Here is a 144,179-nt window from a genome sequence, read left to right on the forward strand (position 1 = left end):
CTCCCCCACCAAAATTTTTAATAAGAACACTAAAAAATAAAAACTCCCACTAATACAACACTTCCTCTATGAAGCCTACACACCCCTCAAACCACCACCCAACCACAAGAACAAGGAGAACCAAACCTTCAGAAAAGAACACTACAACACCCAAAAGATGAGGCACACACACAAAACACAAGATAATAGAATGTGAGCTAGGACATGAAGGCCCTAGTATGTGCAAGGAAACCCATCATCACTTCTTGTCATTTTCATTTCTTTGTAAAAAGTGCTTAATTTCATTCTTTTCTAAACATTATTTAATTTGTATATAAATTGAATATTTATTGTAATTAATAAAAACAATTATGAAAACAATATAAAGTATTTTCCTTCACTTATTTGTTTTTGTAATGTTATGTAAGTCATCTCTTTTTAATGATAATTAGTACTATAAGTACTTATACTTTTAAAAAAATTACAAATAATTCAAATAAAAAACATACATTATATGGAATAAAATCACACCATAGCATCTAATTTTTAAAAAATAAAGTAATAAGGATCAAACCTCCTTATGAAACATTTTAGAACAATTTAAAATAAAATAAAATTTTAAAAAGTTAGATAATAAAAGGATTAGTTATCCCTCAAACTAATATAGCTTACTTAAAATAGGTTATTACTTTTGTATGGTCTTGAAGTGGAAAGACCACAACTTTCCGTTTTTTAAGTTAAAAAAATATTTTTATTATTTTATACCTTTTGACTAATAAAACTATCAATTATACCTTGGTCAAGGAGACAAGAGCAATATCTTTGAATTTTATTCTTAAAAGTGCGAAAGGAAGAAGATAAGATATATTCCAATCTTATATCTTACTCACTAATTTACAACATGAAATGCAGCACTTTTAACGCATTGAATCTTACAAAGAAGAATGGCGGTGGAAAAATAGATTGACTTAAGAAGGTAAAGAAATATTCTTGTGCTGTAATAATAATTACAGTAGGGCAATATTCTATTGATATTGTTGAAAGTGATTGAAACTTTACACTGTTTGATCATTTCGTTCGGTGTATGTTTGGATTTGATTATATCAGCTTTCACTTATATTTCAGATTGCATTCTATGTATTTATTATTTGAATAGGATAGTAGGACACTGGAAAATAATTTTCAAACAATCTCTATTTACTGTGATTGCAATTTATGATTGTTTTTCTGTATTGTACTGTTAGTAGCACACTTTTGTTTTTTTTTTAATTCCGAAGATATTAAAATTTTATCAAACAAACTTTTTATTAAGTAGATTCACAAATTGGGCTTGGTAAGAAAAATATAGATTATAAATTATATATTTTCAAATAAAATATATTACAATGAATACATTTAAATTGTGCATATGGAATAAATTATTTATAAAGACGATATGAAGTAGTATTGTTAAAATAATAATGTATTTAAAATATGGATTTAAAAATAATTTGTTTCAAAGATGTGCAAAATTAAGTACAAATAAAATAATATTACAAGTAAATATTATAAGAAAGAAAACTATCAAAATAACTTTATCCCAAATAAAAGAAGTAACAAAAATATTGAAATAGTCATATATCAGAAGTAATTGTAAAAGGTTTATTTATTAATAATATTTGTATAACAATTTAAAAGTATTCTTGAAATAAAAGTCAAGTGATCTATTCCTAGAAACTTGTGCTTGATTTTGATTACTTAATATATTACTATTTAATGTATGTGTGTACATGTTCATATGTTTATGTAGTGCACACACACACAAAGATGTCTCCTCCTCTCTCTCCACAGACACATGTATATATGTAGCACACACATAATATATATGCGCGCGCGCGCGCGCGCACACACACACACACATCTATGTATATATGTATATATATATATATATACATGTATGCATATATGTATATATATACATACATGTATGTATACATGTATATATATATATATATGTATGTATACATGTATATATATATATATATATGTATGTATACATGTATGTATATATATATACATGTATGTATATATGTATATATATATATAAATACATGTATATATGTATATATTTATACATATATATACATGTATGTATATATATATATACATGTATATATGTATATATATATATATAAATACATCTATATATGTATATATATATATATACATATATATACATATATATATACATACATGTATATATACATGTATACATACATGTATACACACACACACACATATATGTATGTATATTGTAAGGAAACTTGGCAACAAAGAATATAACCGTTTCCACATAACCCATAATAGATCTGAAAATAAACACGGAATTAAAATCCACATGCAAGAGAATAGAAAACATACCCACAAAATTGTGACACAAGATATACCCTGGGAAACCCTCATTGAGGGAAAAAACTCAGCCTCCAAAAGCATCCATCATCATGTATTATTCAGCAAAAAATACCATTGCCATACAACCATGGAAGCCTTCATGGCCATAGCCACAACCGAGCAAACTATGTGAACAAGCATGAATCCACACATCCCATGCCATGCTTTCAACCTTCACAAATGCTCCCTTGGCTAACCTGTCAAGCCTTGTCCCGCTCGACTCTTGCCTTTTGTCTTCTCCTTGTCACTCTCACTCTCTTTCTCTACAACAACTACCCTTGTGGCTGCTTATATAGTAGCAAGTCCCACAAAACCACTAAGTGGTATTACATAAACCATGTGCTAAAACCATGTGCTACCTAACCCACTGACCCCACATTTAATATTGGGCATTTAATTCTTTTCCCCAATATTAAATAATTACATGAAATATTTTCACAATGTTACAATACAACTCATCAAGAATATTCCATGGGAATCTTTACATGTTGCACGTCCATCGAGGTACAACATTACATAATAAAATAATAATATTATGCAATGTGTGCAACACCCATTATCTCAACAATCTCCCACTTGTTGTATACATTGCATAGGGTCAATCTGTAGCCACATAAATGAACAAGGGAACAATCCCTCCAAGCACATCATGGATCCAAATAAACCAAGTGCTCCATCCTGGTACCCGCAACAAAATCAAAGTATCCAGCATCTCAAACATGAATGATCTCACCTCCTATTATGCCACTACCACTGGACATACATAGAAGCCATCCAAAGAGAAAACCACCCAACCTATCGCATTAGAAGATCATAAAATCCTGTACCAACTGAAATTCCAAGCACAAAAAACTTGATCCAAAGGTAATCACATGTATCCGTAGTTGTCAAAATATCCATAGCTGAAATAGCACCCACAGCAAGTGCCAAACCCATCCAACTATCCATACCTCAAAGGTATAACAAGTGAATCTTATATCACCGACATATCCAATCTGGAACCTGCAACCACAAGCCTCAAGAGCAATACCTGCCACATATATACCAAGAAGCTCCCACTGCAAAGGATAATGTCAAATCTATAACCAATCCACTCAACACATCTCAAAGAAGTGAATCCATGTAGTATCAAGGACATCCACAATACATAAACTGATATCCTGCAAGAACAACTCTCATAACAAGTCTCCAATGCTCTGCCAAGTTCACCACAACCAACAAAGGAAAGAGAAAGAAATAACCATGTCATCTCTCACATGACATACATGAGCACAAACCAGTGATCACAATCTCTAACCAATCTCAAATCCAATGTAGGAAAAACTGAACATCTAGGAAGATAACCAAGACCAGAGAAACCATGTAAATCATAACCTGTATCATGTCCTTCTACACACACCTCTAGATGTAAACTGTGCAAGTATGATCTCCTCCATAAAACCCCAACAAGAAGCCTCAACAACACCCAAACCATACCATATAACTAATCATGGATGTAAGCCTCTCACAAGAAGATCAAACTCATAAAACCATTCCTAAACTAAGGAATAACCATTCCTAATCCAAGGAAAAATGCCCAATATAAAACCATCTCCCAAACTCAACCAGCATAACAACATATGCACATGGAGATAACCAATGCTAAACCATCTCTCAAATGAACCCTCCAGAACTAACTCATGTACCATAGCTCAAGATTCATATCCATGAAAGACAAGCATAAATATAATGCAACTGAGAGAAACAATGGGCTATACCTCTCAAGAAGCAAACTGCCGAGTAGACCAAGAGTGGGGAATGAGAATGCTCATCAAGATACCCAAGTCTCGAACCAACACTCAGCTAAGAACAATCTCCTCTCAAGTCCATATCAGGTGACTGCCCCTCGGACTTCCTGCTGAAACCATCAACCATCTCAACAAATACTTCTCTAATCCAAGAGAAAATCAGCGTCACCACCGTCTCTAAGTATCCATGAGCACCTGTAACCAATCAATCCATGCCAACTCCAAATGCAACATAGCAATATCATGAAGTATCCAGCTTATGATCAGTGTACTCAATACCAATAAACTAAACCAAGATCAATGTCAAAGTTCCAACCATGGCCTCAGGAACGTAAACATGACAACATGATCTTACAATCTCAACCAAAGAGATAACATGCTCCATATGAACATACTATAACATGTCACAACTCTAAACGCGTATCAAGAGTATACCATGACATAATAATGAAACCATCCTCATACCAAGGATAACACGCCAAATAAAAACATAAACCACACCTTTGCCAAGAACCCTGTGAGTCCTCAAGATGCAACCATCTCCACACACCATGAAGAAAAACATCTCCACATACCAGGAAGAACCATCTCCATACACCATGAAGATAACCAAGAACTCCATGAGTCCTCAAGATCCAACCATCTTCACACACCATGAAGATAACAAGTGCACCATGCAAATGTCAAAGATGCTTCTGCAGCAACAGGATCTAAGACAAACCTCCAACATCTGCAAACACTCAATAAATATATCAATGCCAACAACTCCCACTCAACTGTGGTACCAAGTCACCTATGGCATCATAAAATCCATCCTCTCCAAACCAAGAAGATATAAACCAAACCAGGAACTAATCTTGCACTGTCACCTCATCACTGTCACAAGCTCCCACTAAACCATGTATCCAAGCTATCCATGACATTATGATGAAAACCCATCCTCTAACCATGAGAATCAACCAAGGCATCAAACCATCAAAGAACTCAAAGTGCACATCATGAGCTCCTCAAAAGAAATTAAATAACCATGATCCTCAACCAAGAAGATATACCTCCATAACCAAATCAGAAATCCAAGCTAAAGAACATCAAGGATGTACCTGTATAACCAATCATGTCGTGCCAAAATCCATGACACCATGATCACATCCATGAACTGAGCATCTGGCTCTCAAAGTGTCCAACCTGTCAGCATAGTCAACCACAATCCTCCACCATGACTGTACCTGGTAACAACATCTCATCCCTTCAACATGAAGATAAAATCATGTGACTTAGGGCATAGACAACCCAAATCCAAGCCACCAATCTGAATATGCATCAATAATGAAAGATCAATGGGCAAAGACAACCCACAACCAAGCCATAAATGCAACCTGTAAGTATAGACCGCTTACAACACTGCACAACTTGTAGATCCAACAAGTCATCATGCATATTCAAACCAAAAACACTGATAACCATATCATCATGAGACCAATCTAAAATATGAATTGAGTATACAATGACATCAAATCTTAAATCTCCAATGCCATAAACTCACAATGTTACCATAGTCAAAATATACCTATAAACTGTTCAGATCAATATATCAACAAGTAAATCATGCCAAACCTGCACCAAATCTGAACCAATGTGTAGAGCTCTCCAAGAGCTTTCCGTTGACTACTCAAAGTCCAAAATCCGACTCCGTATGCCCAAGTTATGCCCTAATCCGTGCTCAAAATAAACAACATCTGACTTTAGGGCTCTTAAAACCTGACAAAATTTTAAAATCATAGAACCAAACCTACACCATCTTGTAGTGCTCTGAATTAGCTTTCCAACGCCTATAAGAACTCTAAAATTCGATATTCTGAGAGAAAGTTATGGCCATTTTACTAAGACAATCTTTTTACCATTTTCAGTACGATTTTTCATTTTTTATTTTTTCAGTGACGAAAATTCTGACGGGATTAAATTTGACGGCCATCATGGGCTGAAACCAAAAAACTCTTCTATTTCCTCTGAACATGACCAAACTAGAGCATATTATATATCAAAATTTATGAAAATGTCGACCCGGATCCAATGGTGAGGTCTATTTTTACCCAGGAGGTCATTTCTGCAAGCTACCCCCTAAAACCCTCATTTTAAATAAAACATCCAAAAAACTCTTTTGTCCAACAATTTCCCATGCCCAAATCTTTTAACATCCCATCATAATAGCAAATCCAAAAGCTTCAGATCTGCAATAATTATTCATATATCTTGCCCTTTTCTTTTATCCTCTCATGCATTCCCATGGATTCAATCTAGGGTTACAATAATAAAACCATAGCTCTGATACCACTTGTAAGGAAATTTGGCAACAAAGAATATAACCGTTTCCACATAACCCATAATAGATCTGAAAATAAACACGGAATTAAAATCCACATGCAAGAGAATAGAAAACATACACACAAAATTGTGACACAAGATATACCCTGGGAAACCCTCATTGAGGGAAAAAACCCAGCCTCCAAAAGCATCCATCATCATGTATTATTCAGCAAAAAATACCATTGCCATACAACCATGGAAGCCTTCATGGCCATAGCCACAACCGAGCAAACTATGTGAACAAGCATGAATCCACACATCCCATGCCATGCTTTCAACCTTCACAAATGCTCCCTTGGCTAACCTGTCAAGCCTTGTCCCGCTCAACTCTTGCCTTTTGTCTTCTCCTTGTCACTCTCACTCTCTTTCTCTACAACAACTACCCTTGTGGCTGCTTATATAGTAGCAAGTCCCACAAAACCACTAAGTGGTATTACATAAACCATGTGCTAAAACCATGTGCTACCTAATCCACTGACCCCACATTTAATATTGGGCATTTAATTCTTTTCCCCAATATTAAATAATTACATGAAATATTTTCACAATGTTACAATACAACTCATCAAGAATATTCCATGGGAATCTTTACATGTTGCACGTCCATCAAGGTACAACATTACATAATAAAATAATAATATTATGCAATGTGTGCAACACCCATTATCTCAACATATATATGTATATATATAAATATATACACATATATACATACATATATACATATATACATACATATATACATGTACATACATATACATATATATACATATACATACATATATATATGTATGTATATATGTATGTATATGTATATATGTATATATATATATATAGAGAGAGAGAGCTATATAATAAAAATATTGGTTTAGTTCATCACCTAGGTCTTATTGGCATATATTATCCTATTATTTAAGTTTACTTTGGGTATTCATGGGATAGTTATCACATAATATCTTAACTTATAAAATTTTAAAAAATGTCTTAAATTGGTTTTCAAACAAATTTATAAACTTTGGAGAAATACAATCATTAGTCAAATATTGAGTGTTATTGACCATTGTTGGAGCAAGGACACCTAGGTAAGGCTAATAGAAGACCTAGGATTCTTGAGTTGTTTTGGCTTGTAGGAGTACTAGCCACAGCACTAGAGCAATAAAAGGGACTAGCTGGGTCCTAAGTTGAGGAGTGTTAGGTATAGGAAGACATATTAGGCCTTAGTTGCTCTTAGTTACAAGAATTATCCATTTTAGGTCAAATAGGGTAATTGTGTGATTTTGAGGGTAGAATGGCCAAATAAGAGATTTAAGGTCCTTTTTCAATGTTTTAAGTCCTTTGTAGGATTTTCGTGAAGTTTGGTAGCCTTTTGGACAAGTTTGAGTGCAACATTCAAAAAGATGTAAAAGTTGCTCAAAAGTTGTCAATGTTGTCATTTGTATAACATTGACAACTTTTTATTGCATGAGAGCGACTTCATAGATGGGGCTTGATAACTATCTAAAATAGTTAGTGTTGGCCTTTGGATAGGTATTTAAGGTCATACTCAACCTAATCAAAGGATTAGAAGAAGTTTTGGTTTTGTGTGTATGGGTTGTACAACATCAATAAGTTATAGTTCTTGCTTTTATGAGTTTTGAATGTCTTAATGGATTAAATGAAGTGTAGTACCCAATAGAAGTGTTAGTTTAATTCCTTTCAAGATTTTGTATAGATTTAGATTGCAATTTACTGGATTTCTAGTTAGTTTCTTAAATTATTTTATTTCTTACCAATCTGTTGTCCTTAATCGAGGAGTTGGCCAAGATGGGGTCATAGAGCCTCTTCCCATAGTAGGATTTGTATGGGCTTTTGGGATTAGAACAATGACTTTGTGTACATATTTTATAGCGAAGGAGGGGCCTTGGAAAGAAAGGATGGTATTTTTAATTGTAATACCTTAGGCGAGCCAGAGTTGCCTGGCAAGGATCACAATATGTTGTAGAGGTATTATGAGGGATTGAAAGAATTGATAGCTTCAATCAAAGCTTGGAGTGGGATAAAAGAATGAGTGGTGAATTCCCAACTATAATGGGAGGTAGTGTTAAAGGTTCATTAGTGGGGAAAACTTACTTCTTGTCAAATAGGCATTAATTCCTTGTAAGCCTTGATTTTAAGGCATAATTGTAGGGCATATTGTACATATTATTTGGGAGTCTAAGACCTCTAAAATATTTTAGTTCTCTAAAAAGGGTATCTGGCTCAAGGGTTAGTTTACCCCCTTGTTAAGAATTTTTGAAATTTATTCAATATTTTCATCAAATATAGGGCTAATTTCTTGTAGCCCTATTTGCAAGTATTTTTTTGTGGTTCTTGGAACTCGATTAGGGTTTCAATGCCAATTGTGGTTGTAAGTCTTGGAGAGGATCCTAATGCCTTCCTATATGGTCATATCTCCATTTGGAGTTATAGTTAAGATGTTGGGGAAGATTGTGGAGTTGGTGAAGAGGAAGAAAGAAGGGCTAATATAAGCTTGGGAAGTGGTGAAGGAGTTGTTGTTCTACCTAATTGGTGTTCACTAGTTGAATGGAGTAGGACCTCATAGATAGGATCTCATTGAGAGCAGGGGTAATAAGAAACCCTATTAGTTCAAGAGAAAGACCTAAGGAGACCCTAGAAGAAGTTGGGGTAGGATCAAGACTATTGTTACATCAAAGTGGTATTGGAGGGAGTTAAGGATTTGAGAGTCAAGTATATCCCTATAGCTATTGGGGAATTAGTAGGTACATCAAGCATAGTGACAAATGTAGAGCTACATAGAGAAGTTGATGAGAAAGAGGATAAAAATAGACTCCTTGAAATGGCCTTAGAAGAAGTGAAGATAAAGTTAGATTATATTTTTGACACGACCAAGAAAAAAGGAAGAAGAAAAAATGACAAGGGTAAGGATATAGCAAAGGAAGATGTTGTCTTTCCTTGAAATAGCCTTAGAAGAAGTGAAGATAAAGTTATATGCAGTTGTTGAAATGGCCAAGAAAAAGGAAGAAGAAATAATGGCAAGGGTAAGGAGATAGCAAAGGAAGACGTTTCCCTAGCCTAGACCTTTTCTTGAACAAAGAACCTTTCTTGAAAGCCATAAAAGCTTTCTTGAAATCCATAAAAGCTTTAGGAGGGAAGACCTTGGAAGGTTTACCATTGTTTAGTGGGAAGATGGACATTGACATAGTGATGGATTGGATAGATGGAATGGAGAACCGCTTTGAATGTGAAGGAGTGATAGAGGCACAAAAGGTCAAAGTATCCAAGTCTAGACTCACAAGGTTAGCAACAACATGATGGAAACATATCCAAGATGAGAGGATTAGGATGGGTAAGAACCCCATAGCAAAATGGAATGCAATGGTAACCAAACTGAAGGAGAATTTCTTACTAGAGGATTATGAAATTCAACTTCACAAGAGGAGATAAGGACTGACGTAGAAAGACATTGATGTGTCCTCTTATACAAAGGAATTTTAGAGGTTATGTCTTGGGTCTAAGAAGAAAGAAGAAGAGCCAATCAAAGTAGCTTGATACTTGAGTAGTCTGAAATAGAACATTCAAGAAGAGCTAATTTTGTGGGCACCTACTACTTTTTAGAGATTCAATCAACTAGCCCTAAAGGTGGAAGAAAATAATAGAAGGAAAGGAGACTATAAATTTAGAGACAGAGGCAAGGGAAGAAATCAAAGGGGTCAAAGAGGTGGATATCAAGGCAGAGGTAGTGAGCAAAGGAACCAGGGTGAAATTGAACTCATTGAGAAAAATACTAAAAGCACTCCAAGAGGAGCTTATAGTAGAGGAATGAGTAACCAAGGAGGCTTTCATAGGGGTAGAGGATCACGAAGAAGTAGCTCCTATTTTTCTAGCATGAAGCTCTATAATTTTGGTCAATTAGGCCATCCAACATATAGGTACCCTAATAAACCTTCTTCTTAAAACCATGACAAGAGAGTGGCATATGCTCAAGAGGAGAACACTAGTGGAAAGGAACCTGAAGTGGATCACATAGAATTAGAAAAAGGTCAAATCTCATGTTTAGAATGGTATTGATCAAGCAACCAACTCAAGGTGAACCTAAGCATAGGAGAGATTTGTTTAGGATCACATGCAAGATTCTTTGGAGGTTTGCAAGGTAGTGATGGACTCTCAGTCTACTAACAACATAATATCAAAGGAGCCAATCAACAAGCTCAAACTAACCAAAATACCCCATCTGAATCCATATAAGATAACTTGGCTCAACAAGGGTCAAAGTAGACTACTAAATGAATAGGCTAGGGTGGAGTTCTCCATAGCACAGTTTAAGGACATATTGTTATGTGACATTTTACCCATGGATGCTTACCATCTATTGTTGGGTAGACCCTGACAGTTTGACAGAGAGGCAGTGTATGATGGAAAAGAAAATTCCATATCATTTAAGAATAGAGGAAAACCTTTTAAAATCCAATCTCTATTGGAAGGAGATGAACCATAGTCCAAAACTCCTACTGTGTTGTTATGCAATGAAATGAAGTTCGTTAGTGTTCTTAAGGATGATGAGAGCCAAGGCTATGCAATTGTATTGAAGTTTGAAGGAGAGGTAAAGATAGTCAAGGAGTCACTACCAATAGAGATACAATCATTACTTGAGAAATAAAAAGAGATTGCGAGTGATGGAACCCATACCAGCTTACCTCGTAGAAGGGTGATAAGCCATCAAATTAATTTTGTCCCTAGTGCATCTTTACAAAATGAGGAAACATATAAGCATAGCCCTGATTAGAACTTGGAAGTAGCAAGGCAGGTGAAAGAACTCATGGATCAAGGCCTAATTAGAAAGATTATAAGTCCATGTGTAGTCCATGTTGTACTAGCATCCAAGAAGGGAAAAAAGTGGAGACTATGCATCGATTCAAGAGCTATAAATATGATCACAAACAAATATAGGTTTCCCATACCTAGGATTGAGGATCTCATGGATGGTCTTGGATGGACAATGTAGTTCACAGAGTTGGATTTGAAAAGTGGATATCATCAAACTAGGATGAAGGAGGGAGATGAGTGGAAGACATCATTTAAGACAACATATGGGTATATGAGTGGCTTGTGATGCCATTTGGCCTCTCAAGTTCTCCTAGTATATTCATGAGGCTTACGAATGAAGTGCTCAAGGATTTCACTAGAAGGTTTATGGTTGTATATCTAGATGATATACTAAAATTCAGCAAAATGAAGGAGGAGCACATTAAACATGTTGAAGTTGTACTGTAGAGATTACATGAGAAGAAGCTTGCTATTAGACTTTTTCAAACAATAATCTATTTATTTGGGCTTTGTAGTGTAAAAGGGGTCCTTGAAGATGGATCAAGAGAAGGTTGTAGCTATTCTCAATTGACCACAACCTACCACATCTACTAAAGTAAGAATTTTTCATGGTTTACCACAATTCTATAGAAAGTTCATTAGGAATTTTTGTGGCATATAAGCACCTTTGTAAGATACCATCAAGGGTGGGGTAAAGACTAAGGGCAGTGGGATGAGTGTTGAGTCAAGAAGGTAGGCTAGTAGGCTTCTTTAGTGAAAAAATAAATGAAGCCAAGAATAAGTATTCTTCTTATGACCTAGAGCTATATGCCCTAGTTCAATCTTGTAGGAAATAGAGACATTATTTATTGCCCAAGGAATTTATTGTATTCATTGATAACCAAGCCCTAAGTTATATTAACACTCAAGAGAAGTTGAGTAATAGGTACTTGAAGTGGATGGAGTACTTACAAGAATTCACTTTCATAATAAAGCATAAGAAAGGGAAACTAAATAAGGTAGCAAATGCATTAAGTAGGAGATTTCTAATTGTTCAAGAGATTCATCTTCAAAGCATTGGGATAGAGAGTTTTAAGAATCTTTAAGAGGATAAAAACTTTGTAGAAGTGTACAAGGTATGTTCTAAATTTGAGAATCATTTCCATGGAAAAATCTCTGAATTTACCCTGTAGAATAGGTTACTATTTAAGGGCAACCAGTTATGTCTTCCAAGAAGATCAATAAGGGAGAACCTCATAAAATAAAAGCACAATGGGAGTCTAAGTGGTCACTTTTTTGTGAATAAGACTAGAGTTATTCCAAAGATTCTACTATTGGCCAAAACTAGTGAAGGATGTGACTAGGTATGTGAACACTGCTTGGTGTGTGTGAGAGCCAAGGGTGGAATGAGAAATGTAGGTTTATATCAATTCTTACCAATCCCAAAAAGGCCATGGTTGTATGTAAGAATGGACCTCATAGTAGGTCTTCACAAGAAAAAATAGGGATATAAAAATATCTAAGTAGTGGTTGACAGATTTAGCAAGATGGGATATTTCATACCTTGTAAGACTACCAATGATGCTAGCCACATTGCATACTTTCTCTTTAAGGAAGTTGTGAGGATTCATGGATTCCCTATCAGTATTGTATTAGATAGAAATATGAAATTCATGAGCCATTTTTGAAAGACCTTGTGGAGAAGACTTGGTATAAATCTCTCATATGGTTCGTCCTACAATCCTCAAATAGATAGTCAGACTGAGGTAGTTAACAGGGTCTTAGGTAATTTCTTGAGGTACCTAAATAAATAATATGGTCAAACATGGGATGTTAACATTCCTCAAGCATAATATACTTACAATTACATCAAGTATAGAAGCACGGGGGATGCATCCAAGGTGTATATGTGAGTTAAAAGGTCTTGGAGGTACGAAATATAGGAGTGATCATGCTGAAGATTTCACCCAAACTATGAGAGAAATCCAAGAGCAAGTGAAGAAGAATATCCAAGATAGTGCAAAAAAGTTGAAAGTTAAGGTGAACAAGAAGAGAAAAGACATTTAGTTTTATATACGAGACTATGTCATGGTGCATTTGAAAAAATCTAGGTCACAGAAGGGTGTGCCAACTAAGCTACAAATGAAGAGAGTGGGACCCTATAAAATCATAGCAAAATATGGAGCCAATACATATAAAGTTGATTTTTCATCAAATTTGAGCATTTATCCTATTTTCAATGTGCAAGACTTAGTTCACTTCAAAGGTCCAATCCTTGAGATTGCTAAAAATAGTTAGGGATTTAGTGTTGATCTAGAACCTACACTAGTTCCTTCATCAATCAAGTTGGAAGATGAACAAATGTTGGACTCAAGAGTCAAGAAGGCCACTAGGCATAAGGTGTACATGGAACACCTCATCAAGCAAAGACATGTGCCAAATTCAAAGCCAACTTGGATTATTGAGATAGAATTCAACAAAGTGGGCATCCCCAAAGATCTATTGTCCATAGGAGTGACATAGTTTTTTCTTTGTGGGGGAGTATGGTGGAGAGGCACCTAGGTAAGGTCAATAAAAGAACTAGGGTTCCTAAGTTGTTTTTTCTTGTATTGGTACTATGCACACCACTAGATTAATAAAAGCACTAGCTTGGCCCTAATTTGAGGAGTGTTAGGTATAGCAAGACATATTAGGACTTAGTTGCTCTTAGTTGCAAGAATTATCCATTTTAGGTTAAATAGGGTAATTGTGTGATTTTGAGGGTAGAATGGAAAAATAAGAGATTTAAGGTCACTTTTAAATATTTTAAGTCCTTTCTATGCTTCTTGTGAACTTTAGTAGCCTTTGGGAAAAGCTTGAGTGCAACATTCAAAAAGATGTAAAAGTTGGTCAAAAGTTTTCAATGTTGTCATTAATAGCATTGACACTTTTTTTTCGCATCAGAGCAACTTAATGGATGGGGTTTGATAACTAACTAAAATATTTATTTTTGGCCTTTGGACAAGTATTTAAGGCCATACTTGACCTGATCAAGGGGTTAGAAGAATTTTTGGTTTTGTGTGTACACACTTTACAACAACAATAATAATTGCAGTTCTTGCTTTTCTAAGTTTTGACTAATTTAATGGATTAAATGAAGTGTGGTACCTAGTAGAAGTGTTAGTGTAATTCATGTCTAGATTTTTTATAATGTTAGATTACAATTTTATTGATTTCTATTTGGTTAAGTTATTTTGTTTCTTTCCAGTGTAGTTGGCCAAGATGGGGTCGTAGAGCCTCTTCCCACCATAGGATCTATATAGGATTTGAGGATTATGATAGTGACTCCATGTAATATTTTACAGTGAAGAGGGGCCTTAGAAATCAAGGATGGTATTTTTATGGTGATTCCCTAGGCAAGCTAGAGTTGCATGGGTGGGATCAAAGTATGTTGCATAAGTGTTAGGAAGGATTGAAAGCATTGATAGCTTTGATCAAATCTTGGAGTGGGATAGAAGCATGAGTGATGAAGTCCCAAGTATAATGGGAGGAAGTGTTGAAGGTACATTAATGGGGAAAGCTTACTTCTTGTCACATAGGCTTTAATACTTTGTAAGTCTATATTTTTAGGCATAATTGTAAGTCATACTGTATGGACTATTTGGGAGCTTAAGACCTTTAAAATATTTTAGTTTTCTAAAAATGGTATCTGGGTCAAGGGTTAGTTTACCCCCTTGTTAAGGAATTTTTCAATTTATTCAAGATTTTCATCAAATGTAGGGCTAATTTCTTGTAGTCCTACTTGCAAGCATTTTTTCCTGGTTCCTTGAACTCAATTAGGGTTTCAATTCCAATTGTGGTTGTAAGTATTGGATAGGGTCCTAATTCCTTCCTAGGTGGTTATATCTCCATTTGGAGTAACAATTGAGATGTTGGGGCAGATTGTAGAGTTGGTGAACAGGAAGCAATAAGGGCTTATACAAGCCAAGGAAGTGGTGAAGGAGTTGTTGTTCTACCTAATTGGTGTTCACTAGTTGAATGGATTAGGACTTCATATATGGGATCCAAGGGAGAGTAGGGGTGGTAAGAAACCCTATTAGGTCAAAAGAAAGACCTAAGGAGACCCTAGAAGAAGTTGTGGTAGGAGCAATATTAGTGTTACATCAATTGCTTACTACATAAAAACTTACAAGATTTCTTCTTGTTATTCTTAATTTAAAGATATACATTACAAATCTTGGTAGATCTTCAAAAGATGAGTATCCTCTTCTCTTGCATTAGATGATCATCTAGAGAACTAGAAAAGATTGATAGAAATATTAGATCTAAAAATTTGAGCTCATAATTGATTTCAAAGGGTTTGATAAAAATTAAATTTTCTTTTTGTTTCATCTATATTAGACATTTGTGACTAGACCTTCGAGGAATCAAAGCTAAGATCTATAGGATTATTTTGACATAAAAAAATTATGTATGAAAATGTAACCAATAAACTTCAAAAGAATAAAGAACACATAAATGAAATAGGAGACACAAATATTTAACATGGTTCACCCAATCTTGGGTTGCACCCACCAAATAGGGAGTCCAATATTGTTATCTAGTAACTTTTACCTACATTACAATATTTAATCTCCCTTAACAACATAATATCATTGCAAGAAGCTATATATTCTCTTGAGAAAACACTAATTAATCTTGAGCCAATATTATATGACTTATGGGAAATGGTTAATGAGTCAACTAAAAAAATGCTTGACAAATTAACTAATTTTATTTTGGGACTATGACCCTAATTCCATGCCTTACGAAAAGTGTACAATACTTTCTTGATTAGTCACCAAAGACTAATAATCTCCCTCTTGGAGACTAATCTTGTTAGCCACAACACTACACTTGAAGCTCCCACTAGATTGATACTCCTTGGACTTCGTTGTTTATTTATTATTTTTAGTCTAGAAAACCAAGAAAAGCTAAAGAGAGGTTTAGCTTCTCCCTTGGAACTATCTTTGTAAACATATCTACTAGATTATCATTTGTATGGATATTTTCTAGCTTTAGTTATCCATCATTAAAATAACTGACCTATCATTTGATGTATTTTTTCTAGCTTTAATTGTCTATCATAAAAAACTAAACAAATGAAATGGTATCCTAAATGTATATATTTGTATTTTATTATAAAGCAGAATTATTGGCAAGATGAATGACACTCTGGCTATCAATATACAAATAATTCTTAGATTTTTCTATAAGTAAAACAAATCTATATGTTACATTTTTTTTACACATGATAATATAAACACTGCACAATCATAGTACAATAGTTATCATAATGGTACCAAAACCAACTACCTTTTTCTCATGTCAACATTAGATCTCAACTTGCCCATGCTCATAGAATAGAGAAGATTAAGAAATATATGTTGATGCCCAATGAGGGAAAAGAACATGGTGAGCATAGCTCAAAATATATGAAATGTATTACAATGATGCTCATTTCCAGAACTGCATACAATAGTTACTATCTTAAGACAATGTAGAAATTGTACATGTTGCATACATTCATTATAACCAAGCAATATGAAAATAAGGACATACTAAAAAGACTCACTATCTCATCATAGAATATAGGAATTTTAATTACAACAAATTAACCTTTATTATAATACTTCCAATATATCTTTAGAATGTAACTTATTTTAACAAGAACTCTGAAGAAACTAATGAAATGAATTGAATTCCATAACTTCTACCACACAAATATCCCTCCTCAATCTCTCATTCTCCACAATCTATACGTAACTCATACACTTTTTAGTTGATTTGATCTTTTTCTATATGTATCCCATCAAGAAAAAAACACTAATAATGTTGGTATGATGAATTAACCCAAAAAATTAACCCTTGACAATTTAATGCAGCTAAAGTGTTCGAACCTAATGAAGAGAGGACATAAGAATATCTTATTACATCTTCTAATGTATCCCCATGTCAAGTGTCCCCATGTCAATACAAAAGATGCCTCCTCGAAATCATGTGTACTATGCCATTGTGCTAAAAAAGACAAATCAAAATCAACTGACAATGAATGTAGAATATGTATTAAAGACTCAAATATCTCCTTTGAAAATAAAGTGACCTCCTCCAACTGTTGTATCAAAGGATCTACCATTATGCCAACCTCGAAAGGCTAATGAATTGGAGAATGAAGATGAGGGTCAGTATGCTCCCTAGCAATAACTAGAGAATGATCATCTTCATTGGGAAGAAGATGAATGCCATCAATAGTTTCTCCCAAATCTGCAATGTAGGACTCCAAAAACATACTGTAAATTTTTATCAAGTAGTCATCCCATGGAATTGTTTTTGAAAGAAAATAAATATCCTACTACACTAAATCACTTGAATCCATATCTATGTGAATATAACTATCATTAGGAGCAACAGTAGATGGAATAATAGTAGGAGGAGAAGCAATGCATGGCTCAAGAACTTGATCACATTTGAGAACTCCTAAGTTCAAATAGCCAAATTTCTCCTCAAAATTTGAATCAACAATAGAATTGTGATCAAACTCTATTGAAAAATTACTATCATCACCATGACCAAAGTCTGAAAAGTGGTATAGCTGAGATGCATGATCAATCACCCAGATAGAAATGATCTATCTAGTCTCCAAGTCTTTGATAAAAACTAAATCGGGTGTAAATTCCATAGCCCTTCCTCTATCTTCATGACTGAGCTGATAGATGTAAAGAAGATTATGACTTAGGTGAGGTACAAACAACACATCTTTGAAGTATCCCTCCTCCTTATCAATAGTTCATTTGCTAATTACATTCATGTAAGTTTGATTGCCCATCAAAATAGGTGGAGTATGACAAGGATCAAGTGATGAAATTATAGGCTATGAAGATGTCATATGATGAGAAGCCCCTAAATCTAGAAGCCATCTCCTTAAATCTTGACTTGAAGTATCTACTAAGGCTTGACCTTTACCCATATGATCCTTTCCTTTATCAAAATGTTAATGTGAAGAAGAGGGAAAAGTAGTCATTCTTGAAGGTAGACTAATTTGATTCTTCATTAGAAGATTCTTGAGTTAATCAATTTCCTTCTTGTAACAATGATGTTCTTCATATCCATTCTTCTTGTAATATGCACAAGCAAGCAACTCCTTCTCAAGGATGATTTTCCCATATTGTTGGAGTTGTCTTATGGTGAGAAAGATTGTTGTGTGGAGATAGATTGATGTGTAGAGGAAGATTGTTGTGTGCAATCTTGTGGCTTAGCTTTCCATTGCTTTTGCTTCTTGTTGAAACTTTTACCACCTTGATTTCCTTGATTCCCCTTATTAGCTACCAAGGCTTTGGACTTATAAGACTAGATAATTCTCATACCCACTAACTTTTTATGTTCTAAGACCAACATTCCTAAAAATGACTTGAATGAAGGCTTAGTGAAGGCACTTCCCATTGTTAATTTGTGAGTATTATAACTTGAAAAAAAAGTTGCATATTTAGGAGGAAGATGAGTCATCACATGTTTGATCAACTTTCCATTCTTGACTGGTTCACCATAATCCGTAAGTGGTGCCCTCTACATGTCTACTTGGGTAAGATAATCTTTTATTGTGTCAAAATTCCTACAATCCAATTTGAGAAGATTTTCATCAATGGTGTAAGCCATATCTTCATCTACTATCCCATACAATGCTTCAATTTTATCCCAAGCTTCTATTGGATTGGTACTATTTCTAATGTGATATTTGACAGGATTTGATATATTCTTTAGCAAGGTTCCTAAGGTCGTCTGCTGTTTCGATTCCCAATCTTCTTTACGAGACTCATCAGCATCATCATTAGGTTTATTTGTAGCACTACTTACATAATGTAGTAGATCTTTTTCAACTAATGGTTCCATTATCTTTTCTTTCCAAGTAGCATAATTATGTAGTGTTAGTTTAGAAAAAAGAACCCACAATGCAAAAGAAAGAGCACAATATCAGAGAGATTGAAGAACATAAGACACACCCCCTTTCACTCAATCAAAGAATCCCCACCCCAAAAAAAGATGATTTGGCACTTTATATTTAGTGCGTGTGCAATTGACCACTTGTCAAAATAGACCACCAAAGTGGACTTTTATTTTTGATGGTTACAACAACAAATATGAAGCTATATACGACTCAACAAGATAAGACACAAGGCCTCTCAAGGATCTAATTAATTACAAGTGCCAAAATAGGACAAAAATGACCAAATGCTAAAAGTACTATGTCCACTAAAAATTACTTCAAAGTGATACCAGATTTTTAAAGTAGACAAAAATTGCATACTTTTAAAAAAAAATAGCACCTAGATAAGTGTCCATATGAGCTTGAATCAAGCCTCTAAAGTTGTAAAAGTAGGATTTTCTATTTGAAAAAATAATCAAGAATAGAGAGCACAAACAACCTGCACCATTGTGTAGATCACAAAATTTTACCCCATAACAAAAAAATTGCTTGGAAAAGGAGTTTGTATGAGGGAGATATCGTTGTTTGAAAATTACCTCTATAACTATTTTTCTTGAATCTCCATCATCGCACCTCCAAAAACCAAATGACTCTAGATTTCACCTCTAATGTTCCATACTTGTATTGTAGTTTATAACATTAAATATAAAATGAGTCATTGCACAATCATTATATGCATTCCCATTAAAATGCAACACTTCATAGATAAATGTGAGGGAACGTGGAGCAAGTTTTCAAACTAGTAAGTGAAAAAAAATCCAAGCTTTTAATAAACTCAATACATCAAATTAATCTACAAAAACACCATGGAATCTATTAGAACATCCACATCACAAATAATATATGTTCCCAGTTGCAGATCATAGCTTTTGAATTTCCTTAAAATATCCTTGTGCAATTTCACACTTCAATATCATGCAATGACCTAAATAACTTTGTGGTAACATATTCTTATATAATATCAATAAAAGAGATAGTACAACTTCATGTTAAATCAGACTAGCATCAACATTATTTCCACACTTCTAATTTCCATCTGAATATTTATAATCATTATCTCAATACGTCATATTCTCATATTAATGTTTCTAATTGTAATTTATTAGTTCCTGTCTTTGGCAAGAAACTAATGGAATCATGAGATTCCATATTAGTTACATAAATCTAAAAATTTGAAGATATACTAATGTTTGCAAAAGCTATATTAATTTGCATTTTTTTTTAAATTAAAAAATACAACTTTTTGGAAATTATATTGGCCCATGATAAAAGAGGCAATAAAAAATTCAATTCTCTCCAACAAAAATATAAATATTTTCTAAGAACTCTATTAATGAATGCATTAATGACAACTTTATATTTTCCACATTTGTGACAAATGGATTAACTTTTTTTTTTAAATCATTTTTATCTTCCACCTCACAAATGAATGCATAATCAATATTAATTATCCCTATCTATTTTTCTTACCAAATTCAAATATAGAGTTAAATGTTTTATATTTCTTATTTGAAATATATTTATTATTAGTTTTACATTGATGTTTATTTTTATAATTTGTAAAATGTTATTCAAATATAGATATTTTAATCAAATATTGAGTTAAATGTTTTATATTTCTTATTTTAAATATATTTACTATTTAAGATAGTTTATGAAGAAGAAGTAATATGAATTTATAGAGTTTAAGAAAAATTTAATTTGTATAATTTAGAAATTTTAATCAAATATAGAGTTAAATACTTTATATTTCTTATTTTAAATATATTTATTATTAGTTTTACATTGATGCTTATTTTTGTAATCTGTAAAATATTATTTCTTTAAGTTTAAACTATATTTTACTAGTTATTTTACCAAGATCAAATATAGATTTTAAATGTTTTTTTATTTCTTATTTTATATATATTTCTTATTAGTTTTACATTGATGTTTATTTTTGGCACTATGTTTTACTAGCTACTCTTTTGCAATTTTGCTCAATTTTATTTTATACCATTAATACTACCCCTCAAACTTACTACATATTTTAGTACTTTGATTTAAGTAATAAAAAAAAAAAAAAAATTTATTTAAGTAGCTGAAAAAGTTTATGCTCAACAAGTTTTTGCTAAAAATTGTAACTAATTTAATTTCCCTTTCATGCAATACTACTTCAGTCAACCATAAAAACATGAAGGCAAGAACTTTGGCGCATGCGCCCCTTGTTAATATATGGAATTGAAGCTCTATTGGAAATCAATTAAGTTAAGCCATTAAACATGATTATTCTCACTATCTCTTATCTCTATCTCTAATATAATTCAACAAATTATTATAAACACTAGTAAGGGTTGATATCCATCTTTACAAGTACATCAACATGAAAATAATTTTGATCACTAATTTGAAAATATATCATAGTAATGACAACATAAAAAATTCATAGAATAGTGTTAAGAGGGGGACATTACAATGAAATATTATTATTAGAATACAACATGAAAGCCACATCTCCATTGCAACATATTGTGCACTATGACAGGTCAAGTAGGTGGACATTCTAGCTTTTACATTCTATGGAAAATTCAATAAAACATAACCACATGTAGATTTTAACAATTTCCCCACTTGATATGACAACCATATTGAATCAATGCAACCAACTATAGGGTCGACATTACATTTATAGTCTTTACAACAAATATAATATTGAGGATTGAAATTTTATATAAACACTACAATACATATTGCTAAAAATATTATAATTTCTAACAATTAGAAGGTTGACATCAATGTCGATCACCAATTAACAATATATAATATATTTTGTGAATGATCCTATCCTACCAAATATTTGAGTATATTAAATATTTCGGTGGATAATTATTACTTATTTAATGATATACTATCCCTTTGAGTGTATGGTTATTGTTGTATATGAGCAATGTTAGTATGCTAATAGAAGCTAAATTTAAATAAAGCTTCTACAAACTAAACAAAATTCATAAACTTCAAGATAGACTAAGATGAGCTCTCAATTGAGAATATGAGTCATTAATGGGCTCTCTCAATGAGAAGCTCTCTTGTTGAGTAGCTTTGTCTAAATAGATAGGATGTATGCTCAAGCTTTATGCTTCAAAAAGGGCTTCAATGGATGATTGTGGATTTTTGGTGTGGATAGATGGCTTTAGTATGGATTTGGCTCTCAAAATAGCATTATAACTTTACTTCATGGATTGTGTTATTTTGCAAAGGGGAAGGATCCAATTTATAGGCAAGAGGCTTGAGGGTTTGAGGGCTAAGATGAAAAGATGGGAAAAAGCTTATGGAGGGCTCAGATTGCATGAGAGGAGAGCACATGGATTGTGCTTCCTTATAGCCAATCAAGGAGTGACACATGTCACATGGTGAGAGGATGGAGGAAAGGGGAAGGATGAGTCAAAAAAGGAGGTTCAAGGGATAAAATCTTCATAAAGACCCTCATAATGACTTGTAAGAGCAATAAAAGGGCTTGTAAGAGTCATTTATGACCTAGTGGACTTCATAAAGTTTTATGGTTGAGATATTTTGAGGGTGATGAGAGCAATTTTGACTTGGACTTGATTAGGAGGGTTTTAAGCTTGTTTAGGCTTGTGCAAATGATTAGAGGATGGATTAGGATGGTTTAGGATTAGCTTAGGGATAGGCAAGTGGATGGAAATTAATGAGGGTGGGTGAAGGAGGAGATATTTGTTAACTTTGGCTTGGGTTAGTAAGTCTTAACCCATGTTTAGGGAATGTGACAAGGTTAGGAGGGGATTAGGATTAGGTTTAAAGACATCTTCTAGAAGAGTCTAGACTTTGGATGAGGATAAAGACTTTCTAGAAGAGTCTAGAATTTCCTAAGATGAGGATGAAGACTTTCTAGAAGAGTCTAGAACTTCTTAGGATGAGGATAAATTAGATTTTTAGGAAATAAATAAAGTTTTATTTATTTCAAGGGTTTGGGTTGAGGAGATATTTATTAAAACTTTTTTAATAAACATGGGGATTAATATTTAATTTTAATTAAATATTTTGAGTTGGGGTTAGGGGTAGGAAATGATGGGATTAGCCTTTAATTGAAATTAAAGAAGGATTAGAAGATTTTGGAAGAGGTTATTGGTCATAAGGAAATTGGCCAAGTTTTGGGCAAAAAATAATTTTTTAATTTATTTTAGGATTTTTGGTCAATTTATTAATTAAATAATTAATAAATAAGGAAATAATGTTTAAATAAGATTTAAATATTTTTGGGAGGGATTCCTTAATTAAATATTTTTAATTAAGATAAAGGGATTTAATGGCATAAAAATTAATTAATTAATTAATTAATTAATTAATGATGATGTCATCAGGAATTTTTTAGAAAATAAAAATATTTTATTTTCTAAAGGTTTTTTAGGTGTCTACAATTGTTAGCTAATTTTTCCCTCCTAACAAACAAAATATTTGAATTTAAACTCAGTAACGTTCTTATATTTGAAATATCCAAATATTAGGGTAGGATAAAATAAATCTTTAAAACCTTGGGTTATATCATTCCTAAGTGATTTTCACATTTTAATATTTCTGTGGGCCCATATCATATCCACCATCAGATGCAAAAGGATTGAGGGTTGTCACTTTTTCACTGTTAGAATTTGTAGAACTTTTTGTCATAGTGACAATTTGTACAACTTTTTGTCATGGTGACAAAGTAATGAATTGCCACATATTTACATGGGCCCCTTTCCTTGGTCAATGTAGTCATTATTTGGTTTGGTATCTCCATCATTTGATCTTCCATGATCGAAAACCCTCACTTTGTCACTTTCCAAAAGTGTGTAGATAATATTCTATGCAACCAAGTGATAAGAGGACTTGGGCCTTATTTCTCTATGGCTAGTGATTTTTCTCATAGGAGTCCAGTTGATAGGATTTCATTCACTTTTTCTTCATGGTCCAGTACTTCTTTAGTGTTTCTCATTCCCTGTCAGATCTTGTAAGATCAAGGGTTGTCACTTTGTCACTTTGTCGAAGTGCTCAATCTTTACTTCATGTGAGATAGTGAGTGATCCACATATACTTCATGTGAGATAGTGAGTGATCCACATATGGTATGTGGGTTGTGTTCCTTTTTTGTGTTGTGGGTGAAGTGGACAAGTTGTTAGATGAGTTGGTGTGGGGCCATGTGTTCTATTGGTTGATGTGTTGACAAGATTAATTATGAACTTTTAGAACTATTAGATGGGATAGGATCCATAGTTGTTTCTTTATCACTTTATGAAGATGCAAGGTAGTTATTTCAATTGACAAAATGAGATGTTGAGATGTATACATGGTGAACCCAGTTAAGATAGTAACAATGCTAGTTAAAGTTACGGTTAAGTCTATGGTTTTATAAATATCATGGTTAAGTTGAAAAGGTGGCCTAGTTAACTAATAAAGTGGTCAAACACATAAGGACTTTGCAAGTTGGTAAAATGAAATAATATTACTGGTCCACATGGTGATTTTGGTTGCAAGACCCAATCTGACTGTTGATTTTGTTTATTTGTTGAGCCAAGGAGAAGAAAGATAGGGTTTTTTTGCATGATATGATCTTTCTAGTCATTCCCAACCACCCTAGAGTTATTGTTGTGCTAGAAATGATACAAAGGCATTCCTTCCACCTCTTGATTATCCATTTTGAGGAACTCTAGCATTCAATGGCATCATTTCTATCACCTCATGGTTTCTTCCATGTCAAGGTTTCATCATTCTCATTATACTGATTGAAATCTATTCTTTGGATTTTCTTGATTCTTCTCTAAGGACTTAATGATAGTGGTTGTGGATTGGATTTCAATCAGATCAATCCTAGTTATGCTTGCACTATAATGGCAAAGTTTTAATTCTTTGTTAGGGTCGACTCTTCTCTATTTTCTCTAATATTACTCTGCAAGTTCATTGTAAATTTCCTTTTCCTTTGAACCTAATGACATTCTACCTTATCTTCTTTAGCCATTGATGACTATACAAGATCTATTTGCCTCTCTTCAATGTTTTATGTCTATCTGCAATTCACATGACTGTATTTCTTTGACCTGTGAATGATATATAAGTGAAATCTCTTCTTCCTTGTGTTGTTCATTTTTATTGTGTGATATGCATTTGTTTGTTGAATTTATATAAGTCAGAATTTGTAATCTTTGATGTCATAACAGTTCAAGAATGCATGTATAGTTAGAGATTGGTTTGAACACTCTATTTTGGTGCATCACATCCTTAGGATAGATTAGGATAATGATTCTATGAATGCATTATCCCCTTTTCCCCTCCAAGAGTAGTTAGGTGCATCCTGATAGTAAACAAAGTCAGCCTTCTCTAGAGACCCAACCTGGTGGTTCAAGTCCCATAGCTTGGAGGTTGTTTCCATGTTTCACAAGGTTGTCCTTAAGTAGAAACTTTTGACAAGGGTGCAAGATTTTGTGACAATAGTTTTTGCAATGCCCTATGGGACCATTAATAAAAGATTCAAATTCTACTGGTGTTAAAAGAGAAGAATTTCAAGTTGATGCTGAGAAGATAGTGCCACTCTCAATATTCCAATCATTCAAGAAGCTCATTTCTACAAAACTCTTGGTGACTCTACGTCATTCACATCTGGTTTTAGACCATAGTTGTTGTGATTCATGCCCAAAGTTGAAACAAGGGCATCTTCTAGAGTTAAGTTTCAATACCAAGAGCTTTCATTTTCCAATCCTTGAAGAAGGAAGACTGGAGTATCTTTACCACTAGTTAGGAGTGTAGTAGTAACACATACCCCTACAAGACCCATCTCTACCCCTCATGTTGATAGATCTCAGCCCTCAACCTAGAATACCATCTACTCGTATTAATAGACCACTTGCATATATGGCTAGAGCTCATGCTTTTTCCACCTTTAATGGTGGAAGTCCTCTAATATTAGCTAAAACACATTATAGTCTAGTATCAGCTCTTAAAAGTATGCCTAAGTTTATTGATGAAACTTCCCTTTCCTTCTTTAGAACATATTCAAGAGTTTGTAAATGTGTATAATAAACATGGAATATCTAAAGATGATGTTGTAGTCAGGCTTCTATCCTCATCCTTGAAAGGAAAAGAATTAAAATGGTATAGAGGGTTTCCTTACAACTCTATAATAGGTTGAGGTGGGTTAGGAGCAGCCCTATGCAAACATTTTGAGGATAAAAATGACTACCTTTCACTTTTAGAATAGCTAACTACTATAAAAAGAGCACCCCATGAATACATGATTGACTTTAATTATAGATTCAAAAAAACATGGGATATAATACCTACTACACTAAAGCCTACCCTTAATAATTCTTTCATGCATTATCTAGGAGCCCTAAATAGTGATATTTCCACTACAATCCAAACTATGGGAGGAGATGCATTACCTATTGCTTATGAGATAGCAATAAGGGCATAAAACATATTGATACAAGGAGTAAAGTCAGCCCCAAGGCCTCCTATGCCCTTCTTTTCTAATATCTCAAATCACCAACCAACAATAGCCCCTATTCCCACACCTTCCACATCAAAACCTCTTGCTCTACCTCCTCAAGCTTCCACATCTTCAAATGGAACGGATGAAATTAGGGAGATGATGCAATCTATGATGTTGAACATAGATTAGAGATTTCAAGGTCAAGAGAACAAGTTGGAAGATATCTTCTCTATGATGCATGTTGGTGAATAGATTATCTTTTCTTATTACACAATAATTTCTTCTATGCCCAAGATTTGAAAAACACAATAATGTTCACAACAGTTGAGAAAAATTCATATTATTTTTTTTCTCTTTGCATTTACAGGTATAGCTCTCCTTTGTAAAATCTATCAATGGATTCAAGGAAAGTAACTAAGATTAATTACACACTTTTACCAAAAAGTGTGTAAGGTACTCTCATGTACTCTTAGGCAATGAGGTGATAGTCCATTTATTTGTTCACAAGAATGAATGAAAATCACATAGTCTTTTCACCAAAGACAATCTAACTGAAAGAAACTAAATCCTACAGGAACTTCAAAGTAATCATTCAAGAAAATTGATTAACATAAATTGTAGAAAAATAGCAATAGATATCCCATACAATAGATCATGTGTTCACAAAGTAACAATGACTAAATCACTTCAAACACCAACTTTTAAAGCATGATCAAAGATTTTATATATATATTCAAAAAATTCCTTCACCACACAATCATCCAAAAGAGTGTATATAAATACTATCTGTGTATTTCCATTTAATTTCTATCAAAGAACCTACTTTATCAGAGTCTATTTTTTTAGCCTTCTAAATTCTAACCCTTAACCAATTTAATGCCCCAAAATTTATAGTTTTTCACATATCCGAAAAGGCCTCCATTAAATCCTAGCCTTTCAGTTAAAATAGTTACACTAAATAAAAATAGTCTTGAAACAGTTTCAAAAAGAAACAATAGAAAGTAACTATCTGGATCAGACTTCATTGCCAGTCTTCTCCTCTTCGCCCATGGTTTGCCTCACTAGCTTCTAGCTCCTAAAGGTGTTCATGAACCCTTGCATCGCATGGGAGTGTGGGTTCTTCAAAATTAGCATCTTGGATTTTCATGCATCTTTTTGCCATTTGAACTCTTTGATCTTTAGACTTTACTATGGCTTGAGGTTCCTATTCAAATACAACATGGATTCAATGTTTTCTAGCATGGTGAAATCACTAACAATGGGTGTCTCGGTGTCTTTAATCTTCATAATTGCATCATTGAATCTTTTTGTTAGTTTTTCAAAGTCCATATTGTCATCATTAAACTATGGAATTCCTATAGGATTTACCACATTCATATCTTTTAAAAGCTCTTCATGCATCCCAACAATCTTATTTTCAATGGATTGAATTTATTTAATAGCCTCCCTATAGATTGATTCTTTATAAGCCACATTATTCTTCAAGATAAATAACATATAGGAACCTATGATTTTTATAGGATTCTTGCCCAAAAATTTGAGTACCCCATATTTCTCAACTTTGATAGTTTGGAACACAATAGCCTAACATCGACTTCGGGTGGCCTCCCATCCTGGTGTAAGAGTTTGTATTTCACCCAAGAGTGTTTCCCCTTTAGCATATGTAGTAGTGAAATATAGAATAAATTTGTTTCCATCTTTAATGATGGAAGTTATCTAGTCTTGCATTGCATTTGAAAGCAATTTTCCTTTCTACATTTGTTTAACCAATTGTTGGTTGTTTATGGAATTATAGTCAAACAACTATGGGGTCTGAACCACTGCAAGGGCCCTGAGATTCATTAACAAATCTATGTAGGTGGCCATGGTCATTACTAAGGCTTTTAGTTCTTTCTTATCTTTAATATCATTTTCTGATTGGGTTAACATGTGATCAGCAGAAAACTTGAAAAAGTGATTACCTGTATTCCTCTTGATTCCTACTTCAACTGAAGTAACCTTGAAACCTTCAGTGTTTATCTCCCCAGATTTACTTTTTTTCTTATATGTGGCTACTTCTTTTGCTATTTTTCTATTCAGCATTAGTTTTTTAGCTTCTTAGCTTTGGAGCCATAAGCTACATATTTGGTTACAATGTCCTTCATTGGTGTAGACACCAGCTTTAGGTTTCTTTTCTTGCTAACCAAGTTGGATAGCCAAGAGGGAATAATAGAAATATTAGAGATTCATTGATTCTCTCTAGTAGGAGTCATGAACCTAGATTTATCTATCTTGGGGGCTTCAATCACCTACACATCACCATTACGATTATCTAAGAAACTGAGGCCATCTCCTAGATCTTTTCCTTGAGCCATCATCTTCTCCTTCTGAACTTCTTTTTGCATAAGATTCTTAGGCTTGGTTTTAGATCTAGTTTGAGGAGCCTTATTCTATGTAGGGGATGGTGTTCTCCTCTACCTACTGGAATTTGATACACTACCTGCAATAGGATATGAAACCTGAATGTCAGAAGTTAGTGGTTCAGAAAAAGAAACTATTTTTGGGGACTTTCTAGATTTAAGTTTATTGACTATCTTCATGATTTTCCTCCTTAACCATTTATTCGTGTGAGTAAGGATGGATCTAGTTCTCAGATTTATGTCATCCTCCTCCTCTTGATTCCAATTAACTTCTAGCTATTTCGACTCACGAGCTTCTTTCCATCTTTGTTCAACAATGTCTAAACCATCCTTAATCACTCCTTCTAATTGAAATTTTATCTTAAGGGAACTGATTTGCCAAAGTGTTAACCTTAAATGGTCTCTATTCTACACCTCTTCTTCATCCTTGCAATCCTACCACAAGTCTTCCAAATGGGGAACTGTAGATGACTGATCTTTTAATCTAAGAACTTGAGCCACAAATATCTTACTATCAAAATCTCATCTTCCTTGATAAGACCCAAAACCAAAACCAAGAAAATTACTCCCTATGATAGAGGTGTTAATCATGCAGCTACACGTTAAAGAACCAAGTTTGATAGGAAACACTGACTCCCAATTCTCTTGAGGTAGATTATCTTTAATTAAAGAAAAAAATTATCTGCAAACTTCAGCCAAAACAAAACAATCAAGTGCATAACATGACAACTTCATTGGTTCATCCTCGAACCCACCTACTCTAAAATAAGTGAACTTAGGGAACTAGTTGAAATAGCTTTCATATTTCTAAATCAATTTTTGGGCTTTCGAGGAAAATCTGGGCATGGGTGCCTTTTTCAGAGCTAATTGCATGCTTTCTATCAACACATCATGCGCTTTTCTAAAATTTTCTAACACCCTATGTTTTTAGACTAGAGGGCAGTATTAATAGACTATTATTTCTTCACTCCAAATTTCATGTGGGAGGAAAGTGATGTTACTGAGACAAGCAATGCAATATGTGAGGTAAGAGGCCATGTAGAAATTTTCTTTGGATTCCTTAATGTGTTTGATCTAGCTTTTTAATGAAATATCAATTACTTTACCCCAATCCATCCACTGTTGTCCCTTTAAAATAATCTTTGCATAATGAAACATTCATTCTTCAAAAGGAAAAACATTAGTTGAACCCTTAACTCGATGTAAAAACACTATAAGATCATGAGTATGGGTTTCATATGATCCTTAGTGACTATCTTGGGTAGCCTTGAACCTCCACCATAATTGGTCTCTGTCCACTTCCTAGCTAGGATGTTATGATATTTATTTGGGCTTTCCTAATACTCAGCTAGGGACTGGATAGGAGAAAATGCAACAAATGTGCATTCTAGTAGGTGTAAAATTGATGCAATGGTTTCCTTGGAGATAGACAACACAGACTCTCCATCCTTGTTTAAGATACTTTTACTTCTCACATCATAATGATCAATACAAAATTGACGAAATTCAAGGCTTAACAAGGTAGGAGGAAAGGTTGTGGCTAAAATCAAACTGCTAGTCCAGATTTCCATACAACCATTCATTTCATTGGCCTACTCAAGGAAATTAGATTGCAATTTCTCTACTTTAACACCCTCTAGATTAGTATCACTAATGATGGGTCTCTTACATTCAAGACTTGATACATTCCTGAAGAAATGTAGTACATAATTCATCTCAAAAAAAGAAAGTAAAACCAAAAACTAATTTTATCTTTGAAATGAACATAGATGGTAGAAAAAAGAGAAGGTTTTTCTATATTCTCAACTATAACTTGCTGAAAAAAGGACCTCTTTTCCTTGCTTCTTAGTTGCTCCTCCTTCAAATCTTTCTTTTACATAATAAACAAAAGAGGAAACTTATGTTCTTTTTAAAGGGAAAAGAGAACATATAGTTCAAAGTATGACCTCATCATGAGGCATTCATGAAAAATTAGTTTGGATGGGTTCATATGTTTAAAATCCTTTGACAAGCCCCTTTATTAAATAACTTCCCTTTGCAGCTATTCTAACAATGATTACTTTCATCTGACACCCAATCTTCTTCTCTGGATAAAGATTTCCCACTTTAAGTCATGATGACGATATTCTCATGCTTAGAATTAAGGTGAAAATTTTAATTATTACTTCCTAACATATCAATTAATGCCTCAAAAATTGAGAGTCTTTAGCAAATCATCATCACTTTCCACTGAAAAGCCTTAGTTATATAAGCACTTCGAATTGCTCTGAACTAAGATTCAAAGGGATTCAAAGTAGTTCAAAGGAACACTTTGTAATTACTTGTAGGAAAATGGTTAGTATAAATCCCTTTAGTTGAACTCCTTTGAACTACTTTGAACTAAGGTTCAAAGACATTCAAAGATGTTCAAAACATAACAAATGTGACAGATAGGACGAGTGACCTTTTACAATGTCTTTTTGATGACTGGAGAAACATGAAATAAAGGTAGGAAACCTCAATAAATAAATTGAGCATGTCTAGGGAAACCTTAGAAAAATCAAGAATAATGGAAACTCAAAATAGGGCTAACAATCTAGAAGGTGAGCAACAAAGTGGTGCCTTTGGAGAGACTACAAGCTCAGGGTAAAAAGGCTCCTCAACTACAATATCAAACTCCAAGCAATAGTAGACCTACAAGTCAAAATAGGCAGATTAGTAATGCCTATACTTCAAATGAAAATTAGAGTAGGGCCCTGATCTCTCAAAATAATATAGCCCAAGATCAAGATTATTGTCCCTCCTGTAATTACTCCTATGCATATTGTATGTGTCAAAAGGATGAAACTTATTTAGCTTTGACCACTCAAGAGCCTATAGTAGGGAAATCGTAAAAGGAGGGATAATCTAAAGATGCCTCACATTTACAACAACAAGGTAATTACTCTTTCATGAATCACCAAGTGGAGAAACATTGTAATGTAAACCAAGATTCCATTGCTCCCAATAGTAGGAGAAAGAAAATATATATTGAAGATGTTACCCTTTCTCCTCCTAATTAGGCCTCAACATCAAATGCAATACCTCATGTACAAGTAGTAAATGATCAATCCAATTCTCCCCTACAAAAAAAGAAAAATAATAATAGAAGAGATGTGACTGACCCTCAAGTTGTTCCATCTCAACTTCCTAAACATGTAACCCCAAGGTTTCTACCAAAACACCTAATGCATCATTCAGTGTGATAGAATAGATGAAGAAAAAATTTGAACATCTCCATGTGGGATGTTTTTGCTACTATACCTATGCAAAAAAAGTTGTTGTAGTGAGTATTGGAGAGCATTGAACCAAAGGATCTACCACCAAGCATGGAGAGTGCTAGAAGTCTTGTACAACCATCAAGGGAGGAAGAAATAATAAAAATGGTTAGTGTTTGCATTAAGTTATATTTGTCATTAGTGAAAACACTTATTCATAATTTTAAATGGCTACAGAGTTCATCATTCAGTTCTATAGTTCATACCAATCAATCCAATGATAACCAAGTTTCATAGTTCATAATAAGCATTCCAATACCTACCAAGTGAAAGCAGACAGTGTGTAGTCTAGTAGTTATCACTGAGTAAATAGTGGTCACCAAGCTTCACAATATTTACCAAGTCATTAGTTGCTATGATGTGAAGCTAGTATCTACCAAGTGATGGGATGAGCAATGTTTACCCAGTGAAAGCAAGGTAAACAAAGTATTCAGCATCTAACGAGTGGCACTATATCTACCAAGTCTCCAATGGTCACTGAGTTCAAAGCTACATTGTGTGATTAGTATGGACTAAGCCTCTACTCATACTGAGTGCATGATGATGTTGAATAATGCAATAGATGCCAAGTATCAGAAGTTCACCAAATCAGCTTGCAAAACCTGAGTTTCTACTAATTGGTTGACTTAGTAATATTTTGTTTACTTATGCTTTAGCTGGCCTTGTAATTGTAAATATTGGAATGGTATTGTAGCAAATAGAAAATGTAATGCATAACATACTATGAGAAAATCACAAAACTCAATCAACATACATTAGCACCAACTAGTCTACCATGAAAGCCAAACTAATCAAAAGAAGAAAACACAAGATTAGAAACCTCCTCTTTCATTTGTAGCTCCCATGTCCTTCTTTCTTCTCCAAATGATGTAGCTCCAACTTGCCTATAGTGCACATAAAATTAAAGAAAAGTCTATGATAGGGATAATGCCATGAGAATACTAGAAGTGTGATTTGAATGTGAGAGATGGAGTGAAAAATCTAAAAGAAATTAGGACCTAAGGATGTAAGGACTGGAAATGAGAGGAAGAATGCTCATTTTATAATTGGCATGGAGGATGAGAGCATTGGATTTTTCACCCATAGATATGCGATGTGGCAAGAGATTCCTTTGAGAATCCATGACGCATATGAAAAAATATGCCAGTTGTAAGATTCTATGACACATGAAAGCCAAACTAGGCTAAATGTGGAAGAGAATCTATGACACGTCATAAGACACCTCAACCCATTTAAACCCAAGAATCTATGACAAATAAGTCAAATATGGATGTGCATAAGAGAATAAGAATATTTGACTATGAAATATCTTATCCAAGTGTCAAAGGAGAATCCATGAGGTGTCATATCCAAGTGTCATGATGATGCAATATTTGAATTAAAAATCCTTTTATTCCACAAAATAAGAATTAGTAGAAAATGGAATTAATGGATTAAAATGTGACTTAGGAAATTAAGAATTTCCATGGTTTGTGGATAATGAATAAATTAATTAATAAAATTAATTAATTGAGGACAATAATTACGAAGAATAATTAGTAAGAATAATAGGATTAAATTATGGGTTATTTAATCCTATAGGGAAAATTAGTAAATGATTGGCCAAATTGATTAAATAAATGTGACCATATCCTTTGATGAAAATGTGATGATAATAGATTGAATATGATGATGACAAGTAGACCAAAGCCATGGTCAGATTGATTGATTGAAGTTGATAACATGCCAAGGACACATGACATGAATTGATTGATATGTAACATTTAACTGACATTGCAAATACTACATGATCGATGTTGATTGATAACGTTTGATCATAATAACATCGATAGACACTATCAATATTATTAAAATGGTTGATAATTCCATGATCTAACATTGAAATCCTCAACAATGTCAAATATTGGATGACATGAATGATAGTTGGACCTAGCACTGAGAGTCATGACAATACTAAGGTCAGATTGATAAGATTGATAGGTTGATAGGTGTCCAAGGCACTGAAAGCAACAAAAATACCTAGGAATGGATAAATGATGATTGATTTGGGATGTTTGATATGTTTTGGGTTGATTAGGACTGATTATGAGTTGATTTGGGGTGATTTTGAATTGATATGAAATGGTTTCAGGTTGATTTGATATGGTTTTGAAATGACATGAAATTGATGTGAAAGAGGATACAAATGATAAAGTATGATCAATTTGGCCAAAATTTCAAAGTTAGTAGAATGATAAAATGTGACAAATGAGTATGAAGAATTGATGAAACCATAGATGCAAACCATTTTTGAGTGTCTGCATTTTTCCCCTCTTTGATACAATGTTATTTAGAGCATTGTGTCAAAGAATGTTGATGATAAAGCTGCAACATGCCCTAGTAGGGATGATATATATGGGTTCCCCCTCAAGAAATTGACTAAGATAAGCATATGATAAGTCAATTTTTTGAAAACAAGAATATGAAACCATAGCAACTGACAGAATGAAAATTGGAGCTAAAACATGAAAGTTATGAGGCCCAGAGTGCAAAATAGGATCAACTAGGAGCCCAAGAGTGATTGCATGGAATAACACTCAAGAATGATGAAAAATGATGAAAATTATAGCTCATTTTTTCCACAAAAAAGACATAAATCCAATGCAACTAATAGATTGCAAATCTGAGTTAAAACACAAAAGCTATGGGCTTCGGAGTGCAACATAGGGACTCTGAGAGCAGTTCTAGGTACTCTAGGTTCCCAACTGCACCCAAAACTCAACCAAGTGAATCATGACAGTACTAATTGCGTCCATGAAACACTTGGGAAGCCCAAGTGGATTCAAAAAGTGCAAAATGTGCCCAAGAAGGCTTTGGGAGCCAAAATCAACCTAACGGGGGTCAATCAGAAGCCCAAGAGTAATGTCTTGGATTATAACTCAAGATAGTGACAATATAATGAAAATAATAGCTAATTTTTTTCTCAAAAAAGATGTGAGTCCAACACAACTGATGGTTCAAAAATTAGAGCTAAACTACAAAAGTTATGACCTCCGTAGTGCAACATAGGGGCTCTAGGAGCAGTTTTGGGTACCCTAGGTCCTCAATTGCACCAAAAACTCAACCAAGTGTGTCAATGAAACAATTGAAATTCCCAAGTGTGTCAATGATGTATTTGGTATGACCAAGTGTGTCAATGATGTAGTTGGGAACCCCAACTATGCCCTAGGATGCGTTGAAGCTCCAATCGAGGTTCGAATGGTCTCGAATCAAGCTGAAACTTGGCAAAGGCTAGCATAATCCTAGGAAGATGTTAGAAACATGATAAGTGTTAGATTAGGTGAAAAAATAATCTCCCAAGAACACTTGCATGCATAACCCTATCACATGGAAAAAGAAAAGAACAGAAGCAAGAAAAAATCATGGAGGCCAAAAGGCTAGAGACATCTTATGAACATGCAAAGAGAAATCTCTATTATGATCCAATAAGTGAATGAAACAAAACAAAGAGGTGAATCCTTATAAAAGGAATCACAAAACCCTAACTAGGTTTGCGCATTATAATTAATATAAAATATTAATTATATGCACCTAAAAGAAAGCTTAAGAACTAGAGTAATAAACCACTTAACTAACTAAATCAAGATGATCTAATTAATAAGTGAAACAAAGTAATAACTCTAACACCCCCGCCTTAAGTGAAGCTTAGGAGGAAGCTAACCTAGAAAATCTATGAAAGAAGGAAAATGTGTCCCGAAAACAAGGCCTGATCAGGTACCCAATACAAAGAAATGAACTAGATGAAGGAAACAAAGCCTCCAATCTAGAAAATGTCCCAAAGAAAGGAACAAGAAAGAGCATGAAGCATCTCTGAAGCATGAAGCTACAAACACTGTCAGAAGAAACTATTGGAACCCCCACTAAAATAGTGCATGACCAGGTAGAGAAGACAAAGTTTGAAGAGCTAATCAATCGAAGAGGTGACCTCCAAAAGTAGGAATGAATGAGTGTCTATATAGTAGATGAACCATCTCACTGAAATGCATAGGTGCCTAGCCACTGCATCCATCTAGTACATAGGAACAAAAACTGAATACGTAGATCACTCAACCAAACCAAGGAAGAAATAGAGCCAACAGGTGAACCCCCCCCCCCCGCCCCCATAATGCTAAATAGGGAGAGGGGTGATAGGAACACTGAAATGCAATGCCTGAAACATTTGCAAGAAGAAGAATCAGGAACACCAACAGTGCAAAAGAAGTACAAGCACAAGATAAAGGGTGGTGTCATTGACACATAACATGGGCTGATGTCATGGAAGAAACATTCACTTGAAAAAGGCGGATGAGCACAAAATGGAAAAACATCATGACCTCCCATGGCACTTTATAACTGAGTGTGAGTACAAACAAACACAAAGTGTACAAGATCCTAGATATGCAAAAGTAGGCACTTTATCTTAGTGTGTTTATAGAAAAAAGAATGCAATAGAAGAGAAGCATACAATGCTCAGAAGTAAGAAAGAAGAGTGAGCCAAAAGAACAAAAGAAGAGATCCCAAGACCTGTAGAATCCAAGTAATCCGCAAGAGTGTGAAAATGAAAAACTCAAAGGAGAATGAACCTGGAGAAAAATCTGAATAAAATACCTCTACAACTAAATGACTCACAAAACCAGCTTTCCAAAAATATCTGGCAAGCCCAAAAAGGAGTTTGAATGAGCGAGAAATGGCTCCCAAAAGGCAAAATTTTTTTTTGGCTTTGACTGCCAAAATAGGTAACCAAACTACATCAAAACCAAAAAACACCTATACCATCATCTTTGTCTCAAAACCAGCTTTCCAACACATTTTTTGGATCAAAAAAATACATCTGTATGCTCAAGTTATGGTAGAAAAACCAACAGGGCCTCTGAAAATGCATGAAATTTTTTTTTTTTTAATAAAAAAATAATTTAAAAAACAAAAAATGTTTAAAAAATTGTGCCACCCAAGGAGTGAAAGCAGAGCAGAGGAGGGTAGCTGAGTCGCTAGTGGTAGAGGAGGGTAGTAGGGGCCGCTGCAGCAGAGCCGCTGCAGAGCTACTAGTAGACCGTTGAGCAGTCACTACCAGCAGTAATTGCAGCGGTGACCCCAGCAGTAACCATAGCAGTTCTGTTGTGGTTAACTAACCGCCGGTGGATTAAAAGGCCAAAAAAAAAATTTTATTGCAATTTTTAATAATTTTTGCCTCATACTATGTGCAGAGGCTGTACGACCTTGTACGACAAATTATTTTTGCCTCTTGGACCAACGTTGTTCAAAATGGACAAGTGTTATATGGATTTTGGGGTTTTTGGGTGCTCTAAATGCAATAGTGATGTCTATTTGAGCCCAAAGTGACCAGAAACAAAGGTCCCCCCTAAATCAACATACAAAGCTTCTAAAACCCTTCAAAAACTCCTACTTCTAAAACACTTCAACAAAACATGAATAGCGAGCAGAATGATGGCTTTGATACCATGTTAGATTAGGTCAAAAACTAATCTCCCAAGAACACTTGCATGCATAACCCTATCACATGGAAAAAGAAAAGAATAGAAGCAAGAAAAAATCATGGAGGCCAAAAGGCCAGAGACATCTTATGAACATGCAAAGAGAAATCTCTATTATGATCCAATAAGTGAATGAAAAAAAACAAAGAGGTGAATCCTTATAAAAGGAATCACGAAACCCTAACTAGGCTTGTGCATTATAATAAATATAAAATATTAATTATATGCACCTAAAAGCAAGCTTAATAATTAGAGTAATAAACCTCTTAATTAACTAAATCAAGATGATCTAATTGATAAGTGAAACAAAATAATTACTCTAACAATAAGATGTAGTCAAAGGTGGTCAAAATTCTTATAATTTGGTCAAGCATAGGGCAAATGTAGGTCAAATATGGGTAAATGCTAACAAAGGGTCATACAAAGGCCCTAAAAGGGTGCAAACAGACTCAGAATGACTCAAAATTTTGCATGCATGCCCAAAATGATGGAAAGATGTCATAACATGAGTGAAATTATAAAAAATGGTCATACTTGGTCCAAGGTGGTGAGACAAATGTCAAACTAAGGTTGAACCAGATGGAAAGCCATAGAAAGTTGATTGATAGTGCAGGATGATGCAGGAATGCATGAATGCAAGATGAAGATGATGTGGTGAATCACAAGACACGATCATGGTGGTGGATCAAAAGATAAATGATAGAAGATTTAGGAGATGAGATAAGATGAAGACTTTTGCTTTCATAAAGTGTAGTATATGTCAAATGGAGCTTTATTTTGATATGGCAAATGGAATGCAATGCATCATGGTATAAAGGGCCAGAGCGCAAATGCAAGCCTTTTGCGTAAACAAGCACGATGTAGACAGAGAATGACCTTTTCCTTCCTAAGGCATATGTACAAACCCTAGACTCTCAAAGGTACATTGTAATAGATAGAAATAGAAAAAGATGACCATGAACCATCTCGGCCACTCTCATAAATCAATTGATGTCATCGAGTAGCATAGGAACATGAAACAAAGAAAAAATAAATCACTCACTAATCAGTGTGAGCCAATAGCTATTCTTGTCCATTATTAATATTATTTTTAGTTTTTGAGGTGTTTAGATAGTGTTTGACATGTTGATGGTTTGATAGTTTTGGTTTTGGATTCAATTGATGAGTTCATAGTGATATGTTGGAGTGATTGTTGGTTCACATTGCTCAGATAGTGTAATTGTCTTGAAAGTGTAGTGCTTTGACTTTTAGTTAGCAAAGTGCAAGTGTGTATGCAAAAGGGGTGGTTATGTATAGTGAATATTGACAAGGTTTATTGCATATTTTTGATGGGTTTTGTGATTTTAAGGGGTTTTTGAGGATATTTGATTTTTTTGTGTGACTAATTTTTTTAGGACATTTTACAAATTTTAAGGTTTATTTAGGACATTTTATGATTTTTAGTGATTTTTTAAGGTCATTTTATGATTTTTAGTGCTCTTGTTAGGACATTGTATGAGTTTTAGTGATTTTTTTATGACATTATGTGATTTTTAGTGATTTTTTCAAGATCTTATGTGATTTTTAGTGATTTTTTCAGGATCGTAAAAGCATATGCAAGTGTTAGCTCCAATATATTATGTGATAGGTCCAATGGATAAAAGCTCTTAGGGATATGCCCCCCAATTATAGTTCAAACTCATGCACCATGTAGGTAATATTCCATCAAACAAGATGGAAACAATGCACAAAGACCGATGACAGAGTGTGTGCAGATTGGTGATGCTTAGGCAAGGTAACAAAGGACATTAACCAGTTCATGAGCCATGGTCAAGGAGCCAAGGATGTCTTGTAGGATGATGGATATGATCAAGGAATGACAAAAGGGGAACAAACTAGATGAAATCTCGATAGATGAAGGAGAAACAACTGATTACACATGGCGCCTGTTTGCCAGGTTTTCACCATGGTACTTGCCTAAAGCGCGTATTTGCCAAGTTTTCACTTGTGGACGTAATTTTTCTCTTGACTCAAATTTTTGTGCCAAGATGCCTATTTTCCAATTTTTTGGCAAGGCATCCATTTTTTCATGACTTTTTTCACTTTTTTCTTTTCTTTTTAATATTTTTTCAGGACTTTTAGATGGAATCAAGAATGTCACTGACAAATGCTGAGAAGATATCTATTTTTGGTGCTACTAGCTAATGAGCTCTGGATCCATGATTGACCATAACTATGTAGGATTTGTTCCAAATTTGTAGCTAAAATCAAACCACCAAAAAGGCCTCAAAATATACCATCATGTACCATATGTAAGACAGTGTCTACCTCTTGCAAATCAAAGCATCTAAGGATAATTGAGTCAATAGATATGTCATGTGTGGTGTCACTGATGATGACATATGTAAAGGCTTGTTGGATAAATATTTGATCTTGGGTGTTGGGAAAATTAGGTAGTTAGATTTAGGGATAAACAACTGGATATAAGGGAGGGTTGGGAGGGTTGAGACCAATGACTTTCCACATGAATGCTGATTGAGAGAGCTCCAAAAGACTTTGTGGCATGTTGAACACTAGAACATTGATATTCATGGTATCATATTTCTCATTTTGTATCCTTGGGAGTTGCTTAGCTTTTTATTTTTCGTAGTCTAATGGTGCCTTTTGGTTTTCACCCAGAGACCTATGCTTGTTATCTTTTTCTCTTTTTGCTTTGTAACTAGAAGTTGGAGTTGGCTCCCCAAAGTATGCCAATGTGTTCTCTTTAGAATAAATTACTTCTTTATGATTTTCAATCATAATACCTTCATATATTTTAAAGTTTGTTATGAGAGCATCATCATTGTCGAATTGATCAAAAATTTGTAGTCCACATTGATCCCAATCCAATAGTTTAGGATAATTTGAGGGGATGTCATCATCGATGCTGAATGGGCTTTGGTGAAAGGTATGGAGATGGACATTATATTCAATTTTATCATTGGGATTATGCTCAGGAGTGAGAGGATTATTTGTTTCAAGTAGGATATCCTCAGATGCCTTTTCATCATTCAAAACATCCATAGTCTTACACATAGGTATCATGGTACTAGGAGGACCTATTCGTAATGGTTTAAATCCAAGCCCCAAACTAAGAGGTCATCCTTTTGTAGTGATAGGTTCAATGATTCCTTGTTTCTAAGATCCAAGACTACTATAGCCATCATAGCCTTGTTTCTACATGATAGTAAACCCAAGTCCATACTTGCTAGGAGATATCAAAGTGGGTTCTCATTCTACTGTTTCTTTCTCAATATTGGCAGAAGTGGCATTTTGTGTACCGATCTCAAAGTATTGGTCTTGCAATAGCTATGATTTACCATAAGATAGGGGAGAAAGTGGTGACTCCCTAATGTGAGAGACTTGAGACATAAAGTACTCTCCACACCCATTGTCTTCAATCTTCATCTTTTCCTTTGCCTTATTGAGGAGTATATCAGTAGCCACATACTTAGAGGAATTTGTGGGTTGTGCTTCATTATTTGCTAGGACATGGTATGTAGTAGCATCTCTTAGATTAGCACAAAATTGGAAAGGATCTGGATCACTAGGGATGGTAACCTCCACATTATCATAGGAAAACTTCAAACATTGATGATATGTAGAAGGGACTGCTTTCATAGCATGAAACCAAGGGCATCCTAGTATCATGTTGCAGTTCATTTCCATATCTAGGACATGGAACAATGTGCCTTTAGTAGCTGGGCCAACTCTAACAAGTAATGTGATGATGCCCTTGGAGAAGCATTCACCATCATCATAAGCTTTTATTGTGATTCTTTGAGAGGGGTCCACATCATCCTTAGAATAACCCAAACTGTTGACAACCTTAAGAGTACAAATGTTCAATCCTGCTCCTCCATCTATTAAGACACGTCTGACTTTGGCATTATGGATGAAGACTTCAAGATGAAGGGGATCATTATGATTAGGTTTTTCCTTAGGAATATCCTGAGTGAAAAAGGTGATATGTTGTGAGGTAGATAAGTTCCCAACCATGGCTTGGAACTAGGCAACATCCATGTTATCTGGGACTATTGACTCTTTAAGGGCTTGTTCCAAGATCTTTTGGTGTTGGGGAGATGCATGCAGTAGGTCCAAGATGGATATTTGTGTAGGGGTCTTACCAAGCTATTCAACAAGGCTATAATTAGATGAAGTAGGAGTAGCAGGTCTACTAGGGGGTACAAATCTAGTAGAAGAAGTAGGTCTAGATGGAGCCCCAAGTAGGGTGATCTTGCTATGGTATGTAGTGACAATGTAATGAGGGTCCTCAACCTTCAATGTGAATGTGGATATGCAAGAATTAGACTCATTAAAGAAATTGATGGTGTAGTCATATCCAGTGCGTGTGTAATTCACATTACTTTGTGAGTTTGAGTTTGAACTGGAGGGTTTCTCTTTGTCATGATTACCCAAAGGATCTTTGAAAAATAGTGTGATCAAAGTTGGATGCTAATAGTGATGGATCAATCATGATTACACCATCATCAATAAGGTCTTTTATTGCATGTCTCAATTGGAAGCATGATGTAGTCTTATGTCCTTTGGTGCAATGGTAATTAGAATAATTTTTGTCATCCCACCAATCAGCTTTAGTCAACGGCTCATCTTTGATTAGGGGTAACTACAGGAACTTATTAGTCAGTAATTGTTGTAATGTCATCTCAAGAGGTATCCCCAATGGTGTGAATTTTTTGTCCTTGGTTCTAGGATGTCTTCGAGGTTTGTCTTGTGTGGAAGTCTCAGTTTCTTGTTGTTGAGATGTTGTTTGATTAGGATTTTGCAAATTTGTGGGTTTTGGGCCTTTCAAAGTCAATTGAGGTTGTGTTTTGCTAACCATGTGGGCATCCACAATGCCATCATTAGTCACATTCTTATTTTTGGAGAAAAAATTTGGCTTGTCATTAGACGAGTTGGTGCTTGTGTTTTCTTTATTTATCTTGCGGATTCCCTTATGAATAAGAGCATCTTCAATACCAACCTCTTTTTTCATTAGTTTAGGCATGGTGCTTGGACTCTTGATTTTGAGTTCATACATTAAGTATGGGACTAAGTTTTCAATGCACAAGTTAACTTGTTGTTCTTCGAGAATGTCTAGTGAGCATTGACTAACTAAGCTTCTCCAACAAAGTAAGAATGTGATGAATGGATCTCTACCTTTTGTTTAGTTGAGCAAAAATCAAAAAGTGTCACCTCATTTGTAATGTTAAAGGAAAAGTGGGAGATGAAATTGTCTGCCATTTTTGACCAAGATATGATATTACCAAGAAGTTTGGAGTACCATTCAAGTGTGGGCCCACCTAGAGAACAAGGGAACAATATCATAAGGTAAGTGGGCTCATCACTAAGTTTGGTACATGAAGCACAAAATTCTTTGATATGATCAACAGGGTTGCCTTTTCCTCGATATTTTTCAAACCTTGGAGCCTCAAAATGTTTTGGGAATGGAGGCATATATAGACTTTTATCAAATGGATTAGGACATAGGTCCCTTTCTATATATAGATCTTTTTTCTTTTGGACTCCCAATGTCGTGACTTGTTTGGAAAGTTGTTTGAATTGTTGTAATAGTTCTTCATTGGGGTTCTGCATGATAGTCTTTCCTTCAAGTCTCTTGTGTCTATTAGTATATCATTTGCTATGGTGAGAGCTATGTCTACTCAGTTCTAACATTTTTGTGTCTGATGAGTCTAGTGATGTGTCACTAGGTGGAGAAGGTATGTTGATACCTTGAAGACAGAAGGGTCCTTGTTGTTGGGGTACTTGTTGTGGTATTCGATGTGGCACTTGTTGTAGGATTGACTCCGATTGTTATACCATGTGTTGTTGTTGTTCCATGTATGGTAGTTGTTGTTGTGATACCTCTATTGGTTATATGTGAGACCATGTATGTGAGTGTTGTTGTAGAACTTTATGTGGAGGTTGCACATGTTGTTGTTGTAATAAATGTTTTTGGTATGCAATTTTTTTCTCAAGGAATCTTTGATATTCCATTTGTTATTTGAGTCGTTCTTGTTTTTTAGCAAACATGGTTTGTTGTTGTTGGAATTGTTGCTGAAATTGTTGTTGATAAATTGTGTGTAAGTCAAGTGGGTTCACATGGGACTGCATATTAGGAATTTTGGATGTTTACCCCACTTGAGGTTGTTGTCATTGTGGTTGATGTTGTTGTTGATATGTGGGATGTGAATTAAGTGGATGTAAACTTGGTTGAGGGTTGGAAGTGTTAAGTACTTGTACCACCATAGGTTGATGTTGTTGGGGTAGTTGGTTATATCCTTGAGAAGTGATTGTCATGTTGGTATTGTTGTTTTGGCTCCTTTGTGTTTTGGAGGGTTCTCCGTGGGACATCATATTGACTTGACAATGAGGTGCATTCCTTTTGGGAATAGGTGTAATGTCAATGAGGCTTTTCCTTTGTGCATCAATAGGGATTGTTGTGTTTGATGTTTCACATAGTGTACTTGTGGGAGGATCCATAACATTTGATGTCATAACACTTGGTAGAGTTAGGAGAAATGGTACATTTTGTTGATTTGTCTCTAGAGAAGGCATTTCTTGCATCCCTAGAGCACAAGTCCCTTTAGGTGCATCTTGTTGTTGCATCATGTGACTAAAATCAAGTCTCAGTGTCCTTTTGGGGTGTGTAGGAATTGGTGGTATTTCATTGAACAAGGGATTAACATTGATATGTTCAAATGTACTTTGGAGGATTTCAATTGTTGGTTCTTGATGGGACCTTATAGGTGCCATTATCATGTTTGAAAAATCCAAAGATTTTTTTCCCTTATCTAAGTCCAAATTGATCATGGGTTGTATCTTTTCAATGGTTGTGTTGGTTTGATGTTTGGACTTAGGCCCTTCCACATTTGGGTTGAATTTGACAATTTCTTGGGCTACCAAAATTTTGAAGTTTTTACGGAGGATTTTGTCTTGACATGCCCTAGCCATTTCTTCATCAGTGATGCCATAATAAATGTCAAAGTCATCACTTAGGTGTATAGTACTTTGTTTTATGTTTGATGTGTTAGGGTGGAAGGTATTTGTGTTAGGTTTCCTGAATTTGAAGGAATGTGATTGTTCATCTTCGGGTGTGGTTGGTACACTTCCACCTGCAGGTGGTATCGGCATGAATATAGGTTCAAAGTCAGGAATCCACTAAGCCATCCCATGTGTGGTGGAAGTTTTTGGAGGAAATATCATGGTAGGTGCATTTTTTAAGGTTTGTTTCATCATAGCTTGATTATGGTGCTCTTGTGGATACATGTTTAAGGGTCTGCAAGTAAAGGTTGTGATGCCTCAATTTGTTCTTCGTCAATAGTTTGTTGGGTTCTCTTGCTCTTCTTGTATCTTGCACAAGGTTTTGGTTGTGTTTGTGACTCAAAAAAAAAGGTTGATAAAGTTCCTTGGGTCTCTGGGCTGATTGTGTCCTATTAAGTGCTGGCATGATACCTAAGAATGCAGATGCAATGGAAATTTTGAGTGTTTTGAGTGGTTTAGAGTGTTTCCTAAGGTCTTTGGATGCAATGCAAGGTGTGGAAGTGCAGATTAGTGTTCTAGAACCTAGAAAGAAACACCTAATTACCAAGTGCACCATGAAACTACTAAGTATGTCCTAAAAATACCAACTGTGCACTCAAAGTGTGCAGTAGGTAAAATAGGGTTGCGATTGGTAAAATAAGGTTGCAGTTGGTAAAAGAGGTCAAAACTTGATAATTAAGATGTGGGTATGCAAGATATGAGTGTTTTTGGGATTTTTAAGTGATTAGGGATATTATGAAATATGAGGAAATGATAAATGACCTAGGGTTTTGACATGCAAAGTGCAAATGTGCTAGGGATATTATGCAAATGTGAATGCAAGGTCTCATTTTGAAGGTATGCAAGATGAAGATTATGGTATGCAAAATGAAGGTTAGGGTTATGTTTTGGACTTGGTAATGAAACTAAAGGTAGGTTTATGCAAGTTATATTATGCAAATAATGGTGTTCCAGGGTTTGTAATGATGTTTGGGATATGCAAAATGAGGGTAAATGCTCAAGAAGGCAACTTGGTTGATGGACAATTTGATAGGGTTCAATAATGAAAATGATGCTAAGGTTTGAACCATGAAAGATGAAGGGGATATAACACTATGGCAAAACAAAATGAGATTTAGAAATATTATTATGTTGATGATAGAGGTATATGCAAGGCTTTGAACTTGGGTGAAATATTTACAAGGTATTAACCTAAGAGTTTAACATTATGACAATAGACTTTAGATCTTGAGCAAAAAAGGACAAAAAAAATGATAAGATCAAAATGACAAAGCTAAATATAACTTGAAATAGGTAGTATTTGACCAAAGAAAATGATAAAATAAAGTGATAAAATTACCATGGTCAAGATCCATCATCCATCGACACAATGTAATACTCTAGAGTTCATACTTTTGTTTAAATTTTTGACTAAGTCCAAAGGTTTTTGGGTTCAAAATGATCTTTTAGGAACTCAAAATGGTGTAAATGCTGAGAAAATATGCAATATGGACAATGCCTATGATGAAAAATGGGATTTTGGGTGCAAGATGCACTTTTGGGTCAAGTGTAGAATGGGGAGGTACAAAGGCTCCTAGATGCAGTTTTGGGGTTCTGAAGTGCAATTTGGGGGCCCAAAATGGTCATGAAGGTTCCCAAGTGCACCTTAATAGTTCCAAGTGAACTCAAATAGTACCAAATATGTCAATTATGTAGTTGTGGCCAATTTGGGCATAGTTGGTAGTTTTTGGGCACAGTTGATAAGCTAGGAAGAATGTTTGTTGATTCTAAAAGGTATAGTTGCCAAACTAATATGCCAAGAAGCTAAGATATTGTGGTTTCTATTATTATGGGTTGGGAGATGCAGAATAGAGGTTATGACCTATATAATTATGTCTTAAGTGAAGGAAATGAAGAGTAGGTGATGTAGGATGCAGATCTGGGCAACCTAATGCAAGGGGAGCTAACCAAGTACTTAAAGACATAGTTCAAACCCCAAAATGTTATCTGGAATCCAAAATTAGGTATGAGGAATACCAAGTGCACCTAGATAGTACCAAATATTTCAATGATTTATTTGGTAGTTTTTTGATGCAGTTGATAGTTTCTGGATGCAGTTGGTAAACTGGGCTGAAACTAAGGCAATTTTGGGGGCTATGTTTTCTAGATTGATGGTATAGAGAGGTAAACAGTAGGGGACAGTGTTAATACCATTATGAATGCTCAAAATTATGTTTAGGATACTTATAATGAGGGTTAAAGTGTGCAAGATTATGGTTAGGTATGCAAAGATGCAAGGTGGTGGATACAAAGTGCAAATTTTGAGATGGGAATGCAAAAGACTAAGGGATATAAACTAAATCTAAATGGATGCAATATGAAAGGTAATAGATACTAAATGAGACTAAAAGTTGCAATATGAAGTCTATATGATGCAAGAATGAAGCCTAGACTAGGGTGAATGCAAGTGAAGTCTATGCAAGAATGAAATCTACATTTTGCCAAGCACATTTAGGAGCACAAGTTACCATGTTTTCCAAGGCTTGACTGTGTTGAACCAAAGTTTGCAAAGTTTGATAAAGGTTGTAAAGTTTTAACAATGTGTAATGTTTGGAGAAGGCTCAAGGTGTAAATTTTAATGTTGGCTATAATCTTTATTATATTTTACACACACACAAGACACATTAAGACAAGAATAGCTATTGTAAACAGTGAACAAACACTCCACAACCTAGGTTTTTAGGACTGTATCCACTAAATTCCTACTTGAACCAAAGTTTAGCCACACTTATCTAGAGTGGAAAACCTAGGATCTTAGCACCACAGGCTCCCCCTTATAGTGCACTCACTTCTCGGGGCTGCCAAGATTCGCTTCCCAAGGGGCATGACTTCCCAAGGGACTGTTCCCTCTACTAAGGACTGTGAGAATGTAGGATGTCTTCACAGGCATGGGTGACCCCTTGAGCCAGTAGATAGAAAGGATTTTGGCCACTAAAACATGGTTTTTAGTAAGGGCATTTCATTCAGCAAGTGAATGATAAACTTTTGTAGAAGGTATCCCAGCCCCAAGAACCGAGGTTTGATGCACCATAAGGGTATTGGAGGAGAGCTATCACGTAGCAATGCTATCGACACAACTTTCATTGTAATCAAATTTTATATAGCAGCTAGAATACTGACCTAGATTTGGCCCATTACCACTCTGAGGTCATCCCCTGGCATACCCAATATCGAGTATCTTGGTCCAAGGCAGGCCTCCTATAGAAGTTACATGGATTTTTCTTACACCCAAGATCCACAAATGGTGAGGGGAGAGGATATGTCCAATGTAACCCCTAGGGATTTAAAAACTATAGACATGCTAGGTAGAAAAGAAAAAGTTTATTTTAAGCACCAAATGAAGTGTTATCTAATCTAGGAAATCCACACACATGGTTTTGACAAACACACAATGGTCTTCGACAATGTCCTACAAAGCACGCATTAGTAGTTTCTTATGATCATATCTTCATCCCATGATTGCCACATGCTGAAAGTAGACCATTAGTAACACAAAATCATCTAATCTATGTTCTAGAAGGAAATGGAAACCTTATATGTAGATTCTAATTGATGCATATGTCTACTGTGAACTAGGTGTGCTCTGATAGAGTAAGTGGCACCCCAGAATGCCAAAATGGCTCAAAACAGCCCCAAGTGTGGCTAGATAGTGCAAACTGCATCAATGATTTAGTTGGGGATGAGTTGGGAGTAGTTGGTAGTTTCTAGGCACAGTTGGGAGCCTAGGTGAAAACTATAGGGAAATGGTGCCTAGATAAGACCCAGAAACTGAAATTTTTGACACTTATATTACCAAGTGCACCCAAACTATGTAGACTATGTCAATTACATAGTCGGTAAGTTTGTGACATAGTTGAGAAGTCAAAATAATAGAAAGAGGTTTTGATGGCTTTTGGACTCCTAAAACTACTCCTAGGAGTCCCAAGTGCACCCTGATAGAGCAGAGTGCACCCTAAGACAACAAGCTGACAAAATGCATAGAATGAAAGGATTCAACCATATTACTAGACCCCCTAATTAATCTAGGTGTGAAAAGGAAGAGTAGGTAGTCATTATACCCTTCCAAGTGAGCTTCTTCCTTGCACCTACAAGCAAAAAACAAGAAAACCCAAGTTACATATGCATGTTCACGTTGGGTTCACCAAATGTAGCAACTAGAAAATGGGCTAAATGTATAACATACTATGAGAAAATCACAAAACTCAATCAACACACATTAGCACCCACTAGTCTACCAGGAAAGCCAAACTAATCAAAAGAAACACACACAAGGTTAAAAACCCCCTCTTTCATTTGTAGCTCCCATGTCCTTCTTTCTTCTCTAAATGATGTAGCTCCAACTTGCCTATAGTGCACACAAAATTGAAGCAAAGTCTATGATAGGGATAATGCCATGAGAATACTAGAAGTGTTATTTGAATGTGAGAGATGGAGTGAAAATTCTAAAAGAAATTAGGACCTAAGGATCTAAGGATCTAAGGATTGGAAATGAGAGGAAGGATGTTCATTTTATAGTTGGCATGGGGGATGAGAGCATTGGATTTGTCACCCATAGATATGCGATGTGGCAAGATATTCCTTTGAGAATCCATGATGCATATGAAAAAATATGCCAATTGTAATATTCTATGATGCATGAAAGTCAAACTTGGCTAAATGTGGAAGAGAATCTATGATGTGTCATAGGACACCTCAACCCACTTAAAGCCAAGACTCTATGACAAATAAGCCAAATATGAAAATGTGTAAGAGAATAAGAATATTTGACTATGACATATCTTATTCAAGTGTCAAAGGAGAATCCATGAGGTGTCATATCCAAGTGTCATGATGATGCAATATTTTATGGAATATTTGAATTAAAAATCCTTTTATTCCACAAAATAAGAATTAGTAGAAAATGGAATTAATGGATGAAAATGTGACTTAGGAAATTAAGAATTTCCATGGTTTGTAGGTAATGAATCAATTAATTAATTAAATTAATTAATTGAGGATGATAATTAGGAAGAATAATTAGTAAGAATAATAGGATTAAATTATGGGTTATTTAATCCTATAGGAAAAATTAGTAAATGATTGGCCAAATTGATTAAATAAATGTGACCATATCCTTTGATGAAAATGTGATGATAATAAATCGAACGAGATGATGAAAAGTAGACCAAAGCCATGGTTAGATTGATTGATTAAAGTTGATAACATGCCAAGGACACATGACATGAATTGATTGGTATGTAATATTTAACTGACATTGCAAATGCTACATGATCAAGGTTGATTGATAAGGTTTGATCATAATAACATTGACAGACACTGTCAATATTATTAAAATGTTTGATAATGCCATGATTCGACATTGAAAGCCTCAACAATGTCAAATATTGGATGACATGAATGTTAGTTGGACCTAGCACTGAGAGCCATGATAGTACTAAGGTTAGATTGATAAGATCGATAGGTTGATAGGTTTCCAAGGCACTGAAAGCTACAATAATACCTAGGAATAGATAAATGATGATTGATTTGGGATGTTTGATATGTTTCGGGTTGATTAGGACTGATTCTAAGTGATTTTGAGTTAATTTGGGGTGATTCTAAGTTGATGTGAAATGGTTTTGGGTTGATTTGATATGGTTTTGAAATGACATGAAATTTATGTGAAAGAGGATACAAATGATAAAGTATGATCAATTTGGCCAAAAGTTCGAAGTTAGTAGAATGAGAAAATGGGACAAATTAGTATGAAGAAGTGATGAAACTATAGATGTGAACCATTTTTTAGTCTCTATAGGTATATATCTAATGTATCGTACCATTGCCAAGTATGGAGAAGTAAATTTTTTTTAGAAGACTAAATGTGAATCAGTAGTAGAGCAGAGTATTCAACAAGGTCTCTAAGGAGTAGTAAAGTTATATCTATCACAAGAGGAGATCGGTACTTCAAGGATCTAATCAAAAATCAAGTTTTAAGTTAGATCTACTATTTCATCCTAATAGGTGAATCAGTTTCTAAATCCTTTAATAGGGTAGACTTAATAGTCTTTCTTTAAATCTCTTAACAGAGTGCATACTTCATTCTATGTTTGTTAAACCTCCAACAAGGTGGATCTAGTAATCCAAATTGCTCTTAACAGGGCAGATCATTAGAAGTGGTCAATGTAAACCTTAACAAGCCAACTTTATACTATAGTATTGAAGTTTTGTGGGTATCACCGCCACCCCAATTTTACTTTCTATTTGAAAGGTTTTTGGGTCACCAAATTCTATGTTCATGTGTCATGAATTTTTATATTTTAGTTTCTCATGCATGCAGTAAAGTAGATCAATTAATGGTGAAAAAGTTATATTGTTAAGTGTTGAATTTAGTTTAAAGTTTTGAGGTTACTAATTCACCTCTCCCCTTTTAGTAATTAAGCTAGTCTTGATTATTTTCAACAATTGGTATCGGAGCTTTGTGGTTCTCAGGATAAAGTTTGATAGCTTGAGCAAAGATCAAGGACAATGTAGATATTTAGACTTGACAAAGCTATTGACAATAAGAAGCTAGATCTAGAGATGGCCATAGCTCAACTCAAGGAAGCAAAAGAGCATCTTTCCCAACCCCTAAAAAGAAGGAAGGAACTTTTAAAACAAATGAATGACCACTGATATGTTGAAGAAAATATTCAAGACTTTTTCCCCTCAAGCAATTTAGATGAAGCAAATGAGGCAATCAAAGAACTCCTAGAAAAGAATGGCTCCCTACAAGAAGAGGTAAGAAAATTGAAAAGAGAACAAGAAATTTAGTCAATAAGAATGTGTGAAATCTTAGAAAAAGGAATAAGGCAAGTGAAGACTTGGAGGCAAGGAGTAATGCAAATCACAATCAATCCTTTCAGCAAGAAAGTCTTATCAATCAACTCTCCAATGCAAATGAGGAAATCATAAATCTAAGATCTAAAAATGAAAGGTTAAGAAATGGTTTAAGCACTGAAAGAAAAATCAATGAAAGATTGAAAGTTGATCTAAATTTTGAGAAGCAAATCAATGAAAGGATAATAAAATCCCAAGAAGACATGGATCAATTAAATTAGTAAAGTGAGTAGAATCTTTATAAGAAAAAGGGTAAAGTAGGACTTGGATACAAAGAAGAAGGTGAATCTTCCAAACAAGGTGCTCAAAGGAATTAGAAGCCTACTTGAAATCACTATGGGAAGATAGTTCATACATCAAACAAATGTTGGAGCAATGGAAAGGCAAAATTCAATGGAAAATGCTACAATTGCAGTCAGCATGGTCATAAAGCTAATGAATGCAAGGAGAAACCAAAATTTGAAGGTGGATTTTACAAATGCAAGAAACAAGGACACAAGGCATCTAAATGCAAATCTAAACCATTCAATCTAACTGAACGATTTGTAAAAGCAATATTTGGCTGGGACTATAATAACTAGTGTAGATGTCATTATTGTGGAGAATACAAACAAATTTGCATAAACTATGCAAGGCATCACTTCAGAAAGAAGAATACAACAATAAGATGTTATACATCCACTGAACTTGGCCATATAGCTAAGAATTGCATGAATATAGGAAAGACTGAAGATTAAAAGAAAGCTAAACTGATAACATTAGGAAGTAGATGAGGTAGCAGTGGATTCCCAAATCTACTGAGCAAGCCAATTCAAATGATGGCCATGTCACTCAAGAAGTGGGTGACTCCACCATTTCCAGTTAGATTCTTAAAGGAAGAACTTGAACTATATCTTCAAGTCATGTCTCAATTAGTTCCAATGAAAGGAAATAGAAGATCCAAATTAGTATTTTAGATATAGAGGGATCACAAGAAATCAGGTCATAGCAAGCAAGGTTGGTTATAGACTCTACTGAGCTAGGTCGGGAGTAATAAAATTGTTTTTCAATCACTAACACATAAACTTCTACCAAGTATAGTCAGTGGATGACAGTCTGTCATGCACTATGTCATTATGGCTCCAAGAATTAATGGAAAATTTTCATCAAAAAGGGTAGAATTTAACTTAAATTTTCACCATGACTTCAATATACCCAAAGCAGAGCAATTTACAGTGCATCCAAGAAATCTCGAGCAAATTTGCAGCAAAGAATTTTCAAAGAATTTTCTCATTTACCAAGCAACCATGGCATCTAGAAGTAGCAATAGTAGCAAGAAAAAAAGAGGTTCTGAGATGTTGGTGAAAGGCATGGAATGGAAAGCAGCAAATATTAAGTTGGTACCATAAGTTGTTGAGTCCCTTGACCTGAATGGAGCTCAATCATGAATTCCTCCAAAGGTACTCCTTATTAACAATATTTGCACTCATTTTAAGTTTACTGTACAAGAAATTAGAACCCTAGAAATGGACAGTGGCCTAGGAGAAATGTGTGTTGATGGATCTTTGAAACCCAAGCATAAGCATCTATAGGTCAAAGGATTAACCCATATCCTGCATCTACTAAGGAACTTCCAAATTAAGTGGATTAGGTATATTCTAAGCCATGTGCACGATGGTTAGTTATGGTTAGAATAGCTTGTATTGATCATGAAGAAAATGATTCATAAGATCATGGGTCTCCCTATGCTCAACAAGGCTAAAACAATCAAAACCCTAAGTTGGGAAGAACTTCAAAAGAAAACCCTAGCCAAATGGGATGGCAGAGGTCTGAAGATCAGTAATGTATCTAACATGGAACTTAGGTTTGAAATTTACATCATTGCACATAAGATATATAGCTCAAGTTGATTGAATAGTGTGCCATGTGAGGCCATAGATCTAGCATACAAGGTTGTGAAGAAGAATCTAGAATTTTATCTATCAGATTTATTTTTGAAATAGTTAAACAAGAACATGGACAGCATCAAGACATCAAATAACAACCCCTATAAATTTGGTTCTTTGTTAACTTGTCTTTTTCTTTTATGTTCAAAAGTTTTCCCCATCCAAAGGTTTAGTTGTATGGAGGAAAGATACTCCTATTTTGTATCAAATTAATGAATTCATTGTAGAAATGGGTGAAAACTTTGAAAGTATCATGGGTAATTATTTTGAAGTGTTCAAGGAGAAGATGAAAAATAGGTTCTAGATTCCTCCTAAACTAGTTGAAGATTATAAAGATGATGTATGCTTCATGGTTCATTGTGATAAAGTTTATATATAGGCAGTCAGGCCTAGAGTTGCATGGGTAAAACCTCTTCCATACGAGGTTAACATTGATGAGACAAAAGACATTATTGAAGCCCTAGTCAATGAGCTAGTAGATCCAAGGCTACCTATCTTTGGAACCTATGAAGAAGCAAAAACTAGAATAGAGCTTGAGATCAAGCTACCTCAGGCTGTAAAAAAAGGTAAGATGAAGGTAGCAAAGCTAAAAACTGCAAGTGCCCCTCTCATGCTTACCGAGGGCAAAGGAGAAAACATTGATGAATCTAAAGAAGAAGAGAAGGAATCTAAAAAGGAGGAAGAGCCTATAAAAAAGAAGGGCAAGATAATTATTACCAAGCCACCCAAGGCCTCCACAGTTGTATTTACAAGAAGATCCAAGAAGAAAGGTGTTAGTGAGGTTGTGTTTAGTAAGTCCCCTTTCACCATCCAAGAAATGTTGAAGCAAATGGAAGAAGGTGCAAGCATCACAAACTTCAAAGATTTAAAGTTTGAAACTAGGATAGATGTAGAGAAAATGAAGATTGAGGAGCTAGTGCTAAATAAGATGGTTAAATGGAAATATTCCCCTAATCAAATTGCCCCTCAAATTTCTAATGAATTAGGAAAGGTTGAAACCAAGATGGAAATCAATTGTACAAATAGAAAAATATATATATGAGCAATCATTGAGACAATTGCTACCAAGTCTTACAAATGTAGAGGTTAAGGCAGTAATGAAAGAAAATGAAGGTAAAATGATGATTAGATTCCAAACCTATTTGATTTTGAGCAAAGACATTGAGCATGTAGTTAGAGATGCTAAAAATATGTGGAAAAATATTTATCATCTACATAAACCAAGTGAAGATTCAGTGGAGATCAAAGATGATGATGATGACAGTGACAATGATAAAGAAGACAACACACCATGTGTCACTTTTGATGTTGAGGATTATTAGGCATTGAAGGATGATGAAGAAGAGAAAGAGGAAGAAGTTTTTGAGGAAGATAAGGAAGGAGATGAAGAAAATGATCTAGTGAGAATAGCTACACAAGTTATAGCCTCCCTTCCTCATTCTTTGCCAAAGACTACTACATCATTTGGCATGGAGATAGCTTCAACAAATGTGATTGCAACTACAATAGATACATCATCTACCCAATCACTATTTTCTCCCTCTCAGCTCCAAGTATCAATAATGGAAGTGTCTACCACTTCATCTACTGAGCTGCAGCCATCTGCTTCAACTATCGAGTTAGGAACTTCATTAGCAACATGTGCAGTAAGTTCAACATCCTATTCTATAGTTTTGACTACTACAGCTTTACTTGCACCAATTTTTGTTCTAGCAAGTTCTTCTGTTGCAAGTACTTCAATTAGCACTCCACCTATTATTACTTCAATTTTGGATAGCAGAATAGTTTTGGATTCTTTTGGCACCCCTACAAGTATTTCTTTTGTTGGTGTTGGCATTAATTTATTATTTCCATTAGTGACAACACTTATCTATATCAGTACAGCTACTGAGCTCAGCACTCAGTTTCCTACACTCACTGAGCTTCAGAGTTTACACTAAGCATGCATAGTGTATACTGAGCATTCAATGGTTACCTTATAGGTTCATCACTTAAGTAATTCATACTAAAGTTCATAGTTCAGACCAAGCATTCCAGTATTCACCAAGCTTCACAATATTTATAGAGTGATGGAAGTGTAGTGTTTACTAAGTAATGAAAGTGTAGTGTTTACCAAGTGAAAGCAAGGTAAACAAAGGATTCATTTTTTACCAAGTGACACTACATCTACTGAGTCACCTATAGTTACCAAGTTTAGAACTATGTTGAGTGATTAGTATGGACTGAGCCTTTACTTCTACCGAGTGCATGAAAATGCCAAGTAATGTAGTGGATGTCGAGTATCAGAAGGTCACCGAGTTAGTTTAGTAAACTTGAGTTATTTACTATTGGGCTAACTCAATAATGTTTTGTTCACTTGTGTTATGGTCGACCTTGCAATTGTAATTATTGGAATGGTATATATGTAATGTATTATATCATTACCAAGATGTATGCATATGGATGAGAGTATCAAGAGAGACATGTAATGTTTTAAGAAGTACAAATGCAAATCAGTAGAAGAGTAGAATATTCAGCAAGGTCTACAAGGACCAGTAAAGTTTCATCAGTCACAAGAGGTGATCTATACTTTAAGGATCTAATCATCAAATCAAGTTTGTAAGTAGATCCACTGTTTCATCCGAATAGGTGAATCAGTTTTGTAAATCCTTTAACAAGGTAGACTTAATAGTCTTTGTATAAATCTCCTAATAGAGTTCATATTTTAGTGTATGTTTGTAAATCCTCTAACAAGGTGGACCTAGCAGTCCTTTGTGCTCCTAATAGGGTAGATCACCAGAAGTGGTCAATGTAAGCCTTAAAAGGCCAACTTCATACTGCAGTAATGAAGTTTTGTGGATATCATCCCCACCCCAGTTTTACTTTCTATTTAAAAGGTTTATGTGTCACCAAATCACTATGTACATGTGTCATAAATATTTGTTCTCTCATATATGCAATAGATTAAATGAATGAATTGAGAATAGTATATATAGTTAAAGTGTTGAATTATTTTAAAAGTTTTGATGTTACTGATTCACCCCTCCCCTCTTAGTAACATATCATATCTTGAATATTTCCAACAATTGGTATCAGATAATTTTGGTTCTCAGGACAAAGCTTGATAGCTTGAGAAAAGATCAAGGACATTGGAGATATTTAGACTTGACAAAGCTATTGAAAATGAAAAGCTAGATCTGGAAATTGCCATGGCTCAACTCAAAGAAGCAAAGGAGCATCTTTCTCAATCCCTGAAGAGAAGGAAAGAACTTGCAAGACAAATGAATGACCATCAGTATGTTGAAGAAAAGATAGAAGACCTTTTACCATCAAGCAGTTTAGATGAAACTAATGAGGCTATCAAGGAACTCCTAGCAAAGAATGGTTCTCTGCAGGAAGAAGTAAGAAAGGTTGAAAGAGAACAAGAAATCCAATCATTCAGGCTATGTGAAGTTTTGGAACAAAGAGACAAGGAAAATGAAGACTTAAAGGCAAGAAATAATCAATTACTTCAGCATGAAGATCTTGTAGATCAACTATCTAATGCAAATGAAGAAATTATGAATCTGAGATCTAAGACTGAAAGCCTACGGAATAATTTAATCACTGAAAGACAAATCAATGAAAGCTTAAAAAGTGACTTGAGATCTAAAAGACAAATCAATGAAAGTTTGGAAAATGACTTGATCACTAAAAAGAAAATCAATGAGAGAATGATGAAATCTCAAAGAGATGTGACTCAATTAAATCAACAAAGTGAGCAGAATCTTCATAGACAAAAATGTAAAACTAGACTTGGTTACAAGGAAGAAGGTAAAACCTCCAAACAAGGTGCCCAAAGGAATCAAAGACCTACTTGTAATCACTGTGGTAAGCTAGGTCACACATCAAACAAGTGTTGGAGCAATGGAAAAGGTAAATTCAATGGTAAATGTTACAATTGCAGTCAGCATGGTCATAAAGCTAATGAATGCAAGGAGAAACCAAAATTTGAAGGCAATTGTCACAAATGCAAGAAGCATGGTCACAAGGCATTCCAATGTAGATCCAAATCATTCAATCCAGCTGAACAACTTGTGAAGGCAATCTTTGGATGGGACTACAATACCTGGTCTAAATGTCATTACTGTGGAGAATATGGACACATTGGCAAAGACTGCTCAAGGCATCACTTGAGAAAAAGAGATACAACAGTAAGATGTTATACATGTACAAAACTCGGTCATATAGCTAAAAACTACATGAATATAGGAAGAGTTGAAGATGAAAATAAAGCTAAAGCTAAAAACATTTGGAAGCAAATGAGGCAACAATGGATTCCAAAATCTACCGAGCAAGATAGTTCAAATGATGACAATGTCACTCAAGAAGTGGGTGACTCCACCATTTCAAATTAGATCCATAAATAAGGATATGGAACTACATCTTCGAGTAATATCTCAAGTAGTTCCAAAATAAAAGAAAGCAAAATGATCAAATTAGTATTCTAGATACACAAAGATCAAAGAAAGCATATCTTTTTCTGAGTTGCATCTACCAAGGAAAGTTGGTTGAAGACCTTACTGAGCTAGGTCAAGAGTAACAAAAGTCTGTCCAATCACTAAGTTGCAAACTTCTAGCAAGAAAGTCAATGACAACCTATCAAGCACTATGTCATCTCAGCTACCTTCGTACCAAGCATTAATGACAAAATTTTCATCAAAAGAGTAGAATTTGATTTCATTCTTCATCGTGATTTCAGAGCTAAGAAATTTTTAGGTGAAATTCAAGCAATTTCGAGTGATTCCAAGTGATTTTCTAGTGACAAATTTGTTTGAAAAATTTCTATCTTTTGCCGAGCATCAATGGCATCTGGGAGTAGCAGCAGCACTAAGGAAAAACAAGGTTCAGAGATGCTGGTAAAAGGTACAGAATGGAAAGTGCCCAACTTCAAAATTGTTCCAGCCATTGCAGAATCACTTGGCCCTAATGGTGCTCAATCTCACATTCCACCAAAGGTAGGTACTCCTTATAAATGATATTCATACACATTTTAAATGTTCTATTCAAGAGATTGGAAACCTAGAGATGGATAATTCCCTAGGAGAAATGAGTGTTGATGGCTCTTTGAAACTTGAGCATAAGCATCTTGAAACCAAAGGTTTGACTCATATCTCGCATATGCCAAGAAGCTTCCAAACCAAATAGATTAGGTATATTCTAAGTTGGATGCACAATGGGAAACTATGGTTAGAATAGCCAGTGTTAATCACAAAGAAGATGATTGACAAAATCACAGGTCTCCCTATGCTCAACAAAGTGAAGGTTACCAAAACCCTAGGATAGGATGAGTTGCAAAAGATAACCCTAGCTGAGTGGGATGGTAGAAGTTTAAAGGTTAGCACTGTATCTGATGTTGAACTAAGATTTGGCACTCATGTCATTGCCCACAAAATTTATAGCTCTAGTTGACTGAACAGTGTACCCTATGAGGCTGTGGATTTGGCTTTCAAAATTGTAAAGAAGAACCTTGAATTTGACCTATCTGAATTACTATTTAAACAATTAAACAAGAATATGGATAGTATAAGGACTTCAAAGAATAATCCCTGTAAATTTGGTTCTTTGTTGACTTTTGTATTCTTCTATATTCAAAATTTCTTTCCATCTAAAGGAATTGTAGTGTGGAGAAAAGATATTCCATTCTTTATCAGATTAATGAGTTTGTAGCAAAAATGGGTGAAAATTTTCATAGCATCATTTATAATTATTATGAAGATTTCAAGGAAAGGATGAAAAATAGGTTTCAAATTCCACTGAAATTGGTTGAAGACTACAAAGATGATGTATGTTCTATGGTTGATTGTGATAAGGTATATATTCAGGCAGTCAGACCTTGAGTTGCATGGGTGAAACCTTTTCCTTATGAGGTTAATATTGATGAGGCCAAGGACATTATTGAAGCGCTAGTGAATGAGCCAGTAGACCCAAAGCAACCAATATTTGAAACATATGATGAGGCAAAGGCCAGAATTGAGCTTGAAATCAAGCTACACCAGGCCATAAGCAAAGGTAAGAGGAAGATAGCTAAGTTGAAAACTACTACCGGCCCTCTTATGCTTACAAAAGGAAAAGGTGAGGATGAAGAAGCTAATGAAGAAGAAGGAGGAGGCGAAGAAAAAGAAGAACATGAATCTGAAGAGGAATCGCCAAAGAAGAAAGGTAAGGCATTTATTACCAAACCTAAGAAGAAGCCTACTGCAGTATTCTCTAGAAGAACCAAACAAGGCAAGTAGGAACCTATAATGGTCAGGCCTCCACTCACATTCAAGGAAAGGCTTAAACAATTGGAAGAGGGAGCTAGCATCAAAAATTTCAAGGCATTGAAATTTTAAACAAGAACTGATGCTAAGAAAATGTAGATTGAGGAACTAGTACTCAATAAGATGGGTAAATGGAAATACTCCTCAAACTAGCTCACCTCTCAAATCTCCAAAGAACTATTAGAGAGATTGCAACCGAGATGGGAGTCAACCACCCAAATGGCTAAAGACATATATGAGCAATCCCTGAGGAATCTTCTATTGAGTCTCACTGGACCAGACATTAAGGCAGCTATGAAGAAACATGAAGGTAAAATGATGATTAGATTTCACACATGTTTGATTTTAATTAAGGACATTGAGCAAGTTGTAAATGATGCAACAAACATGTGGAAGAACATCTATCATCTACAAAAACCTAGTGAAGATCCAGTTGAAATCAAGGATGATGACAACAGTGATAGTGATGATTTTGATATCACTCCACCCATTACAATTACTCTAGGAGAGTTGCATGCATTAATGGAAGAAAAAGAGGAAGAAGACAAGGAGTAAGAAGAACATGAGGAAGGAAAAGATGAAGAGGATCCAGTTAAAATTGTAGCAGAAGTGATTGCATCCCTTCCTCACTCTCCACCAAAGACTATTACATCCACTATGAAGAAAGCTTCTGCAAGTTAAATTGTGAGCACAACAGTTACATCAATTGCTCAATCTTCACCAACCTCCTCCCAGCTCTAGGTATCTGAAACAGAGGTGCCAAGCAGTTCATCTACTAAGTTGTCTATCACTTCTTCAGTGACCGAGTCAACTTCCTCAGCTTCTTCATCATCAGTGAGTGTAACAGTAAGTTCCATAATTTTGTCTTCATCAATTGCAATAAGTTCTATAGTTTTGTTTCCATTAGCATCATCTGTATCCACTTCCACTCTGATTAGTTCAAATGCTACTATGGGTAGTCTATCGAGTATGATACCATTTTCGGGAAGTGTTTTTGATCTGGTTAATACTTCTATTGGCATTCAGTCCTCAAGTCCTATCCTAGTTTTCACTACTAGCCCTTCTATCTCCACTATTGTGTTTGTTCCTAAGGTCAAACCAGTCATCACAAAAGTCAAAAAAAAGCATCCATTAAAAATTCTGATCACTGGAAAGGAAATTACAGAAGATATTGACTTAGACACAGAGATAGTGATTCCAAAGATTGATTATGACAATGCTACCATTGAAGAGATGAGGCTAGCCAGTCAACTAATAGAGATAAAAGCTACGCAAAAATAGTTAAGATCAGAAAGGGATAAGGAATATAGAATAATTGAAAATGCCAAGAATATAATTATAGATGCCATAGGTGTTGAAGTAGATTCTACTCAACACATTTTGATTCAGTTAGAAGAGGTTGTCTAGAAATTTAATGAGGATTCTTCTGGACAAGAGAAACTTATTGAGAAAGTTGAAAAAAAATTTGATAATAAGGTGCTAGAGCATATTGCTCAAAAGATAGCAATAAAGCAAGTTGAATTGTCAACATTTTTGAGAAATTTTGAAAATTCTTTTAATAATGTAGCATCACTTTTTGCCAAACTTTGTGATGTTTCTAGTTTTACCAAAAAAATAAAGGATATGTTAAATAAGATTGACATTGATATGCAATCAAGCACATCCAAGCTAAAGATGGACTTCTCCTCCACAACATCGCATCACACCAAGATCATATATTTGGTAGATGTATAGGCAAAACTATTGAGAGGGGAAGCTAGGATCCAGTCTACACTCATAGACATCCAGAACATGATCCTTCCTATCATGGACACAATGCAAAAACATCTTGTTCATTGTAAAACATTGGTCCAAGATCAAAACTTCTTAGTGGCTGATCACTTTATCCAATTATCAGAAAAAGTTCAAATTGCTCTCTCCACTTGTCAAATTTTGTAGTAGACTTGGGATGGTACTTTTGAAACTATCCTTAAGGTGCATCAAGAATTTCTATCTCACTTTGGTGTAGCCATATAAATTGTATATATGAAATCCTTTGGCATTATTGTCAAAAAGGGGGGGAGATTTAGAGATTCAGAGATTCAGCATAATAAATGAGGAGAGTTATCATTGTACACTCAAAAGTGTCCCACTCTAAGCCCTTCTATCCAAATGATTCCATGAGTTTGGAATGCTTGGATGCCAGCTTAGAGCTCCCTATCCACGAAGTGCAAGAGAGTGTATTTCATGTTCAAGGGCTCTCAGTTGAGCCTTAGGAATACTCTTCTTTCTAGTTAACCATGCAATGGGAGGTTCCAAAGACAAGATGCAAGAATGCAAATGTCTCAAGGAGTTCCTCGAGAATGCAATGCAAGTATGGAAACTAAGCTAAGATGAGAATGCAAAATGAAGCTATGCTAAAACATGTATGAGAGTGTTACAATCCCAATATTAGACTATATGATTTAAGCTAAATGTAAAAATGAAAGCTAAGCTAAGCTAGAATGCCATGGATGAGAAAATGTAGACAAGAAAGAAAAGTTCTCCACAAAGCTCCAAAGAAACCTGTTAGAAAACCTACAGCATAACAATATTCGAATGAGGGTGGATGCTTTGAGGGGGAAAGCTCTCTCCCTTTTAAAGTTGTATGGATGGTAGAGATCAAGATGAAGATGGTGGATGATCAATGGTGGAATTTGAAAAGAGGAGTGATCAATGTGCACACACAAGTCAACCAATAGAATATAAGTTGACTTGTCATATAAGACAAAAGTCACAAAGCCTTTTCTTTTAATTCCAAAATAGAAAAATGACTTTATGTGTGCACTTTAAGTGGGTTAGAAGAATGGGGTCTTTTATTTAAATAAAACGGGACATGTTCTTTTAATCAAATAATGAACTTAGGATAGCATAGTCAAACTATAGGTTATAATCAAATAAATTGATTATTAGCAATTTGGTCTAGGTAAATGATTAAATTAATTTAGCCAAAATGTTGAAAAGGGGGCTAATAGTCTAGATGACCATTTTTATATGATTACATTTGCCCCTCTTTGACTAATGCATGATCGATCTAGGAACACATTATGTCAAAGAAAATAGAAAGCCAAGTAGGCGGTGATAGATATAGATATCCGATTTCAAAAAATGAAATGTAGAAAGAGATAGAAAATCCTAAATGTATAGTCTGATAGCAGTAATACTAAACACTAGGATAGAGATGATGTTAGAATTCAATAATAATACTAACACCTAGCAAAGTAGATAGATCAAGAGCAAGTGAAAAGATCAAACAAGTGCTCCAAAGAAGTAGATAGTTGTAGCAAGTATTGATAAACTATTTTTGCCCCCTCGAGACCAAAATTTAAATGAGGTAAGGGGATGCAAAAACTAGCTAGATATGAGAAAATTAGAATATATCAATGTCCAAGATGACAGATAGATGATTAGAACCCAAGAATGAATATTAAAGAGACTAGTAAAATGCCCTAATTTGACTAGAATTGACCATGAAGGATACAGTGTAAAATTAGGTCAAATCTAGTAGAAAGATGATTTTAGACATGAAAAGGTTGAATTTAAGTAGATATGAAGTATGGAAATGATGAAGACATGAAGAAATGAAGATTCCCTAGTGATGATTCAGAGATTAGACCTCAAAAGGTCAGTTAACTGCTCAGAAGAAAGTAGAATTTTAAAACATAATTTTGACCATCAAGATGAACTCAAATTTGGATTTTGATCCCAAAAATGAATCCAAGACGTCGAAATTATTTAAGAGGTCAAAAATTTATATAATGTGATGATAAGATAGAAAAGAGATGAAGCAAAAGATTAAGAAGGTGAAAAGACATGAACAAGAAGAAAATAAAGAAATATACGAAAGGTGTTAGCTGATATGTCTACGAAAAGATGAAGAGAGAGCTCTCCCCATATGCAAGAATGCAAGACTAAGCTAGAAAATGAACCTAAAATGCAAGCTAATATGAAAAGTGGTTTACCAAAAAGAAGTGCATAATATTTAGACTCTTAATTTCATCATTGAGCATTTATTAGGGACATCATGAGACCATACAACCATCACTAGTATAACTATGAGGATATGAATATGATTGATATCAAATAGGTATGTAGAAATCCAATCTAAGCATCAGAGACATGTAAGTCAAGATAACTATGCGATTAGATTCCCTAAGTTTAATTTAGCAAGATTACACTTGTATCAAGGTATAAGTGCCAAGATAAACCCCTAGTGCAGTCTTGTGAAATAGTCAAAGATGATACATTTGTAAGTCAAAATGTTGAATAGGTCAAGCATAAATGCTTACAACACTATAGACAAACAAAGTATACCCACAAGCAGAAATCAAGAAAACATGCCCCATGCCCCTAGTCTTCTAGTCAACGACATCCTTGAAAGACTATTAGGGATGGAACATATAGTAAATAAATTGTCATAGGCAGCACACAAAGTAGATAAAGATCATCATAGCTCAGTTGTTTAAGTGTTAAAGTGCATGTGTGTAAGTCACTTGGCCATTTCTTCAAGACTTGATTCTGATAGTGAGAAATATCGTGACATCAGAGACCGTAGGTAAACTATCTGAAAAGTGTTGAAAAACACTAGATGTCAAGGTGGGGGAAGTGTTGAGAAACACTATTTTGTGAGTTGTCAAAGAAACCCTAATGCACAAGAATACCTCAATAGGCTAAGTAGCTATGCCGCCAAGACAAGGACAAGAAACAATTCCAAGCCAGGAAATGTGTAATGAAGTAGGCAATTGAGACTAATAGACATAGCTGCAAGGGTTTCAAGTAGTGCTTGTTTCCAAGTTTTCACCACTTGGTAGAGTTTTTTCAGGATTTTTTTCATATTTTATTTTATTTTTCAAATTTTTAATTTTTTTGGTGATACATCAAAGTGCCTATTGCTAGGTTTCACTAAGATGATCATTTTTTTAGGACATTTTTTGATTTTTACGATTTTTTTTTCAGCATCATATATGATTTTTTTGATTTTTTAGAAGGCTTTTAGAGATTACTAGTTCTCAAGCAAGATCACATCATTTTCTCCCAATGTCTAGCAAGGTATAGAACAAGATGGAGAAACAAGCTAGTGGATAAGCAGAGATGGATACGAAAGGAATGTGAAGCAAGTAAAAGTGATCCTCAAGAACTGACTCCTCAAGAGTACCCAAGCTAGGGAAAGAGGTAAAATAGTCATATGAAGCATATTTTGGATAAGAAATAGAAGTAATGAGAAAGATAGCATGTAGGATAAGCAATGAAGCGAACAAGTAAGATAGCATGAAGTGTGTAGTCCAAAAGAGTAGCCATGTCAAGAGACCTATGAGAACCATGTTTCATTTATTATGATCAAGAGTTAGGGGTCAACTAGATAGGATAGTAATGGGATAGAGCAATAAGAATGAAGCTCAAGATAGAGGCTATGAGTGAATGGGAGAGAACAATAGAAAATCTTGTGGATAAGATAGCCAATATGCAAAGATAGCTCAACATTGTCAAGATCAAAGAGAGAAGAGGGGATAGATGGATGATGGAAGAATTACGCATGATGCCCATTTACTAGGTTTTCATCATGGTACTTATCCAAGGTACCACAAGATGTAATTTTCACCATAGGATGCATTTATTTCTCTTTACTTTTGCTACCAAGGTGCCACACAAAGTAGTTTTCACCAAGGCACATTTTCATTTTTATTTTTTTTGTATTTTTTTCTTTTTCTATTTTTTTTTTGAATTTTTTGAATTTTTAGAAAGAGCTCAAGCTTTTTGAATGTAGATAGTGCTACTATTGAAAAGATAATTCATGATAAGCCAAGACCATAAAAAGGTATACTCAAAGATGTTGATAGGGTGATGAAAGAGAAATAGTAGTAGGAAGAGTATATGGAGGATAATAGTTCATGTATAGAAAGTAAGTGTAAGCTTTAGAGGATTTCATGAGGGTAGTTGAAATATTGAACAAGATCAACATTGACACACACGTTGAAGGGTATTGGAACAATGCAGGAATCATGGATGAAGTATCTTGAGGTTTAGATGTATGAGGTGGTAGCAGAGATTTGGGAAAAAGTGGAGTGGAAGGCTTTGGAATATTTTTTGGAAGATTTTTGGAAGAAGATGGAATGGAAGCCTTTGGAAGCTTAAATGTCAACTTTGAAGTATTTTCAATATTCAAGTCTTCTAAAAGAGACTTGGGAATCCATATCGCTTTAGATTTTCCTTTGGATACTTCAAAACACATTTCTTCAATAATGGGTTTAGGAACCCATATTTTCTTTGATTTAGCTTCTTTAATAGTGGACCTTTGCAGTCTCTTTTGTGCATTCTCCTTCTTAGCATTCACATGTCGATTAGATGGGGCATAGTGATCTTTCTTTTTCAATGGATTCTTATGTTTATTCTCACTTCCAAAGGACTTGGGATTTGTGGATGAATAAAGCTGATATGACTGGTTTAGATAGATAGATGGGTAAAAAGCCATCAAAGATGAGTGTCTTTGTTGATCTTGAGGTATGATGGGAGACCTAGGAGTGTAAAGTGTAGGAGATGAAGGAACATAAGGTCCCAATATAGATGGAAGGTTTGAAGGCTTTAGATTTAATGGATGAGAACCAAGGATAGAATTAGGATATGCAAATGGATAGTGAAAAGGGATATTAACATCTTTAGAGTGAGCAACATGGTCAAAGCTATCAATAGACTCATGAGTAGCTTTGATGGGAACAACACTTTTAATAGGAGCAGTTGAAGCTTGAGTACAATTTTGAAGTGGATATGGAGAAGTATAACATGAGGGGATGCTTTGATCTTGACAATTAGCTTTGGATAACATTTGAAGAGAACTTTTCTCATAATTTTCAGTAAGCTCAAGGGAGATAATGCAAGTGGTATCTTCATCATATTTAGGAGGTGGACAAGATATAGGATATGGAGAGGAAAAATCTTGAAAGAGATGAAAGGGTGCTTGATCTTGATCTTTCTTGACATTTATAGCTTTTTCTTTTTGAGTGTCCTCTTGACATTGAGCCACTTCTAAGGACAAGGGAGAATGAAGAGTGCTAATGGATTAGTGTTTGGATGAGGCATAGCAGTGCATGAAGGTTGAGGATGTTTAGGATTAGTAGCATGGAAAAGGTTTGTAGCCAAGTGAAGGTTAGCTTGAGTTTCTTTTAGAGGTAGCCCTTGAGGATACATGCAGTCAATGTGGAAAGCATTGTTGGAAATGATTGAAAAAGATCATAAGGGAGATTTTTGGAAATAACTAAAGAGATTATACATAAAAGGTAATGGAACTAATAAAAAATGTTCTCAATCATTGTTTTGTCATTGATGTCAAACTTGCTACTTGTAGGAATGACAATTGCTTTAGTAATCCAAATACTATCAATTGGTTGATTGAAAAGCAGGAGGCAATCAATAAGATGTAACTAGAGTACCTAGAGAAAGGTTGAAGTTATGATGTTGTAATGAAATAAAAGGATCAGCTAAGCCATTGATGAAAAAGTGTATTGATGACATACTCTAAGACACAAAGAATGGGCACACTGAAACATATCAAAGATGTAAGGTTTTAGCTAAGCCATTTGTAAAGTCTAACTAAGTTCATTAGAGAGAGAGAGCCAAGCAAGAAAGTCAGTGCCGAATAGATTCTTAGTTGAAGCCGAGCAAGTTCACTTTTAGAGTGTGTCGAGTAAACATCAAGTGCTGAGTAGAAAACAAGTGCTGAGTAAACATCAAGTGTCGAGCATGAAACAGGTGCCGAGTAAAGATATAGATGTCGAGCAAAAAACAAGTGCTGATTAAACATCAAGTGCCGAGCATGAAATAGGTGTCGAGTAAAGATATAGATGCCAAGCAGGATACAAGTGCCGAATAACACAGAAAAAGTTGAGTATCAGTAAACCAATAATGCCGAGTTGCTGCATTATTTTGAAATCGAAGATTTGCTAGATTTGAGCCGACAAGGTTGTTACCTAGAAGTTTGTAAACCAGATAGAAGATAAGAGTGATGAGCTGGTGGCATAGAACACCGTGTAAAAAGGTTTTTAGTGAATACAACTGGATGCTAGACAAGGTTTCTAGATGAAGAGGAAATATGGGGTAGATACATTGTATCCTACCTAATCCATTGAAACCCTAAAATTGAAGAGGGAGAATTGAGCGGGAAAGATATTTCAGATTTCTATTTAAGAAGTCATAAGGTCACGAAGCAGTAGTGTGGTGGTGAGAAAGTATGAAATCATGAGCTGCTGAAGAAAAGTGCTAAGGAGTAAGAGAAGAAAGAATACTCTATTTCGCTACATGACCACAGATATGATTGCATTGGTTTGATGAGTAAACAAGACTCAAGGAAATAAAGCTTGAGAGGAAGACAAGCTAACATAACTAAAGTGATTAAAAGCCAAGCAAAGGATTGAACTAAAGTGTGATCTGTAATCTGCAAGTTATGTTGTAAGTTGAATCAGATCAAAGCTATTGTTGTTACTTTTTAGCAAGTGTAACAGTTAAGATAAAACCTATGGACTTAGGTTGGTTTAATAGCCATGTTGTAAATCCTTTAATAGGGTGACATTCCAAGTGAATGTTCCAAAGTCCTTTAACCAGGCCCATTCCTAATAGTTTGGTGAAATTCTCTAACAAGGTCACATTTAACAATGTGTTGTAGCCTTTAATAGGGCAGAATTTTCACAGGGCAGACCATCAGAAGTGGTTAAAATCAATTGTGCAATTATTTTGTAGGTATCATCCTCACCCCAGTTTTACCTTCTTATTCTTGGAGGGTTTCTGGGTTATCAAATTCTTAGTGTTATGTTGTGATGCATGTTTACTTTTCTTAGTTGTTTCAATATTTAAATTGCATGCATGGTAAGTTCAGTTATGCACCATTAAGGATTTGTAGAGAAAATAGAAAAACTTTTATTATGACATTTGGACCTTGAATAACTGATTCACCCACCCCACCGCCCCCCGCCCCTCTTAGTTATTCTAAAGAATTATAACAAGCATTAGGTTCCTTTTTTGATAGAGGCATATTGGAAAGCTTTGAAGTGTTGGGAGATGCATGAGTATTGGAAGAAGTGGAAGATGTAATGGAGCCACTACTAGACATAGGTTCATCAACGTAATCTTGCTCAAGAGAAGTATCCTTAGCACATGAGTCACTAGAGGTTCCAAGATCAACAATCTCATCATCAATGAGATCTTGGATTTTATGTTTAAGCTCTATACAATTAGAAGTAGCATGGCCATTAGATTGATGATAGGAACAATAGGTATCTAAGAACGGATTTCCATAGGAGCTAGACTTAGGCAACATGATGAGCTTGGTGCCAAGAAGTGTTTGCAAAATGTCATCATAAGAATCTTCCAAGGAAGCAAAAGCTCTATTAGAAGTATGTCTAGAGTCCTTTTGTTATTTCTCAAGTGAGTGGTATGCATCCATGTCTTCATCATTGTCTTGGTCAAAGATAGGTCCATCATGATATCTTGGAATAGGCTCAAAGTAGGTATCACTTTCTTTCTCTCTAAGAAGGTCTTTAGATCTAGAAGATGAAGACATTTGATGTCTTGGAGTAGAATATGTAGACCTTCAAGAAGATGAACCATGTGTATGTAAAGGTCTTAAAGGAGAATTGTTTAAGAATGCAATCTTCTCCTCTAACCTTTTCTCAAGTTTAGACTTCATTTCTGTCATGCGCTTAGAGAGATGAAGGTAAGAAAGATCATTTGTCTCTTCTAGTTCTTTGTATTGTGCATATAGATCTTGAAACTCTTTAGCGGCATGGAGGATATCATGATCATCTAGATTTGGCCGAGGTTTGATAACACAAGCTTTGAATGCCATAGTGGTAGATAGATTATCAAGCATGAAGGAGACTAGAGGAAGCTAACAAGGTGACATAAGATAACTTGATGTCCAAACTAGAGAGGTAGATTATTCACTTGCCAATATAGTAAAGATAGAGTAAAGTGACTTGTCAAGAAAGTGTCCAAGTTACTTATGACACTACTGACTCAAGTCAAGAGCTAGGCAAGAAGCCAATAGTAGTGTAGATAGAGCAAGTGGGGTGACAAGTGAACAACTTTCCCAACCCAAGAGTGTAGTCAAGAAATCAAGGTAACCATTTCAGCAAAAGGATAACTAGCAACCAGACATAGACCATGAAGACAAAAAGACCAAGAGCACTAAGACCAAAGAGCCACTTTAAGCATGTTCAAGCACTAGATACACAACAAATCAAGGCCAAATGATGAGACTCCCCTTAGAAAGCAACACAAGAAAATATTTACACTTGATGTTTTGACTTTGTTGACAAAGTTTGACAATAGTTGATAGCATAGCAAGTTGATGTTCAAAAGCAATTTTCTTTCCAAGCAAGATAGTAACACATGGAGTAGTCTTCAAACAATCAAGCAAGGTACAAAGCAACCTTGCATGATACAAGCATATGTGAGGTCTTAAAAGAAATCCCTAGAACTATCATCATGTGTATGTTCAAAATATTTTCATAGGTCTAGCACATTCGAGAACACATCAAGCAATATCTACCTAAAGGACATGGTTCATTACTCAACAACTTGTCCCATGCTTGATGCTCCTTCACCTCACACCAAGTGGTTGCCCACAAGAGATATTTTCTTTGACATGGAAGTGCCATAAGCACAACCAAGGGAACACATATGGTGAGTGTAAAATCTTGGGGTGATCCGGGTAGTCCACTAGGATCAATCCTTGCACCAAGAAGTTGAGCAACTAAAAAGGGTAGTTACTAACTTAGGGTGTTTAGATAGGGCTTTCATTCATAGTGTTCCTCTTGCTCCCAATTATAGGACACCTTACCTTGCGATGAGTAACCAATCTTGCGACCACAAGAGTACCTTAAGCATTCTTTCTTAGTGATCTCCCTATGGTCGAAATCCTATAAGCGATCACACTAGGTGAAGAAAAACACTATGTCTACCAAGGTTTTGTGTCCTTGATAGCCTTGAGTTTATAGTGGGTTGGAAGAGCCAGGTAATCTGCTTGTCCCCACTTGGGTCGTTCTTCTTGGGTTGTCCGAGACTAGGCCCTCTAAAAGATTCTAACTACACAAAGAGTGGATCAACCTTTGGAAGTCAAGATTTTTGATTCACCACAAGGGTGAAGAGCATACTCTCCTATTCCAATCATTTTTCTCCCAAACACACCAGGAAGATTCAGTTACCCCTTGCTTTTGAAACCAAATGGCAAGTCAAGATTTTTGATTCACCACAAGAGTGAAGAGCATACTCTCCTATTACCAAAAGACTCCAATCACAAGTTTTATGTGCCTATGAAAAATGAACAATTAGTCAATGCTGCACATGAAAATAATAAATCAAGAAATTTTGGGTTTTTATGCTTTGGGCAGCCTTGCAAACAATGTTAGTAGCCCTTGCGCATTTGAAGCTTTGACATGCATTCTTTTTATGCATTGTTTCAATTTTTTCACAAGGATGGCAACCTGAAATCACAACTTGTTAGCACCAAAATTTAGTGTGAAATAACATAAAAATCTGCAATAAAAAGTGGTTAGTTGCCTCAAAAAGGCAATTTATCTTCCAACCAAGTGCATGCAAAGAAAGTGCAAGTTAATCACAAATGCTCTCATTTTTACTCTTTGCTTTTGACCTAGTCAACAAGATTAAAAATTTTTACTATGATTTTGGATTCAAAAATAGAAATGAAAAGAAGAGACCCCTAATAAAAATTAGAGAGCTTTCCAAAAATACAAGAAATTCAAAAAAATCTCTTCATTTGTGCCCTAGGGACCCATTTTGTCAAAACAGGTTAGATTTATCAAATTAGGTTTTTGATCCCTAATATGACCTCAAAAGTCAAAACACAAAGAAAGTACCTCTCTTAGAATTCAAAAAGATTTTTGAAAATGTAAGTTTTTCCAAAAAATATGCTGATTTGTGATCATAAATGACTTTTTATGAAAACTAAAGAAAAAATCATAACTGAGACATGTTGGACACATACTTAACTTGCAAAAAAAATTCAGAACCAAACTCAAAGCTGTTTAAGAGATATGATCAAATCTTTAAACCAACTAGATTTTTGGCCTTCAAACCAATCTCCTTATAGGTTGGCCTTAAAACCAAAGTGATAATTCTACAAAAGCACTTGATTAGATCCAATATGCTGCTATAAAAAATTAGAGATAAAAAAAAGCAAATGGAGCTAGAAACTTGATTCAAGCCCCACAGTGGGTGCCAAAAATGTACACTCAAAAGTGTCCCACTCTAAGCCCTTCTATCCAAATGATTCTATGAGTTTGGAATGCTTGGATGCCAGCTTAGAGCTCCCTATCCACGGAGTGCAAGAGAGTGTATTTCAAGTTCAAGGGCTCTCAGCTGAGCCTTAGGAATACTCTTCTTGCTAGTAAACCATGCAATGGGAGGTTCCAAAGACAAGATGCAAGAATAAAAATGTCTCAAGGAGTTCCTCAAGAATGCAATGCAAGTATGGAAACTAAGCTAAGATGAGAATGCAAAATGCATCTATGCTAAAACATGTATGAGAGTGTTACAATCCAAATATTAGACTATATGATTTAAGCTAAATGTAAAAATGAAAGCTAAGCTATGCTAGAATGCCATGGATGAGAGAATGTAGACAAGAAAGAGAAGTTCTCCACAAAGCTCTGAAGAAACTTGTTAGAAAACCTGCATCATAACAATATTTGAATAAGGGTGGATATTTTGAGGGGGAAAGCTCTCTCCCTTTTAAAATTGTATGAAGGGTAGAGATCAAGATGAAGATGGTGGATGATCAACAGTGGAATTTGAAAAGAGGAGTGATCCATGTGCACACACAAGTCAACCAATAGAATATAAGTTGACTTGTCATATAAGACAAAAGTCACATAGTATTTTCTTTTAATTGCAAAATAGAAAAATGACTTTATGTGTGCACTTTAAGTGGGTTAGAAGAATGGGGTCTTTTATTTAATTAAAAGGGGATATGTTCTTTTAATCAAATAATGAACTTAGGATAGCATAGTCAAACTATAGGTTATAATAAAATAAATTAATTATTAGCAATTTGGTCTAGGTAAATGATTAAATTAATTTAGCCAAAATGTTGAAAAGGGGTCTAATAGTCTAGATGACCATTTTTAGGTGATTACAATCACTATAAGTGATAGGGGGAGTTAGCACTCATTAGAATTAGCATGTGTACATAAGTATCATTTTATATACATTATAAGTCATCAAGAAGGTATATAGAAATATATATGCAGCAGTTCTACAAAGATCAATTTTGAAAAACCAAAATTCATTGAGTTAGGTAAAGTACATATGTTTTGGCTTATAAGTGTTTTGTCACTAATGCCAAAGGGGGAGATTGTTGGCATTAAGTTATTATTGCCATTAGTGACAACACTTATCTATATCAATATAGCTACCGAGCTCAACACTCAATTTTCTACACTCATCGAGCTTCATAGTTTACACCAAGCATCCACAATGTATACTGAGAATTTAGTGGTTACCTCATAGGTTCATCACTTAAGTAGTTCATACCAAGCTTCGCAGTTCACACCGAGCATTTCGGTATTCACCGAGCTTCACAGTATTTACTAAGTGATGGAATTGTAAAATTTACGAAGTGATGGAAGCACATTATTTATTGAGTAATGAAAGTATAGTATTTACCAAGTGATGGAAGCATAGTGTTTACCGAGTAATAAAAGTGTAGTGTTTACCGAGTGCAAGCAAGGTAAACAAAGGATTCAATTTTTATCGAGTGACACTACATCTACTGAGTCAACTATGGCTACCGAGTTTAGACCTACGTCGAGTGATTAGTATGGACCAAGCCTTCACTTCTACCGAGTGCATGATGATGCCAAGTAATGTAGTGAATGCCAAGTATCAGAAGGTCACCGAGTTGGTTCAGTAAACCCAAGTTATTTACTATTGGGCTGACTCAATAATGTTTTGTTCACTTGTGTTATAGCCGACCTTGCAATTGTAATTATTGGAATGGTATATATGTAATGTATTATATCATTTGAAATATGTATGTATATGGATGAGAGTATTAAGAGAGACATGTAATGTTTTAAGAAGTGCAAATGTGAATCAACAGAAGAGAAGAATATTCAGCAAGGTCTACAAGGAGTAGTAAAGTTTCATCAGTCACAAGAGGTGATCTATACTTTAAGGATCTAATCAGCAAATCAAGTTTGTAAGTAGATCCACTATTTCATCCTAATAGGTGAATTAGTTTTGTAAATCTTTTAATAGGGTGGACTTAACAGTCTTTGTATAAATCTCCTAACAGAGTGCATACTTCAGTGTATGTTTGTAAATCCTCTAACAAGGTGGACCTAGTAGTTCTTTGTGCTCCTAAGAGGGTAGATCACTAGAAGTGGTCAATGTAAGCCTTAATAGGCCAACTTCATACTGCAGTAATGAAGTTTTGTGGGTATCATCCCCACCCCAGTTTTACTTTCTATTTGGAAGGTTTTTGGGTCACCAAATCACTGTGTACATGTGTCATAAATGTTTGTTCTCTCATATATGCAGTAGATTAAATGAATGAATTGAGAATAGTATATATGGTTAAAGCGTTGAATTATTTTAAAAGTTTTGATGTTACTAATTCACCCCTTCCCTCTCAGTAACATATCATATCTTGAATATTTCCAACAGTTGGTCCTATTCAAGTTTTCACTACAAGTCTAGCCATCACTACCATTGTTTATGTTCCTAAGTCCAAGGCAATAATGTCAGAAGTAGAATCAAGGACACCCCTAAAACTTCTACTTACTAGAAACAAAATTGATGAAGATATAGATCTAGACAAAGAGAATGTGATTCCTAAGTTGTATCTTGATACTACTATAGTTGAAGAAATGAGATTGGTCAGCCAACTTTTGGAATAGTAGGCAAAGAAAAAGTAGTTAAGAGATGAAAGAGATAGAGAATTTAGAATAATTGAGAGTGCAAACAAAATTTTGACAAAAGTTATAGGTGTAGATGTTGATTCTAATCAACATATTTTTCTACAGTTTAAAGAAGCAGTTAATAAGTCCAATGAGGACAGTTCTAGTAAAGAGAAGTTGATAGAAAAGGCAAAGAAAAATCTTGATAATAAAGTGCTTGAGCACATTACTTAGCACATTTCCATAAAACAAGTAGAACTATCCTCTAGTTTAGCTAACATTGAAAATTCTTTTACAAATGTAACATCACTTTTTGCTAAGCTATGTGATGTTATTGTGTTCACTAAGGAGATAAAAGAGAAATTGAATAAGATTGATGAAGATATGAAGGAAACTACTCAAAGGTTGTAGCTTGACCCCAGCTCAATCTTAGTACATCACATTAAGGTGGGATTTCTATCAAATAAGTAGGCTGAACTAGTGAGAGAGGAAGCAAGGATCAGATCCAAATTGATAGACATCCAAAACATGATCCTTCCAATCATGGACACAATGCAAAAGCATATTGCATATTCAAAGTCATTTGTCCAAGATAAAAAATTTTCTATATGATTGAACTCTCAGCAAAGGTTCAAGTAGCTCTCCATACCTGCAAAATTTTGCAAGAAAACGCGGATAAGACATTAGCTCTTATTCTCAAGGTACATTTTGAGTTTCTCTCACATTTTGGTGTCTCTGTATGAATATATTTTATAACTCTTTGGCATTATTGTCAAAAAGGGGGAGTAAGAGATTTTGTGGAGAGACAAAGGGGGAGAGAATAGATTGATATATGTACATAATAACTATGTATATATTATTTCTTATGTATGGGGGTTATATGTGTAAATGTATATACAACAACAATCCAAAGATAAATTTTAAAAAAATCAAAAAATCAGTATGTCAGTGTACATGAGTCTTGGCTTATAAGTATTTTTGTCACTAATTCCAAAGGGGGAGATTGTTGGCATTAACTTATATTTTTTATTAGTGACAACACTTATTCATAATTCTATATGGCTACCGAGTTCATCATTTAGTTCTGTAGTTCATACCAAGCAATCCATTGATAACTAAGTTTCACAGTTCATACTGAGCATTCCAAAAGCCACTGACTGAAAGTAGACACTGTGCAATCTAGTAGTTATGACTGAGAAGATAGTGGTCACTAAGCTTTGCAGCATTTACTGAGTCATAAGTTGCTATGATGCGAAGCCAATATCTACCGAGTGATGGGATGAGTAGTGTTTATCGAGTGTAAGCAAGGTAAATAAAGTATTCAATATCTACTGAGTGACACTATATATATTGAGTCTCCAATGGTCACTGAGTTCAAAGCTATGTTGTGTGATTAGTATGGACTAAGCCTCTACTCATAACAAGTGCATGATGATGTGGAGTAATGCACTGGATGTCGAGTATCAGAAGTTCACCAAGTCAACTTATAGAACTTGAGTTTCTACTATTTGGCTGACTTAGTAATATTTTGTTTACTTGTGTTTTAGCCAACCTTGTAATTGTAAATATTGGAATGGTATATATGTAATGTATTGTATTATTTTTGAGTATAGAGAAATAATGCTTTTTGAGAAGAGTGAATGCAAATCAGCAGCAGAGTAGAGTTTTCAACAAGGTCTATAAAGAGCAGTAAAGTTATATATATCGCAAGAGGTGATCTGTACTTTAAGGATTTAATTAATAATCAAGTTGTAAGCTAGATCTACTATTTCATCCTAACAGGTGAGTCAGTTTCTAAATCCTTTAATAGGGTAGACTTAATACTCTTTCTTTAAATCTCTTAACAGAGTGCATACTTCATTGTATGTTTGTAAAACCTCCAACAAGGTGGATCTAGTAGTCCAAATTTCTCTTAACAGGGAAGATCATCAGAAGTGGTCAATGTAAGCCTTAATAGGCCAACTTTATATTTTAATATTAAAGTTTTGTGGGTATCATTCCCACCCTAGTTTTACTTTCTATTTGAAAGATTTATGGGTCACCAAATTTTGTGTTCATGTTTCATGAATTTTTATCTTTTAGTTTCTCATGCAGGTAGTAAAGTAGAACAATTAATGGTGAATAAGTTATATTATTAAGTGTTGAATTTAGTTTTAAATTTTGAGGTTACTAATTCACCTCTCCCCTCTCAGTAACCTAGCTAGTCTTGATTATTTCCAATAGTTAGACCTCCTCCATTTTATGTTTCTCTGATTATAGGGGATAAACTAATCTACAAATGCATGATTAATTCAGGGGCTAGCAGTTTAGTGATGCCTAAATGTGTTACTAATGTCTTAGAAATGAAATGTGAGCTCATTGTTAGGGATGTATTATAGTTGGATGGTAGTATTGTTAAGATTTCAGTAATCCTTAGGAATGTCAAAATGTCCCTACATGCATGCCCTGGTTCTACTGTGATTCAAGATATATCAGTTGCAAAAGTCAAGCCACATTTTTCCATATGTCTCTCAAGAGATTTCACTACCCAAATAGGTGGTTACATATCCTCTGACTAGTCATAAATGCTTTTTAGAACAAGATATGGAACTAAAGCTTCAATCATAGCAAAGCCCTTAGCCCTCAACCATATTGAGCCCTACACTCCTAATATCATCAATATGAATTTCCCTATCCTAGAGATAATGAAAATGACATGGTAAATGAGTCTGTGACTTCCCTAGCAAAGATAACTAATTTTCTCTTAGATGAATGGGCTAATGCTTATCAGTTTGATCCTATATCAAAAATTCTAGAGATAGGCCTTGGAACTTATTGTATATCAGAAAAGGATGCTCTTTTCCCTAACCTTATGAAAAACAAGGAGGATACAAGGGGGATTTGGAGCATGTACTTTGATGGGTCAAGAAATAAAAATAGATTAGGGGTGGGTGTGATGTTGGTTTCTCCTGCACTAGAAAGGTACTATTTCTAGTTTAGGCTTTAATTCAATTGTACTAGTAACATAGGAGAGTATGAGGCATTTATTCAAGGTCTCCTAGTTTCTCAAAAAAGAGAAATTCAAGCCTTAAGTGTATATGGAGAGAGGTAGTGTATAATCATGTGAGAAATCTAAATGTCACTAAAAATAATTTTCTCAAATGTTATAAACATAGAGTATGGGATTTGCTTGAAAATTTGAATGCATTTAACATTCAAAGAATCCCTAGGAAATAAAATAGACATGTTAAAAAAATTACAGTAGTTGGTGCATCTTATGATGTGCCAAGGAGCCTTGAAGATGAAAAGAAATAGAAGATTAGAATGGTAGTTAGGCTTGCTATCCCTGATAATAATATTAATTGGCAAGTGTTTGAATCTGATGCACAAATTGTAACTCTCTTATAGAATGAAGTAGAATTCTTAGAGAGAAATTAGTCAAGGTTGCATGACTAGTATGGTGATCAAATCATCAATCTCATTTTGAATAAGCTTCCTAAGGGTCTCATTACCTTAGAGAGTGTCTTCAATCCTAATGAACAAGTAGGAGATAGAGGTATGAACCTTGCTGCAAGTAAGGATGATCACATATCAGTCATGGTTGATGATGAAAAAACTCTAAGCATGGGAAAGGTATGTTCTGAAACCAAGAAAGAAAGTTTTATTCATCTATGTCAAGAATTTAATGATATATTTTCTTGGACATATGATGATTTAAAGGGTTTTGACCCAAGTTTGTTTCAACATACCATAGATTTAGTCTATAATGTCAAACTAGTAAGGAAAAAATAGAGGCTAGTGAATCTTAAAATTAAGCCATTAATGAGAAAGGAGTTATCCAAGCTAGTAGAGCCCAACATTACTCTTAGGTAGAAAACCTTATCCCTGTTAGGAAGAAGAGTGTAGAAATCAAATTATGTGTGGACTTTAGGGATCTTAAGGAAGCCTACCTTAAGGATCATCATCCCATCCCTTCCATGGAATAAATATTGTCTAAGGTTATTAGTTCAGAGATATTCTCTTCCTTGGATAGATTCTTTAGTTACAAATAAGTTTTAGTCAAGGAATCTAACAGATACAAGACTACATTTACCACAAAGTGGGGCACCTATTCTTACAATAAGATGCCATTTGGGATAAAAATTGTAGGTTCCACATTTCAAAAGGAAATGGAGATGGCCTTTAGGAAAATGATTGAAAGGTTTGCATTGGTACACCTTGATGATATCATAGTGTATTCAAAGAATGTAGCAGATCATTTGGGTAATCTAAGACAAGTATTGATAAAATGTAAAGTATGGAGTATCCCTAAATCCAAGCAAGTGTGTCTTTTTTACTAATCAAGGAAAATTTTCAAGACACATTGTATCTAAGGATGGTATGACTATTGATCTAGAGAGAAAAAAGGACATTCTTGCTCTCTCCCTTCCTATCCACAAGAAAGGATTGCAAATATTTCTTGGTAGAATAAATTTTGTGAGAAGATTCATTCCTAATTTAGCTACCATGTTAAAACCCCTTAAAACTATTCTTAAGAAGAATATGGTCTTTGCATGGACCAAGGAAGGGAAATAAAGTTTTGAAGAGATCAAAGTAGCCATAGCCTTAGCCCATACTCTCATCAATCCAAATTTTGAAAGGGACTTTATTATTTACACCTTAGGTGGTGATTCAAGCATTTTTCTTGTTTTGACTAAATTGAATGACAAGAATGGAGAACAACCCATTTCCTTCTTTAGTGAAGGGATTAAATAATATGAAAAAAAATATAGCTATGTGGATAAGAAAACCATCATAGTAATAAGATCTTTGAAGAAATTCAAACATCTTCTATCCCATAACAATATCCACTTATTGGTCCCTCATGCAAGTTTCACAGATTTCTTTCTGAGAAAAGGTATTAGTGAGAAAAGAGCAGGTTGGATCACCAAAGTGATGGAGTATGATGTGGACATTTAGATTACCAAGTTGGTAAGAGGGAAAGGACTATGCAAGTAGATGATCTCATCTCAAGATTTAGGTGAAGAGGTTTCCTTAGTATTGACATAACAATAAGAAGTGATAAATGATACTCCAAAGAATTGGATAAATGATATGATATCCTTTTTTCAAGAAATAGATATCCTCAGGTACTAGAGGGGGATAAAAGAAGACAATTCAGATTAAAATAAATTCCTTATGCCATAGTTGATGGTATCCTATTTAGGAAGGAATTTAATGAAGCTTTACTAAGATGTATTGATGCAGATAAAGCTAAGAGAATGATTAAAGAGATTCATGATGTTCCTGATGGTGGTCACTTTTTAACAAGAACAACTGCTATGAAGATAATGAGGGCATGATATTATTGGTCATCATTGTTCCATGATTTCCATAGGTATGTTAGAAAATGTGAAAAGTGTGCTTTTCAGGTAAGCAAAGGCTTGCAGGCCTTCCACTTCATCTCATTCAAGTTGATCAGCATTTTTCTCAATGGGGATTAGATTTCAAAGGTCTTATTAATCCCCCTTCTAGCTCTAGTTATAAATGGATCCTAGCTACTACATATTGCTTTACTAGGTGGACAGAAGAAATTGCATTAAAAGATGCTACTGAGAATTTAGTTGTTGAATTCTTAGATGGAACTGTCACAAGGTTTGGTGCTCCTTCCACCATAATTTTAGACAATGAAAAATCATTTCTAGGAGCTTAATTTGTGCATGGGAAATTGATCATAGTATATACTTGAGCACTTATTCTAATTACTATCCCCAAGGTAATGGCTTGGTTGAGTCCTCTAACAAAAATTTGATTAGAATCATTAAGATGACTATTGAAGATAACCAAACGTTTTGGAATTAGAAGTTGAGAACTACTATTTGGGCTGATAGAATAACACCTAAGACTTCTATTAGAGAATCACCTTTCATGTTAGTATATGGTAGGGAGGAAAGGCTTCCTATCTCATTGGAGTTTCCATCCCTAAAATTGGCCCATTAGTTGGAACTAATTAAAAATGATGCTATGTTTGTTAGAATAGCAGAACTGAAGGAGCTAGAAGAGAACATACAATAGGCCATGTAGACCTTGGAAGCACACCAACAATAGATGGAGAAGAGCTTTGACAAGAAAGATAAGGCCATAATTCTTACATAGGGTGACCTTGTGCTAAAATGGAATGTTGACAAGGAAAAACTAGGGAAGCACTCAAAATTTGATGCACTATGGATTGGTCCCTATGTGATTATCAATTGTAAGAAGGCAAAAATATTCTAGTTAAGTAGGTCTAATGGTGAGATCTTCTCTATTCTAGTCAATGGAATCTATCTTAAGCCTTGTTTCTGATAAGGTTAGGGTTTTCATGTATATAATTAACTAGTTGCTTTTAGTTTTTTCATGCATGAGTACATGGTTTGTTGTATAGGGTTTTTGGTTCCTATCTTATAATTTTAGAGAGCATTTTTGAGGTTTTAATAGGCATAAGTTTTCTAATTTTAGGGTTTTTCTAGGGATATCTTCATGACTTCTATGACTCTATCACCCAATGGATGCATAGGCTACTAGACATATGCATATTGACAATTGGCTTTATGTAGTGATGTTAGATGGAGACAATATACATTTTGATGATGATGTCTATAACCTCTGGCATCAATACAGCTGATACAAAAAAGAGATATTCATGATTTAACAAGTAGAACAAAACAACAAAATTAAAGGAATGGAATTATTTTGTTTACAAAATAATTACTTGACCAATTAGGGCCTACATCCTAGATGTTTTCTCTATGTTGGAAAAGTATATTGTGATCTTAGCTAGCCTGGCAGCAATTTGTGAAAAGGCATCCTATTTATGCAAAGGATATCTTGTGAGAAGGAATGTGCAATTGTATTATGATAAGTGATATGAGAAATTTTTATGAAGCAATACATGCAAAGTTTTGAGAACATAATTTTGTGATTTAAGATTGAGATAAGGATAGAGATCAATCAAGAAAGAAGATACAACACCTATATACCTAAAGACTAAGTACTTGTTTGGGTAGTGAACTCTTCTTGTAATTGGAAGTGCATGTTTGGAGAGTGAGATCTTCTTGTATCTATTATACTACAACTCCTAATGAGGATTCAAACTCCTAAAATGAACTCTCTATACTGAATTTTCACATTGACTCCTAACAGAATCCATCTTCTAACAAGGGGCATATATATCAATATATTATCTAGTGGGTATCATCCTCACCAAGGTTTTCCCTTGGTTGGGGTTTCCCTAGTTAACAAAATATGGTGTTATGAGTTCTCTTTATGTATGGTTATTACTACTGTTCAACATTACTTGTTTATTTTCTTATGCATGGTTCAAAGTATTAGATAATATCTAGTTGGTGACACAAGTTTTTAGAATATCAATTCAACCCACCCCGCTCAGTATTCCCTATTTCTAACAATTGGTAACAGAGCATAGTTACTTAGAAGAGGCTTAATAGCTTGAGTAAGATCTCTATGGATATAGAAAATTTGATGAAGAACCTTGAAGAGACACTTGAACAAATTGATCTCCTTACTAAAGAAAGAGATAAGCTAAAAGATAGATTTGAAGACTCCAAAGTATACATTGGACAATTGAAGGACAAGATTGAACATCTCAAATCCAAGCCTGAATCTATTGACTTTGCTGGTGATGATGAATATTCAAAACTGAAAATAGAGTACAAGATCTTGAAGCATTAATTAAAGATTGCCAATTTAAAGTTGAGTTTGAGGAATGATCCTAGCAAAATTGAATCTGATTTGAAGACTAAAAATTTAGATCTTAAAGAAAGTCTAGCAAAGAAGACATCTAATTTGAAATACTAAAAGAAGATCATGAAGAACTTCATAAGTACAATACTACTATGAAAGGTGAACTAACTTAGTGCAGGCAACAACTTGAAAATCTTTACACTAGTAGAGAAAATCTTGATGAATCTATGTCAATACAAAGACCTACCTATGCTAAAAGTGGTCTTGGTTATCTATTTAACATGCCTACAAAGAATTCTGAAAGTAAATCAAATTTGAAAGAGAAAGATAAATATGATGATAAGATTGAATCTAGTCAATCTTCTGATAAATCAAAAGAAGTTGAGAAGGAAACTGTGAAATTAGATGAACCTAAGCAAGTGGAATCTCTTAAGGAAACTAGGTTTGAATTTAGAGGTAAATATTTTCGATGTAATGAAATAGGTCATATGAAAAGAGATTGTACAATAGATCATTTAATCATATTACAAAATTTTATTGTCATAATTGTCATGGTATCGGTCGTAATGCAATTGATTGTAGAAAACCTAAATATGATAATAATAAAAGAAATAGTAGAATGTCTAAAAAGACTACCCCTATAGATAGAACAAGATCTAACGAAAGAAAATCAAGAGAAAGTAGACCTTATGAAGAAAGGTAGTAGATCGTGTGTTGTACGTGTAACAATTTTGGATACATAGCCTGGAATTGTCAAGCACCTATTAATCAATAGAATCCTAGGAGCAAAACCCCAATATGTCACTTATGGAACAACTTCAAACATAGAAAAAAATACTACATAATGGATAGAAGCAATAATGGAAGAAAATTCACAAATGACAGAAGGAATCATGGAAGAAACTTCGAAAATAGAAGCAACAATAGGAGGAACTTCAGAAATGATAGAAGGAATCATGAGAGTAACTCTAGAAATAAGAAAGACAATGAAGAAAAAAAAAATTAGTTAGTGAACTTCGAGAAGAACTCAATGAGGCATTTGTTAAAAAACTATATATATTGGAGGAAAAGTTAGATGATGGTGAGATAGGAAAATCGAAGTCAATAATCAATTTTGATTCAATCAAGTTGAATTAAGCTTGTTCATAGCACCAAAATTTGAAACTTCATTTAGAGGTCGAGCCACTCATAGTGAGGTTGAGGAAAGATATATCTTGATGAGTTTGGACTATATTTAATCTTTCATGCAATTTGGAGCTTAGTGAAACAAGTTATAAAGGAAATAGGTGGTTATTGTTATAATAGAGAAAGTTTACTCTATGAAAAAAGATGAAATCTATGTTTTTATAGTAAATTTTGTGAAGAAATTTTTTGTGGAACATTTTCATAATGAGAGGAAGCTATGGTGAACCTTGGATAGCATTCAAAGATCAGTCAATTCATCTTGAGAAGATATTTGATTTTAGAATGAAATAAATAGATTTTTTGATTAAGCAAAGTATGCAATTAATGCAAGTCCTAGATGAATAAAAGGATTAAAAACTTCATTATTTCTACATTTTGATCATCTTAAAAACTTAGAGAACCTAGAAGAAATTTGGAAAAAGTGGTTACGAGCAAAAATCTACTCTGAAAAAGGTATTTTATCATTATCCACACAAAAACTCTTTGATAAATTTATTTTCAATGTAATCATGGATATGTTAGTTGTTCAGAATGTTGGGAATATTGAGAGACCCAAATTAAAGGTTCTTCCTAAGAAACCCCTAGAGGAAAACCCTAATTCAGGTTTGTCAATTACTCTGAACAATGTAGTGCTATTGGAAGATGTAGGAAGCTACCTATGTAGTAAGTTTGAAACTATTGGAAGTGAGTTTATGAACAAGGATATGGAAATTACTTTCAATCATGATATAACTATTAACCCTAGATATGAGCATTTGAAAGACTTAGACTTAGTTAGATATCATTTTTATCATGAAATTGATACAAAGGAATGGACACAGATCATATTAAACAAAATTCATAACAAAAAGATTTGGATGGGAGCCACTATAGTTGACATCTCTGCCAACCTTATTCATGAGGTCACTAGTCTTAGCAAACAAGGTAGTGTACCTATTGGTGAGAAACTAGTTAAGAAGAAGGTTGAAAGTTATACTAATGTAGTCTACAATGGTAAAGAAATGGTCATTAGCTCCATCAAACAACGTAATGTAAGATTCTTAAGTAGAATCAAGGATTTATTTATGCAGCTTATAAGATATGTGTTGAGAAAGAACAAGTGAATTTGAGTGAAATTATAAGAGTAAAACTTATTGAAAACTTAGAGAAGATTAAGAGAACTAGGAATGGTGTATTTAGATTCTAGTCTTTGATTAATTATATTTTCTTTCATGTATTTAAAAGATTTCCATTTTTATTAGTTATGGATATTATGAGTAGTTAAAGATGTACTATGGAAAAGATAATAGATGTATGTAGAAGGCATCCAGTAGAGAAAATCTTGGACAATGGAAATTTGATTATGAGAACATTTCAGAATGAAATGAAATAGATATATACAATTCCCCCTGAAATTGTTGATAAATTCAAGAATGAAATATGGTTTATGGTCAATTTTGACTTAACCTACATTGAAGCAATAGAAACTCGAGAAACATTTCTTGATCCCCTAGGTTATGAATTGAGTGATGATATCACTATCAGTTATATTGATTTATTGTTAAAATCAAATATAGATCAAGCATCATACAGATTCAAAACATATGAGGAGATAAACTAGTCAGCCTACTAGGAATCATTAGAAAAGGCATCACATAAGAAGATTTCATCTGTAATGAAGAAAGTATTATTTGAGGTCAGAATGTTAGAAGAAGAATTTCAAGCAGTCAGATAAACTATCTTTGGATTGAAACAAAATGGTGAACAAAGTGTAATGTATGTGACACCTCTATTATTTTTCCAAGCATCTAATGTATCTATTACAAAACCTCCTACAGAAAAGAGCATTCCATATGCTTCTATATCAATCGAGCAACCAAGTGAACCTAAGAGGAAGTTTGAAAGGTTAGTAAAGACTCACAAGTCTAAAAGTGTCAAGCAGAAAGCTACTAGACCAAAGAAGAGAAAGAAGAAATTGTTGACAATTGAAGACTCTAGTGATGAATAAGAAGAAGAGGAACAAGAAGACAAATAGCTAGACAAAGTCATTGTTTCCAAATAGCTAGCAGGTAAAAAAAGGCAACCCTAGAAACCTAAGATAGAAAATATTGACACAACTATTGTTAATTAATGAAACTTTGTATAGATGAATAAGTTCTATGTTTTATACAATGAAATGGACAAAGAATAGATTGATATTGCTATTATGAGATATATGATTCTCAATAACCTAAAACTTGAGAGTATTAAAGGCATGATGAATTAGAAAGTCTATGATAGACTAGAGCTAAGAAGGCATCAGTTTATGAGGAAGACATGGAACTTCAGAAGTCAATGCTAAGAACTATATGAAAGATAGATGATGATGACGAAATCAAGAAATTGATGAAGAAACTAGCACCTTCCGAAGCAAGATAAGGCCATTTCTACTCATGGGAGGTGAAAAGAATGTTATAAGAAGTGAAACTATAGTAGCCATCAATGAAATGATGAGTGAGTTAAAAGTTGAACCTACTATTGTTGAGAAAACCTCAGAAGTATCAGTAAGTGGTGATACAATGTAGATTGATTAGAAAAATGTTAAAATTAACATTGATGAAGAACCATTTAATCATCCTAATCCCCATTCTAAAGATATTCAGATTAGTTGAGACTAATTGAGGAAGAGAAAAGACAACTAGAAGAAGAAAAGAAGAATATTGAAGAAGCCAAGCTAAAATTACTAGAATAAGAAAAGAAGAAAAAAGAAAATGAAAAGAGGAAAGAAGAAGAAAAAGAGGAAAAGTTGGAAGAAGGAAAAAAAACACAAAAGAAAAGGAAGAAAGTAAAAGAAAGAAAGAGAAGAGAAGGAAGAAGAATAATGAAAGTCAAAGAAGGAAACAGAGAAGAAACTAAAGGAAGATGAAGTGAAAGCATCTAGCTCATCCTCTCTTATATCTCTTTCAAACCTTACAAGTGATGGTGATGATCAATCTAATATGATCTCATCCATAACAAAATTGTTTGAAAAGAAAAAAAGGTGAAAAGCCTTCAGAGATAACTAATGGAAATAACTGATAGATTGCACAACACCCTCACAGCCAAACACACTAAAGAAAATCTAAAATAGAGAGCACAAATAATTCTGAAATCATTTGATGCTGAATTTACAAATTTATTAAATATTGTTGAGTCTAAGGCTCAAATTTCACATGATGCTAATCTTTTTAGAACCATTTGTTTGAATATTCAAAATGATTTTTGAGTCTTGATACTTGTATTGAGGAACTTTGAAGATATCAACAAGTTGGCAAGTTACTATATATCAAGTTTACTTTATCTCATATGTTGACCAAATATGTGAATATAAAAATTCAAGGGAAGCTAAGTGAGCTAGAAGCTTAAACTAGTAAAATATAGTAACCCTCTTACAAAGTTGATGAATTGAAAGGAAAAGTTGTCGATGCTAACTCAAACATTAGGAAATTGAAAATTGAAAAAGAACTCATGGTGAGAAGACTATCAGAATTTGGAGAATCTATTGCTTTGAAGATATTAGCCATTGAAAGACAATTGGAAGAATGTGTCAAAGAAAAAGACACCTATGCAAACTATACCTACTCTGACCTTAATGAAGTTGAGATTGCATCATATTCCTTATGTGTAATGCTCACTAATTTTGAAGCAGAAAATGACACATGGGAGAAAGGTATCAATAGTTTACAAGAAAATTTTGATGATTGCATGAAAATATTAGCAGCTTGACAATAGACAAAAAACTTTTTGACAATTTTGGATTTTCTGACCCTTGTCATTGATGTCAAAGGGGGAGAAGTTGTAGAAGAATTTTTTTTAGTAAGTTATGAATGTAGCATTCATATTAAAAGGGGGAGCAGTTGAGCAATTGTGCATTTGTAATATGAAGTATATGTAATCCATTAGATATTAAGTATAGTAAGTTTTTGTTAACATTTTGTAACTTAGCCAATTTTCCTTAATTTATTGTCAGCAATGCAAAGGGGGAGATTGTTGAAAATTGGCTTTATGTAGTGATGTAATTGTTGTCATTCATGGAAACACATGATGTACTTACTTGCAAAAAACCTGGAAATAAAGATACTTAGATTTTGTTACTCATAAAATTATCCAAGTATGAAATTGGTTTACAATAATACATTGTTTTATATGTAAAATATTTTTGATGTCATATTATGACTAACAAAGTTAGATGAAGATTTTACACATATTGATGATGATGTGTATAACCTTAGACATCAGTACAAAGAATACAAAAAAGAGATATTCATGATTTAGCAAGTGAAACAGAACATCGGAATTAAAGGAATGGATTTTTTTTTTTTGCAAAATAATTACTTGACTAATTAAGCCCAACATCCTAGATGTTAACTCTAAGTTGGAAAGGTATATTTTGGTCTTAGCTCATCTAGTAGTAATTTTTGAAAAGGCATAATATTTATGCAAAGGATATCTTGCGAGAGGGAATGTGCAATTGTATTGTGATAAGTAATAATGCAAAATTTTTGTGAAGTGATATATGCAAAGTTTTGAGAACCTAATTTTGTGATTTGAGATCAAGCCAAGGAAAAAGATCAGTCAAGAAAGAAGATACAACACATATATACCTAAAGACTAATTAATTGTTTGGGTAGTGAGCTCTTCTTGCATTTACTGTGCTACAACTCCTAATAGGGTTGGAATCTCCTAACAGAGATTCAAAGTATCCTACTAGGGACTCTCTATATTGAATTTTCTTATTGACTTCTAATAGGGTCCATCCTCTAAGAAAGAACATATATATCAATATATTATCTAGTGGGTATCATCCCCACCGGGGTTTTCCCTTGGCCAGGGTTTCCCTAGCTAAAAAAAATTGGTGTTATGAGTTCTCTTTATGCATGGTTATTACTATTTTTCAACATTACTTTTTAACTTTCTTATGCATGGTTCAAATTATTTGATAATATCTAGTTGGTGCCTAAATTTTGTAGAATATTGATTCATCTCCCCCTCTCAGTATTCCATATTTCTAACAATGCATAGTTGGATTGCATCCACCCTAGGTCACCAAAATTGTTAGCTAATTTTCCCTCCCACCAAGCAAAATATTTGAATTTAAACTTAGTAACATTCATATATTTATAATATCCAAATATTAGGGCATGATAAAATAAATCTTTAAGACCTTAGTTTATATGTTTTCTTAATTGATTTTTGCAGGCCCATATCATATCCACCGTCATATACAAAAGGATTGAGGGTTATCATTGTTTCACTATCATAATTTGTAGAAATTTTTGTCATAGCAACAAAGTGATGAATTTCCATGTATTTTTGTGGGCCCATTTCTTTGGTCAACACAATGATCAGTTGGTTCAGTATCGCCATCATCCAATCTTCCATGATTGATGACCCTCACTTTATCACTTTCCAAAAGTCCACAGATAATATTCTATATGAAAAAGTGACAACACAACATGTATACCTAACAGGCCTTCTTTCTCTATGGCTAGTGAGTCTTCTAATAGTAGTCTAGTTGGTAGGTTTTCATTTTCTTTTGCTTCATGAGCTAGTACTTCTTTAGTGTTTCCTATTCATCATCAGATCTTGAAAGATCAAGGGTTGTCACTTTGTCACTTTTCCAAAGTGCTTGATATTTACTTCATGTGAGATAGTGAGCAATCCACATGTGACATATGGGCCCTATTCCTATTGTGGGTTGTGGTTGAAGTGGACAAGTTGTTAGGTGAGCTAGCTTGGGGAAATTTTTTCTTGGTTGATGCAATGACAGAATTAATGGACTTTCAAAATCATCAGATGGGATAGGATCCATGGTTGTCACTTTGCAGAGATGTAAGGTAGATATATCATGCGACAAAGAATGAGGTTGATGTGTATACATGATAGACCTAGTTAAGATATTAACAATGCTAGTTAAAGTTATGGTTAAGTCAGTAGTTTTATAAATATCATGGTTAAGTTGAAAAGGTGGTGCAGTTAAGTGATCAAGTGGTCAAACACATGAGGACTTTGCAAGCTAACAAAATGAAATAATATTATTGGTCCACATGGTTCTTTCTAGTTGTAGGACCTAGTTTGGTCGTATTGATTTTGCTGATTTGTTGAGCTAGGAAGGAGAAAGATAGGGTGTTCTCACATGATTTGATCTTTTTGGTCGATCCCAACCACCCTAGAGTTATTGCTATGCTAGAAATGATGTAGAGGCATTCCTTCCATTGTTTGATTGCCCATTTTGAGGAATTCTAGCATTGATTGGTGTCATTTCTATTACTTCATGGTTTCTTCCATGTTAGGGTTTCATGATTCTGATGCTTTGCAAGTGTACTAGTTGAAATCTACTGTTTGGATCACCTTAATAGTTCTTTGAGCACTTAATGGTAGTGGTTGTGGAGTAGCTTTCAATCAAATCAATCCTAGTTATGCTTGCACTATAAAAGTAAAGTTGCAATTCTTTGTTAGGGTCAAATATTCTCTATTTTCTCTAATATTGCTCTACAAGTTCACTATAAAATCTCTTTTCCTTTGAACCTAATGACATTCTGCCTTATCTCCTTCAGCCATTGATGTCTATACAAGATATACTTTCCTCTCTTCAATGTTTTGTGTCTATCTGTAATTTCCATAATTGTATCGCTTTGACCTATGAATGATATATAAGTGAACTCTCTTCTTCCTTGTGTTACTAATTTTGGTTGTTTGATCTGCATGTGATTGTTGGATTTATAAAATTTTGAATCTATATATCTTTGATGCCATAATAGTTAAAGTGTGCATGTATGGGTAGAGATTGGTTTTAACACTCTATTTTGGTGCATCACCTCCTTATGATAGATTAGGTTAATGATTCTATGAATGTATTCTCCCCTTTTCCCCTCCAAGGGTAGTTAGGTGCATCTTGATAGTAAAGGAATTTGGCCTTCTCCAAAGACTCAACCACATAGTTCAAGTCTCACAACTTGGAGGTTGTTTCCATGTTTCACAAGGTTGTCCTTAGGTAAAACAATTGGACAAGAGTGAAAGCTTTTATGACAACAGCTATTTAATTAAGTATTGAAGCAATAAATGGTTCCTCACACATTCTATCTTGCATGTGTGATAGACTATATAGTCTACTAATAATATGATTCCCTCCATTGGTCTCAATGAATCTATTAAATTATTTGAGGAAAAATGACTAATGATACTTCTTCTCCTATATCACTTATGTGTTTTCCATCCAAGATTTCCTCTACATCTACCTCTACATGATTCTATGATGAGGATGCTTTGATCTTGCCAAGGTTTACAATCACTTCCTCATGAACAAGTATCCCCTTGAGTAATGTATTACTCAAATGAGATCATAGATCTCCATCCTATGGAGTTATCCATGCATACAATGTATTTACCAAATCTAAAATTGTGCCAAATAAATCTTTTATCTACTCTATGTGCACCAATTTGGCTATCATTTAAAAAAATGATAATGTTTACTTCTTGGATGATAATTTATCATAAAAGAATAATTTTTTAAACATTCTACCCACCTTATGTGTGTTTAGTTAATAATCACATCACTATCAATGAAATTTAGATTCTTCTGGCTTTTGTACAATATTGATTCCTTTTGTAGAAAATAGTACCTTCAAATGAATAAGTGTTTCTTTGGTGTATAATTCATAATATTAAATGGAATAGTTTTTCTTATTCTCATTCAACTTGTATCTAAAATATGTGACTAATATATTTTCTTAACTCAATGCATCATTGATTGTTATGTCAATAGCATCACAATTAACTTCCAACACCTTCAAAACTTTGGGAGCATAAATACAATTCCTTTGCTTCTTTCATTTATAAAAATATAAAACTATAAGTCATTATATATTTTAACTTGAATTTATTCTCTTCAATTCAACTCATCAAGGTAATACACTAATAAATCTTCTTATAAACTTTTAATACAAAAATGCCAAATTGTAAAAATCTATATTCTTCATCATTTATCTAGGATTGTGCCCCTTAACAAGGACATTGAATCTTGTAAATACACATTGCAATTCACCTTGAGATATCATAAATTTCATTTATTTCAACTTCATTTGATAATGAATCTACAATAATTTAGGTCCATGTGTAGATATTTTCTCTAGAATTATGCCAAATCCTATTGTAGGTGTGCAAGCCACTCACTCTTATTAGACTCATTGGACACTAATACTAAAAATATTCATTATGAAATGGATTAAACGTCCTATTATATTTTATTCCATGATTTTCTTAACTTATGTGTTACACTTCACATTCATTTCAAGACTTAAATTGTATAGTTATATTTTTGGAAAACTAGAACCTATGATTTATAATACATTTTATGTGAGATGCTTCGTATCAATGACAATTACTCACCATGTATTCACCTATCATATCTATGAACTTATCAACTAATATAATGGGTTTTTTACTCCTAATAGTTGTTTGTGCTCGATTACTAGCACTTTCCAATCTTGTAAATATCTGACCTCCTAAAGAAAATATGTTGTTAGTTATAACAATACAAAATATTTTTGTATGGATAAATAATTTTTTCATTCATATAATTCCCTATCCTGGAGTATTATTTTTTTCATCATAAATTGTGCACTAATTGTATCGTAATGATATTCCTAGTAACACTTAACAAGCATGCACCAAAATCATTGATGCAGTGCAAGGTAGTAGAATAATCCCTAAAGGAGATGTTCTAGCCCGCAAGAAATAACCACACAATAGAAAAGCAACACAATATACAAGATTTGATACCAAACTCAATCCTTTATTCATAAAACAATCGATTACATGCAATGTGTTAGATCATAAGGCCTTCATAGTTATGACCAAATACAAGAAAGTAATACTTTAGCAAGATCCCTCAAGATCCAATCCCAAACCATAGTTAGCCTAGATTTGTAACACAACAACACTCTAGTAGAAACCTCTAGTGAGCTCTAAACTTGTATTGGCAAACCACCAAGAAATCTCCTTATTTCCAAAGCCACAACTACTAGCTCTAACCACAAACTTATCTCTCTTAGCTACCTCCTCTTCTCCATTTTCAATGAAAAATCACTAAAGACATCACAAGACCCTCTTTTTATACCCAACTAAGCCACAAGTTAGCCTAGAAAGTTACAAATTAAAAAAACGCTTGCACTAAATACATGTTTAAGAAAGAAGTTTCCTAGAATAGATATTATATACTAAATGCCTTAGTAGGCTTATGATACCCATTCAATACACATATGATAAATAAAATTGACCCAAATAGGCCTACACAAACTCCCACAATTGATCCATGACATGATCACAGTCCTCACACATTAAATGCACCAAGTTGTCGAACCAAAACCTTAAGAACTTGAGTTGGTAGCATCACCCTATCAAGCATCAGAAAAATTGTTAAGCACACCTTTTGAGCTCCTACAAGCATTGCCAATAAATTCAAGTATCAATGAGCATAGGTTCTACGGAGCACCAAAAACTATGCCAAGTTCCTTCAGTGATTAAGCACCTTGATCAAAATTACACCCAATAATGACTAAGCATCCACCCTTCTTTGACCAAGTAACACTCCAAGTACTCTTCAAGTAATTACAAAGAATCCCTCAAAGGACTCCAAAGTTATCACTGAGTAAACCCACAATGCTCTTGCATCAGACTCCCTAGTTAAATAGAAACGTGTGTCCCTGACTTTTATGCCCAAAAAAAATTTTGTAGCCAACTTCATCTTCAGCAAAGGATTCCAATCTATTAGGGACAAGAGAACCAATATGAAAATCATCCACATCTACATCATTTCTTCAATTACCTAAATCACTAGGGTAAAAGCACAAACTTGTGTCACCCTTTTACAAAGGATAAGGCTAACAAAAGTATAATTGTTTACCTTCAATGACATAAAATTGGTAGTACATTATTTAGAATTTGAAAATGAAGTAAACTAATGAAATATGTAGAAATAGATGTTTAGGATTATATTTTTAATAATTATTTGGAATAAGAATTGATATATTTTTCTATTTATTAAAGTCAAACTTTCAGTTAGTAAAAAATGTTGAAAATTAGGGGTCTAGTTCCCACAATAAATATATATGTAAATAAACTTATTTCTCTTTGATCTTAGATTATGTTATAGATAAAATATATAGCTAGAACAATTAAAAATAAGGATTGGCTTTATACCTATATATGTTTTTTTGATGGAGGGTTCAAACCTGCGAGGCAACCTAGTGAGGCATGAGGTCTGCAAGCTACCAACCAATGAAGGCCACCACTTGAATTTTTAAGAACCTGATATGAGCCCACGCATGCTTGAGAGCTCTTCAACTTAGAGCCAATGACTGAGGGGCATCCACGCTATCAAAATCACCTGGGGCATGATCTTGACCTCATCCCTTATGGTGTCAAAGTCTTGCACTCAACAAGACTTGATCATTGGTGGGCTCTTTGTGAGCCATTCATCTTCACCAATAAACCAAGGGCCCATTGAATTTATACCTATATTTTATCTTTTATAACAATTCAAATTTCAACTCACTTGAAATCGATAGTTTTCATCTCCCATCACATTTTTCAAAACAAATCTAGTCTAACCAAAAGAAAAATTATACATTTCAGAAGAGATCTCTCTTGTCTAGGACGTCATATGATTTTAATTTTTTTTATATGAATTAATATATTTTTTCTTTCTCAAAATTGATATCTTCTCGAGTGTTTAAATAAGTAATTCTAAAATTTTTTAGTTACAATATACTATATCTAATTAAAACACTATAAACTCTATATGAGAGTATTCTTGACATTGAGATCTATTAAAAGGGGTTTATATGTTATTAAAAAAATTTATAAAAAATAATAAAATTTATTGAAACATTAGTTTTCTAAAATAATTTTTTTTCTTTAGTAATTAGATACAAATTAGTATAAAACTTGTAGTTAATAGACATTTCCAATTGGAAAAGTGTGAGGCGATATATAACTTAGCTAGAATGAATTTATCTAGATCATTTGTTTGAAAAAAATAAATAAATTAGATAGAAATTCCCAAATTCAGTCATTCTGATAAGTTAACTTGAAAGGTGACACATTTGTGTACTTTTATTGACCACTAACTGACATGCCTAAAAATTACAAGGCAAAAACACAACTAATTTTTTTAAAGCTAAACTTAAGGTATCACATGTTGACATGTGCATATTGCAACTAGATTATTGAACAGTTTTGTCCTCTGTCATATGAGTCACCCGTTTGATACTTTTGTATCACTACTCAAATGAATTAATGGAAGATCATATATCATTTATTAGAGTTCGAGTGTGACACATGGGCTAGGTTATAATTGCTTCCAAAGCAATAGGCTTTCCCCTAGGCCTTGTTATGCCCGTGTTGATAAGTGATATCACTTTTCATAACCTAACTTGAAAGTAACGTTTATAAAACAACTTTGATTCATTGTTCTTCTGTTTCAAGCTCCATATTTCCAAATAGGTGATCTAATGAGCTCTTGCATTACATGGATACACAATTTCAATGTTATTGGCTTGTATAGTGTTATATACAATTTCAGTATTTGACATAGGTGCATAGATTAATTATTCCACAATGACAAGATAATAAAGAACCTTATGTTTCTGCATGATTATCACCCCTTCATATTGTACTTTATTTCACACTTTCATCTTATCTTTTAATTAAATTCTATCCATTTAAATAACTTACTAAAATATTAAGTGTCCTATACTTATCAACATGATCTCTAACTAATATTCTTATTAATGCATTTGAAATATACTACTCACAATTGATCTCCCTTGAACTACATCCATCAAAAACTAATCAATAATTAAATTCAACTATTTATCACTAATGTCTATTAACTTCCTTTTTCTATTAAATATGAAAATGGAATTGCTTCCATCCAACTTAACTTAAACCTCCAACATTCTACTAAACTACTAGCAAGCCTTAGTTAATTGCTAAATTATTGCACTAAGTATTATCCATACTCATCATCTTACATAACTATTACCCAATTTAATTCAATTTCTACCAACTAAATTAGTACAATTATTCGCAATTAAATAATATTTCATAATTATATAAAACTAATTTTACAATTTTACAAAGCACACTAATAAAAGGACAATTTTTGATTGCTAAATACACCATCCCACAAATTTACTTATCTAAATTAATCTTTTACTATTAAAAAAACCTATACATATCTATTAAATATAGGATAGTTATAATTATGCACAACTAACAAATATCTATTAACTAATAACTAAACCCACTAATAGATATGTTAGTTTGGCGACAGAAGTACATAGGCCTTGTTATATTGTCCTTATCTTGATTTGATGGGTGGAGTGGAATCACATGCCTATTCCATTTTCGTCTGCCATGTACTCGTCCGCCCTCCATTCAAGGCAAAAGGCACTTGGAAGAGTCGCTTGGGTGGGAAGGAGGCATGACATGCCAGAGTGGGGACCAGCCAACGAATAGTCGTGTAGTCTTCACAAAGTGTGCCCCAAGTGGGATGAAGTGCTTGGAGAGAAGGGAGGATGTGGGGTGGGGACCACCGACCAAAAGGGCTCCCATCCCATCTTTTTAACACTTAACGGTTTTTTGTTTTTAATTAATTTTCTTTTTATGTTTCCATGTTATATTAGGGTGGTAAACTTCCCTTACTAGGGAAATGTGTATATTTTTTAAGTTTATATAAATTTGAGTTCTCTTCACTTTAAGGGACTTCCCATGGGGATCTCATATCAATTTTATGTTCATATATGTATATTACACTTATGTTTAATTTAAGTAAAGAAGCCAGAGATTAGGGAATATTCTCTACGAATATTTTATTGCTTTGTAATGGGGTGGAATATTTTTCATTTCCTCATACAAATTCTAGAAAGTAAATGTTCACCTACAACAAGGTTTTCACTATGATTTTGATGCATTTTTCTTCCTTCTCATTCATGACTATGGATTTGGTGTTGGTTTGATTTGTATTCTCTACTACTCTTAGTTAAATATTTTGATATTGTTCTTTGCATCTATCAAATCTAAATATTTATTGGTGTTAGAAAACTCAAAATTTTAAAACACTAATTATATTGCACAAGATCAAATATATATGTTCCAAAAGATGAATAGTCTCACATATGGAATTGCTTGTTAATCGAAAATATATTGAACCATTTTCCATGCATACATATGAACAATTGAAATATAAGGACCTTTATTTCCTTTACATCAAAATAATGGAATCACTTAATTTTAAATTGAATAACTATTACAATGTTTCTCTTACATCAACAATCTATAAAGTTTAACTATTTATTGATACCTAAATCTTCATGAGGAGAACTAACTCAATTACATAACTTCAACATAGAATTCACAACAATGGATATTCCCTTACACATGGAACTATCTCTTTCCTTCGTAAACAATGATGGATATGATACCCTCTTTTTCTTACAATGCCATTTTTTTTTTTTTTGATGAATAGTCCTTTTCAATTAATAAAATTTACTAAGTTTACAATTCACAAAAAAGGGGTCAGGGGATACAAGATCACCCCGCGAATGAGTTCACACAGCCAAAGCTAAAATTAACAACATGGCCTCAGTCAAAAACTATTCACTATTCATTGAAAAAAAAACTTTTAACAACCTCAGGCTGCCAAGGCAGTACCAGCAGAGGGAGGATCGTCTTTATCAGGAAATCCCCACGCATCAATGGGATTGTGGGGCGGACTGGGAACAGTCCAGCTATCAGCAGCATCAACAGGATCTGGGGTAGTCGCAGTCTCTGCATCCTTCTTGTCTGGTCGCGGAGGAGAAATCGCCAAGGCCAGCCAAGGAAACTTGCCAGAGTGCGCCCGTCCAGGGGGAGGAGCCGAGGACCAGCCAGAAGCCCACCCAGGGGGAGGAGCCAGGGACCAGCCAGAACCACCATGCGGTGAGGAAGCAAAGGGGCGCCTCCAACTGCCATGTCCACCACTGGGAGAGTGGTGGCGAGGACCTTAGGAGTGCGGCATGTGTGAATGGCGGCCAGAGGACTGGCATCGGGAACAACGACCACAAGACGAAGAGGCATCAGCCGAGGCATCCGGAGGCACTCTGGTAATGGTGCATGGAGCATTACCCCAATGATTTAACAATTTCTGTAAGTGCACAACTTCTAGGGAAACTTTATTAGCTTGCACCTGTATCTGCATAATGACATTGTTACAAATGCATGTCTTAGTGTACATTGCAATGTTAACATCCAAAAAACTGTGAGTGAATAAAACTGCATTCCTATCTTTCCACAGAGAAAAAAAAATTTCCATCTTGAAGGTATGCCAAATCTAGGAGAACTTTCGAGGAATTCTGGGGGAATCACCCAGCAAGATCATGTGCCATGAAAAAGGTTCGGGCTTGAAAGGCTTGAAAAAATCATGAATCCAGTGCCAATAATTCTGAGCATGCTTGTAAAACCAAAAAATATGCAAAAAGGACTCAGGTTGACCACAGAAGGGGCATCTAGGATCAAGAACCCCAATGTGCTTGAGCCGAGGCCCTAGGGGAAGACCTTGGAAGGCAAGGCACCAAGCAAAGTGGGCAATCTTAGGTTCTGTAATGGCACTCCAAATGGTGTCGAAATGTTTTCTCCATTGAGAAAGCAAAGATTGCAAATGCCACCGTTGATTAAGCGTGTCCACCATTGGAAGGTGGGGCAAAAGCCATCTGTACCCCATATTGGGCTTATAATTGGTAAATGGAGTGGCAGGATACCACTTCCAATCATGCCACCAAGGACGAACAGACTGAATCCCCACTTTATGAACTAAGTGCACAGGGATGGAAGACAATAGAAGGTCATAAGTCTGGTGATCAGAACTGACAAGGTGGTACTGAACTTGCATATCCTCCCATGACCTGAAATTCATGGTGACTCTTGAAAAAAAATCCTTGGTTTTGCAGATGCCATGTTTAAAGAAACGTAGAGCACTGGCACCTTGAGTCTTGGCAAGAGGAGTACCTTGGATGGAAAATAGGGGAGACCACCAAATGTTCTGTTGATTTAAGGATAGCCCATTGCAAAACTCATCACCAGCCCAAAGAAGCCAAGGTTTAACAGCTTCCCAGGCTTTTTAGATGCTCTTTTTAACAAAAGAGCCCTGTATGACCACTGGTTCATGCATAGTGAGAAGGGTCTGAAAACCAATCCCCTTTCACATTGGTCTGTTAACAGGGAAGCTGGAAGAAATGCAATGCCTTACCAATATCTTCCAGGCTTCATCTCCAGAAATAGCTCTGATAATCTATTTAGCACAGAGGGCAAGGCCCTGCTTCCGAGTGGAAAGCAGGCCGAGACCCCCAGATTCCCTTGGGAGACAACAAAAATCCCAAGCAACTCTGTGAAAACCATGATGGTCAAAACTAGAGGCCCAAAGAAAATCTCTGAGCAAACGTTCTAGTTTGAGATAAGAAGCTTTGGAGGGAGCCCAACAGGAAGAATAGTACACATGGGTGGCAACCACAATCTTAGAACAAATCTAGAATTTACCAGCAAGAGAAAGTGGCTTAGTGATCCAATAATCAAGCTTTTTGCTAATCTTTGCAAGCACAACATTCCAAAGTTCCATAGGGGAAGCCTAGAAAGCAAAGGGAATTTGCTAAGAAAGCAAAAGATTTCTCCATGAGTAATCCATTTCCATTGAAATAGGCTGAGCTAAGGTGGAGCTGGCAAGAAAGACTAGCAGTAACAGAGCGTTTTATGCCATTGAATGGCAGAGCCAGAGGCTTGACAAAAAGTGTCCAGACAATTTAAAGCATTTTTGATGTTTTCTTCATCTTCAAGAAGAGTAAGAAAAGAATCATCAGTGAAATGACCATTGACTAACTGGAAGGAAGAATCAGGCAAGGAAATGCCACGGACCAGTCCTGAAGACACAGAGTGAGCAAGTAAATAACCAAAACCTTCAGCAGCAAGGACATAAAGCGCTGGAGCTAGTAGACAACCTTGCCTAATGGAGCAAAAAAGTCCAAAAGCCTCAGATTGCAAATTATTAATGGTGATGCAAGCATTAGCTTCGCCAAAGAGAATCTCTATGGACTGAAGGAAATTGGGACCAAAACCCAAAGCCTGAAGCATAGCCGAAATGAAAGGCCATTCAATGCGATCATAGGCTTTAGCAAAATCTATCTTTAAAAAGATAGCTTGTTGCTTGGACTTATGGGCCCATTCCATACCTTCCCAGACAGTAATGATGTTGTAAAGAATATACCTGGATTTGATGAAGCCAGTTTGTTCAGGCTGCACAATTAAAGGCAACATATGGCAGATTTTGAGAGAGAGCGCCTTGGCAATGATCTTATAAGACACATTCAAGAGGGTGATGGGCCTCCAGTTGCATATGTCCTCAAGATCACCAGCTTTAGGTATGAATTTAATATTTCCTTTATTTATGATCGCTCCTAAGCTTTTAGAATGATATGCTTCAAGATAGACTTTGTCCAAATTAGGACCAATTTTCTCCCAAAGATGTTTGTAAAATTCATAGGAAAATCCATCACACCTAGGGGATTTGTCATCAACCATGGAGTAAACTGCCTCTTTAAGATCTCAAAGGGAAAGAAGTTGCTCACAGAAAGTGCGTTGCTCAACTGTGAGGTGGTTTGGAGTAACAACGATACACTTTCTGAGAGTCTCCTCCTGAGTAACCGAATTGCCCTGTGAAGCAAAGACATTCTCATAGTGAAGAACAAATGCTTGCAGGATGTCAGGCAGACTGGAAAGAACATCAGTTCCCTGTTTTATCTTTTTAATCCCAACATTGGTATGACGGGCTCAGAGAGCCTGGAAGAACTCTTTCGAGGCTTTGTCGCCAACCTCCAACCAATGGAGATGGGCTTTGATTTGGGCTCCTCAAGTAGCATAGTTATCAGCAATTTTCTTATCATGGCGAAGCTTGGCAAGCTGAATTTGTAAATCCACATCAAAAGGGTTGAAGGTGAGAGCTTCAAAGGCTTTTTTGAGGGCAAGGGTGTTGGCTTCATAAGACCGTTTTCTGAAGATTGCCAGCTGACACTTGTAGATGCGCAAAAATTGAGCAGTTCTGGTAATGGAGTCATTCCACCATTCAATCCAACCCTGATGGGAATGCGGACGTGGCTCCAAATTCTAGACATGTTGGATGTGGGAGATGGCTGAAGCATGCAACAACATAGACGTGTTGAGGAAGAATTGAGACTTGGCCACCTTGGGGATAGCTGTTTGCCAATAAATGCCAAAATAAATGGGATAGTGGTCTAACAACGTCACATTTGTCAGGGGAATGACAGGTAAATTACAATCTTCAGAAAAGGAGAAAAAAGATTGTGCCGAGATCATAGCACGATCAAGACATTTCAAAATGCAGTCAAGATCGGCTCAAAAATTGGACCAAGTGTGCCAGGCCCCACTACCATGGCGGCAATTTGTATTGGGATAAAAAAGGCCCAATTTATTTCGCATGTAAAACCGGGCTTCTCTTTCCCCAACTGTCCAACGGAAAGGCAGAATGCCATCTTTGTTAAAGGCCACTTCAACCATATTGAAGTCCCCACACAGGACCCAAGTAGTTGGCGGCAAGTTGTCAGCAAGCCAGACCCACATTTGTGCCCTTTCCACAACATCATTGGAGGCATAAACATTAATGACTCCAAAAGAATGATTGTTAATGGAAAGAAAAAGCCAAATAATACGGTGTGTGGGGTCAGAACCGTGTGAGATAATAGCAGAATGAAGGTGAGGTGACAGGAGAGTAACTACACCACCTCGGCTAGCTTCATGCTAAGAAGAAAACATAATGCTATCCTGCCAAATGACATGGCATGTAGCAGAAAGCATGAAACTAGAAATCTTAACTTCTTGCAGGCAAAGAAAATCTAAATTCCCAAGTCTATGACGGGTATCCCGGACACAGAACTTTCTAGGGAGGTCTGTAAGACCTCGAACATTCCATGAGAGGAAGTTCATGAGAACTCTTCCATATCATCCTCATCCTCGAGAGAGGAGTAGCTATTCTGCAAAAAGGTAGAAACTGGGTGGAAGTCAGATGGGAAATCCTCTTGACTTATAGCCTGCCGTTTTACCCCTGATATCTCTGTACATCTAGGAGGACTGCGAGAACGCCTTATTGCTAGTGGTACTATGGAAGAAACTGTAAGAGAAGCATGAGTCCCAGCCAAGGGTGAGGCCCTGGCGGTTGCCTTGATCCCCTGCAAACCAGTAGGGTTTGAAACCTACAAAACCCCTAGAACAAGTGTAATGGAAATCGTTGGCATCTCCATGCTAGCAGGCATTGACACTTCTGTGGAAGTAGGAGGAATTGCGGTAACTGCCGCATAGGATTGCTTAGGGGCCAAGGGATTCAAGGCAAGCTTGCCCTTGTGCTCAACAGTAACCCATTCTTCTTTTTTTCCTTCGGCCTGTTTGGCAGCTGCCGCTTTAGGCTAGGGTTTGACCCTAGGCGTAGCCAAAGGGAAATCCCTAATCTTTTGTTCCGTAGACTGGCACCTTTAATAGGTGTTAGGTAGGTTCAAGTAAAGCACCTTCTATGAGAAGGTTTGAGTTCTAATCTGGATTTCCATAGAATCCTTGAGATCTTTGAAAAGATCAACTTCAATGTAAACATGCCGCTGAGGGCAAGCATTAAAAATTTTCTCAGGCTCCTTGGTGACAACTTTTCCAAGGGCTTGGGCAATAGACTCAATGAAAGGCTAGTAGGGCAAGGGTAGACCTAGGAATTCGACCCATACAGGAACCCTTAGCTTTTTATCATCCGAGACAGTGAAGTCTCAGGACCATTTTTGAAAAACAAGCAGAGAGGAACACACAAACCAAGGGCCATTGTTAAAGACCACGTCTACTTGCGATGGGTTAGCAAAGTGAAATAAAAAGAAACCTTTGGTAAGGTTTTACACAGCATCAAGGCGGACTCCATGAGGAGTCCAACATTTGTTGACCCATTCTCTAAGCATAGCTTTAGGAGGAGTCCAACCAACAAAATACCCTATCAAGGTATGTTGCTCTAACCAGTCACATGTAGCATCAAATTCTTGCAAAGGAAGGATAATATCACGATTACCTCCTAAAAAACCTTTGGGACAAACTTGCGTGGGCATTTGTTCGGTGGCAGCGCCATGGCAGTCCGAAGTAGCAACGTGAACACTAGAAATATCTGGTTCACCACTGGCCAGAGCCATTGTATCCTAACCTAAAGCTCTCGCAGTAAATGCGGTATGACAAGTAGTGTTGACAGAAGGGGAGTGCAGGCGAAGGGTTGTACACAAAAAAAATTGAAAGTTCACATGTAGCAAGAAAACCCTAGCAGAGCATTTTTCGACTCCACACTCTGGAGACAATTTTGAGTCCTAACCCCCACTTTGAAAGAGATCTACAATGCCACTCATATACATAACATTCAACTTACATTTCTACTTCACATTTTCTTACAATAGGAGGTAACTAATTCTCATATTGTATAAAATAACAAGGGGATTTTGCCTTCCTAACCTATTACAAAGGATATGGGAAGGATTGATTCCTTTAACTACATGATATATCAACTCAACCCTTGATTCTTTAACAATGCCAAGGGGAAGAAACCTAAATCCTACATAAATACCATTCTCACAAACCAGCAAAAGAACAAACCAAGAACCATGGATTCTCACCTCTCATCTTAGGCTTACAAGAAGCCACCCACCAAGCTGGGGAAACAAGGGTCAAACATATTACACTCAAGCATCAAAAATACATACATCTAATCATCACAACACATATAACTCCCTTCCAAGGCTTAACAAAATGATTCACTATTGGAATCATGAAACAATGGGTGAAGGCAAGCTCTCCAAAAAAGGAGAATTCCATATCCATATACACATATACATTTGCAATTGCATAATGCTTCTTCAAGGCTATCAAAATACATCATCCTCATCACATCAATAAAGTTATACCTCCCATAATAATAAACAAGGCATATGGTTTCAATGGAGCTCATACTCCATGAACAACAAAACCCTCTCCAAGAGGAAAATCTCTCAACTTCAATGTTGAGACCAACTAACCCCTCCACCCAAGGCATCTCTTCCCTCCAAAGGTGAGTGAAGCCTTTACACCCATTAACATTGATACACACAAAAAGATAAGGAGAAAATATGTAAGAGAAATCCATCAAAAAAATAGCACATACCAACAATCTCAACACAAACACATGAGCATGAATCTTAATACAATATGAGCAAGAACAACATTATTGAGAAAGTGCAATAAAAGTTATGACATGGGCACCAACCTTGGTCCAAGGTAAAGGCAATATGAAAGTTGTTGCAGAGATCCCTTCTCCTTAGTCCTTCCTCTCTCCAAACCCTAACTGTCTCTAAACTTAGAGAGTGGGGGAACACTCCACTAGTTTGTCAAAGTTAAGTAAAAAGGCTCCTCTACTAACTCATTTTCATAAAGACATCAAGCCAATATCACTTACAACTTTGTCCCTACCAATTTTTCTCCTTTTTGAAAAAGTGAAAAGATGGGGATAAACTCATAGGACAACTCAATTTTCATATTGGTGGAAGAATGCATTTGTTAAGGGCCACCTAGGCTAGCTAAGCACTAAAATGATCTGATTTAGGCCCCTAACATGTTATGCTAACATATGAGAGGTTTATTTTGACAAAATGGCACTTTGGGACCACTTACTGACCCTTAGAAATCCTTGTCAATTTTTAATTCGAATTTCTCTTGATGGTGACCCATCCCATCCTTTCTCCAAGTGGATTTTCTTTATCTTATGAAAGGTAGTTAGTTTAAGGTTAAATATAACCATGACCAAAGCCGTAGGTGACATGTCATCAACACATAACCAATTACAAGTGTCAACTAACACATTAAAACACATTACACATCACAATGACATATCCCTACTTACTCATGAATTTAAATTTATTACACACAATCAAAATCATGTTTTCAAAATAAACATTTCACAACAAGGTTTTTGAATCTTCCAAAGATTCGCCTTGGCTAAACTATGTCCACATAAGTTTGGACTTTTTCCCCAATAAAATTCCATGGTTCAATTGTCTACACACTAAACTCGAACATCAATAGCCCAATAAAAAATCATATAAAATACATGTGTATAGGTGCATGAAATTTTTTATATTGAATAACTCACATTAACATACTCAATTGTCATAATCAAATTTTAGTTTCTAATCAACTTTTATTTTCTAATCATCTTCATATAAAGCATTTAAAGCATTAAATATCAGAATTTGCATATCAATATTCAAATGATCCAAATAAAATCCTAAACCACATCATAATCCATTTCCTATCATAATTATGAAATGCTAAATCTACACCATTAAATCAGCCAACATGAAAATTAGTTTTGAATACATATGTTAGGTCAAAATCTCCTAAATGTAAACATCACAACTAGTATCATTTGATTCAGTTAAATATAGTTTGATTACAAACATGATCTTATTATCATTATGAGGTAATACATTATAGGGTGTATCAATTATGTCAAGCAATTAGGATGTTTGCATAGTCACATAGTTTCAAAATCAATCATAGAATAAATCTATTATATTTAATTGGGCCATAAAATCTATCCCTGTGAATATCAACATATCAAATAATTAACTCATTACATTTTATAATATTGGCTTCTACCCTATAGACCCTTATCCTATTTTGATAACATTTTCATCTATGAATATACATAATATCATAAGGGTGGGTGTTGATTCATCTTTCCACAATAGCCATCTAATCCAATTAACCTAGTAGGCCATAAAATGTCATGAACCCATCGAAATAGTCTTTGAGTTATGACATCTTAAGTCTTCATTCCATAGGGTCTCATCTTATCATCCTAATGTAATTTTGAATAGGGTACTTAACACAACAATAACTAAAATCTACATTAGTCTTAATAAGATCTCAAGTTCATTATTGATAAGGAAAATGTCAATATGGCATACTTAGATTCCAAAATCTTCTTACCATTGTTCTATCATAAGATGTATGGTAGCAATCTATAACTCACAAGAGATGGAACATAACATATCCTCTCCTTTAAACTTCCTAGATATAACCATATTCATGTTATTAAGATTTATAATTAGGTACTAGGGAAGGGGCCTTACACTAACCAATCAACATACAACTTATCACATTCATCTGAATCAACAAGTGTATCCAAATCCACATGTGCAACAATGTGTAGATCTTTAACAACATCAATACATCCTAAGCTCACAAAACCAATGATCTCATTCCTAACAATAAGCATCACCCACAAAAAATTGATTATCCATGAACAAGTACTCTACAATTTCTATGTTAGACAAATAATTGATCATGAAAAAAGGTCTTCATCCTTACATCAACAGGGTTAGGAATCTCTTCACCAACAACCGTAAGTTTCTCTATAGGTTTTGCATCAAACTCCCCAAACTAATCAACAAAGCCAACTCCCACCATGACCTTTCCATACCCTCTTCTCTCTCATACAAGTCTTCTAATTGACCAGACAACTCACTTCTAGATTGGTAAACTCCAACTCCACAAATCTCTGCAAAACTCAATTATCTCCCTTAACTTAACCAGTCAAACTAGCTTCCAATCGAGTAGACATCTCTAAATATTCTTCTCCACTACATCATGGAGATCTACAATCATCCCATGGTCCAATATTCTTAGAAGCATCTTCCAAGATATTCTCAAAACCTATGCAAAAATCTCTAATAAGATCAAACCTTTGATATGATAAAATCAACCACCTAGATCAAATATTCATCCAACTAAGGTCTTGGTGCAAACTACCTCTATAATGCCTACTCCTCCTTGACATTTTTTTTGTAGTGCCAGATTCTTTTAGGTCAATTTTTTTATTGTGTTTTATGATTATCAGTACTTGGTTACCAGATTAGATCAAATGTATTTCATACTCAATTTATATATGTGATGAGTTACTAGGTTATTTCATGTATTTAGGATTGTTTCTATGATGATATATATGTTCATGTAGTGAGTTTCAGCTATTTGATGATGTTAGTTGAATTTTTTTATGCAATTTCTATGGTTACTTTCCCCATACTTGCATGTGTATGGTGTGCATGTATGTTTTCTTTATGTTTGATGTTTCTGATGTGGTTGAGGAAGGGAGTTGTAGTCACTTGGTAGTCAGAATCTACATGATGAACCACTTCCTACCATTGTCTGTTTAGTTTAGAATATTATGTTTGTACATGCATGAATTTTATGTAGATTGCAGGTACTAAATATTGACTTCCCTAAATTGTCAGGATGAGCATATCCTATCATAGTATTTCAATGGTATAAGTGGGGAGATAACTCTTGATTCCAAATCCTAAACCATAGGCCAATTGTCTTAGAAAATAGAACAAGTATCTAAGTTAGTTTCACCTTTTTGAATTTGTCAAATGACAAAAATTCATGATTTTGACCCTGTAGTTTGACTTTATGCTTTGTCTTTCGGTTGAGTTGTCATATTTGATTTTGTGGGTCTATTGAGATTTCCTATTATAATTAAATCAAATCAAAAGATAATTTAATGGAAATTTAATAAAGAAATACAATATTTAATTATATTCAATTAATTGAGAAATTAATTAAATAAAAGAATTAAATTTCAAATATTATATTAAACTTCTATTTTTGATGTATTTATATTTATTTAGTTTAGTAATAATTATTTAGGAGCTTTATTTTAATAATAAGCTCTAAATAATAATATTAGTTGAATTAATAAATATATTATTAAAGCATCTCATGATTTAATAAGAGAGAGAGAAAATATAATTTAATAAAGTTTATTTTAACTAAATTGCATAAAGCTTATGCATGAAATTAAAATATAATAAATTAATTAAAGATAGAGTAAGTAATTATTTAATAAAGTTTATTTTAATTAAATTGCATAAAGTGTATGCATGAAATTAAAATATAATAAATACAATAAAATGAGACCTAATTAATTTAATAAAGATATTTTAATTAAATATCTAAAAGAGTTGTGCATGAAAAAGTAAAAGGTAATAAAGTAATAAATAGTAATTGATTAGCGAGTTTCCTCTTGTGATTGTACAATCAGAGCCCCAAATTAAGGGAGAACTCTTTATCAGAGATTTAGAGCTCATTTTGCAATTACACAGGTTGGGAGGAGTTGATTTCTGAAAAGAGAATTTTTGAAGGGAAGGAAAATTCTTATATGTTTTATGCATTCATTATTTTAGCATGAGATCCAAGTAGGATCTTGTGGATTTGTGTAGTAGTTGCTCATTCTTCAATTTCTTTTCCTTCATCGTGTTTGCGAATCTATTGTCAGAATTGAATTGAATTTGAAACCTTCGTATGTGATTTTATCGTTCTTTATTTGAGAAACCTTTGTATATGAATTGAATCTGAAACCTTGTTTGTGATAGTATTGTTCTTCATTTTGAGATCATCTATATGTGAATTGGAAAATTAAAACCCTCGTATTGAAATTATCACTCTTCGTTTCTTGAAAATATATGTGAATAATTTTTTGATGAATACTCCTTTTATATTATAAAAATATAATAAGATTATAATTCAAAAAAAGGGGGTTAGGGATATGAGATCACCTTGCAAGAGTTCACACAGCCAAATCCAAAATTAGAAACTATTCATCAAAAAACAATATAAGAAGCAACCCCTCAAGCAGCTAAAGCAGTGCCATCTGAGGGTGGGTTTCATCTCTATCTCAAAATCCCCAGTCATCCTTGGGGTTTGCAGGTAGGTTGGGAATAGTCTAGCCATTAACAACTTCATTAGGGGCCTGCTTAGCATCCTTTGCATCAGGCCAAAGAGGAGAGATGGCCAATTCCAAGTGAAAAGGTCACTTTCCAAAAACCACCCACCAAGAACCAAGAGGAGTAGTCTGGGACCAACTAGTGCCACCATGGGGCGGGAAAACTAAGTAGTGCCTCCACCCACCATTGCCATTGGTAGGAAAGAGGTGGCAAGAAGCCTAGGAATGTGGCATGTGTGAGTGACAACATGAAGAAGTGCACCTTTGGCAGTGGGCTCTAGGCGTTGAGGTATCAACTGAGGCATTTGGAGGTACCCTAGAAATAGTACAAGGGGAATTTCCCCAATGATTAAGAATCTTTGAAGGTGGGCCACCTTGTTTGCTTGTACTTGAATCTACATCATTACATTATTACAAATACATGCCTTAGTGTAGATAGCAATATTTATACCAAGAATACTATGAGTGAAAAGAGAAAAATATCTATCTTTCCATAGAGTGAACAAAATCTCCATCCTAAAGGTATGCTAGATCTAGGAAAATTTCCTAGGGCTCCTAGGGGAGTCCCCCAAAATAACCATGTGCCAAGAAAAGGGTTCAGGCAAAAATGACTTTAAAAAATCATGAATCTAGTGCCAATAATTTTGAGCATGTCTACAAAACTAAAAAAATATGTAGGGAAGACTCTGGTTGGCCACAAAGTATCTAGAATCCCAATATGCTTGAATTGAGACCCAAGGGGAAGAACTTGAAAAGTTGGGCACCAAGAAAAATGGGAAATCTTAGGCTTGGTAATGCCACTCCAAATAGTGTCAAAGTGTTTTCTCCATTGAGAAAGAGAAGATTGTAAATGCCATCTCTAATTGAGCATATCCACCATTAGAAAATGGGGAGAAATCCATCTATAACTCAACCTTGGTTTGTAACAAGTGAAAGGAGGGGCAAGATACCATTTCCAATCAGTCCACCAAGGTTGAATAGACTAGATACCCACTTTATGAATTAAGTTACTTGAAATTGCAAAATGTAGTAAATCAAAAGTCTGTCGATCTAAATGAGAAAGAAGGAACTAGACTTGCAAATCTTCCTAGGATCTGAAACTCATGGAGATTGTAAGAATTTGGCTTAGGCCAGAATTCACCCAAGAATTAAAGAACTCAACACAAGCACACAATAGACCAAAATAGATAAAGTATGATCAGACAATATGCTAGCTTACTATTCAGAAGCATGTACATACACACTAGGAGTGCCTGCATATAAAGGCCTCTTAAGAAGCACCTAAAATGTCTCTAGAAACAACCAGGGGATAAGAAAACTAAGCACCTTATCCAACATTCTAGATGAATGGATAAGAATGACAAAGTGTCATATGTGTGTAGAAGATTCTTGTGTTGTAGACAACATGTGCTTAAAAGAGGTGTGGACCCTTGTGATGTCATCATGATAACTAACAAGAGTGCAAAAACTCCTAGGTGACTAATAAATAAATATTAATATAATGCATTAACCTAAGTAAACTTAAGTAAGTGTAATAAGTAAATACTTATTTACACCAACAACCCCCTTAAGTGCAACTTAGGGGAATTTCCTTAAGCTTACGAAATCTAGTATGCAATGCATAATGGGTCCCAGCTACTAGGCCATGTTAGGTACCCATGTACATAATGATATGCAAATCTCTCATAAAGTGGAGAAAGAGGAAAAACCTCATGGGAAAAACCCTCCCCCAAAAAGAGAGATAAATAAGGATGCATGGATGGATGGATTTATCAAGACCCCCCATTACTACATACATCTAGTATATACATAAGAGAATGATGAGAAGAGGAAGAGAGATAGGATACGCTCCCCCCACCCCCCCCCCCCCCCTCCCAAAGAAGAATTTCAAACAATGATTGCTCCAATGAAGAAGTTGATCCAAGACTATAGAATGGCGTTCCTCCCCTTAGGAAGAAACAATGCCAAAGGTACAAATGAGATGCTTTCACTATGTGTGGAAAGAATCCCATGGATAAGTGATGTCTCTAAAACCTGCTCAACTAACTAAAAAACTTGTCTCAAAGAACTATATGTCTCTACAATTGATGAAGAACCCTACTGCAATTGCTGATCATAAGTATCCACAATCACTTCAACCTATGAGGATTGATCATGTAGAGAATGAACAAGAGAGTCAGATGGAACCCTCATGACAACTGAAGAAGGTACTTTTGCATTAAGAAGAAGAGGCAGATCATCAATGCTATCCCCCAAATCTATCACTGAACCTATATTTGGAAGACTGAATGTACCCTATTGTTCTGGACCTATCACTGTGGCGATGTATGCATGCAGACTGAACTGATGAAGTGACCTCTCGCTATAACTATCGATAGAACCCCATGTGTCTGAATTTGTTGAAGCACTATCACTGAAATCACTATCAATTTCCCCACTATATGATGCACAAAGAGGAATAGAGGATAAGCTTGGTGAACTTTCCTCAAAATGTACATCCTTCTCCACAAAAATCTGATGTGTCTCAGGATCTAGAAGTCTGTATGCCTTCACACCATCTTCATAACCAATGAAAGTACAATGATGAGGTGACTATGCCTTGCATCCCTTAGAAGATATGTTTGTCCATGTAAGACAACCAAAGACTCTAAAGTGTGTCACAATAGGTTTTCTACCACACCATGCCTCAAAAGGAGTTTCACCATCTAAGGCTAGATGAGGAGAATGATTAAGAATGTGAGTGGCACTAGAGATTTCTTTGACTTCCAATGATGGATCTAGAGACTTGGCATGTATCATGAAACTTTCCATAGATTTGAGAGTGTGGATCCTCAATACTATAACATCTGTCTTATGTAGACTAAATGTTGCTAGAGTTTGAAGATCAATTCTCTCATGTTTGCAAAAGTCCATAAGTCTTCCATTCATATACATGCTTCCATTGTCCATTCAGAATACTTTGATGGCCTTTCTAGATTTCCATTCTACATGAGTCTTGAAGTCTAGAAATCTGTCCATCACTTCATTCTTGTTACGTAGAAAGTAGACCCAAGTGAACCTTGAAAAGTCATCAACAAAGGTAAGTATGTAGCAACCTTGGCTAAATGCAAAAGGACCTGCTAATACCATGTGAACCATTTGTAGAACACGTGGTGCTCTTGAAGACTTCCCTCTTTGTAACTTCCCCTCTGGATGCATATCCACTAAATTTGTTGAACATTCACTCTTAGAAAAGTTGATTTGAGGTAGACCTATGACCACTCAGTATGTGCAAAGTTTTTGAAGGTAGCGAAAGTCAAGATGACCATACCGCTCACTCCATAATTGCATGTTTGAATTTGATTGTGATAACAAGGCCTTTGAAGGAGACTTGGGCACAAAATGAGAAAAAAAGTAAAACCTCTTGTTATGATTCACTTTCTCCACTACAACCAAGGAATTATCTTTTAGACTGTGCACTTTTATTGATTCAGGAAGGAACTCAACTCTATGTCCATCTCCAAGGTGAGTGATTTGGTAGATTGATAGGAGATTTGAACTTAGGTTTGGAACATAGAGAACATCTTGAAACTCTCCATTTTCCATTTCCACATTTCCTTTCCCTTCAACTTCCATTTTTCTATCATCTCCCATGAAGATGTGTGGTACCTTTGAGTGATTCAATGAAGAAAAATCATCCTTTGAAGAACCCATGTGATAAGAGGCACCTAAGTCAGATATCCATTTGTTTGAAGAGTTTGCATTTGCCATGAATGCTTGCCCTTTGCCCTTTGAATTTGAAGATGACCCTTTCTCCTTGTAAGTATTAGGCAATGGAACATTATGTTTCTTCATGATGTTGGTTAACTCATCAATCTTTTTGAGATAACACTCATGCTCTTCATGACCCAATTTCTTGCAATATGCACACTTCTTTTTCTCCTTATTACTGTCCCCCTTCTTGTTGGAATTTGAGGACTTTCCTTGTTGATTGGATTGTGGTGTTGTCTTTTCTGCATCCTCTAATTTTTCTTTCTTCCACTTCTTCTTACCCTTTCCTTTATTTCAAGACTATCTAGCTGAATTTTGAGAACCCTCATTATTGGCCAGCAATGCTTTGGACTGAGGTGATTTGAGAATCCCCATTGACTTCAAATTTTTTTCTTCATCATCCAATAGGTTAACATATTCATCAAAAGCGACTTTCTTGTAGATAGACCCTAAGGTAGTCTTTGAGGTGTTAAAAGAAGATACAAATGTGGAATACTCTGATGGCAACTTGTTATGGATGAGATAGATCAGTCTGTCATCTTTTATAGAACTCCCACAATCAGTAAGCTTTGTCTTTAGTTCATTCACCTTGATGATGAAATCCTGTATTGAGTCATATGACTTAGGATCTAAGGACACAAGCTCATCTTCAATTTTGAACACATCCTCTTCAGACACTTTACCATAATGGCTTTCAAGGGTATCCCAAGCTTCCTTGGATGTAGTACACTTCTTGATTTGACACATGATCTTATCATCTACACCCAAACATATATCACCTAGGGCTTTTCTATCCATTGCTACCCAAGCTAAAATATCACTTTCTAATACTTTATCACCTGTTGGTTTAGGAAGAGTACCATCTACATATTGTGAAACTCCATTATGCATTAAGTGATACCACATTTCGATTGATCATGTAGCATAGTTATGAGGAGTTAATTTAGGAAACTTAAAGTTGCCCATAATGAAAAAAATGAAAGAAAACTATAGAAAAGAGAGAACACAACACCAAGAACACCCCTCCTTTTCACTAAATCAAGAAACCCCCCGCTCCCCCCCCCCCCCAAAATAGATGCTCTGGGCACTTTATCAGTAGTGCAATTACAATGGGTCACCTGCCAAATTTGGCCTTCGTGGACTTTTGATTTTTCTTTTTACAACCTCTTAAAGGAGTACAAATCTAAAACTTTGCAATGTGCTACAATTCTGAAGCATTACAAAGCAAAGAAATGCCCTATTAATGAAAGTGACACTTTTGTCCACACAACCATACAATCTAATAGTAGATCTGGAAAGTAGATAAAAAATAACACATTTTCAAAAAAAATGGAAACTATTTTCAACTCTAGATGTGCCCATATGGAGCATTTGATGTTGCAAAATATAGGATTGTGTAGGTCTAGTCACCAAAAAATGCAAATTTTGAATAATTCATGCACCAGAACTATAAAATAGCTATACCACTAAAATTTTTAGAAAATTCTACCCAATTTCAAAAAAAATTGCACCTGATTTGGAGTCTGGATGTCTAAGTTATGGCCTTCTGAAGTCAGACTACAAAAACCAAAATCAATCTAGAGAGGGGTTACACCAGCAAATGATGGGGTTAAATTCAACAGTCATATGGCCATCCCAGCAATTCTATTTTTCCCTATAATGATTTTCAAATGGGCATCAAATTTAATGCAGTGTATTGATGACATCAATAACAAAAATTTGCCCTAATGACATGGTAGATGGCAGGTCACATCGTACTACACAGATCTGTATGAAATGTACACTTTTTTTTGGCATGTGCATCTAATGTGGATGCTGAGTCACTATTTGCATGGTAGGTACAGATGCTTGCATTAGTGTTGGTCACATGGATATGTGCTGGCAGATAGGCAAATGATAAGAATGCCACGTCAGAGTCCACGTGTGCTGACTAGGCATACTTGTATTGCAGACATGTCTGTAGACAAATGAAATTACACCATGTGGCATGGGTCTTAAGCTGACATGGGCTGCCTGTACATGAGGAGTGGCACCCGAAACTTCCTAGAGTTGCCAAATTTTATTAATTGTGTTGTCAAAACACTTCGCAAGCTAGGAAACAAGTAATTGCCATCAGATATTATGCACGGGCACCAAAATTTTCAACACCTTTTCTAGAGTCAGGCTTTATTAGTCCCACATGCACAGGATTTAGGGACTATACACTTTATAAAATGAATGGTGCTAGGTTTGTTAACCAAAGTGTAGACTTGTAGGATGTGTGGGCAGTCCGACAGGTCTTGCGTGTCAAAAATTCAATGCATAGCCAAATTTATTAGCACAGTCAGATTTGCAAGTATGATCCATAGTGAGAAATGAGCCTGCCAATTAGAATAACTCCCTATGAATTAATAAAATAATCTACCAAAATACAAAGCCGAGCTAGGGTGTCACTACCTGGTTCAGCCAAAATATTTTTCTCTACATTTGCTATTAGAAAAAAATAATTCTAAAAATAAAATTGTAGAAATGAGATTTGAAAATATAATTAATCAAATCAAATTAGATCATACCCAAACTGAAAATTGGGGCCTACAAGTTCTGATTTGCGAAAAATGTTTGCCTCATAATCAACTTTCACCTAGCATAGGAAAATTTATAGTCAATCTTCACTGAATTGATACTCTGAATGTAATGGTGAGGTCAGATCTAGCTCTAGATGCTGTCAATTTTTGTGGATCCTCTAGATTTGAGTCAAGGTGTTGAAGCATGAATGGTCTCAAATGGCTATGTGTAGAGAATCTCCCTTAGATCTGATACCATGTAAGAATTTGGCTTAGGTTAGAATTCACATAGCAACTAAAGAACTCAACACAAGCACATAGTAGACCAAAATAGATAGAGTATGATCAGAATGATGATATTCATTCAATATGCCAGCTTACTATTCAGAAGCATGTACATACACACTAGGAGTGCCTACATATAAAGGCCTCTCAAGAAGCACCTAGAATGTCTCTAAAAACAACCAGGAGATAAGACAACTAAGCACCTTATCCAACATTCTAGATGAATGGATAAGAATGACAAAATATCATATGTTTGTAGAAGATTCATGTGTTGTAGACAACATGTGCTTAAAAGAGGTGTGGACCCCTGTGATGTCATCATGACAACTAACAAGATTGCACATACTCCTAGGTGACTAATAAATAAATATTAATATAATGCATTAACTTAGGTAAACTTAAGTAAGTGTAATAAGTAAATACTTATTTACACCAACAGAGACCCTTGAGAAAAGATCTTTACAACTCTTGATGCTTCATTTGAAAAAATGCAAAGCACTAGCACCTTGAGTCTTGGCTAGGGGAATACCATGGATGGAAAATAGTGGAGACCACCAAATGTTCTGTTGGTTCAAAGAGATCCCATTGTGGAACTCATTTCCAAGCTAGTGAAGCCAAGGTTTAACAGCTTCCCAAGCTTTCCATATGCTCTTGATAACAAAAGAGCTCTGTATATGTGTTAGTAAATAGTTTTTCACATATGGGTTCATATGCAAAAATAGAGAAAAAGTGTATACCAACAAATGAATTCCTACAAAAGGGACTAAGGAATTCTCTACTTAAAGTCTCCTCAATGAAAACAGGCATAGCTACCTTTATTGCAATGAGAATTTTTTGATCTAAAAACTCAATAGAAAGATCTTTTCAGAATACAATCTGGTGAAAGTGTTGAATCAACTTATTTTATCTCATAAATACAAAAAAAACTTTTATGCAAAAGAACCACTCGATTTTAATTATCAAGATTATCCACATAGCTGAAAATTAAACAATCAAGCAAGCAAATTTAATAAAGTTAACTTCCCAGAGAATCCCAAGTTCCAAATTGATAATCTCAAAACCAACAACAAACACAGCTAAGAGCTTTGCATAAATAGTATCTTCAGAAATATTGATTTAAATAGGAAGATTCCCTTTTCCCAGATCAACCTTTGTTATCTAGTAGTCTTGAGGAGCCAAAGAATCATGTGAGCTTCCATCTAGTGGTGTAGCTATCTCTGTTGACCAACATCCTAAATTCTTATCAAAATTAATCCTTGCCTTAGTCCTCGCCTTCTTAACTTTAGGTTCTTTTCTGAGACACTTATTGACTAACTCATCAATTGGCATGGATATTGGAACCATGCTCCTCTTCTTTTCCATTGATGTCTCTAACAATTTAGGCATAGCCTAATCCTTTTCTATGGCAGGGGAGAATTTGGCTAAGGAAAGGGTACTTTCCTGACCCTCGGTAGTCACTGGAAAGCTCTAAGATTCAGGTACATTATCCACCATGGGTGGATCTTTTGTAACCTCTAGATCAACAATTATGGCACCCTTGCTTTTGATGGCTGATGCTTTTTCTCATGCTTGAACGGGTCAACTGCTTTACCTTAGGAGTACCCTCTTGAAATTGACATTGAAGTGGCTCTAGGACTACTTCAACTTCAACTTCAACTGAACCTGCAAGAGGATTATGAATATCTTGATTTGTGATCTCTTTTTGCCTTTTGGGAGCCTTTTAACCTTTTCTTTTTAAAAACTTCCTAGAAATATTAGGAGCGGCAAAAGTTTTTGATTTATCCATTTAGCAATTCTGGCTAATACATCTTTGGTATGAGAGTAGACATCATCTTCTTCCCTCCTTCCCTAGTCAATTTCAAGAATGGGCATGCACTCAATTTGATCAATGTAGAATGGATAGAGCACCTCCTTAGAATCTTCATCCTCCAATCCACATGTATCCAACTCCATGTTAAACATAATGATTTGTTTAATGGTTAGGCATGACCAAAGTCTCCTCCTCACTTCAAATTCATTAAGGCATTTCACCCAACAATCTTCTAATTGTGGGGTGTGAAGTAGGGATACTGCATTCTTAACATTGTTTCTGACAAAGCCTGTATAATCAAAATCTAACTGAGAAATGAAGGGCTTAAAGCACAAATAAGCTAATGATCCTTTTGCCAACATAGCTTCTTTTAGGCAGGGGCATCTATAATGTCAAATCTCAATAGAGAAGACTACTAAAGACGACCTTTTTGAAATTTGAAAAGCCTCTACCACAGAAGCAAATTGCCTACATATCTCAAATAATACTGTAGAGTCTAAAAAACAATGTGGTAACCTCAAAGGTTCACCAAAAAATTCACCCACTCTAATATACATGAATCTAGGAAATTGAACATAAAAGCAGCCATAGATTTTCTCAACCTGGATAGCTTCTTTTGACATCCTATCATTCTCATGACCTTGGAGTTCAAATACCAATCTCCCTAGAAAGACATCATTTACCTTCCTAAACTCTTTACATAGTGTAGTTTCCTGAAGGTCACTATAATATTGGTAAATGGGCATTTCATCAACCCAAGGCACATGTGGAAGATTCTTCCATTCCTTAGATACCACTAGGATGTAAATAACATAAGAAGATAATAAAAATGGGCCAAAGTTGTTAACTACTATTAAACCCTTATGCAAATTTTTGGCTATCAAGTTGACCCAATCAATGAATTTACTTCCTTCAACAATTTTATGTATGAAAAAGTACATCTAGGACTCCTAATGGAAAACATGCTCATTCCCCTTAATCCTATTCAGCAGGAGGACAATGTCCATGATTTCATTTATAAAATGCTCAATAGTTAATGGCTTACACAATCTAGAACCCCCCTCTGTAGGTTTCAGGAGCCATGACTAAGCTACCTTTCTATCATAGCCACTTTTCCTTTTAGCATATAGACACTCAACTTCTTCAAATGTCCATGGCTCATAGGGTTCTTTATGGGGAATTCTAAAAGCTGAATAGACACCAGTTCTATTGATTCTAACAATCACCTCTCCTGAGACTTTCTTAATGCACCTAGAAGCAGGGTCGTAATGATTTGCACATTCGATGACAAGTTTTGGGTATGTGATTGTAGCAGGAAAAATGGCAGCATCCAAAAACCCACTACTAGCTAACTTTTGATAAATGGGGCCTAACTGGGTGTTCTTGGTTCTCTCGATAACATCGGACAAATTCTTATTTACCAGAAATGTATCACAAATTTTGGGCAAAGAACTGAGGAAAAATGGCTTTTCAAGCTTGGCCATTTCGAGATGGAATAAAGTCATGATTGTTTTGAAAGATAGGCTTTGAAAGATACACCCTAAATTATCCCAAAACAAAGCAAACACAAATGAAAATACAGAGGGTTATGGCAAAACACTTACAGTTTGATAGAGCTACAGCCTGGGACTCGTTCTCCCTACCCAAAGGTGCTAGAACTTCTTTGCAAATGGTGAAATGATTGAAAAAGGTAAAATGAATGCATTTAAGGGATGATTTATAATGAAATCATAGGAAAAATTTGGCAAGTTAATGCAATAATTACTTATTCATGTGACATGCATTGGAAAAGACCCCCATGAGTGATTTGCTTTAAATGCCCATCAATTTACATGCTTATTGACATGTAGTGTCATCATGAAATGAAAAACTTAGCCTTTCACTAACTCTCATCATATCTGAACATGTACAACCTTAAAATCCCCTATTTATGATCTCATATGCCTTGGGAAATGTTTTACTAAGATCCATGTTGCTTTTAGCTTGAAGATTTGAAAATCTGCTTGAAAATAAGTGTCAGTATGTAAAATTGACATTGAAGCTGAAGTTGAAGTTTTGGTTGATCGGTTTTCAATTTCATCTTCGACTGCACTAAGATCAACTCAGGAAAAGAAAGCAGACTTTGACATATGAAGGACTGACATGGGCTTGAATTTGAAGCTGAAGTAAACCAAAACTTTAGGTTCAACTTCAAAGTTAAGGAAGACTTGGGATTGAAACATGCTAGGGCGCGAGAAAATTATAAGTGGTAACAATTGGCTCCAGCTGGGGGATGAGACTAGAAGGATCTTCGATGAACCCAGGGTCTTAGGGTTTGAAATGTGACTCAAAAAGAACACAACACAAAACAAAGGATGAAACAAGGAAAGAAAGAAAACCAAAAAGGTGGTATTTACAATGGGAGGGAAAACAAACTCAAAACTGGTATAGCTTGAGATCCTACCCATTATAGGATAGGGAAAGATCATCTCCATTAAGGTATTGCAGCTTGAAGGCATTTGAACCCCATTCTTCAGATATTACAAATGGACCCTTCCATAAGCTTCCAAATTTTGCATGGGATCCTTTAGGTTCTCTCCTCTTATCCCATAATAGCACTTGGTCTCCCATCATTAATCTCTGTGGCCTTGCCTTTTAACCGTTGCTTGATGGGATGTGATATGGTAGGCCAACTCTATTCTTTCTTCTTCAATCTTCTGGAGGTACATGGTTCTCTTTTCAATGGAGGACTGAAACGTTTCAGGTTCAATGGCTTTTTCATAATGTTGACCAAGTTTTTATTCATAGACTCTGTCTATCCATTGCCTTGAGGGAAGTAATCCGAAGAATGAGACAACTAGACACCATGGTCATAACAATGCAATTGAAATCCCTTGGATGAAAAATTATGTGTATTATCTATCACTATTTTGCTGGGAGTACCAAAACAGGTCAAAATATTTTCTATCAAAAATTTGCACACTACTTGTGATGTTGTTGATTTAACAGGGATTACCTCAACCCATTTAGTAAAATAATTAGTGGTAGTGAGGATGTGCATATGTCCTTCACTTCAACTTAGATTAATAGGCCCTATAAAATCCAATCCCCACTATTGAAAGGGTTCATCTATAACCATTGGCTTTAGAGGTAGAGTAGCTAATTGTGGTTTCTTGGTAAACAATTGGCATTTTTCACAATTTCTAACCCAATGATAAGCAACTTTAAACATCCCTGGCCAATAGTACCCACTTCTCAAGGTTTTAAATGTTGTCATTGTTGATGAAAAATGGCCGCTATAGGCTCCATCATGGAAGGTTCTCAGTAACTTATCCTGCTGGTTAGTATCAACACATCTTAAAAATATACCATGCAAACCTCTTTTGTATAAGATGTCATCAATAATAAAAAACTTGGCTGCTCTGAGCTGGAGGATCCTCCAGTCCTTTCCTTTTAGATGATCAAGACATCTTCCATATGTCAAGAAATAAGCGATGTCTGAATACCACTCATCTTTAAAACCTACAAACAAACAACTAAGATATGGTTCCTCTTTTTCACCTTCTATTATGAGTTTACACAATCTTTGTCCTTGAACCAGTTTAGTTGGTCGGACATCTAGATCATATTCTCGGACTTTTGCTACCCATGTTGCTCGATTGTTGATTGCTACATCCTGCTGCATGATAATGCTCTTGACCATGGTGGATGGCATGTACACTATAGAATGTGAGTGCAAAATATAGTACCTAGAGTATTTTACTTCATTTACAATAGTGAAAGCTTGTTTTTTAGACAAAGAATAGTTAAGTTTATGTTTCTTTAGAGGGACACTCATAAAAGAGATAGGCATTTCTTCTCCTTTGTCATTCTTCTGGAGCAATATGCCTGACATGGTATGCTCAGATGCATAACAATACATTATTAAATCCTTTTTAAAATCATGATGAAAAAGCATTAGGGCTTTACCAATAGCTTCTTTTACCTCTTTCAATGCTTTTGATGTTGGTTCATCCCATTTGAAACTCTACTTTTCACTGAGCAACTTGGTCATAGGTTTAACAATTTTTGCAAAATTAGGTACAAACTATCTCAAGAAATTAATCTGTCCAAAGAAGGATTTAATGCCATTTTGGTTGATAGGAAGACATAATTGCTAAATGGCTTTCACTCTTTCTAGGTCAATCTTGATTCCTTCTTTTGAGACCATGTGCCCAAGTAACTTTCCCTCTGTCACAGCAAAAATTGATTTCTTAGGGTTTAATGAAATTTCATGATCCCTACATTTTTTGAGCACTTTCCTCAAATCTTTGAGGTGTTTCTTCCATCTTCTTGAAAACACTATCATATCATCAAGATAAACTGTGATGCTCCTATCCAATAAGTTACCAAAAGTTGAATTCATAGCCTACTGAAAGGTGGCACCAATATTTATCAAGCCAAAATGCATTCTTTTGTAGGCAAAGGTGCCCCATAGTGTTGTAAATGTTGTTTTGTGTTGATCTTCTTCAGCAACTTCTATCTAGTTATAACTTGAGAAACCATCCATGAAAGACATCATTTCTAAACCAGCAACCATTTGAAGAATTTTATCCATTATTAGCAAGGATAAGTTATCCTTCAAACTTGCTTGATTAAGGTTTCTAAAATCAACACAAATCCTTATCTCTCCATTCTTCTTTCTAACTGGCACTATGTTTGCCACCCATGTGGAATGATGAATTGGAAAGATAATGCAAGCTTTAAACATCTTATCTATTTCTTTAAATATTGCATCAGAAACTTTTGGATTATATATTCTCAATTTTTGCCTAAATGGAGAGATACCTAGTTTTAGAGTAATATGGTGTTTGAATTTACCATTTCTAAAAGTCTTCAAGTCATCATAAGACTAGAAAAAGAAATCTATATACTCTATAAGGAGCTTAATGAATCTAGCTTTCTCACCTTCACTACAATAGGTTCCAAAATTGATAATCTTGGGATCATGTTTATCTCCCAAATTCACCTTTTCATAATCAACATTTGGATCTTCTTTAGGTGCTAAGTCTTGAGCTAAGAAGGTATCTCACCTATCAAATAATATTTCAAGCTTAACTAGGCCTTTAGGTATAAAATTCCCTTTTAATTGCAACACATCACTAGACTTCTCATCAGTAACATCAGGACAAAATTCTCTACATTCAGATTCTGATCCCTCAAAATAATTAGTGGAAAACTTATCAATACTCTACAAAAAGGCATTAATATGAGCATCATCTTTAAATACTTTGTTGGTGTTTGAAAATGTTACCCACTTTCAATTACCCTAATGAGAACTAGATGCATCTAGGGGCAGCTAACTCCCATTATCAACACATCCATTCATACACCAGGCCAACTATAAGGCTATACTCCTTCTGCACTTTAGGCTCTGCAAAACCTAGGTGGGTGAACCTATAGATTCCTTATATGGTACCAGTTATCAAAGCATACATTGAATCTAATACAAAGCAGATAGAAACCCTTATTTCTCCTAATAACTTATGAAATAACATATATCTGCAGTAGCTAGATGCTAAAAAATGAAATTCATAAGTTGAGTGAGGGCATTCTATTTATAGCTCTTCAACATGAAAGGGAAATTCATTTGATTAAAGATGTTGATTCAACAAGACTTCAAAAATGCAACAGTATAACCAGTGATCCTATAACTGATCAGTGCCTAATCCATTGGGCAATTCCATGAATTCAAAACATACATCTATGACATCAGGACATATCTCATATACCCAGACATCAAATCTATCCAACCACCTTGTGATTTAGACATCAGTGTTCATTCAAGTCTCATTCTCACGAAATATCCTTCTCAAACAACCAGTAACCTTGTTTAAACATATCGAGCATTTACTTGGCCCTTTGGTCCAACAGCAAGATACATCAAACATACAACCTAAAAGGGATGCAAATGGGTCTCAAATCTTTGTTCCAAACCAGATAAGACTTATAGATTGCTGAGACAGGAGACAAGAACCAGAACAAAACTAGTGAAATTGTTGCTCACATGTATTCATTTCCTTGAAACTATACATTCAGATGCATAAAATTAAAACATGAAACAACCTAATATCTCAGAACTATCTATATTATCTCTACAACTGCTGTTCACATCAGAGTTCTGCTGAAGAAAATGGTGTCACAATCATGGAAACATGTCAAAATACTGGAACCAATGGTCTCACAGTGGAAAAACTGGAATCCCTAATGGTATCACAACAATGAACTTTTTCTTCCCAGAAACTAGAACCCCTCAAATGGAAGAAAGAAAGAATAATATAGCAAGGAGATGAATTCCTGGATCTCACATGCAACTACCATCTGTCGACTCAGAAATCCATCTCCTGTAACTGAAAAAAAACCTCTTTCATTTCTTTTTCCATCTGATTTGATTTGGTTTTTATCATCACACTCTAACTGATTGGAAAATATCTTTGCCTAAGGATGAAAACCTTTTGCAACTAAAATATCTGAAACCTTATGAAAAAGCCAATGAAAAAGAATTTTTACTAAGTAAATCTGAACCAATTTGACCCTAACTACATTTTTACTATGTTTTATCCATATTTAGCTCATTACCATGCAAGAAATCAAAATTGAACATTGACACCTGAATTGAGTTGCAATCTAGAATTTTGCAAGAAAACCTCTTGTAGCTTGAACCAGCTACTACCTGTGAAAAATCTGACTCCATAAAATGATAGCTCGTCTTTTCTCAATTCCGATGATATATTGGAGTGCATATCTAACCTCTAGGAAATGCCTAGAATCTCATTTTGAAAATGACTCCTCTGTTATAACTATGGCTCTGCACATCTTTGCCCTCTTTTTTTTTTTTTAATTTTGAAAAATTTGAAAAAATCTCTAAAGTTAAAACTTTAGAAACAAAGACCCCCTTCTTGATTAAACAAAAAAAATAAACTGAACGTGAATCTCTATTTTGAAAAATAATTTAATAAAATAATTATTTTTGCATTTCAAAAATTTCCCTTTGTTTCTTATTGGGCCCACTGGGCGCCACCCGACTGCCACGTGGTAGCCCCTGATTGGCTGCATATTCACCACATCACCTACCTACCTCACCCCTAGCTCAGACCCGCTGCCACATGATGCAAGCCCGCATTCTTGCATTACTTAACTACCTGCATCTTTGTTTTGCGAGGAAGCGCACTCTGTTCGATCCACCACGTGGCGCGATTGCGTTCATCTCCTGCCACATCAGTGAGCGAGCTTCTTTGGTTAAAAATTCTCTTACCTAGGCTGACGTCATATCCCAGGTCAACTTCATGGGTCCTGCGCACACAAGCCTTGCCTTTAAAAGGCTCACGCTTCAATTCACAATACAATGCAAGTGCTTTAGTATTTAAAAACTTTAAAATCTTTTCTCCTGCCGAATGTGGGATAAAGCATTTTTTTATATCTGCTCCTGCTTCCATTTCGCATGGATGGCTCTCTAGTCTGGAAATTCACTCTTGCCCAAGTCGTGGGCTTTGCTCTTCCTGTTGAAAACATTCCTCCCTACCTCCATCACGTCAGCCTCCATCTTGCTAACATTTTTCCTCACTTAAAACGTGAGGCTCTGCATGGCATCTCTTTACTATTTGCTCTCTCAAACTTTTTAAGTCAATCCAACTTTGCACTCTGAATGCTCTATGTTCCTCCTTTGTGTGCTTTCTTCCTTTGATGATGTGGACTGCGACTTTATTTCCTCTATTTGGAAACAGATCTTTCTGAGCTTAATAAACTAAACTCCAAAATGGGCAGTTTTTAGCAAAAAATGTGAAATTGGAAAGATGGCGTCTAATGAGTGAGGGGTAGGAATAGCACCTCATTTAGCATGTCTGAATATGATGGTCTTAACCTACATGCTATCATGGACTTCTTTTAAAGTCGACTCCCATTCTTGGCATCTTTCTTCAATGTGGATTCGCTTGGCTCAGATGCGAGTTGCTCTGTGGGTATAAGCTTCTTCTTTAGAAGTGGCTGCCTCTGTTTCATGGCGTGGCGATTTCTTTCTTTAACATTTACAACTCGTGCCTTAGTCTTCTTTCTTTGACTTGTAACTATATCCTTTTTATAGAAAAAATCACTTCATTCCTTCTGAAAGCACAAAATGTTTGGTGCTAGGCGTGGGTTCTGGTCTAATGGCATCTTTAAATTATTTTCCTTATCATTTACATCTGGGTCATCTTCTTCATCTTCTATTCGACCATTTTTGGAGTGTAGCTGATCCTTCTTTGTCAACTGATCATTTTCTAATTCCTTGTCAAGTATGAGTGTATCTTCCTCGTTACTAGGCGTCAAAGCTTGTGCTGCAAAAGCTTTTGAAAGACCACCACCTCTCAACCATGGAACTAATTTCACATTGGAAGATAAAGTTGTGTTACTAGCATCCATTTCATACCTTCCCAAAGAACCTGTCTGTGAACTACTTTCTTTTTCACTTCCAATATCAGATTGTTGCAAGAAGCAATCTGAAGTTGTGCTATTAGTTATCCTAAAAGTACTAGAATTATCATATATGTCCCTATCAGATGATATGCTCTCGCCAATGCTTACATCTAAAGTTCTGCTATCAAAACTTGTATCTAAGCTAGCTTCCCTATTGGCAATACTCCCCCCTTCACTTGTATCCTTCTGTAGTCCTTCACAGCTAGTTAATTGCCCATTACAACCATCTGATGAGCTCCTTGTTGAGGTATTCATATCATCATTCCTTGATGATGATAGATTATTAGACATTTGACTACTTGAAGAATCTATAGATATATCACTTTTTCTTCTGTGATCAAATTCTGTATTTTTAAAATTGTTTGGAACTTTATCACCATGACTAATTTGTTGAGGCTGTACGTTTGGCACAGAATTGAAATGAGATGGAAGCCACTTTGACCAGTCTATTCTCTTTATTACCTTATCACCCTGCACTTCAATCACATTGGAGCTTTGTAGTACTCCAAGAATAATATTGATATTAGTTGTCATGTTGCGAACCCGATTGAAATTTTCAATAATTGAGATGGGCAACCATCCTTGTGCATCCATTTGTGAGCGCAAATATAGATCTCTACATAAATTCTCAACACTAAAATAGTAATCAATTTGTTTGATCACTCGTGCAGCTAAAGAGTCAGGCATAATACCACCAGGAGGAGGAGGAGGAGGAGGATGTGCAAAATAAGGTGCAGCTCTTATAGGCTCCACAACTACTCTTGCACTCCATCGAATCTCATCTCATGACGAATTTGGAGTCAAAAGATATTGATCACCAAAGTCACCTTCTCAAATTTACCTGCAAACAAACATATCAAAAAGCACTCAACTGGATTTTGATTTGGCTCCAAAAACTAGGCAAACTGACACTTGGAAGGGCGAAAACTAGGGCATTGGTTCTCTATCATGAGGACAATGTACTTCTATGATTTGGGCTCATGATGAATAACTGGGCGCAAATGGCAGAGGTTCAAAGTAGGCTACTCAGAATTACTGACTAGAAACAATGTCTGAAAAGTGACTTTTTTGCAAATGGAATGACCTTGGAAAAAAGTGCAAACAGATTTGTCAAGATTTGAAAACTGGCACACTTGTAGTATTTTTCAGTATAGAACACAGAAAAATAGACCATTCAATCTTGCCAATCATGGATTTCCAGTTATAACATCTCGAACAGGGGTACTGATAAACCTGCAAGTGTTGACACCAGTAAAAAGTTACAAATTGCATTTGGAATCACATTCAAAAACTGATCAAACGGATTCATCAAGACTTAAAAAATGAAACATAGCAAGTCTCTGAAATCTATAGTGCAACGCAAAAGGAATTTTCACATTTGGATCAACTGGGTCAAAGTTATAGCACGTCAAACAGGCCTTCCCAGAATCAGGTGCAAAGTGCATCAGCCTGAAAATATTAAACTGCCAACTTTGAGGGATTTGAAACCTAGTTAAATGGACTCGAAAAGACTTGAAATCTAAAACATAGGTTCTTGGGTATGGACACTAGACACTCTCAAAGAGAAAAGTCACAAAACCTTTCTGGGTGCGAGATAGTCAATGGAAAACATAGCCTCCTGTCGTTGTTTGATACTTAGGGTAAAAAGCAAATTTGACAATTACTCAAGATGGGACTTCACGAAATGGTTCAGAATGACACTTTAACTTCATGGAACACTTAGACGCACTAAAAGAAAGGTGCTAGGAGCATAAAAAACCTCATAGGGTTCAAAGGTACAGCTGGGTACATAGGCTTCACAAAGCATTTATAGGCCTCAAATTCTCAATGGTGCTCAAAATGTGGGCTACAATTTTGAGCGCCAACAGTGGCTCTGTCTGGGGATGCATGCCCCTTGCAGGCATGGCAAGATTTTAGATCTCTGGGAGAAGCAGACCACACACCTGAACAGCAAAACTTCCGAACAACTTTATTGAAAGCAGGGAAATCTACAACTACTATGTACAAGTGATGGCGCCAGGCCACTGAAAAGTTTTAGAACTCCTTACCTCTGTCATACACATATTTTTCATTTACATCCTTCAGAGGTAAACTGAAATTCTCGTTATCATTTGTTTCACCAATCAGATCAGCATACTGAAACAAATAACTTGGCAAAACAAAACAATTTCCTTCATTCTCATAGTGCATATAAAATTCAAAGACCATTTCATCTTCATGCTCACTATGAGAAAAAGCATCAGCATGCTCATGACTACACAAACTAAACTGAGAATCAAAATACAACAATGATTCATGCACGCTGATCGAAAACACAAAAACTTCATAATCTATATCATTGACCAAGTTGCAAACACCAAAAACTTGCAACTCACCTTGTGTCTCCAGATGGAAAGAGTGTTTGGAATCTGATTGTTGCCTACTTTCAATCATATCATTCACTAAATTAGATTCATCTTTCATTGAAACCTCTTCACACTCAAAACATTGATTAGTCACCATACATGAAAATTCATTCACTATGCTGATCACTATCATTTTCTTCATCAAATTGAATGTCGGAATACACCTTGAACTGATCTTTACAAGACTTATCAGCACATGAAGAAAATCTATAATCTGATTTAAAACCTTCACTTTTTTCCTCCTCATCATATGAAAAATTAAAAGAATGTTCAGCAAGATCAACATGAAAAGAACCTGAAACAACATTAATCTTCCCTTCATTAACATTCTCTACATCCAGCAAATTGTCATGTGCAAAGACATTTGAGGAACTGTCACCTACACCTCCAAAATCTGATAAGGATTGTTTGGATTCTACCTCTTTTTCTAAATCAAACTTTGGGGAATTGATTTGACTAAATGAGAAAGTATTATGAGAGAACATATGAAGATCCTTAGAGACACTTACGTTCTTTTCAAACTCACGAGCCAACAAAACAGAGATTTCATCAGAACTCAAGAAGACTGCCTTGCCAATCTTCTCATGGCTGTGATTTTCATCTAGACAACATGAAGAACTTACAACAGGAAGATCATTAGTGTAACAATCTAGAAAATCAGAATTATTACAACATTCTTTCGTATCATGGCAATCATTAGATCTACTATTGTTACAACTTTCTTCAACTTCATATGTACTGTAACAAAATTTATCTTCTCTTTTATATCCATCTTTTTCATGCTGATCACTATTACCTGACTCAGTACCATTTGAATCCACCTCTTCACATTCAGAAGACATTATCTTGCCCTACGGACTCATTGTATTCATTACTACCCTGACTTTCAGCACACTCATTATCATCAAGAGACATAACATGAAATCTATAATCACCACTTTCCATCTCCTCAATGAATTTTTCAGTTTGCAAAATTATTTGTAACCTTATAGGTGCTGGCCAATCGACTGAATCAGGTATTAGAACATCAAGGAAAATATTTGGCAGGGAAGATTCCTTAGGTCTACAATGAAAAGGCATCTTATTGATTACTGACTTAAGCCTTAAATAACATTGTTTGGCACTTAAACCTTTAGTACTCCCTACCTCAATTCTTATAAGATTGACAATCCTTTTGTAAACCAATCTATTCAACATAGCAATGTTATTACTCATGATTTTCAAACTCTCAAAATTTGGCAAACTAATCTTAGATCTGAGATCTGACTCCAGATCTGACTCCATTATAAAACAAAATTTCTACCTCTTCTTTTTAGTGCTAAAAATCACTAAATAGAGGCAACTTCTTTAAACACTTGACTTCCATGAAAAGAAAACATGAAAACCAAAATACCTTCAGTGCTGATGCTGAACTTCGATCTGCTGATTTGGCACAGGTGCAAGACTGGAACTCCTTCACACCACTGATCAAACTTTGTAGAGTCATCACCTCTTTGCAAGAGGAATAAAATAATCACTGCTGTGATCTACTTATTACATTTCAATTTCTTTATAACAACAAATTTCAAACATCACTTTAAAACTTATCAAGAATTTAGAATTCCTTTCCAAGAAACTATTAACAATTTCAGATCTGCCCGTACAAATGAAAGTCCTTCAAAATTTTGCAATGAAATAAACTAGGAACATACTGGTACAGAGATTTGAGAGTCACCACTCACACTTGGTGAGAAATAAAACATAATTTTTCACTTGACAAATCTGAACCAGACCTTCAATGTAGGAGAAATTTGCAGATCACTGACATCTTGAAAATAATTTATACTTTATAAATCAATTCTTGACTTTGGACTTTCTCAACAACACTTGCAAACTGAACTGATTGAAGATAGACCTATGACAGTCATAGAACACAATTTTCATCTAGTTTTACAACATTCTGATGTCCATGAATAAAGCTCAACTGGGGTGCATGATATTTGAGTAAGAGACCTGGAAAGCACATCAGATAACCTATTGCTGCAAATCCTTTATGCACTTGTTCTTCTGTATTGAATCTCTTCTTTTAAATTCTCAAGGTTTGTCTTAAATCTGATTCAATACAGTCCCCAATAGAGTCGCCATTTTGTTGGTGTTTGAAAATGTTACCCACTTTCAATTATCCTAATGAGAACAAGATGCATCTAGGGGCAGCTAACTCCTATTATCAACACATCCATTCGAACACCAGGCCAACTATAAGGTTATACTCCTTCTGCACTTCAGGCTCTACAAAACCTAGGCAGGTGAACCTATAGATTCCTTATATGGTACCAGTTATCAAAGCATACACTGAATCTAATACAAAGCAGATAGAAACCCTTATTTCTCCTAATAACTTATGAAATAGCGTATATCTACAGTAGCTAGATGCCAAACAATGAAATTCATAAGCTGAGTGAGGGCATTCTGTTTATAGCTCTTCAACATGAAAGGGAAATTCATTTGATTAAAGATGTTGATTCAACAAAACCTCAAAAATGCAACAGTATAACCAGTGATCCTATAACTGATCAGTGCCTAATCCATTGGGCAATTCCATGAATTCAAAACATACATCTGTGACATTAGGATGTATCTCATATACCCAGACATCAGATCTATCCAACCACCTTGTGATTTAGACATCAGTGTTCATTTAGGTCTCATTCTCACGAAATATCCTTCTCAAACAACCAGTAACCTTGTTTAAACATATCGAGCATTTACTTGGCCCTTTGGTCCAACACCAAGATACATCAAACATACAACCTAAAAGGGATGCAAATGGGTCTCAAATCTTTGTTCCAAACCACATAAGACTTACAGATTGCTGAGATAGGAGACAAGAACCAGAACAAAACTAGTGAAATTGTTGCTCACATGTATTCATTTCCTTGAAACTATACATTCAGATGCATAAAATTAAAACATGAAACAACCTAATATCTTAGAACTATCTATATTATCTCTACAACTGCTGTTCACATCAGAGTTCTGCTGAAGAAAATGGTGTCACAGTCATGGAAACATGTCAAAATACTGGAACCAATGGTCTCAAAGTGGAAAAACTGGAATCTCTAATGGTATCACAACAATGAACTTTTTCTTCCCAGAAACTAGAACCCCTCAAATGGAAGAAAGAAAGAATAATATAGCAAGGAGATGAATTCCTGGATCTCACATGCAACTGCCATCTGTCAACTTAGAAATCCATCTCTTGTAACTGAAAAAACCTCTTTCATTTCTTTTTCCATCTGATTTGATTTGGTTTTTATCATCACACTCTAACTGATTGGAAAATATCTTTGCCTAAGGATGAAAACCTTTTGCAACTAAAATATCTGAAACTTTATGAAAAAGCCAGTGAAAAGGAGTTTTTACTAAGTAAATCTAAACCAATTTGACCCTAACTACATTTTAACTGTGTTTTATCCATATTTAGCTCATTCCCATGCCAGAAATCAAAATTGAACATTGACACCTGAATTCGGTTGCAATCTGGAATTCTGAAAGAAAACCTCCTGTAGCTTGAACCAACTACTACCTATGCAAAATCTGACTCCAGAAATGGATAGCTCGTCGTTTCCTAATTCTGACAATATATTGGAGTGCATATCTAACCTCTTGGAAACGACCAGAATCTCATTTTGAAAATAACTCCTCTGTTATAACTATGGCTCTGCACATCTTTGCCCTCTTTTTTTTTTTTAATTTTGAAAATTTTGAAAAAATCTCTAAAGTTAAAACTTTAGAAATAAAGAACCCCTTTTGGATTAAACAAAAAAAAAAAAACTGAACGTGAATCTCTATTTTGAAAAATAATTTAATAAAATAATTATTTTTGCATTTCAAAAATTTCCCTTTGTTTCTGATTGGGCCCACTGGGCACCACCCGACTGCCACACAGCAGCCCCTGATTGGCTACATATTCACCACATCACCTACCTACCTCACCCCTGGCCCAGACCCCACCGCCACATGGTGCAAGCCCACATTCCCGCATTACTTAACTACCTGCATCTTTGTTTTGCTAGGAAGTGCCCTCCGTTCGATCTGCCACGTGGCGTGATCGCGTTCATCTCCCACCACATCAGCGAGCAAGATTCTTTGGTTAAAAATTATCTTACCTAGGTTGACGTCATATCCCAGGTCAACTTCATGGGTCCTACGCACACAAGCCTTGCCTTTAAAAGGCTCACACTTCAATTCACAATACAATGCAAGTGCTTTAGTATTTAAAAACTTTAAAAGTTGTCCTCCTACCGAATGTGGGATAAAGTATTTTTTTATATCTGCTCCTACTTCCATTTCGCGTGGATGGCTCTCTAGTTTGGAAATTCACTCTTGCCCAAGTCATGGGCTTTTCTCTTCCTATTGAAAACATTCCTCCCTACCTCCATCATGTGAGCCTCCATGTTGCTAACGTTTTTCCTCACTTAAAACGTGAGGCTCTGCATGGCGTCTCTTTACTGTTTGCTCTCTCAAACTTTTTAAGTCAATCCAACTTTGCATTCTGAATGCTCTGTGTTCCTCCTTTGTGTGCTTTCTTCCTTTGATGATGTGGACTGTGGCTTTATTTCCTCTATTTGGAAACAGAGCTTTCTGAGCTTAATAAACTAAACTCCAAAATGGGTAGTTTTTAGTGAAAAATGTGAAATTGGAAAGATGGCATCTAATGAGTGAGGGCTAGGAATAGCACCTCATTTGGCATGTCTGAATATGATGGTCTTAACTTGCATGCTATCGTGGACTTCTTTTAAAGTCGACTCCCATTCTTGGCATCTTTCTTCAATGTGGATTCACTTGGCTTAGATGCGAGTTGCTCTGTGGGTATAAGCTTCTTCTTTAGAAGTGGCTGCCTCTGTTTCATGGCATGGTGATTTATTCCTTTAACATTTATAGCTCATGCCTTAGTCTTCTTTCTTTGACTTGTAACTATATCCTTTTTATAGAAAAAATTGCTTCATTCCTTGTGAAAGCACAAAATGTCTGGTGCTAGGCATGGGTTCTAGTCTAATGGCATCTTTAAATTCTTTTCCTTATCATTTACATCTGGGTCATCTTCTTCATCTTCTGTTCAACTTTTTTTGGAGTGTAGTTGATCCTTCTTTGTCAACTGATCATTTTCTAACTCCTTGTCAAGTATGAATGTATCTTCCTCATTACTGGGCGTCAAAGCTTGTGCTACAAAAGCTTTTGAAAGACCACCACCTCTCAACCGTGGAACTGATTTCACATTGGAAGATAAAGTTGTGTTACTAGCATCCATATCATACCTTCCCAAAGAACCTGTTTGTGAACTACTTTCTTTTTCACTTCCAATATTAGATTGCTACAAGAAGCAATCTGAAGTTGTGCTATTAGTTATCCTAAAATTACTAGAATTATCATATATGTCCCTATCAGATGATATGCTCTCGCCAATGCTTACATCTAAAGTTCTGCTATCAGAACTTGTATATAAGCTAGCTTCCCTATTGGCAATACTCCCCCCTTCACTTGTATCGTTCTGTAGTCCTTCACAGCTAGTTAATTGCCCATTACAACCATATGATGAGCTCCTTGTTGAGGTATTCATATCATCATTCCTTGATGATGGTAGATTATTAGACATTTGACTACTTGAAGAATCTATAGATATATCACTTTTGCTTCTGTGATCAAATTCTGTATTTTTAAAATTGTTTGGAACTTTATCATCATGACTAATTTGTTGAGGCTGTAGATTTGGCACAGAATTGAAATGAGATGGAAGCCACTTTGACTAGTCTATTCTCTTTCTTACCTTATCACCCTGCACTTCAACCACATTGGAGGTTTGTAGTACTCCAAGAATAATATTGATATTAGTTGTCATGTTGCGAACCCGATTGAAATTTGCAATAATTGAGATGGGCACCCATCCTTGTGCATCCATTTGTGAGCGCAAATATAGATCTCTACATAAATTCTCAACACTGAAATAGTAATCAATTTGTTTGATCACTCGTGCAGCTAAAGAGTCAGGCATAATACCACCAGGAGGAGGAGGAGGAGGAGGAGGATGTGCAAAATAAGGTGCAGCTCTTATAGGCTCCGGAGCTACTCTTGCACTCCGTCGAATCTCATCTAATGATGAATTTGGAGTCAAAAGATATTGACCACCAAATTCGCCTTCTCAAATTTACCTGCACACAAACATATCAGAAAGCACTCAACTAGATTTCGATTTGGCTCCAAAAACTAGGCAAACTGACACTTGGTAGGATGAAAACTGGGGCATTGGTTCTCTGTCATGAGGACAATGTACTTCCATGATTTTGGCTCATGATGAATAACTAGGTGCAAATGGAAGACGTTCAAAGTAGTCTACTCAGAATTACTGACTGGAAACAATGTCTGAAAAGTGACTTTTTTGCAAAGGGAATGACCTTGGAAAAAAGTGCAAACGGATTCGTCAAGATTTGAAAACTGGCACACTTGTAGTATTTTCAGTATAAAACACAGAAAAATAGACCATTCAATCTTTCCAATCATGGATTTCCAGTTATAACATCTTGAACAGGGGTACTGACAAACCTACAAGTGCTGACACCAGTAAAAAGTTACAAATTGCATTTGGAATCACATTCAAAAACTGATCAAACGGATTCGTCAAGACTTAAAAAATGAAACATAGAAAGTCTCTGACATCTATAGTGCAACAAAAAAGGAATTTTCACATTTGGATCAACTGGGTCAAAGTTATAGCATGTCAAACAGGGCTTCCAAGAATCAGGTGCAAAGTGCATTAGCGTGAAAATATTAAACTGCCAACTTTGAGGGATTTGAAACCTAGTTAAATGGACTCAAAAAGACTTGAAATCTAAAAAATAGGTTCTCAGATATGGACACTAGACACTCTCAAAGCAAAAAGTCACAAAACCTTTCTGGGTGCGAGATATTCAATGGCAAACATAGCCTCCTGTCGCTGTTTGATAGTTAGGGTAAAAAGCAGATTTGACAATTACTCAAGATGGGACTTCACAAAATGGTTCAGAATTACGCTTTAACTTCATGGAACACTTAGACGCACTAAAAGAAAGGTGCTAGGAGCATAAAACACCTCATAGGGTTCAAAGGTATAGCCGAGTACATAGGCTTCACAAAGCATTTATAGGCCTCAAATTCTCAATGGTGCTCAAAATGTGGGCTACAATTTTGAGCGCCAACATACTTGCCAGTAATTGTTATTATCAGGGACACTTGGCCTATGAATGATTTCCATCGAATACATTTTATCTAGGAAATCACGATGAGGAATCAATAAAGAAGCTGATACCACCAAGGAATCTACCTTGTCATTCTATTCTCGAGGGATTGATTCAATTGCAAAAGCATCAAAACCTTCAATTTCGTCCCATACACGATTTCTATAATGTTTTAGCCTTTTATATTTAACTAAAAACATGTCTTTAACTTGTTTCACTATCAACTCACCATCCCCTCAAGCTTTTAATAGCTTGATGTTCCTACTTTTGGCTTCTTCTATGCCTAGAAGTAGAGCCTCATATTCAGCTGTATTATTAGTATTTTGAAAGGCAAGTTTATAAGAAAAAGGGAACTTCTAACCATCAGGTGATATGAGAACTACACCAGCTGCAAATCCATTCAAACAACAACTCCCATCAAACTCAAGAGTCCATAGCAGGTCTTCTTCTGAGGGTTTCTCACTTGTTTTCTCATTTTTAGACAAAATCAAATAGTTAGCAAAATCAGTCTCTTGATAAAGGACTTGAGATTTGGGGTCATCGAATGGAAAGACTTCATATTTGGATTTTTCTTTAGGTAACAAGGTTACTTTATCCTTCCCAATAGGCATCATATCTTGAGACCAATCTGTCTTAACTTCCCCTCCTAGTTCATGACAAAAAGTCTGACTAAGAATCATGCCATGGTTTATAGGGATATCTGCTACCAGGATGGTGAGTTTAATCTTTTTCTGAGGGTAAGTAGCTAATGGACTTGGGCATCTTTAATTTGACCTACTAAAGGCACTTGTTTTGAATCCATGGAATAATATTTACCAAATGTTTTAGTTAAAGGAAGATCTAAAGCTTTTGCTACTATTGCTGGCATTATATTATTTGAAGCACCTAAATCTATGATGCAGTTGCTTAGCTTAAATCCATGGAGAAAGAGGGAGACATAAAATGGATCATGCTTGTGGTTACAAGAAGGCTCGGGGCTCACCTTATCTGGTTGAACTATTTCTTCCCTTTTATTAGGTGTTTATTCTTGAGGTTTCTTACATTTGGAAGATTCTTTTGTCTGCTTGGCAATTGTTTCATTGTCATCTGAAGTTTCAACTTCATTGATCTATTTAGCTATTATGTTGGGAGATGATTGGTGAACATATTCAATCAATTTATTAAGATCATGAGGATTCATTCTTAAATATTTTGCAAGAGAAATTTGTATCCTTGACACTTTACAAAACTCAACAATGTCAAATGTAGAATTAGAATCAGCCCTTTTAAAAATTTCAGCAGTAGCTATTAAAATAGGTGATGACTTACCTTCAATTTCCCCTTTTGCCTTTTGTTCCTTGGCTTGAGTAGGAGTTGTATTATTTTTAGCATGAGTATCAACTATTGCAGTTCTTTGCCCTCAAGTCAATACCAAATATGAAGCCTCTTCCAAGGTTAATAAGATGTCATCATCCCTATTTGAATTAGATTCATACTTAAGGTAATAGCTTACAAAGTCACCAGGTTCCTTAGAAGGTTCTTCCTCTATTATTACATTAGTGGAAGCCACTTTTTCTGCTTCGAGCTGCTGATATCTAATATTTTTAGGGCAAGAACTTCCGTCATGATCATTTGTAAGGTGAAAAACACATGTTGTTTTTGCTAGGTGGAGCTTCAATTTGTAACTTTTGCTGACTTGAGGGTAATGTAAGCTATTTTCCCTGAAAACTACTTTGGCTTGGATATTTTCTCAAAATATCTTAGTAATGAGTGTTCATTTTAGGGAATTATTTCTTAATAGTCATCACATCATTAATGAGCTTTTGAACCAATAGGCCTAATTTTTTTGAGGAAAGTGGTTGAGTTTTAAAACTCTGCATCTCTTTTTTCCATTTCCCTATAGCTAAAAGGTCATCCTCTAGTACAATTGCTAGTCACTAAGCAGCTTCAACATCTACTACTTTGTTTCTTCTTAAGTGAAAGCTGATGTCTGGAGGCATTGCCTTAACAAAGAATCCTTTACAGTTTTCATCATTGGGTCTCTTGGAAGAAGGGATTTTGTGAATTATCTTATTTAATTTTGCTACAAAATCTCTCATGGGTTCATGTACCTCCTCTTTTAACTGAGTTAACTAAAGTAGCAAGGTATGTTTATCATCAGTGGATTTAAATCTATCTTCAAAAGTAGTATGCATATGATTCCAGTTAGTAATGGACCCTTGAGGGAGATGATGAAACCAATCTACTGCATCATCAATTAAGGTCTGTACAAATAGCCTCACAACTACATCTTCATGTGCAACAACAAGGACTACACATGCAGTATTAGAAGCATTAAGATGCTCATCAGTTGATTTCTTTCCATCACCATAAAATTTGGGCAACACTTCTCTAGAACCTTTATGGAGTTGGATGTAGATTACCTCCAAGAGCCAAGGGACCTACTTGTGCACCCCATCGGTTAGCAACCATCCTAGGGAGAATGAAATTCAAAGGTTGGATGTTTAAATGAGAAGGTATTATTGTCTCTGGTAAAATTAGGGCTTGAAGGTTCATAGTTATGAGGGTGGATTTCTTGGGAGAAGTCGGCCTACTTTTACTCTTGACAGACTTCATTCACCTCTTGGAGAGATTAGGGGAAAAATTAAGGCTTTTTACAAATTCATAAGAGTCATCAATAAACCCCTTCCTTTCTTCACTTTGAGTATGCTTTTTACTAGCCAGTTTATCACAATATAGACTAACATTCAACACTTAGAATGGCCTTCAGATTAGTCTATCAGCTATTGCTTCTTTGTTAACAATAAGTACACCTCTAATGTATTCTTCCCTTTCTTCTTCTATTTCAAGCACTTGATTAACCCGTGTAAATTTTTGTAGGCTTGTTTTGAGTTTCTAGGCTTGTCCACTTAGATCTAAAATAATGTCCTCTTGAGTATTATCAAACCCTGAGCCTAGTTGAAGCACTGGGAAAATTTTGTGATGAGGAAAAACCATTTTAGTCTTCCCCAGCAAAGTCGCCAAAAACTATTAGTAAATAGTTTTTCTCATATGAGTTCATATGCAAAAATAGAGAAAAAGTGTATACCAACAAATGAATTCCTACAAAAGGAACTAAGGAATTCTCCACTTAAAGTCTCCTTAGTGAAAATAGGTGCATCTACCTTTATTGGAATAAGAATTTTCTGATCTAAAAACTCAACAAAAAGACCTAATCAGAATACAATCTGCTGAAAGAGTTGAATCAACTTATTTTATCTCATCAATACAAAAAAAAAATTATGGAAAAGAACCACTTGATTTTAATTATCAAGATTATCCACATAGCTGAAAATTAAACAATCGAGTAGGCAAATTTAATAAAGTTAACTTCCTACAGCATCCCAAGTTTCAAATTGACAATCTCAAAACTAGCAACAAACATAGCTAAGAGCTTTGCATAAATAGTATCTTCAGAAATACTGATTTAAATAAGCAGACAATAGTATCTACTTACAAAGCCATTAACCAAAAATCAAATTGCAAAGTTTTCTTCGTATTTGCAGAGTTCTGAAATGCTACTTCTAAACTTGGAATTAAACCATAAACAAAAATAGTTTTGTCTATCGATCTATTGGAGAATTTTAACCCCTATACCATACTAATTAGTACATATTTATAGGCATGGGGCTGAAAAATTGCCAAAATTACCATGCCAGGAGTCAATAGCCTTTTGGTTAACATAATTGTTAACCAAAAATGAAAGAAAAGCAAAATGACAAAACAAACTACAACTAAGCGACTAAGTGTAACTGATTCTCTTGATTAGGTAGCACTATCTCCACTAGCCACACCTCTCACCATCTTCCACATTTCATACATAGTCAAAAAGGCTGAAATAATAGACTAGTGTGGCAAGCCAATATAGGAAAACCTTTACTTCCAGATCTCTTTCATCTTCTTCAGTTCAGTTACTTTCTTTTTGTGCATTTCTAAGTGCTTTAGATTGATGATTAACATAGCCTTATTGTGTGCCACATTAGAAAAGTCTTGCTTAGTTGGTGCCTTCTTGTCCTACATTCTTGAAACTTCTTCTGAACCTCTTTGATTATCTCATCTGATTGGGCAATGGAGTCATCTTCCTTTCCTGTGAATTTTTTGACAAACCACTTAAGGTCACCTTGGATAATCTAGTGTATAACCTTAAGTTCTTGCAATGTCTCTTTAATTTCAGTTATCCCCTATGTTAGTGGTTCATTCCACCATTTGATGTAGTCTTTGATGACATACAGGGCCTTTTCATCAAGACCAACCACAAGGCATTCGGCCTGGAACTTTTGTGAACTGAATTCTTGCACGTCCTCTAACCACATTACCACTTTTTCCCAGTTGTTCCTCTCCTTTTCATATCCTTTGTTTCTTGTCTCCACCTTCTTAACAATGCTTGATATTTCTTTCAAAGCATGGTCCAAGTGACCTATGTGTTTTACAGTGTCATCCAGAACATCTTGGACCCATTCACTTGCTATTTTTGCCACCACTTTACACTTGTGCAGGTTCCTAGTGATTGCTAATTAGTCACAAAGGACACATCAATGACTGCTGACATTTCAATGATTAGCTTTGCTTCAAGGTGAAGGATAACATTAATGTACTACACCATGTTTTTGATTGTTTCCTTCATCTCCTTCTTGTCCTGTCCATCTTTCCATATTCTATGTGCAATCTTTTTATTGGACACTTCAAAGAATTCCATGTCCACTTCACAATTCCCTTTTTCTAGATCAATTGTTGTTATCTGGTAGTCTTGAGGAGCCAAGGAATGACGCGAGCTTCCATCTAGTGGTGTAGCTATCTCTACTGACCAACGTCCTAAATTCTTATCAAAATTAATCCTTGCCTCAGTCCTTGCCTTCTTCACTTTAGGTGTTTTGCCAAGACACTTACTAACTAAGTCACCAATTGGCCTGGATATTGGGACCATGCTCCTCTTCTTTTCGATTGATGTCTCTAACCATTTAGGCATAGCCTGATCCTTTTCTGTGGTAAGGGAGAATTTGGCTAATGCAAGGGTACTTTCCTATCCCTCAGTAGTCACTAGCATGCTCTGAGATTTAGGTACATTATCTGCCATAAGTGGATCTTCTGTAACCTCCAGATCAACAGTTATGGCACCCTTGTTTTTGATGGCCGATGCTTTTCTCATGCTTGAATGGGTCACTTGCTTTACCTTAGGAGTACCCTCTTGAACTTGAAGTTGAAGTGGCTTTGAGATTGCTTCAACTTCAACTTCAAATGAACCTACAACAGGATTATGAATATCTTGATTAGTGATCTCTTTTTTCCTTTTGGGAGCCTTTTTACCTTTTCTTTTTAAAAACTTCCTAGAAAGATTAGGAGTGGAAACAGTTTTTAATTTTATCCATTTAGTAGTTCAGGCTAATACATCTTTAGTACGAAAGTAGACATCATCTTCTTCCCTCCTTCCCCGGTCAATTTCAAGAATGGGCATTCACTCAATATGATCAATGTAGAATGGATCAAGCACCTCCTTAGAATCTTCATGCTTTAGTCCACATGTATCCAACTCCACATTAAACATTATGATCTATTTAATGGTTAGGTGCAACCACAGTCTCCTCCTCACTTCAAATTCATTAAGGCAATTCGCCCAACAATCTTCTAATTGTGGGGTGTAAACCAGGGATACTGCATTCTTAACATTGTTTTTGACAAAGCTAGTATAATCAAAATCTAACCGAGAAATGAAGGGCTTAAAGCACAAAAGGGTGAATGATCCTTTTGCCAACATAGCTTCTTTTAGACTGGGGCATCTATAATGTTCAATCTCAATAGGGAAGAATACTAAAGAAGACCTTTTTGAAATCTGAAAAGACTCTACCACATAAGAAAATTGCCTACATATCTCAAATAACACTATAGAGTCTAAATAATAACGTGGTAAATTCAAAGGTTCACCACAAAAGCTACCCACTCTGATATATGTGAATCTGAGATATTGAATGTAAAAGTAGCCATAGATTTGCAGAACCTACATAGCTTCTTCTGACATCCTATCATTCTCATGACCTTGGAGTTTAAATACCAGTCTCCCCAGAAAGACATCATTTACCTTTCTAAACTCTTTACATAGTGTAGTTTCCTAAAGATCACCGTAATATTGGTAAATGGGCATTTTATCAACCTAAGGCACATGTGGAAGATTCTCTCATTCCTTAGATGCTGCTAAGATGTAAATCAAATAAGAAGACAAGAAAAATGGGCCAAAGTTGTTAACAACTATTAAACCCTTATGCAAGTTTTCGGCTATCAAGTCGGCCTAATCAATGAATTTACTTCCTTCAACAATTTTTTGTATGAAAAAGTACATCCAAGACTCCCAGTGGGAAGCATGCTCAGTTGCCTTAATCCTATTTAGTAGGAGGACAGTGTCGACAATTTCCTTTATAAAATGCTCAACAGTTAATGGCTTAGGCAATCTAGAACTGCCCTCTGCAGGTTTTAGGAGCCAGGACTAAGCTACCTTACTATCATAGCTACTTTTCATTTTTGCACATAGATGCTTAGCTTCTTCAAACATCCATGGCTCATAGGGTTCTTTATGAGGAATTCTAAAAGCTGAATAGACACTAGTTCTGTTGATTCTAACAATCATCTCTCCTAAGACTTTCTTAATGCACCTGGAAGAAGGGTCATAATGACTTGCATATTTGATGATGAGTTTTGGGCATGTAATTTTAGTGGGAAAAGTGGCAGCTTCCAACAACCCACTATTAGCTAACTTTTGATAAATGGGGCCTAACTAGGTGTTCTTGGTTCTCTCGATAACATCAGACAAATTCTTATTTACCAGAAATGTATCACAAATTTTGGGCAAAGAACTAAGCAAAAATGGCTTTTCAGGCTTGGGCATTTTGGGATGGAATAGAGTCATGATTGTTATGAAAGACAGATTTTGAAAGATACACCCAAAATTATCCCAAAACAAAGAAAACACAAATGAAAATACAGAGGGTTATGGCAAAACACTTATAGTTTGATAGAGCTATAGGCTGCAACTCGTTCTCCCTACCCAAAGGCATTGGAACTTCTTTGTGAATGGTGAAATGATTGAAAAAGGTAAAATGAATACATTTAAGGGATGATTTACAAGGAAATTACAGGATAGATTTTGCAAGTTAATGCAATAGTTACTTATTCGTGTGACATGCATTGGAAAAGACCCCCATGAGTGACTTGCTTTAAATGCCCATCAAATCCACATGCTTACTGACATGTCATGTCATCTTGAAATGAAAAACTTAGCCTTTCACTAAATCTCACCATATCCAAACACATACCACCTTAGAATTCCTTATTTATGATCTCACATTCCTTGGGAAACATTTTACTGGGACCCACATTGCTTTTAGCTCAAAGATTGGAAAATCTACATGAAAAAAAGTGTCAATATGTAAAATTGACAACAAAGCTAAAGTTGAAGTTTTGGTTGATCAATTTTCAACTTCAACTTTGACTACACTAAGATTGAATCAAGAAAAGAAAGCGGACTTTGACATATGAAAGACTGATGTGGGCTCGAACTTGAAGCTGAAGTAAATTGAAACTTCAAGTTCAACTTCAAAGTTAAGGAAGACCCTACACCAAAACATGCTAGGGTGTGAGAAAAATGTAAGTGGTAACAATATGAATGGATTCTCACATGATGAGAAGGGTTTGAAAGCCAATACCCTTCTAGGAAACTATTGAATAGAAGAGCCAAAGGCTTGACAAAAAGTGTCAAGGAAATTCAAGGCATTATTGATGCTTTCTTCATCCTCCAAAAGAGTGAGAAAGGAATCATTAGCAAAATGGCCATCGACCAACTAGGAAGAGGATTTTGGTAAAGATATTCCACAAACCATTCTCAAGGACACATAGTGGGCTAATAAGTAGCCATACCAATCAGTAGTAAGAATATATAGTGCCAGAGCCAGAGGGTAACCTTTCTTAATGGAACAGAGATCCCAACGATGTCATATTGGGAGTTATTGATGGTAATGCAAGCATTAGCATCTCCAATGAGCATCCCCATGGATTGTAGGAAATTGTGACCAAAACCAATAGCCTCGAGCATAGCCAAAATAAAAGGCCATTCAATTTGGTTATAAGCTTTTAAAAAATTAATTTTCAGAAATACAATCAATTGCTTGTACTTGTGAGCCCACTCCATACCTCCCCAGATAATAATGATGTTGTCAATAATATATCTAGACTTGATAAAGCTAGTTTACTTTGGTCGTACAATTAAAGGAAGGTGTAGATTGGGATTAATATACTTCTAGAAGGTGTTTGTAAAATTTATAGGGAACCCCATCACATGTGGGTGATTTATCTTCTACCATGGAAAAATTTCCTCTTTAAGGTCTTAGAGGGTAAGAAGTTGCTCACAAAAAACATGTTGCTCAATTGCTAGGCAGTTTGGAGTAAGAAAAACATACTTTCTGAGAGCTTCCTCCTAAGAAATCGAATTTCCCTGTAAAGAAAACACATTCTCATAGTGATGAAAAAATGCATGTAGGATGTCAAGGAGGCTGGAGAGAACAAGAGTGCCTTGTTTGATTATTTTAATCCCAAAATTGGTATGATAAGCTTGAAGAGCTTAAAATAACTCTTTCAAAGCTCTATCTCCAACCTCCAACTAGTGGAGGAGAGTTGTGAGTTGGGCCCCTTGAGCAGCATAATTATTTGCAACTTGTTTTTCATAATGAAATTTGTCAAGTTGAATTTTCAAATCAACATCAAAAGGGTTAAGGGTGAGAGCCTTTAAAGCTTTTTTG

The sequence above is a fragment of the Cupressus sempervirens genome, chromosome 7 (assembly GCF_028749045.1).
Source record: "Cupressus sempervirens isolate cs-2001-9-10 chromosome 7, ASM2874904v1, whole genome shotgun sequence".
Lineage (NCBI taxonomy): Eukaryota > Viridiplantae > Streptophyta > Pinopsida > Cupressales > Cupressaceae > Cupressus > Cupressus sempervirens.